At 42.7% G+C, this 130,379-nt stretch overlaps 3 protein-coding genes across 5 annotated transcripts; all 3 read right to left on the bottom strand.

The window, feature by feature from the left end:
* Positions 1 to 11,933: 11,933 nt before the first annotated feature.
* Positions 11,934 to 12,473, bottom strand: LOC147612574 (uncharacterized). The gene has a single exon (XM_086783517.1). The coding sequence runs from the start codon at positions 12,471 to 12,473 to the stop codon at positions 11,934 to 11,936; it is 540 nt and encodes a 179-aa protein (XP_086639643.1).
* Positions 12,474 to 13,095: 622 nt separating this feature from the next.
* Positions 13,096 to 13,593, bottom strand: LOC147612573 (uncharacterized). Its single transcript, XM_086783516.1, has one exon. It carries the CDS (start codon positions 13,591 to 13,593, stop codon positions 13,096 to 13,098), a length of 498 nt encoding a protein of 165 aa, XP_086639642.1.
* Positions 13,594 to 59,999: 46,406 nt separating this feature from the next.
* On the bottom strand, positions 60,000 to 126,732 carry LOC147612572 (uncharacterized). Of its 3 annotated transcripts, none has more exons than XM_086783190.1 (4): positions 126,480 to 126,732; positions 99,411 to 99,790; positions 92,288 to 92,374; positions 60,000 to 61,056 (listed from the first exon to the last, which is right to left on the bottom strand). In XM_086783190.1, exons 1-4 carry the CDS (start codon positions 126,703 to 126,705, stop codon positions 60,883 to 60,885), a joined length of 867 nt encoding a protein of 288 aa, XP_086639316.1. In that variant the 5' UTR covers positions 126,706 to 126,732; the 3' UTR covers positions 60,000 to 60,882. The 3 variants fall into 3 exon arrangements, with proteins under 3 accessions (XP_086639316.1, XP_086639317.1, XP_086639318.1); XM_086783191.1 differs by having other exon boundaries at positions 126,483 to 126,732; XM_086783192.1 differs by lacking the exon at positions 126,480 to 126,732 and adding an exon at positions 100,017 to 100,199 and having other exon boundaries at positions 99,411 to 99,797.
* Positions 126,733 to 130,379: the final 3,647 nt, after the last annotated feature.

Below are 130,379 nucleotides of genomic sequence, written 5' to 3'. Positions count from 1 at the left end.
CCCATTTTTGGAATGGTGCTAGTGGCAATATTGGGGTGTGAGACATTCATTAGGATGGCCCAGCCTCTGGCACATATCGCACTGTTTTATAAATTTTTCTGTAGCTTTTAATGCCGTTAGCTAATATAATCCTACTTGGAACACTTTCTGCCTTGTGACTTCTCCAGATAAGTGCCCTCCACTTATATCTTGATGTACTTTTGCCAGCACAGCCTGTTATTCATGCCCTGGGACACATATTCTTAGTATTTGAAAAATGACCATCTTATAGAGCTGGCTTACTACCACCATGAATGAATTGCTCAAGAGAGTCATCCTTTTCCTCTCATCTTTGGAAATATACTTTGGAAAAGACAAGTTAGAGAGGAACCGCAACATCTCATCATACCAGGTGGGTTTTTCTCCATATATGATGAAGAGTTGAGCATCTGGGAAGTCATCTTTTCCCCTTGTTGGATCTTCTCCTGACTATAGTTTGGAGAGGAAATCTTTTACTAGGTTCTTATTTCCTAGGGTGTGCTTGATAGTGAACTCAAACTTTTGTAACAATAGTATCCATCTAGCTAATTTTCCTACTAGGTCTGGTTTGTTCACTAGGTACAAGAGTGCTTTGTGGTCTAAATGAAATTCAAACATGTTTCCTAACACATGAAATTCAAAAAAAATTCCTAACAGATAGTGCCAGAATTTCTTGATCAAGTACATCATCCCCAATGACTACTTTTCTGTGGTAGAGTAGTTATCTTGGAAAGCCTTTTGCTTATGTAGTAAACTAATAAAAAAACTAGCCCTCTTGGCATTCCTGCATCAAAGCACTACCAATGGTGAAATCAAAATCATCAACAAATACAAGAAACACCAAATCAAAGTTCAATTATTGTTGCAGAATGGGTGTGAGGACAATATCCACTTTAGATTCTAGAATGCCTCCTGACAGAATCCAAACCAGACTTATTCTGCATCTTTCATCGTCAGGCTATACAAGAGTATTGTCACATTTGCCAGGAACATCATGAATCTGCTATGCCATTTGATCACTCCTAGGAATCTAGCAAGTTCTTTGGAATTCTTGGGCGGCTGCAGCTTTACAATGATCTCGACCTTGGCTGGATCTACTGCCAGTTTGTTTGTAGATACTATGTGCCCTATCAGGGATCCACGTGTGACAGCACACAGGCACACTTGGCTGGATTAATTTTATGGGTTGCCGCATCTCATAAGAGGGAGCTCCACACATCCATAGTTGGAAGAAGTAATAGACAATAACTATCATTGGGTACTTACCAATACTTCAGGATCACGTCCCTTGAGGCAGTGATCACGTCCCTTAAGAATATACTATAATGAAAACCATCATCAATATGAGAGCCCATGGCATGGATAGGCGAATCAGTCCCATCATGCTTCATAAAAGAATGGGATAAACCCTTCATCACATGGAAAAATCCATCAACATGGTGTTTTATGTTGAAAGAATGGTAGAGGGAGAGGAGACACACACACAGGAGCAAACCCTAATGTATATTGTAGACCCTAACCATAGAGGGAAGCCATCTCCCTTCTCACACAATGCATAAAGCCATCATCCACAATACACACAACACTCTATGAGTTGTGTCCACACTCTACTAACCCTAGCTAATGTCCACATCACATTTACATCTTATCGCATCATGTTTACATCTCCTCTTATCACATTCACATCTCATCTACTCACATTGCATCCATTAACATCCCGTCACATTCATTTGGCTCTACATCACATCTTGTCACATCCACTTTTAGTACTGTTTTCTACTTTCGATATATCGATGGGACTTCTCTAAGTTTCTGCCAATTGATTGGCCTAGTTAAAGGTACTTTTTCTCCATGGATAATTTCATATACTTTCTCAAATTTCTCAAGTGAAATATATTCAATATTCTTCTTTTGAGTAAAAGATTCATGGGATTTACAAAAATCAATTGTACCCATAATTTCCAATAAAATTGATAATACTCATAATTTCACTTTTGATAAATACTCATAATTTGAATTATGCCAAAAATTCCTCTTTTACTATTTAATTACTTGGATCTCAATTATCATGGAAATTTCTCTTTTTGCATAACAATAAATTTACCAAAATTTACTCTTTTCTCATAATCAATTAATTATGCATAATTAGAAAAAAAATTATTTCTCATGAATATGATGAAAATCATTCTTTTTGCATAGGATGTCCAATCCTAGAATATGGTAGGAAGTCCTCTTTTATCATTATGCATAAAAATAAGATATGGATTATTTCTTGAAACTTTTGTCATAGCTTCGCTGCTATTACTGATAATTCTCAATTTTTTTCTAAAGAATAAAAGCTTGTAATATGAAAATATGATAGTAGTTCCTCTTTTATGCATAAAATCAAACTATGAATTTAAATCATAATTTTAACCATAATCATAAATTAATTATGAATATTCCACTAGATTAAGCTAATTCCATTATTTTTCTTTTTCCAAATCGATAGGATAATCTATTTCTTATTTAGAATCAATCAAAGTAGTTTTTAACTACTTATAAATAATCTAAAAGAAATAACCATTATTGTTTTAACACAAAATCATAAAAATACCATTTTCTTAATCTCTAGCTTATCAAGCCTAGAGTTTAGCTTTGAATTAAGAGACTATCAATGAGAAGCATCCTTTTTCAAGGGATTTAGCCATAAAGATGGCTATTCTTTTAGAGAGAGAGATTTACTTAAGAAAGCATTATAATTTAAACATAAAGGTTAACTTAATGTTAATTAAGTTAACCTTTATGCTTAATTAAGCATAAAGGTTTTCTAATTAAACATTAAAAAACCTAGGAAAAGTTTGATTTGAATTAAAACATTTATTTAGAAATCTTCTCAAGCTTGAGAGGGGTTGAGAAGAAGAAATTCATTGAGATAACTTGGAAAAAACCATAAAATTTGATTTTACCTCCAAGTTTAGCTTGATTCTCCCATCACATTCATATCTTATCATATCACATTCACATCTTATCACATCACATTTACATCTTATTGCATCATGTTTACATCTCCTCTAATCACATTCACATCTCATCTACTCACATTTCATCCATTAACATCCCGTCACATTCATTTGGCTCTACATCACATCTTGTCACATCCACGTTTACTACTGTTTTCTACTTTTGATATATCGATGGGACTTCTCTATGTTTCTGCCAATTGATTGGCCTAGTTAAAGGTAATTTTTCTCCATGGATATTTTCATATTCTTTCTCAAATTTCTCAAGTGAAATATATTCAATATTCTTCTTTTGAGTAAAAGATTCATGGGATTTAGAAAAATCAATTGTACCCATATTTTCCAATAAAATTAATAATGCTCAAAATTTCACTTTTGATAAATATTCATAATTTGAAATATGCCAAAAATTTCTCTTTTACCATTTAATTACTTGGATCTCAATTATCTCATCAATTATCATGGGAATTCCTCTTTTTGCATAAAAATAAATTCACCAAAATTTACTCTTTTCTCATAATCAATTAATTATGCATAATTAGGAAAAAAGTTATTTCTCATGAATATGATGAAAATCATTCTTTTTGCATAGGATGTCCAATCCTAGAATATGGTAGGAAGTCCTCTTTTATCATTATGCATAAAAATAAGATATGGATTATTTTTTGAAACTTCTGCCATAGCTTCACTTGCTATTACTGATAATTCTCAATTTTTTTCTAAAGAATAAAAGCTTGTAATGAAAATATGATAGTAGTTCCTCTTTCATGCATAAATTCAAACTATGAATTTAAATCATAATTTTAACCATAATTATAAATTAATTATGATTATCCCAATACATTAAGCTAATTCCATTATTCCTCTTTTTCCAAATTGATAAGATAATCTATTTCTCATTTAGAATCAATCAAAGTAGTTTTTAACTAATAAATAATCTAAAAGAAATAACCATTATTTTGTTAACACAAAATCATAAAAATACCATTTTCTTAATCTCTAGCTTATCAAGCCTAGAGTTTAGCTTTGAATTAAGAGACTATCATTCAGAAGCATCCTTTTTCAAGGGATTTAGCCATAAAGAAGGCTATTCTTTTAGAGAGAGAGATTTACTTAAAGAAAGAATTATAATTTAAGCGTAAAGGTTAACTTAATGTTCATTAAGTTAACCTTTATGCTTAATTAAGCATAAAGGTTTTTTAATTAAACATTAAAAAACCTAGGAAAAGTTTGATTTGAATTAAAACATTTATTTAGAAATCTTCTCAAGCTTGAGAGGGGTTGAGAAGAAGAAATTCATTGAGATAAATTGGAAAAAACCATAAAACTTGATTTTACCTCCAAGTTTAGCTTGATTCTCCCATCACATTCATATCTTATCATATCACATTCACATCTTATCGCATCACATTTACATCTTATTGCATCATGTTAAAATCTCCTCTTATCACATTCACATCTCATCTACTCACATTTCATCCATTAGCATCTCGTCACATTCATTTGGCTCTACATCACATCTTGTCACATCCACTTTTACTAGTGTTTTCTACTTTTGATATATCGATGGGACTTCTGTAAGTTTTTGCCAATTGATTGGCCTAGTTAAAGGTACTTTTTCTCCATGGATATTTTCATATTCTTTCTCAAATTTCTCAAGTGAAATATATTCAATATTCTTCTTTTGAGTAAAAGATTCATGGGATTTAGAAAAATCAATTGTACCCATATTTTCCAATAAAATTAATAATGCTCAAAATTTCACTTTTGATAAATACTCATAATTTGAAATATGCCAAAAATTTCTCTTTTACCATTTAATTACTTGGATCTCAATTATCTCGTCAATTATGATGGGAATTTCTCTTTTTGCATAAAAATAAATTTACCAAAATTTACTCTTTTCTCATAATCAATTAATTATGCATAATTAGGAAAAAAATTATTTCTCATGAATATGATGAAAATCATTCTTTTTGCATAGGATGTTCAATTCTAGAATATGGTAGGAAGTCCTCTTTTATCATTATGCATAAAAATAAGATATGGATTATTTTTTGAAACTTTTGCCATAACTTCGCTGCTATTACTGATAATTCTCAAATTTTTTCTAAAGAATAAAAGCTTGTAATGAAATTATAATAGTAGTTCCTCTTTTATGCATAAAATAATCTTTTTCAACTACTTATAAATAATCTTAAAGAAATAACCATTATTTTGTTAACACAAAATCATAAAAATACCATTTTCTTAATCTCTAGCTTATCAAGCCTAGAGTTTAGCTTTGAATTAAGAGACTACCATTGAAGAGCATCCTTTTTCAAGGGATTTAGCCATAAAGATGGCTATTCTTTTAGAGAGAGAGATTTACTTAAAGAAAGCAATATAATTTAAGCATAAAGGTTAACTTAACATTAAGAAACCTAGGGAAAGTTTGATTTGATTTAAAACAATTATTTAGAAATCTTCTCAAGCTTGAGAGGGGTTGAGAAGAAGAAAGTCATTGAGATAAATTGGAAAAAACCATAAAATTTGATTTTACCTCAAAGTTTAGCTTGATTCTCACATCACATTCATATCTTATCATATCACATTCACATCTTATCACATCACATTTACATCTTATCGCATCATGTTTACATCTCCTCTTATCACATTCACATCTCATCTACTCACATTGCATCCATTAACATCCCGTCACATTCATTTGGCTCTACATCACATCTTGTCACATCCACTTTTACTACTATTTTCTACTTTCGATATATCGATGGGACTTCTCTAAGTTTCTACCACAATTGATTGGCCTAGTCAAAGGTACTTTTTCTCCATGGATATTTTCATATTCTTTCTTGAATTTCTCAAGTGAAATATATTCAATATTCTTCTTTTGAGTAAAAGATTCATGGGATTTAGAAAAATCAATTGTACCCATATTTCCCAATAAAATTAATAATGCTCAAAATTTCACTTTTGATAAATACTCATAATTTGAATTGTGCCAAAAATTCCTCTTTTACCATTTAATTACTTGGATCTCAATTATCATGGGAATTTCTCTTTTTGCATAAAAATAAATTTATCAAAATTTACTCTTTTCTCATAATCAATTAATTATGCATAATTAGAAAAAAAATTAGTTCTCGTGAATATGATGAAAATCATTCTTTTTGCATAGGATGTCCAATCCTAGAATATGGTAGGAAGTCTTGTTTCATCATTATGCATAAAAATAAGATATGTATTATTTTTTGAATTTTTTGCCATAGCTTCGCTTCTATTACTGATAATTCTCAATTTTTTTCTAAACAATAAAAGCTTGTAATGAAAATTTGATAGTAGTTCCTCTTTTATGCACAACATCAAACTATGAATTTAAATCATAATTTTAACTATAATCATGAATTAATTATGATTATCCCAATACATTAAGCTAATTCCATTATTTCTCTTTTTCCAAATTGATAGGATAATCTATTTCTCATTTAGAATCAATCAAAGTAGTTTTTAACTATTTATAAATAATCTAAAAGAAATAACAATTATTTTGTTAACACAAAATCATAAAAATACCATTGTTAATCTCTAGCTTATCAAGCCTAGAGTTTAGCTTTGAATTAAGAGACTATCATTGAGAAGCATCCTTTTTCAAGGGATTTAGCCATAAAGATGGCTATTCTTTTAGAGAGAGAGATTTACTTAAAGAAAGCATTATAATTTAAGCATAAAGGTTAACTTAATGTTAATTAAACATTAAGAAGCCTAGGAAAAGTTTGATTTGAATTAAAACAATTATTTAGAAATCTTCTCAAGCTTGAGAGGGGTTGAGAAGAAGAAAGTCATTGAGATAAATGGGAAAAAACCATAAAATTTGATTTTACCTCCAAGTTTAGCTTGATTCTCCCATCACATTCATATCTTATCATATCACATTCACATCTTATCACGTCACAATTAAATCTTATCGCATCATGTTTACATCTCCTCTTATCACATTCACATCTCATCTAGTCACATTGCATCCATTAACATCTTGTCACATTCATTTGGCTGTACATCACATCTTGTCACATCTACTTTTACTAGTGTTTTCTACTTTCGATATATCGATGGGACTTCTCTAAGTTTCTGCCAATTGATTGGCTTAGTTAAAGGTACTTTTTCTCCATGGATATTTTCATATTCTTTCTCAAATTTCTCAAGTGAAATATATTCAATATTCTTCTTCTGATGAGTAAAAGATTCATGGGATTTAGAAAAATCAATTGTACCCATATTTTCCAATAAAATTAATAATGCTCAAAATTTCACTTTTGATAAATACTCATAATTTGAAATATACCAAAAATTCCTCTTTTACTATTTAATTACTTGGATCTCAATTATCATGGAAACTTCTCTTTTTGCATAAACATAAATTTACCAAAATTTACTCCTTTCTAATAATCAATTAATTATGCATAATTAGAAAAAAAACTATTTCTCATGAATATGATGAAAATCATTCTTTTTGCATAGGATGTCCAATCCTAGAATATGGTAGGAAGTCCTCTTTTATCATTATGCATAAAAATAAGATATGTATTATTTTTTGAAACTTTTACCATAGCTTCGCTGAAAATTCTCAGTTTTTTTCTAAAGAATAAAAGCTTGTAATGAAAATATGATAGTAGTTCCTCTTTTATGCATAAAATCAAACTATGAATTTAAATCATAATCATAAATTAATTATGATTATCCTAATAGATTAAGCTAATTCCATTATTTCTCTTTTTTCAAATTGATAGGATACTCTATTTCTCAATTAGAATCAATCAAAGTAGTTTTTAACTACTTATAAATAATCTAAAAGAAATAACCATTATTTTGTTAACACAAAATCATAAAAATACCATTTTCTTAATCTCTAGCTTATCAAGCCTAGAGTTTAACTTTGAATTAAGAGACTATCATTGAGAAGCATCCTTTTTCAAGGGATTTAGCCATAAAGATGGCTATTCTTTTAGAGAGAGAGATTTACTTAAAGAAAGCATTATAATTTAAGCATAAAGGTTAACTTAATGTTAATTAAACATTAAGAAACCTAGGGAAAGTTTGATTTGAATTAAAACAATTATTTAGAAATCTTTTCAAGCTTGAGAGGGGTTGAGAAGAAGAAAGTCATTGAGATAAATTGAAAAAAACCATAAAATTTGATTTTACCTCCAAGTTTAGCTTGATTCTCACATCACATTCATTTCTTATCATATCACATTCACATCTTATCACATCACATTTTTATCTTATCGCATCATGTTTACATCTCCTCTTATCACATTCACATCTCATCTACTCACATTGCATTCATTAACATCCCGTCACATTCATTTGGCTCTACATCACATCTTGTCACATCCACTTTTACTACTATTTTCTACTTTCGATATATCGATGGGACTTCTCTAAGTTTCTGCCAATTGATTGGCCTAGTTAAAGGTACTTTTTCTCCATGGATATTTTCATATTCTTTCTCAAATTTCTCAAATGAAATATATTCAATATTCTTCTTTTGAGTAAAAGATTCATGGGATTTAGAAAAATCAATTGTACACATATTTTCCAATAAAATTAATAATGCTCAAAATTTTACTTTTGATAAATACTCATAATTTGAATTATGCCAAGAATTCCTCTTTTACCATTTAATTACTTGGATCTCAATTATCATGGGAATTTCTCTTTTTGCATAAAAATAAATTTACCAAAATTTACTCTTTTCTCATAATCAATTAATTATGCATAATTAGAAAAAAAAATATTTCTCATGAATATGATGAAAATCATTCTTTTTGCATAGGATGTCCAATCCTAGAATATGGTAGGAAGTTTTCTTTTATCATTATGCATAAAAATAAGATATGTATTATTTTTTGAAACTTTTGTCATATCTTCGTTGCTATTACTGATAATTCTCAATTTTTTTCTAAAGAATAAAAGCTTGTAATATGAAAATATGATAGTAGTTCCTCTTTTATGCATAAAATCAAACTATGAATTTAAATCATAATTTTAACCATAATCATAAATTAATTATGAATATTCCACTAGATTAAGCTAATTCCATTATTTTTCTTTTTCCAAATCGATAGGATAATCTATTTCTTATTTAGAATCAATCAAAGTAGTTTTTAACTACTTATAAATAATCTAAAAGAAATAACCATTATTTTTTTAACACAAAATCATAAAAATACCATTTTCTTAATCTCTAGCTTATCAAGCCTAGAGTTTAGCTTTGAATTAAGAGACTATCAATGAGAAGCATCCTTTTTCAAGGGATTTAGCCATAAAGATGGCTATTCTTTTAGAGAGAGAGATTTACTTAAGAAAGCATTATAATTTAAACATAAAGGTTAACTTAATGTTAATTAAACATTAAGAAACCTAGGGAAAGTTTGATTTGAATTAAAACAATTATTTAGAAATCTTCTAAAGCTTAAGAGGGGTTGAGAAGAGGAAAGTCATTGAGATAAATTGAAAAAAACCATAAAATTTGATTTTATCTCCAAGTTTAACTTGATTCTCTAATTGCAGTGAAGCCCCTGAATAATTATTTGGTCCACCAAGAGGAGAAGAGCAACTCCAAGAAGTGTTGTAGAGAGAGAAAGCTTCAAGCTCTCAAGAAAGGAAAATTTAAGAGATAACAAAAAAATATGATTATTTTAATATAATACTGGCATGGTATAGCTTCAATATTTTTTCCAAATGATTGAGGGTCTATTTATAGTTGAGGTAGGCCACTAACGAAGTCCAACTGGGTTCTAGAATTTTCCAAGTTCAGTTTGACTCAATTTGGACAAGATTTAGACCAGTTTGGCTCCCTTTTTTATTTGGTTTGATCCAAGAGAGAGGAGAGATAAAAATATCACAACTTTTTTGAATTAAAAACCCTTCCACACATGTGAAAGAGGTGCCTACCTCAAGAGTCCTCCTTTCCTTACCAAGGTGTCAAAAATGCATCATTATTTCAAAATATATCATTTTTTTATAATATCTCATAATTTTTAACTAATAAACCTTGTACTCAGTCAACTCTTCATCTTATGTGAGCATTTACTCATTTTTAGATATTTGCTTTTATTCTTTTGGATTTATCTCATTCCAACACTTGGATCAATCCAATTGGCCCATTAGAACCTTAATTCGACCATAATCCAAAAAACTCTTAAAATGTATAGCTTTAGGCTAAGGTCCCTTATACACATTTTCAATTACTTCCTAATTCACCTTGGAAAGTTAATTTTGAACTTCTGTTTCAAGGGAATCCATTTTATACACTAGGAGGATTTTTATATCCAAAGGTATCTCAATTTTGGATTATCTATCTCTAGACCAAAACAGGGTAAAACAAGATCTTTCTTCTATTTCAGAGAGGGGAATAATTTCAAGAATAAAAGGGGAGGTTCTTACACCTTTAAACCTCAAAAGCTAGAGGGAGGAATCTTACATCCTACCCCACTTAAAAAACACGAGATATCCTCATCTTGCAGTTGGGGGATAAACTCTTTCACCTTAAGATCCAATTGATTCTGGGGTTCCTTATAGTCTGGTCAACCCACACAGAATCCTAGGATAAAGATCCCTTCTACAAGAAGAACATACAAAACTCATTTTTAGAGAACAATTCATTCAGAACATATAGAACATTCATATCCTTAACACAATAATGGTCCATCCTTGTGGCTTCTAGTTCTCATCATCTTCCCAAAAATCTCTATTTTTCTAACCTGTTTGGAGGTGTCCTTTGTGCCTGTGCCCTCGCTTTGGCTACTTTGTGTCTCATCTATGCCTTCCCTTTCTTCTCAAGACCCTCCTCTGTCTGCATGGCATCCTCCAAATCATGCCCTTCATTCTCCTCCATGAGTCGTCCCATGGCCGTTATCATCCTCATAAAGGCTGACATCATCTCCTTCCACTCATTTCTCTAGAGGTCCCATTCCATGACCTGCAACATAGGTAGTCTTGGCATGATTGGCCTCTTCTTCATCTCCTTCTAAAATGACATTTCCAGGGTCTTCAAAAAGACCCCTCCAAGCTGGAGTTGAGGTTGTGGGTCTCTCCTCACTTATGGCTCCACGATTTTCGACATGCACAATAGATTTACGCTTTTTACGTCGTCCTGAAAGAAGCTGAGATTCTCCCTCCATTTCACACACACTTAAAGACTGGGAGAGCAGAGATGACGTAGTGGATATCTAGAGGATTTGTTGTCGATATTGCTTCTAGATGCAAGGCTCATTTTCGACAAACAACATACTTCCACAATGGTTTCATGTTCAAGATAATAACGTTGTGCATTCATTCATAAATGGATAAAATAAACACAATAGAATATTCCCTCACTGACACTCGAGGCCAGCAGTCACCGCCAACTACCAATTTTTTTAGGAAAAAGAACATCCCTTAATGCACAAATTTAATATCGGCCACCTCCCAAAATGAATGAAGTCGGATGGCCACCAAGTGTGGCACCTACCGAATTTAATCCTATATTGAACAACGGATCATCTACATATGTTCCATCATTTTTTCAAAACAACAAATCTCACAAAGTTCAATTGGATTTCAATGAGATACATTGTGTGCATCTAAATGGAAGCATTGAACTCAAAAATTTTCTTCTTTGTTGTGCATGCTAGAAGTTCATTTTTTAATTCCTATTTTCGGTGGGTTTTTGACCTATCCAAATCTCTTGATTTTTTGGTGGGTTTTTTCTGCTAGATTTTATGGCCAAGGAAAAGCTTATATTGCCAACCAATAGGCCAATCCAGATCACCTCATAGGCCGACTATCAAGAGGCTGGATAGAAATCCCAAAAATCCCACGCCTCACATACACCCCCCTTTTGAAGAGCTTGAAGTCCCTTTCAAGCCATTATTCTGGATGTACATCATCCTCAACGGGCACTATGTTGTAAAACTGCAGAACCAATGGACGTGCCATTTGAATCATTTTTCCTTGTGGCACCCATGTGCAATCTGTCATGGGGCGATGTTTCCATTTCACATAGAATTCTGGCGTTCCTCGCCAGAACCGTGATTTCAATATCAGTTCTGGTTCAAAAGGCGTAACGGTGGGTGTTGCACCATCTGCAAGCATTGATACATGGCGACCAAACCTGGTATCGAGGGCGACAAACCTCTTGAGTAAGCTTATATGAAATGCATTATGTATGTGTACTGTTGCGGGCACCTCTATTTTGAAGGTGACTCCATTATAAGATTTGAGCACTTTGTATGGGCCATAGAAGCGATGGTTGAATTTCGGTGTGAGGTTGGCAGGTAGTGCAATGTTTTGGGCACTAACCAGGACCAAGTCTCGGGCCTCATGAAATTCGTCATCACGTCTCTTCTTGTTGGCATGTTTGACATATATGACTTTGCTTTGTTCTAGATTCTGCTGTGCAACCCGCATTCTCTTCTGCCATTTCTGTAAAAATTCCTCTGTATCTGCATCTTCGGCATGCACATCTCTTGTGAGTGGCAATGGCAAGAGGTGTATTGACCTCTTTACCGGTGGCCAGCTCAAACGGAGTGTACCCGGGTAGCACTATGCACGGAGTTGTTAAAATGGAATTCTAAAATTTCTAGGTAGTTCGCCCAATCCTTCTGATCGGCATGAACGTAATTGCAAATGTAGTCTTCTATGCCTTGATTGATTTGCTCCGTTTAACCATTTGTATGTGGGTGATATGCTGAAGACATGCACAATTGTGTGTCTATTAACTTGAACAGTTCTCTCCACATGTTGCTCATGAATCTGTTGTCCCAGTCTGACAAAATAGCCATTGGCAGTCCATGGTATTTGAACACTTGACTAAAATATCCTCTACCACAAATATGGTGTTGTATCCATGGGACTCCTAGAGATCCACAATAAAGTCCATACTGACAATGTCCCACGGCCTTGACGGGATGGGCATGGTTTGCAATAAACTAGTCGATTTGACTCGCTGTGCCTTCACGAGTTGATAAGTTGGGCATGTACGAACATATTTGATGACATCCTCAGTTATGCGTGGCTAGAAGAAATGACGTCAAAGTTGCTCGAGCGAGCAATTCTGCCCACCATGCCCGACCAGCTTACAGTCGTGGGTTTCCCAAAGTAGCATGGCTTTGAGGTCCGGGTCATTGGACACATACACCTTTTGGTGGACGTAGAATATTCCATCTTTGAATTCAAATAAACCCACGGTTGAAGTACCACTGTGCAACTCTGTGGCCATGCGAATGACTGCTGCATCTAACTTCTGAGCATCTCTGATCTTATCAAACAGCGCCCCATTTGCAACACTCACTGCATTCAACTGCAGCTTACGGCTTAGAGCATCTGGCATCAAGTTATGTTTCCCCGTCTTGTGAATAATATCTATGTCAAATTTTGCGATGAAATCCTGCCATCTGCCTTGTTTTGGTGACAACTTGGGTTGCGTCTGAAAGTACTTGAGAGATATGTTATCTATAAGAACTTTCGTGTGCTTGTCTTGCACCACATAATGACGCCACTTCCTAAGGCAATGAACCACTGTTTGCATTTCCTTTTCCTGTGTGGTCTATCGGCATTTTACATCGCTGAACTTGCGAGACTCATATGTGACAGGGTGCTCGTCTTGTAATAAAACTCCTCCAAGGGCCCCGTCCGATGCGTCCGTGTGGATCTCAAACTCCTTGTTGAACTCTGGGAGCTTAAGCATCGGGGTACTGCACATTGCGACTTTCATCTTTTCGAAAGTGCTCTTTTCTATATCTGTCCACTTAAAAGGCTTGATGCCTTTAGTTATATCAATGAGTGGGGTGCCGATTTTGCTAAAATCTTTGATAAACTTTTGACAGAATTGTGTGAAACCTACAAACTCGCAAACTTCACGCACAGTTTTGGGTGCATTCCATTTCACCACTACCTCGATCTTCTTGGGGTCTACTTGTACCCTTTTTTGATTGACCACAAAGCCTAGAAACTCCACTTCAGTGACTTCAAATTCACATTTCTCTGGCTTGGCATACAATTTGTGATGCCGTAACATTTGGAAGACCTTTCTTAAGTGTTCTTTATGCTCACTCAAAGTCTTCGCTATATATGAGCAGATCATCTATATATATGATCAAAAACTTATCTAGATAATCTTTAAATATCATTCATCATCGTGCAAAAGATGGCCGGGGCGTTGGTTAGCCCAAATGGCAACACCAACCATTTGTAGCTTCCATACCTTGTGCGAAACGCCGTTTTCTCAATGTCGTCTTCGATGATTCGTATCTTATAATATCCGGATCGTAAGTCGATTCGACTGAAGTACTTCGCTCCCGCCTATTGTTCTAAGAGTTCCTTCATTACTGGTATGGGGTAGCGGTTCTTGATGGTGATTTTATTGAGGTCTCTGTAATCGGTGCATAACCTAGCTAACACGTCCTTCTTTGTGACAAACAACACATGTGCACCATACGGCGACTTGCTGGAGCGGACCATTCCATTTTCAGCCAGTTCGTTCAACTGTACCTTGAGCTCCTTGAGCTTTGTAGCATCCATCCTATATGGAGCTTTAGCTGGAGGACTATGCCCTAGCAAGAGTTCGATTTTGTGATCCACTTATCCTTTTGGCGGTAACCCAGTTGGCAATTTTTTGGGCAAGACATCTTGGAACTCATGTAACACTTCGTGTATTTCTGCTTCACCAATTTTGCACTTCGTCTGATGTGCATTCTTGACCTTAATTATGCATAAATGTATTTGGCAGCCCTCCTTAGTTGCCCTCTCTGCGTGCTTGGCACTGCACCATTCCGGCATCTTTCCACGGCAATCTGTTACTATTCGAGCCTTACTCGACCCTACTGCATACATTGGGGTGTCTTGGATTTTGCTTCCAATGTCCTTGTTGACTGTTTTATCCCTTGAGTGAGGACGGATGCATGGCACACTGACTCCTGTACCCTGCATATCCAGTATCATGTTATTTACACCTTTCCTATAAAGGCGATGAGATATTTGTCGACCCAAGTGAGCCTAACAATCACTTTGAAAGTATCCATGGGCACAACTATGAAATCCAATCGCGCTTTCCATGCGCGTGCCTGCACCTGCACATTGTATGCCATCTTTACATTGTCATCCTGTCCTTGTGCAAGCGACACTGAGAGTTTACTGGAGTCGCACACCTTCACTCCCAGCTTCTTAGCGCATTTTGGGGTGATGAAATTATGGGTGGCTCCCATATCCAACATGATGTTTTGCCTTAGGCCATTCACATGAGCCTCGAAATACACATTTTGCACTGTCGATCATTGTGCTGCCATGCATTTTCGTATTGCCTGCATGGCACCTACCCTTGGTGGGCTATTGCCTCGTCAAGACGAGGTCTTTGTATCCTCAATCTCGGTGATCCTCAGTCGATCCACCTGTTCATAATTATCTTCTTGCCCTTGGGCGGCCTGAACGGTGGTAACTCGGCTTTGTGCAGGTCGACGCGAGGGCATTCACTGTCATAATGTTTGCCCGCGCAACTTCTGCACAGGCATGTCGGGGAGGAAGAGGACGCCTTCTTGCAATATTGAAAAATCCCCTTTTATTGGTTGATTGGGGTATTGCTCCCATAGGTTCGGGGTATGCAAGATCCACTCAACCTTGCCCCCTTGTACTTGTCCCAGAATTTTCTTCTCGGGTTTCATTGGAGGAGTTATCATTCTTTTTTTGAGGTTTGGCACCATTCCATCCCCCTATTCCTGTTGCATTGTTTTTACTTTGCCACTTTCTGCTCTTAGTGTCGGATAGCCGTTCCGCCATTGTGAGTGCCGCCTCATAATTTTCAGGCTCCTGCTTCTCAATCTCTCTGCGCGGGTCCAGTCACACAATCCGAGCAGGAACCCGTGTAATCTATCTATAGAATGCATATCCATAATTTGCAGCATAAGTTGCCTATATTTGTTGATATAATCTCGCAGTTTTCCATTTGTGTGTTTGAGGTTACGCCATTCATCACATACCCTGAAGACTTCATTCCGTGGTACAAAATACTCGGCCATGTCCTTGGTAAAATCATCCCACCTTGTCCATGGCCTTTTTGCCTCACCTGCCAGAAACCATGTGTATGCATCCACTGATAGCAGTCGCGACGCCACACGGATCGAGTGTTCATGAGACACTTTGTTCATGGTGAGATAATCCTCTGTCTCACGGATCCACCTTGTCACCACCACAAACGAATCTCTTTGCCTAGTATACTTCTCTGGGGATAACGGTTTGTACTTCCCGTATCCCTCATGTGATGACTCTGAGTCTTGTCATTCCATCTTCTGTGTTGACGTTGGGAGGGCACCTCGACCTCATCTGTCTTGGCGACGAAGGTCGACTGCCATCCTTCTTGTGTAGTTGCTCGACTAAGGAGGCCAATATGCCTTCTAGCCGGTTCAGTCTGTCATCTTGGTGATCTTGCCAAGTCGCCCTGGATCCCTTGGGTCATCCATTTGGTGTTGTCGAGTATCTATTGCTCTTGACTCGAGACTTCTGTTGTGCCTTTCACGTCGAATCCAAGCTGTTACTTCGGCGCGTCAAGCTCTGCCTCTCTTTCTTGCCTTGCTTCCTCCTCAATTCTGGTGGCTTCCTCCGCGTCCAAGTAGCCACCTTCCGTGGTCTTGATCAAACTCACCGCGACGCGGCGTTTCGTACTCTGATACCAAGTGTCACGGAGCGGTGATCTCGGGTCACGTTCTGGACGCGAGTTCCCGCTTGGGACTAGAAAATTTAGTACAAAAGTGAAAACAGAGAGTACTTGCTAAATGGTGCACACCAAGACCTACAGTTCGTCTCAAAGAGGACGACGAGCCGGTCATTTTGAGTACTAGAACTTCGAAATCGAACTCTGTATGAAGGAGTTATGACCAAAAACGTACGAACGGCAATGGAAAACGGTGTCACCCAAATGAGGGCTTCCAACCCAAAACTTGTATTGATAAAATGCCAACATGCGAGGAGATTACAATGGGATCACAAGAATGATGAGAGAAAATGACTTGCGGGTATCCGAGGCACGGGATCCCTTGCCTACAAGCCGTCTTGTAATCTAAACGAAGGTAGGAGAGGTCGGGCTATAGGCCACATTACTCCACCTCAAGGTACTCCCATATAGATGCAAAGAATTCGGGGCGTCCAAGCATACCTCCAGAGCACCATGTGAGGCTGGATAGAAATCCCAAAAATTCCACGCCTCACAAAAACCCATGCTTAGAGTAATAGCTCCATTTTTTTGACAGAAGATCACATGTTTTGACGACATGAAATGTAAGGATGCTACATGAGATAAGGTAACTATACAATAGCAAATACCATATATAACCATTCGATTGGGTTAATCAATAAACCAGTCTAGATATCATTAGCTCGATTACTAAACCAATCTAGATATCATGATCTGGGTCTCCTGCTCAATTCCTTGGCAATTAGCTCCTCTAGCTTCTCCTGCAGATCCACGCATCCAACCTCGGAGATGTTTTCAACCTGCTTGACAATCGAAAGGCATGTGAACAGCTTTCACCGATGTGATAATCGTGGAAATTATTAGAATAACTTATGAATTAAGAAATTAACCTGCGGATTAAGCTAGTTTCATACATTAGCACATTCAAACGTGACATTAGTCCATGCAATTAAAGTTAAGAAGTCACGTATGGATAAGCTATTTGCATGCATCAACACAGTTAAGTGAGGCACTAATCCATGCATTTAAGCAACGAGTTAGACGTTGATTGCATTCATTAGCACATGATTCCAGTGAAAAACTAAAGCACACGTGAAGTAAACAATTAATCGACGGGTTGGGTTAGCAATCAATCCATGGATTAGCTACATGCATAGGATATCAGCACACTTGAGTGAGGTTATACGAAACCATGGATTAAGGTAACTGAGTACAATGGCATAATTAAGGGAGGGTTAATGACTAATTACCTTGCCACGGATGCAATGGAAATTGTTATCGCCACTGGTGGCGGCCAATGTGGCATTGACAACTTCAATGCTGTGTCGTTGGAGCAAAAGCAAGACCTTAGACCAAACACCTTTCTGCTTAGGAGCATAATTAAGACTGACAAAGACGTCAACTCCAGAAATGCGAACAGTAACCTCTGCATGGCAATCCAATAATTGGATTTTATCAATACTACTGTAGGGCTTTCTCTTCGCCCTTCGATCGGATAAACTCATGAAGCCCCTCTGCATGTGTTCAGCTTGCAGGCTCGTGTAATAATAATCCTCTTCCGACAAGCCCAATATCGTGAGCAAATCAACCTTCTTCTGTTCCAACTCTTTCAACGTTCCTTGCAGAGATTCAATGTAGGCGACTACCTCTGTCAAGATCGTGATCCGGTCTGTATGCTGCACATCCATAATCTCAATACGTAGTTCAGTTCACCCACTCATTAATCACCATATTATCAATTAATCTCACGTTGATCATCTCACCCACTCACTAATCACCATATTCTCAATTAATAAGCTTGTGTACTGCCTTCAGCAAACAACTATCACATTCACGTAAATAAATTAACTGCATACATTATCTCATTTTTGTGACACACTAATCCATGCATTGCAGCAAGGCATGCAATTAATACCTTTCATCAATAAGCACACACTTTGATTACATCATATATTTCTCATCCCATTGGCACTCTGAACAATCATTAATATTCACACCACAGTCCCTCATTCTCAACCTTAACACATCCATAAATCACCATGTTAGATGATTAGGCTCAAACATGAATACTGCCCCTCATCTTCATTAAGCTCAGAAAACAGCATGTCGTCGGTCATGATTAAGCTCAAACAGTTATACTTCCCCTCATCCTTAATCTCAGTCAGTATATGATCATTCATGATCTGCAAGCTCAATCTCTCGACATATGATTAATTATTTACGATTAAGCTCATTAAGCATTTTGAATTCCGTCCTGACACTTCCAGCCTCAACAATCATGATCATCATATGATGATTTATGATAATTACTCTTGATTAAGCTCAAACACGAATAACAGTCCCTCATTATTAACAAAATCCTATTGTAGATTAGGTATCAAATCATTACTAAGGATATGATTACATCAAACCGCGAATATGAACACACACCCAGGCGAGAGTATGACATTATAATATCAAAGTGTACGACCCATGTTCATTGCCAACGAGAAGGTTGACTGTACTATCGTCAGATTAATTAGAGTAGATTAACTTACCTTTTTTCATGTGATTAGGCTACAAGAAGCTTATTAAAGTAGATTAACACACGGCTAAAATAAATTTTAGAACACTTAGAGAGCTGATATAAATTAAGCTGGGTTAACTTACTGACATCTGCTGATTATTATAAGGCCAAGAGAAGCTGATTAAACCAGATTAACTTACTGCTATAATAAGTTCAAGTAGATTATAACTTAATTGGCTCGTTTAACTTACTTTAAGCTTGAGTCTAGGCACCAAAGACTGCAATATAGTGAAGTTATCTGACATACTCTTCCTTCTGAGCCTCTCAGATTGAATGTGGGCTTCTCGCTGGGACAGGCCTTCTCTGTTGGCAGGTTTTCTACCCACATCAAGAATATCAGCCCTCAAAGCAGTGTTAATGTCTAATCCGAACTTAGAGCTTTGAGAGATCTTGGGCCTTTTCGCAGGGCTACAGCTTTGCGTGCAGGGAAATGGAAAACATAGACGAAAGGAATTAGAAGCTGTAGGTAATTCAGGCTTAACATCTTCACTGATCTCATTATTATCCACCACCACCTGCAAAAGATTGCGTTTCTCACTGATAATCTGGCTATGGGCATGGGCATGGCCATTGCCGGTGGGCGGCTTCTTACTGAGGCTACCGGCCATGGGCACGTCCAGCTCACGACCGGCCGCAGCAGTCGAGTTTAAAGACTCCGAGCATAGAGAAGGCTTTGAGAACTTCCCAAGGGCGCAGGCTATGTCGGAAATCTTGAGCACAGATGTGAAGGGAGTGCCGATACTACTGGTCACAGATTTCTCTAGGGGCTCAAAATCCATAGCTGGCGGTTTAGTACCAATATTCCTTTCACAAACGTTGTGGGTAGAGAGAGAAGGATCACTAGATTGTGCGCCTGCACTGTACCAGTCATCAAACTCATCAAAATCAGTAGACAGGAGGTTCAAGAAGGAGTCAGGATCCATGGCGATGATGAAAGAATGCTCAGAATAAGAAGCAATTTGGACTAAATAGGCAAGCGTGTTTTTTTTTTGGTGGGTTTTTTTGCTTTTCTGCTTTTTTTTTTGGGGGGGAGGGGGGCCATAAATGCGCAGATGTTGTCTTTGCGAGAGCACGAGACTCTCATACACGTCCCCTCTTCCCATGCACACTCCACGCTCCCACTATCGTTCTCAAGTACGTAAACGTGTCACACCAGCTTTGAGTTCGATAAGTTTGGGAAAAGCAGTAAGACCACATAAATGTCATCACGTTCAATTTGGGAGATTTGTTTTCAAAGGTGGTGATCAAGTGCTCGAAAAAAATAGCTTTTTTAACCCTTCAAAAATTAAAGGCTACGCTTAGGCTTAATTGGGATTTAGAATTTAATTTAATCATTAAAAATCATGCAATTGATGGGGCATAGTCTTGCAAATGACTAGAAATTGTACAATTGAGGGGATTTATAACTAAAATGTATAAATTTCAACCCCTAAATGAAAGACAATATCAAATTCCAACCAGGATTTCTAAATTTCGATCGGAAAAACTACATTGAGGGGATTAAGAACTAAAATGTACAAATTTATACCCTTAAAATTAAAGACAATATCAAACTCCAACCAAGATTTCTAAATTTCGGCTAGAAAAATTACACTACAAACCGGGTTATGTGAGCACTGGTGGTGATCATCTACATGCTTCTGGCCTTTGATTCGGATTATTTTCTTTTTTTGGTAACCATACACATTTCCAAGGTGCGTTAGTGAGTTGGGATAAGTTGGTATAGCCTGGTGGCTCTCAAGCAAAGACTCAAGAGCTTGCTTGAATATAAATTCCTTCATGTTCAAAATCAAACCTTGAACACAAATTCCTTCATTACCCATCTTTGGCCAAAAAAAACCATACACATTTTTCTTAAGAGAAAAGAGGTTTTTTTTATTAATAGTAAGAAAGAATTTATATCACATTAGGCGTGGAGCTCGACTCATAAACTCTAGCTTAAGTTAGCGATTGCTACTAAGAAGCCCTTGCAATAGTGTTATTCTTGAGAAATATACACACTTCCTTTTGCTTCACTCTTGGTGAAACCAAAAAATTCAAGAGAATAGCCATACTTTTTGAAAATATTACACTACTATTGCATTATCTACAATCGGCTCAATTCCTTTAAAGAGAATCCCTGAACTGGCTATTGTGAATTTTCATCTAGCATTTTTCTCAAGATGAGGCACACCTATTTCCAAAAAATTGTATCTCACACACATGACATGAAAAGGTGCATGTTATAATTTTATAAAATTACTTTATTATTGCCATTCTCACTAATGGTTATATTCCTCTTTGAGTTAATATTAGTTGTTAACCACTCTAGTTATTAACATTATTTTTAAATTGTGGCCCATGCTTTCTTGTAACTTATTTTTTTGTAACTACGCAAAGCGCTGAATGATAAAAGAGATATGGGATGACTGAGCTTACGGCTTGTGTAATGCCAGTCATAGGAATGCGATGTACATAGAGCTAGGAAGCTAGTTTTGGGCCCCCAATTGTAAATGGCCGACCAGCCATTGTAAAATGAGAGCTCTTGTATATAAGACATTTTATGGAATATGAAAAGGGACAATCCCATTAGTCTCAATTAAGTTTTGCTCTCTCTCTCTCTCTCTCTCTCTCACTCTCTTGAGCTTGTGGATGCTTGCTTGTGTTGTAAATGTTTACATGCTTGATTGTTGTTGTGTGTGCATGTTAGGGATGGTAATGATCTAGCTTCTCTTCTCCTCTCCCCTCTATTGTCTCTCTACCAAGATCCCTTGGAGTGAAGGTTGAGCTTTCCATAGCTCCCTTCTTCTTTGCTCCTCACCTAGCTTGTGAATCTCCACTTGGGTGACACAAGTGGTGGTGGAGTGAGCCCCTAGCGGCCTCACAAAGGGGAGTTAACCCTCATTAGGGTTGGCTAAATGCACATCTCTGACTCGACCCTTGCATGGGTGTTTCTCTTCTTCTTCCCCTCTCTTGTGTGCAAGGTTGTATATTTAGATTAACATCTTTGGCACCACTACCGGAGATAGCACTTAGCTTAGGGTTCATCCACATATTTCATGTTCATTTTTTCCAATAGGAGTACAAATCCACTGATTGGTTTCATGTTATTTTAGTTTGTTGTTTGTTTGATTGATTGTGTTCAATTGAGCTATGGAGGTCAACGAGAGCATTGGAGCATTGACGTCTTCACCAACAAGTGTGAGAGACACAAGTAAGTGTTTAATTTTTGCTCTTGACATTCATACAATTTTTATTTTTTATTCATCTTTTGTTGAGTTTTCACAATAGCTTAATCATCAAATTATTCTTAATTTATTAGGTTTATTTATGCATTCTAGGTATCAATAGGTAGCTAGAGACTAGCTCTAGCTCCCCATAAAAACAAAAGTTCAAAAAATATTTTGGGAATGCCTAAATCAATAAAATTCAGAGTAGGAACGTAGGTAAAAATCCCATTCTGGATGAACTCTCAGAAGTGAACGCCCATTTCATTCTTCATAGCGACCACGGCAAACTTGCCACGCCCGTCCATTCCTCCTGGGAAAATCTTGTGAGATCTCTAGCCATTAATTTAGCACTGTGCGTTAAAAAAGGAATAATTGCATTGAGTAAGCATAAATTGCATTTAAACAAGGGGTACATCTGCACTGTCACAGAATATTTGTAGGTGGCAGTCAGACGTGCATAATTCAAATCTATGAAAATTTCTAAGTGAATGCTCGCACCATTTACAGCATACACCCATACCATTCAAAGCGCACAATTGTTCCTTTCCAAAGCATATACTTGTTCCCTTCAACTTGCCATGCGCGTGTCAGTTTCACCATGCCCGTGTCATTTTATTTTTCCATGGCTACAACAAGTGTACGTCCGTGTTATTTTTTCCACACCTGTACCATCTCTCCTTTCTAAAGCATACACCCGTGGCAACCTTGCCATGCCCATGTCATTTTTGCCATGCTCGTACCTTCATCATTCAAAAGAGTTTGTTCGCTCCTTCCTGAAGCGACGTCCATGTCTTCCAAGAAGCGTACGCTTGGTTCATCTTCTTTTTGAGAAGCATATGCCTATGTCTTCAACAAAGTGTATGCCCATACCATCTTAAAGCGTATGGCCATACTATTTCCCAAATACAAGGGATCCTACACAGTAATTCCACACATGTAGGACCCCCATGTTGAGCACAGGGGGGTCCTACACAATAATTCACACACATTTATACACCTATGTTAAGGAAAATTGGTGTGAAACAACCCTCTCTTTGATGATATAAATTATCTTGAAGCTCCCTCACTCATAAGGTCAGACCCATCGGTCAATACAGCTTGGAGCCAAATGGTGCTAGTCTTTGACAACACCAATGAGATGACCAAAGATCGTCCTTGCATGAGACAAGATACGCCTACCCTCGACACACCAGAACTTGAAGCTCAGTGTATAGAGAGACCACCTATCCAAGAGAAAGACCCTAGCTCCCCACACATTCACAAAGAAGCCTTACTTTGAGGCTCCACAACTTTATCATGGGAAACGCATAGTCAAAAGAGCCACATCCCAGGGCGAGAGGTATGAAACACTAATAGGAAAGAGAGCCCATGCCGCCTCTAGATCCTAGAGCAGATATAGGGCAAAGTGAGAGCCATCAAACCTCGTCCACGAGTGTGGAGAGCCATGCCCGTCTCGAGGGTCGCTGATTCATTTTGAGCCTACATACCCATACCAAACCTGGGTCCATATCTAGCTTCCCAAGGGCCTAAAAAGTCGTATCAGAGAGAAAGGGCCTACCCAGCCCTGTCACATCCACTAGGCCCACCTGTATATCAACAATATCCACCTCAGGGAGTATACCCACCAGGATACCACATGGGGCCACATGAGGCACAATCCACCCATAAGACAAGTACCTCCTATGGTCTATTATCTTCCTGGCCTAGCTCCTCCACCCATCGTTCCCTAACCAGCACCCACTCCCAGGCTAACACCAGAAATATTGAGAATAGCCATGGAAATAGGGAGGGGGTGGCTACTGGCATCACGCCCCCAGCGTCAGCTCAAATAATACCAAGACACAGACTAGATTAGAAAAAACCTGCAAACATCTCGAAGCTAATTACTAAGTTTGATGGGACTGGAGAACCCATTCCGCACTTAGAGACATTCACCCAGATCTGTGACGCTTTTAGCCATGTGGACGATCAAGTCAAGGTGAGTTCCTTTGGCCTCACCCTAGATGATAAAGTTAGTCAATCGTTTAGGCCCTTGAAAACATAAGATAAGGCCACCTTCAAAGCCTTGAAAGAGGACTTAAAGGTTGGATATTCTCGTCAAGGGAACCAGATGGAGTCCTATTGAGCAACTACACAATGTTAGACAAAAGGATGGTGAAACCATCTGAGATTACATTAACAGAGTCAGATATCTCCACGCTCGTGTGGTGCCAGAGACAAGTTCTTTGATGAAAGGTTAATAGGGATATTTTTGAAAGGTCTAGATGATGTAACCCTACACAATTCCTTGTATTCCTTGGACCATACCTCCTTCGAGCAATGTTGTAGGAGTGCTATGGACTTTGAGGGAAACACGTTCTCGATAACTCCATGAGGGTACATCAGAAGCCGCATTCAAGGCCACCAGCACAAGATCTGATGGAAAGAGCAAGGAGTCCACCTCTGGACAATAGGTCAAGCACTTGGCCACTGCATTAATGCAGCAAATGACCCAATAGTGGAGAACTGACGAAGGCCAGGATCACGTTGGCCAACCCCATCTCTATCCAAAGAGGGAGATAATATGGTGCCCAATTTGTCGAGCTAACCATACCATCACGGAGTGTCCACATCTGTGACCCCGTTCCACCCTCTATTGCACATATCTCCAAACATGGGGCAAACATGAAGTCACAAACTCCTATGGGCTGATCAAGCCCGTGTTCTACCTCAAGCCTTGCATGCAAACCAAAGGCAACCGTTGTTCTTTCCAGCACCTGCTATTCACAACGTACCTCAACCAGGCCAAGAAGTAGCCCAAAGAGGAATTCTGAGTCCTCTGAATGCCCTTACCACCCCTAGTTCTCCCACCTCAACCCCCATTGCCACGAATCACACCTGTTCATTAGATAACCACCATGACATAAATCTTTGAAGAAGGGGATGAGGGGGAACTTTGTGAAGGTCCCACCTACGACCCCTCGAGCGCCAACTAGTCCACCCTCCCAAATTCTACGCCACTACATGATTAAGGGAAACCAAATGTTCCCAGTATACTTAGCCACACCCCAATCCCACGAGGCCAGGACATGAATACAATGGCTAAACGACCACCCATGCAATGCTACAAGTGCGCAGGACCTCCCCGAGTGGTTGAGTGTCCAATCAAGGAAGGGATGGAAAGTACCTCTATAGGTGCTTCTCATTAAGCCCTTTATGCATTGGGTGTGAGATAGACCATATGTATAAGGATTGTCTGCTGAGACCATGAACAATAGAAAAAGCTCATGAAGCTAATCCTAGCACTAGCATTAATGTGTTGAGTGTAAGAGACGACTTCATCCATACAATCCCTCTCAACACTTTGACCAAATTGTAGAATAGACAAAGTGTCATAGCTCATGTTGCAGTAGAGGCATTGACCTCATGAGACGAGGGACATTGTCATGAACCATAGAGCTTGATTTCCACATGTACATGGGGCCCATGGGCAAAAGGAGAAAGTGACTATAAATAGGGCTTGGGGTACATTGGTAGGATCTTTTGACACTTTTACTAATTTTGGTCATCTTGTACCTTTCGGCTCCATCAATGGAGATTTGGCCTTCCATGGTCAAGTTCATGGCTAACATGAAAGCCATCCTCTTGGTGAGAGGTTAAACACACTTAGGCTATTTGTGCATCTTCTCTTGCTTGCTACATGCACTTATAGATTTTCTCTCTCTTGTATATTCATGTGATGAGCCATTTGATAACTAATCTCATGATTAATGGATACTAGATTCTTGATTTGATGTGTTTGATTCAATATTTTGCTCTAGATCCATTTCATTTGGTATCACAGCCTTGACTTTGATCCATTATCAAGGTTTTGGGCATGAGATTAGTCATTTTCTTGATAATTTTCTGAATTTTCTCTTGATTTCTTGGAGTTTTGGCTTAATCTTGCTTAATTTCTACTTAATCTTTAGAGATTAGTGGAGAGGAGGCATGATTCCATGTGATTTCATGGAGATTTAGCTCAATTGGACCTGATTTGGGCACCCTGGATCAATTATTTGGAGCGAGGTACAAAAATTGAGAAAATTTTAAATTAATCACCTGTTAATCTCTATGTTAATCATGTTTATCTTTTTGTGCTTCTTTTCCAAGCTTTCCATAGCCATTACTTCTCATCTTTCCCCCGTTTTGCTCCCATTTGCTAGGGCTTTTGTTGATCTTGAGGAGAGGAACACATAGAGTACCAATTTACATGCATTTTTCTGAAAATTTCTTTCCCTTTGCTCCAAACCCTAATCTCTCTCACATAGCTCACCATTTTCCATCTCCACTCATTCTAATGGCTGCAAGTGTTATCCTATTGCAAGTGTTATCCCATTCCACTCACTCATACTGCTTGTGGCTGTGTCGATCATGGACGCCAAAGGTGGGAGCAAGGGAGGTCGTGGTAAGCCCAAGAAGAAGGCTATGTCCAAAACTTTGAAAGCAAGGCTGCAATTTCCTGTGGGCCGCTTGGTTTGCTATCTTAAGAAGGGCTGCTATCTCAAGAAGGGCTGCTATGCTCAGAGAATCGGCTCCGGCGCTCCCATCTACCTTGCAGTGGTCCTTGAATACCTGGCGGCCCGAGGTGCTTGAGCTAGCTGGTAATGCTGCCCATGAAAACAAGAAGAAGATCCATTACACCACAGAGAGATTCGTGTGCTGCTGCTCATGAAAAAAAAAAGGTCATCTCCTCTCCAGCACTACCGGCTGCTACTTCTGATACTTGAACTGCTGCTGGTGCAAATTGTGGCCATTAAGCTTTGTTTTGTTAGCATATGAAGCTATTGCCTCAAAGCCATAGAAGGCTAGCACAAGACCTATTACATTTGGCACAAGATCTATTCCATTTGGCACAAGATCCATGTGGTTGTTAGCTATGATGTTTGGCATCTTTTTGGTGGATTTTGGGGAGTTCTTCATTGCTTTTGGAGAGGGAGAAGAGGAGGTTTGAGCAGCTCTCAAAAATTGCAAAAATCTTCAAGATTTGGATCCATTGAAGGCTCTATCAAGCAACAATCCAACCATTGAAGCTTTCGGAATACCATTGGTGAGTTGCTATGGCCATTTTCTCAAGCATTGGTGATTAATCCTCATGCTATGGACAAATTGGGGTTATTCATGAAAGGAAACCCTAATTTATAGAATTTTAACATTTTTCTTTAATCACACCCATTTGGATGTCATGTGGCCATTTGTGAGACAAATGCAGGATTCTTTGATGAATCCATGCATAAATGGATGAAGGAATGCATATGCTTAGATGCATTGATTGAGCCACATGCATGGAGTGGATGTTGGGTAATAATGAGAAGGTTTTTGCTATGGACATGATGCTTTCATGCATTGGATTGATGCTATTGAGCATTGGAAGATCTTGATGTGTGATTGGAATCAATTGGTAATGCTACATTCACATGCAAATTGATGCCCTTGAATGCCATTTGATGCCAATTACTCATAAGCAATGCTTATGGGAGTGATACCAATTGGATATTGATATCATTGGTATATGGTATTACCTCACTTGTGCTTATTGATTGATGTTGGATCTTTGGATGAATGGCGGACATTTGGAGCTATGTGGATAAGCATGAGTTCATGCATAATGGTTTATGAGTATATTGTAATGGGCATGAGTCATGCTACATCCTTGTAAGTGATCCGCCTCATTTTCATATTCAAGCTATATGCACCTCAAAATTGTTTGCACTCACTTCAATTTCCAGAAACTAGATATGTTGGCGAGGGTACCCCGGGTGTTGGCGGGGAGGCCCGGGGGGGGGGGGGGGCATGGCTTGAATCCACCGTGCCGTGAGTGCCGTGGTAAAGTGGTACGGTGGAGGATTAGGTGTGGAGGTGAAGACTTGGCCTCAACCCGTGCCTTGGTTTGAACTAGGTATGGGGGTGAGAAGAGCTTGGCCGGGAGATCGGCAAGCTTCAACGTGCTACACCGACGATCTTCTTCGCACAATCATCCTCTTGGTTTATGTACATGGCAATGGCACCTTAATATGGACATCTCATGGGAATTGATCTTGCATTATGCCATGGGAAACATATGGTGAATGCTTGGAATTGCAAGGAATTTGTATGCCTTTTGGTGATGCAAGTTGAGGCACATGCTATGTAATGATGGGAATTGATAAGAGGATTATGGATTTTTACATTGCTACTTGAGAAAAATTGAGATTTAGCTCCTAAAACAAAGGAGACTATGTCAAAATTTTCTCAAATTTCTGGTCATACATGGACAATTGAAGCTTGTGGAGCATAATTTGCAAATCTTGGGATGCCAATGAGGTGCAGAAGGTGTTGACATTGGTTTGGGAGCAAACAAAGATCAATTGGGCACAAAAAGGGTCACTTTGGCAAGAATCTGCAGATTCACAAAAACCCTGATTCAGTCCCAACCCTTTTGGAATGAATTAAAAGGGACAATATAAGCTCTTAGTGCTTCCTTAGAGCTACCCAACGAGCCCTTCACCTCCGCATTTCGATATCTCTTTAGGGTAGAATTTAGGGTTTTTATAAAAATCATAAACCCTAATTCAGTCTCACAAGGGTTTGAAGGTCTTCTAGATCTAATTACATAGGCTTGTAGTACTCATCTAGGCTTTCATTTGAGCTAAAAAGTTTTGCATTTGGATATCTCTAGCTCAAGTTGTACCAAAATACCGTTTCAGCCCTATAACCCTGTAAACCCTAAAACAGAGAATAGTAGCACACCTCATCTCTTATTACGGATATTTGCATAGTGGTCTAGTACACTTCATTAGCTCTCCAACAAGCTTTAGATCACTTCAATCAGACATCCCTACCTCAATTTAGAGCCAAATTTCTGAAACCGAAGGTTTCCATGGGGCCGAAGCCAAAAGGGCGACCAAAGCGCAACACTTTGGCTTCCGACGAGGTAGAGGGTGAAGAGGCAATGATGGAACAAGGAATTTTGGATGCTCCGGAGGATACTCTTGGGCATACTTCAAGAGAAGGGGATGCTTTTGGGCATACTTCATGAGAAGGGAATGAGGAGTTAAATGTCGGAAGTGCCCATAAGCACACCCCACAATTTTTGCATACCATCCCCATCGATTCGATCATGCAAATGCTGATGCTAAGATGGACACGATGGCTACAAGGGTGGAAGTCAATGGTAGGCTTGACACTATGGCTACAAGGATGGAAGTTTTGGAAGAGAGGGTCGCTTGGCCAATGAGCCAACCTTCCTATAATAATGGTCATGGTGCTTTACATGAAGGCAAGCAATTTGGGACAGCTTTTGAAGGCCATAGGGAAGGCAAGCTACCCATTGTACAAGAGGTTTCTCCCAAGGTAACACATGAGCATTCCACCAAGAATGTCACTTTCGGATTCATGGCGGATGCTAGGAGGCCTTCTATGTGGGAGATGAAGCCTACTACATTCCAAGCGGGTTCTTCTTAATTGGATGGAAAGCAACATGCACCTACATTCAGACATGAGGAGTCAAATTTTGGAGATCATCCAAGGAGAGTACCTTTGCATCCCAAAGCAAATCAGTTCTCCACGCTTGAAGAGGAGGTGTATGATATGGATGATGTGGTTGAGCTTGATTGGGAACATATGTCATTCATTGAGAGACAAAGAGAAGCTCATGATAGGTGGATGGAAATGCCAAATTTCCTCAAGAGGAAGTACAAGGATTTTGCACAATTTCTTGGATCTTTTGTGCAAATGCAAAAGCACAAGCCCTCGCACCATCATGCGAATGCATCGTCAATCGTGTCGTCAAAGGATGTAAAGGACAAGATTTCACTCTCTAAGTTCAAGGGTGATGGCTCAGCCCCACATGAGTTGGAAGAATGGATGAATAAGTTGGATACATACTTTCAGCTCTATCCAAAGAATGAAAGGGACAAAGTGCATTTTGCATCCTTGCATTTGGAAGACTATGCACATCAATGGTGGAGACATATGCTCAAGGAAGGAGTTATGCCACATACTTGGGAAGAACTCAAGCATGAAATAAATATGACATTTGTGTCGCCTTTGGTTCTTGACCGATACCATGAAGAATGGTATGAACTCACACAAAAGGGCATGTCGGTTAGGGAGTATATCAAGAGGCTCTCTATGTTTGTGGATGGACTCAATGAAGGCATGCGATTGAAGAAGTTTGTGCATGGTCTAGATTCATACATCAAAGCGGATGTCTCGGCACAAAGACCAAGCACTATCAAAAGAGGCTATGAGGTTGGTGGAGCTATATGAGCCAAAGTATAAGAGGGTTCAGCCAAATGTACCTTTTCATAAGCCATTTCACACTTCTTCAAACGTGGGGAAAAGTCTACCTTCTTCTACATCCACTTACACTTCCAAATTCCATACATCTTTTGGAAGTGGACAGTCCACAAGTGGAGTTCATAATGATGCTAAGAAGAGCAATGGGTTTGTCAAGAAGCCTCCTCATCAACCATTCAAGAAGACTCAACAAATGGATGATCCTAAGATTGAGGAATTGAGGAGCAAAGGCCTATGTTTTAAATGCAAAGAGAAGTGGTCACCCAGGCACATTTGCAAATCAAAGAAAGTGGTGGCTACTATGATCATTATGGATGAGGATGATGATTCCAAGTCATCTCATGATGTGGAAGAGTTTGAAGATTTTAGCGAGGAGACACGTGAAGAAGACTTGGAGGGTCATTCTTTTGTCAAAGAAGAGGATGAGTTTCCTTTCGACCCCGGTGGAAGGGATCATAGTAGTGGACGCATTGTCTAGAATGTGGGCTTGCACCTTGACATCAATTATGGAAGTGTATAGTGAATGGATGAAAGGGATACAAGAGGAGTATCTTGTCAATGAGAGTGTTGCCCATATTTACAGAAAATTACAGTAATAAGATGGTGAAGAATTTCCTCATTATAAGCTTTGGAATGGTCTACTATGGCACAAGGATAAGGTGTATTTGGTTCCAACCTCATCCTACATTCCCAAGGTGCTTCATGAGATGCATTCTTCCCCGCTTTCGGGTCATCTTGGTGTTCTCAAGACATTTGACAAAGTGAGCAAAAGCTTCTATTGGAAAGGCATGTGGAGGGATGTCAAGAAGTTTGTTTTGGAATGTGTGTCATGCCAAAGGAATAAGGATAGTCACCAATTGCCAAGTGGTTTACTTCATCCTTTGCCTATTCTGGATGGAAATGGACTCACATTTCCATGGACTTCATCATCACGGGCTTGCCAAAGATGAAGCATGGATGGGATCAAGTATTTGTGGTGGTGGATAGACTCACCAAATCAGCTCATTTTATTGCTTCCATGACTACTTATGGGGCCTCTCACATTGCCAAGCAATTTATGGAGCATGTATTCAAGATACATGGTTTGCCACTCAACATAGTTTGTGATAGAGATACCAAGTTCATGGGCACTTTTTGGAGGACATTGTATGAGAACTTGGGGACTCAAATCACTCCTTCTGCAGTCTATCACCCTCAAACGAATGGGCAAACGGCGTGCACAAACAAATGGCTCGAAGTGTACTTGAGGCACTATTGTTATGGCATGCAAGCATCATGGGATGAATGGCTTTACCTTGCTGAATTTTGTCATAATTCAAGCAAGCATTTGAGTATCAATTGGGATGTCACCTTTCGAGGCTCTTTATGGGTATCAAGTGCATGTGCCATCTATTGCCTTCCATGAGGATAAAATGGATAATCCTTTAGCCAAGGAAGAGTTGGAAAGGATGAGACAGCTTCTTCAATTATGCAAGGATAATATGAAGAAGGCACACACAAGAAGTCATGAAGGTAAATGCGGATGAGCATAGACGCAAAACGGAGTTCAAGGAAGGTGAATATGTGTTGATCAGGCTTCCTAAGAGCCGTCACAATATTCTCAAAGGGTCTTCCAATTCCAAGTTGGCACATAGATACTATGGATCAGTAGTCAAGAAAGTGGGTGACTTGGCTTATAAGCTTGACCTACCTCCTTCTACAAGGATTCATAATGTGTTTCATGTATCCAACCTTAAGATGTTTGTGGGCTCTCTTCCTCAAGAGATTGAAGAGTTACCACCGATGGATGAAGGAGGAGAGATTATCTATGAGACGAAGAGGATTGTGGACAAGAGGACAAGGGCTTTGAGGAACTGGAACATTGATGAATTCCTTGTGAAATGGAAGCGCTTGCCCATAGATGAGGCTACTTGGCAATCAATGGAGTATGTTCAACAACATGGTTTACTTGGTGGAAGTATTCCTTGATCAAGTGGCATGATTATTATGTGAATAATGGGCATATCATGAGGTTTTATATGTGAACAATGGGCATATCATGAGGTTTTATATGTGCTGTAATTTCTGGACAGCTTTGGTTGGATCTATTGTTGGGGTTACCAATCTACTCCAACACACTTGGAAGATCATTTGGTTCGATGATAAATATGTGGGACCCTTTTGAGTGTGGCTATGCATCATTTGCAGCTCATTTTTATGGAGGTTTCATGAAGAATTTCAAGGGAAGCTTCATCGACAACATGGCTGCCATAACAGTCCTACATGCTATTTTTGGAGAAAAAGTTTGCCGGCTTCACTACATTTGGTTTCCCTATTCCAAATGTATTCGAGGTGCATTTTTGAAGACCTCTCTACTTCCCATGGGTTTACATTGAGATTGCGATTTAATTGTAAATATCTTGTATGATTTTGAGGACAAAATCTTCAGGAAGGGATGGTTTGTCATGAACCATAGAGCTTGATTTCCACATGTACATAGGGGCCCATGGGCAAAAGGAGAAAGTGACTATAAATAGGGCTTGGGGTACATTGGTAGGATCTTTTGACACTTTTACTAATTTTGGTCATCTTGTACCTTTGGGCTCCATCAATCGAGATTTGGCCTTCCATGGTCAAGTTCATGGCTAACATGAAAGCCATCCTCTTGGTGAGAGGTTAAACACACTTAGGCTATTTGTGCATCTTCTCTTGTTACATGCACTTATAGATTTTCTCTCTCTTGTATATTCATGTGATGAGACATTTGATAACTAATCTCATGATTAATGGATACTAGATTCTTGCTTTGATGTGTTTGATTCAATATTTTGCTCTAGATCCATTTCAGACATGCAAGGGTCTTCGTTTCAAAGAATGTCCCTGAAAACAAGCATGAGCAACTAGACGCTCAAGAAAGAAAACCATGAAGATCGGCGAAGGGGTAGCCAGGTAGTTATTAAGTGTGGTTCAAAAGATGGCATGACCACACATGCACCAACCTATTCGTCAGAAGAACATCTCCTACATTCAGCTACCCAATCTAGGGAACCGATTGACACTAACTAGCTTCCTAAAAAGCTTGCCGAATACCCTAATGCCATCGAGGAGAGAAGGAAAGACTCTTGGTGGCCCAAGAATTGGTCAGGGATTACCAAACTCATATAGAAGATGAGCCTCCAAACAACTACTTACCTTGAGCCGCCATGCTCTTCGGTCTCCAACATGAGAACCACTGAAGAGGCTCCGGTATATAATAGAGAGCTCCCAAACCAACCACCCCTTAATAGGCCAACACAAGATTTTGTGTGGATTCTTCCTTCCCATTTACTTGCAAGAAGTAGACTGTTGACTTCTTATGTATGATCATATGTTGCTCTATCAGCTTCTTAATCACTTCATTGAGGAAGTGGCTCCCTTGGTCTCACTAACTATCTCTATTCTTGGCATCTGAGTCTTGTCATGATAGTTTCATTAAGAAACTTTGCTATTGACAATGATTTTTAGTATTTCAAAGCCTTCGCTTCTACCTATTTTGCGCAACAATCTGTGCCTACCAAAATGTATCTATTTCATGTTCTCTAAGCTACTGGCTTGAATGGGCCAACAAATTCCATACCCCATTTTTGGAATGGTGCTAGTGGCAATATTGGGGCATCATCGGTGGCTCAGAGGTGGTTTTACTTTGTTGGGGCAGGTTACATTGGGTTGTGGGCTCTCTCTCTCTCTCTCTCTCTCTCAGAAAAGATGATCCGACTCCACTTCTCTTGGAGCCTCCATGAAGTTTGTCGATGTCGTTCCTTTTTCACTGGGTTTGCTGTAGCAGTCTCTCGCCATGTGTCCTGGCTTTCCACATTTGTGGCAAGTGAAAGTCCTCCCTCCTACTCTGCCTCTTCCTCGTCCTCGTCCTCGAGAGAATCCTCCTCGGGTGAAGAATGCTTTTTCCTCTCCTGCTGTTGAGTCGAGCTCTTTCTTCTCTTTGCCTCTGCTCTCTTGCTCTAGTAGAGCTGCTTCTATCTCATGTATCTTCAGTTCATGTACATTCTTTAGTGTTGCTACAATATTTTCATAATCTCCTTTGTCCACACTCTTCAAAAGTACAGCTAATGCTTCATCATCTTCTACCTTTTTGCCAATAGCTGCCAGCTGTTGCTTAATACTTTTATATTTGTTCAAGTGTGTGATTAAGGGTTCACTTTCATTCATGTCCAATTTGTAAAATTGCATTAATAGATTTATCTTGGAATTTTTTGCTTGTGTACCAAATAATTTATTGAGTTCATCCCATGCATCTTTTGCCCACTGTATCCCTGTGATATGATAAATGATCTCATCATTTAAACTGAGTGCAATAAGCCCCAATGCTTTTTCATTCCTACTCTTCCACTCATTTTCCCCTTTCTCTGGGCATTCATCTCTCCCTTCAACTAATCCCCACAGATTTTTCCTCATCAGCAAATACATGGTTTTTGTTTGCCATGTATAAAACTGTTCTCCATTAAATTTGGCTATTTCCTGTGCTGAATTCATGGTGATGTGAAGGGGGTCTTACCTCTTGATCCAAATTCAAGATTCAAGGGCAGTGTCTACCCTTTTACAACTCAATCTGGTGTTTAATAGATGATTACAACAATTTTATCAACATAAAATCACCAGAAATTACATTAAATTGAGAGTAACCAATTTGTACGGGATGGTTGGAGTATCAAACCAACTCCGATTTGCAATCTGAAGCTTTAGGGATCTGTATCAAATACCTAATGGTTAATTTGAACCCTCAATTGCACCAAAGTACAGTGATTAGCACTGATTAATCACTGATTAGCAAATTAATGCTCTGGTTTGTGTGCAGAAAACAGAGTATGCGGGGAGCTCAGATCTGGTGCCTTCCACTTCAAATTAGCTCAAATTCTTTCAAAGGAATCAATAGCAATGAGTCTAGTAGAGGATTAAGCCAAGAAACACAAGATTTGACCAAATAATGAAAGCTTAATCTCTGTTTTACCAAAGTCACCTGCAGATTTGATGAAGAGCTTTGATCTCTCTGTAGACTTGATGAAATTGATTTCTGTCTTCACCAGCTTGTAGAGCATGCTTGAAAACCCCTTGGGCTAGGAGGAATTGAAGCAATTTGATTGGAGCAAGTAGCAATGGCAAAAATACCTCAGAAAAATGGCACCCTTCATTCTGCGAAAATCTGCGTTTCTGCGCTGAATTTGCCCACAAGAATTAGGTTGAGTATAGCCCTATGAGTCTACTATAAGTGCCTAAAAGGGCTTAGCCTAATATTGACTGTGCATGGAGAATAGAGTCCTCCATTGGCTGGGGGTGAAGGGGAAGAGTGAAAGCTTACGAAAAATTTGATTTTTTGCTAATTATTTTACTAATCCTAATTAATTTACTAATGGGCTCATAAATCTGGTTGATTCTAGGCATGGCTCTGATACCATGTTGAAATTTGAGCTAAATGATGAGCTATGGTGGATCAAACACTAGAATCAGCATAACTAACAAAGTGATTAGTAAGTGATTAAGATATAATTAGTGAATAATTAGCACATAGATTAATGTAGGCATGGATACTCAAAAACCAGTAAATTCTCATTAGGGATATGTCTCAATTTATAGTGTTTACATCAAGCATCAAATCCCTTTGATTTCTCCATGATTTACTCCCTGAATATCTCCACCTCTTGCCTGATTCTCTCCACCTCTTCTCTTTTCCCTGAATATCTCCCAGAATATCTCCACACTCCTAAATTCCCTCATGCTACCCATTATTCTCTCCCAGTAGATTCTCCTAACCTTTTCACAGGTTCTTTCACAATTACATCTCCTCTTTTACAGCCTCTATCCAAGAGCTTGTTCCCACACACACCCTATTCACTTGTATATTTCAACAATAATAGCCCATGTGATCTCATTTTGAGGCTAGGGGCACTCTGTTTTAGGCCTAGATAGCACTTAGAGGTGTGCTTAGTAGGCATAACCTAATCTATTAGGTTATGTGCATAACATTACATTGTAAAATTTTTTCTTTAAACAACTACTGCAATACAACAGACGTTTTTTGCTCTCTCTTGCATTTTGGCCCTCATTCTCTTGCATCCACCTCCTTCAGGGAATACATATGATTGGATGTGGAATAAGCAATGTGAATTGATGTAAAAGAATGTGGAATAACGAGAAATGATGTGGAACAATGTGGAAAGATGAGAGTTCGTTAGAAATAGTATTTATGAAACCTGTTTTTAATTGACTGTTTTATGTCAAGAATGCTGGGGAAGCATTTTGACCATCTTGTGAATGAGGTCGTGGTGGAGACCTAAGTGATAAAGTTGCAACAACTGATAGAGAGTCAACGGAGGATGTCTCGCGTAGCAAGGTCGGCCGAGATCTTGACCAGTCTGGGTTCAATTTAAATGGTGAGCTTTTGGTGTACGGTGGATGAGGGACCAAGGAAGTGGCCTATGAGTGAAGCGCTCGGTGACTTACGAAAGAGCCTAGAGAGTGCTGACCATACGGACCACGGTGCTCGACGGCGGGCTCTGGGTCGCCGAAGATACCCACGCCTGCGTCGAGGAAGAAAATGGAACAAGGAGTTCGAGTTGTTTTCTGAACTGGGGCATGGATTTTGTTGATTGGACTTGCTGGTCTTCAACGGATGAATCCATGGCTCTTTTATATGGATCTGCTGTTGGTTGATCTTGTTGATCTTCAACAATGGAGAGTCCATATGGATCTTTCTTATGTGATTATATTTCCAGGTACTATGAGCTAGGAACTATCAAAAAGGCCCCTAAGTGCACAGGTGGTGAGTGTTCTGGCTGCCAATGATGCCATAGGTACACTTGGGAAGAAATGAATGTAATTCTTGATTATATTTCCGGGTACTATGAGCTAGGAACTATCGAAAAGGCCCCTGAGTGAGTAGGTGATGGTGAGCGTTTTGGTGCTAATGATGCCATAGGTACACCGATGAAGAAATGATTGGAAATTAGAATTCAAGCTAGATATTTTGGAGGAATATGATCAGTGATACTATGGTTTCATTAAAAGATTATTTTAAAGACAACTGAATCTGTGAAAAAGGCAATTTTATATTGGGTGTGTAAGTGGTGTGACTATCTTGAACTTTGCTTGAAACGCCGGCGGCTAGGGGGCCTCAGAACTCTTTTCCTTGGTACCCAGGGCAAAACATAACAAATTCCTAAATGGATTCTAACCCATGGTGGGTTGTTGGATGGGGTTAGGCTGAACTAATAGATCCCTAAAGTGAGAGTCAATTCTATTAAATTACGATAGTTGAAGTAAATCCAGGATAACCCTTATTCTATGGAAAAGAATCAACGGCTGTGCCTCTTGATGAGGAAAAAAGCGTTGGACTCTATGCTCCAAGTGCAAGTCTCTTCCTTGATCTGACCATGAGACTTATAGGTTTGGTCAGATTAGTTTGGTTAGTGAAGACCTTGACTAGGTTAGATAAAATATCCTAAAGGAATCGCCTATGTCTATTGGGTGTGGGAAGTTTTTCTGGGTTAAAGGAATCGCCTATGTCTATTGTGCCTCTTGATGAGGAAAAAAGTGTTGGACTCTATGCTCCAAGTGCAAGTCTCTTCCTTGATCTGACCATGAGACTTACAGGTTCGGTCAGATTAGTTTGGTTAGTGAAGACCTTGACTAGGTTAGAATAAAATATCCTAAAGGAATTGCCTATGTCTACTGGTGGGTGTGGGAAGTTTTTCCGGGTTTGGTTTGGAAGAACCGAGGGATTAGTCTCTTGTCCGAATATCTGTGGGCGAGGCCCCGAGTGAGAGGCTCTGCCCGGTGTAAGAAGTGCTACTTCCACCTAGCACCCCAAAATTCGATGCGTGGAGGGGGTACGGATCTTTCAGCTGGTATCAGAGCGACTTGGCTAAAGTGGAACAATCGAAAAGCCAAAAATGTCAAAAATTTATGAAGTACAAGATTGTAATTGTGTGATGAAATTCATACAAATTGATATTTAGAATGAAGATCCATTAATTGGAAATTGGGTCTTCAGATGGAAGTACCGTAATTGTATGGAATCCCTGACTTGCTTGAGGCCTAGATATGGTGGTATTTACCTTATAACTCTAAGGACAGTGACTACCCGTATATATCGTGGGTATAACTGAAAAGATGCAGGGGGGGAAGAGAGCTTGAGCTCTTGCAAGCACACACACACTCACAAAACCCTAATAGAGAACACACAAGGTGAGAGACTGGAAATCTTCTTCTTCTTCACTCAACACTCAACACACCATATACAAAGATAAGAGTACACATAATATGAAAGGTACTCAACCAATACATACACGGGTTCTCTATAGTGTGAACCCAACTAAATGAGTTGGCGCCATAACTATGCCAGTCTCTAGAATGGCTGTCACACAGCATGTCATCCCACTGGCCGCATATCACCCATGATATTACCAACCATGCCAGTGGTGTAAGTGTGGGACCTATCCCCCAGGCGGGTCATCAGTGTCCACCGCCTCACTGGATGAGCTTGATATCTCAATAATAACTGCAACTCTTTACTGGCAATATATATGAGTAAATCTAAGACCGTGAAGTTATAAGCGAAAATGCTATCCAGACGATGAATTCGAATGCTGGTTGATATGATTTTTGAATTTTGGTTGAGAATTGATGAATTGATTTGGATTCTTATTTAAAGATGATGATTTCTGAATTCTGGTTGAAAGAAGATAAGTTGAACAAAGCCACAATGAGGATGAATGGGGAGAACCCCAGTGATGATGTTAGTAACTGGAAGACAATTATAACCTTCAGTAAATCACTATGACATTAGTGGATTGTGCTGACAAATTGTTGTTGTTTGACCGTTGACCTAGTGGATCTAATTAAGGAATGACAAGTTGAGAACTTACATAACTAAAATTTTCATGAGGAATATTCAGATAGAATTTTCGATATGATGGACCATTATTGTGTTAAGGATATGAATGTTCTATATGTTCAGAATGAATTGTTCTCTGATAATGAGTTTTGTATGTTCTTATTATAGAAGGAATCTTTATCCTAAGATTTGGTATGGGTTGACCAGACTATAAGAAGCTCCAGAATCAGTTGGATCTTAAGGTGAAAGAGTTTAACCTCCAGCTGGCCAGATGAGGACATCTCTCGTTTTTTAAGCGGGGTAGGATGTAAGATTCCTCCCTCTAGCTATTGAGGTGTAAAGGTGTAAGAACCTCCCCTTATGTTCTTGAAATTATTCCCCTCTCTGAAAGAGAAGAAAAATCTTGTTTTACCCTGTTTTGGCCTAGAGAGAGATAATCCAAAATTGAGATATCTTTGGATAAAAAAGTCCTCCTAGTGTCTAAAATGGATTCCCCTGAAACACAATTTCAAAATGAACTTTCCAAGGTGCATTAGGAAGTAATTGAAAATGTGTATAAGAGACCTTAGCCTAAGGTCTTAGGAATTTTTGGGATTATGGTCCAATTAGGGTTCCAATGTGCCAATTAGATTGATCCAAGTGTTGGAATGAGATAAATCCAAAAGAATAAAAGAAAATACCCAAAAATGAGTAAATGCTCACATAAGATGAAGAATTGTCTACAACAACTCTTGGAGTTGCGCTTCTCCTCTTGGTGGACCAATTGATTGGTCGGGGGCTTCACTGTAATTAGAGAATCAAGTCAAACTTGGAGGTAAAATCAATTTTTATGGTTTTTTCCAATTTATCTCAATGACTTTCTTCTTCTCAACCCCTCTCAAGCTTGAGAAGATTTCTAAATAATTGTTTTAATTCAAAACAAGCTTTCCCTAGGTTTCTTAATGTTTAATGTTAACTTAATTAACATTAAGTTAACCTTTATGCTTAAATTGTAATGCTTTCTTTAAGTAAATCTCTCTCTCTAAAAGAATAGCCATCTTTATGGATAAATCCCTTGAAAAAGGATGCTTCTCAATGATAGTCTCTTAATTCAGAGCTAAACTGTAGGCTTGATAAGCTAGCGATTAAGAAAATGGTATTTTTATGATTTTGTGTCAACAAAATAATGGTTATTTCTTTTAGCTTATTTATAAGTAGTTAAAAACTACTTTGATTGATTCTAAATGAGAAATAGATTATCCTATCAATTTGGAAAAAGAGAAATAATGGAATTAGCTTAATGTAGTGGGATAATCATAATTAATTTATGATCATGGTTAAAATTATGATTTAAATTCATAGTTTAATTTTATGCATAAAAGAGGAACTACTATCATATTTTCATTTACAAGCTTTTATTCTTTACAAAAAAAATTGAGAATTATCAATAATAGCAGCGAAGCTATGGCAAAAGTTTCAGAAAATAATACGTATCGTATTTTTATGCATAATGATAAAAGAGGACTTCCTACCATATTCTAGTATTGGACATCCTATGCAAAAAGAATGATTTTCATCATAATCATGAGAAATAATTTTTTTTATAATTATGCATAATTAATTGATTATGAGAAAAGAGTAAATTTTGGTAAATTTATTTTTATGCAAAAAAAGAAATTCCCATGATAATTGAGATCCAAGTAATCAAATGGTAAAAGAGGGATTTTTGGCATAATTCAAATTATGAGTATTTATCAAAAGTGGAATTTTGAGCATTATTAATTTTATTGGGAAATATGGGTACAATTGATTTTTGTAAATCCCATGAATCTTTTGCTCAAAAGAAAAATATTAAATATATTTCACTTGAGAAATTTGAGAAAGAATATGAAAATATCCATCGAGAAAAAGTACCTTTAACTAGGCCAAGCAATTGGCAGAAACTTAGAAATGTCCCATCGATATCGAAAGTAGAAAACAGTAGTAAAAGTGGATGTAATAAGATGTGATGTAGAGCTGAATGAATGTGACAGGATGTAAATGGATGCGATGTGAGTAGATGAGATGTGAATGTTATAAGAGGAGATGTAAACGTGATGTGATAAGATGTAAATGTGATATGATAAGATATGAATGTGATGTGATAAGATGTGAATGCGATGTGATAAGATGTGAGTGGATGTGATGAGATGTGGATGAGATGTGAGGTGATGTAAATGGTTGTGGATGTGGATGTGATAAGATGTCGATGAGATGTGATGTGATGTAAATGGATGTGGATGTGGATGTGATGAGATGTTATGTGATGTAAATGGATGTGGATGTGGATGTGATGTGATGTAAATGGATGTGGATGTGGATGTGATGAGATGTAAATGAGATGTGATGATATGTGAATGGGTGTGATGTCACGTAAATGGATGAGAATGAGTTGTGAAGTGATAGATGTGCATGTGAATGAATGGATGGATGTGCATAGATGTGAATGTGAATGAGTGGATGGATGTGGATAGATGTGGATGGATGGATGTGGATGAATGGATGGATGTGCATAGATGTGAATGTGAATGAGTGGATGGATGTGGATAGATGTGGATGGATGGATGTGGATGAATGTGATAAGATGTGAATGGATGTGATGAGATATGGATAGATGTGGATGTGATGTGATGTGATATGGATGGAATGAATGTGATGTGCTAAGGATAGATGTGGATGGAATGTATGTGATGTGATGTGGATGCAATGAATGTGATGAATGTGAATGGGTCTGATAGATGTGAATGGATGTGATGAGATGTGAATGGGTGTGATGAGATGTGAATGGGTGTGATGAGATATGAATGAATGTGATGAGATGTGAATGGATACGTTGAGATGTGAATGGATGTGAATGTGATGTGATGATATCTGAATGGATGTGAATATGATGTGATTATATCTGAATGGATGTGATGAGATGTGAATGGATGTGAATGGATGTGAATATGATGGGATTATATCTGAATGGATGCGATGAGATGTGAATGGATGTCAATATGATGTGATGATATCTGAATGGATATGATGAGATGTGAATGGATGTGAATGTGATATCATGATATCTTGTGATGTAATGTGAATGGATGGATGAGATGTAAGGTGGATGAATGTGGATCTAGGTAGATGTGAATGGATGAGATGTGATGTGGATAGATGTGATGTGATGTGATGTGGATCTAGGTAGATGCGAATGGATGAGATGTGATGTAATTGGATGTGATGTGATGTGATGTGGATATGGGTGGATGTGAATGGATGAGGTGTGATGAGGATGGATGTGACGTGATGTGATGAGGATAGATGTGATGAGATGTAATATGATGTGATCGGACGAGAATGGATGAAGACGACGGAAATACATATGACTGGATGTGGAATATGATGTGATTAGATGTGAATGGATGAGGTGTGATGAGGATGGATGTGACGTGATGTGATGAGGATAGATGTGATGTGATGTGATGAGGATGCAATGAATGTGATGAATGTGAATGGGTGTGATGAGATGTGAATGGGTGTGATGAGATATGAATGAATGTGATGAGATGTGAATGGATGCGTTGAGATGTGAATGGATGTGAATGTGATGTGATTATATCTGAATGGATGCGTTGAGATGTGAATGGATGTGAATGTGATGTGATTATATCTGAATGGATGCGATGAGATGTGAATGAATGCGATGAGATGTGAATGGGTGTGATGAGATATGAATGAATGTGATGAGATGTGAATGGATGCGTTGAGATGTGAATGGATGTGAATGTGATGTGATTTATCCGAATGGATGCGATGAGATGTGAATGGATGTGAATATGATGTGATGATATCTGAATGGATATGATGAGATGTGAATGGATGTGAATGTGATATCATGATATCTTGTGATGTAATGTGAATGGATGGATGAGATGTAAGGTGGATGAATGTGGATCTAGGTAGATGTGAATGGATGAGACGTGATGTGGATAGATGTGATGTGATGTGATGTGGATCTAGGTAGATGTGAATGGATGAGATATGTAATTGGATGTGATGTGATGTGATGTGGATATGGGTGGATGTGAATGGATGAAGTGTGATGAGGATGGATGTGACGTGATGTGATGAGGATAGATGTGATGAGATGTAATATAATGTGATCGGATGAGAATGGATGAAGACGATGGAAATACATATGACTGGATGTGATGAGATGTAATATAATGTGATCAGATGAGAATGGATGAAGACGATGGAAATACATATGACTGGATGTGGAATATGATGTGATTAGATGTGAATGGATGAGGTGTGATGAGGATGGAAATACATATGACTGGATGTGGAATATGATGTGATTAGATGTGAATGGATGAGGTGTGATGAGGATGGATATGACGTGATGTGATGAGGATAGATGAGATGAGATGTAATATGATGTGATTGGATGAGAATGGATGAAGATGATGGAAATACATATGACTGGATGTGGAATAAGCAATGTGAATTGATGTAGAAGAATATGGAATAGCAAGAAATGATGTGGAACAATGTGGAAAGATGAGAGTTTGTTAGAAACAATATTTATGAAACTTGTTTTTAAATGACTGTTTTATGTCAAGAATGCTGGGGAAGCATTTCGACCATCTTGTAAATGAGATCGTGGGGAGACCTAAGTGATAAAGTTACAACAGCTGATGGAGAGTAAATGGACATCTCACGTAGCAAGAGTGAAGCGCTAGGTGACTTGCAAGGGAGCCTAGAGGGTGCTGACCATATGGTGCTCAGGCTCTGGGTCACCGAAGATACCCACGCGTGCCTTGAGTAAGAAAATGGAACAAGGAATTCGAGTTGTTTTCTAAACTCGGGCATGGATCTGGTTGATTGGCCTTGCTGGTCTTCAACAGATGAGACCATGGCTCTTTTATATAGATCTGTTGGTTGATCTTGCTGATCTTTAACGGGGAGTCCATATGGATCTTTCTTATGTGAATATATTTCTAGGTACTATGAGCTAGGAACTATCGAAAAGGCCCCTAAGTGAAGACGTGGTGAACGTTATGGTTTCCAATGATGCCATAGGTACGCTAGGGAAGAAATGAATGTAATACTTGATTATATTTCCAGGTACTATGAGCTAGGAACGATCGAAAAAGGCCCCTGAGTGAACAAGTGGTGAGCGTTCTGGTGCCAATGATGCCATAGGTACACCGATGAAGGAATGATTGGAAATTAGAATTCAAGCTAGATATTTTGGAGGATTATGATCAGTGATACTCTGGTTTCATTAAAAGATTGTTTTAAAGACAACTGAATCTGTGAAAAAGACAATTTCATATTGGGTGTGTAAGTGGTGTGACTATCTTGAACTTTGCTTGAAGCACCGGCTACGGGGCCTGGGAACTCTTTTCCCTGGTACCCGGGGCAAAACATAACCAAATTCCTAAATGGATCCTATCACTGCAATGGTTGGGGCGGTTGGTTAACCCATGGGATTGGATGGGGTTAGGTTGGACTGATGGATCCCTAAAATGATACTCAATTCTGTTAAATTACGATAGTTGAAGTAAATCCCAGATAACCCTTATTCTATGGAAAAGAATTGACAGCTATGCCTCTTGATGAGGAAAAAAGCAATGGACTCTATGATCCAAGTGCAAGTCTCTTCCTTGATCTGACCATGAGACTTACGGGTTTGGTCAGATTAGTTTGGTTAGTGAAGAGCTTGACTACGTTAGAATAAAATATTCTAGAGGAATCGCCAATGTCTGCTTGGCAAGGAAAGTTTTTCCGGGTTCGGTTTTGGAAGAACCGAGGGATTAGTCTCTTGTCTGGATATCCGTGGGCGAGGCCCCGAGTGAGAGGCTCTGCCCAGCGCAAGAGGTGCTACTTCCGCTGCTAGCACCCCAGAATTCGATGTGCGGAGGGGGCAGGGATCTTTCAGGAGGGTTCCACCACAATCTGCCTATTGATAAGCAACCTACCTTGAAGTTTTCTACACGTCGTGTTGTGGTGTATCGATGGCTACAAAAGGAGCTTGTCTCTGGTGGTCTTGAGTCAATGCCTCCACTGGCAACGGTTTGGACATCAGCTGATACTCCAACTTACATGTACGAAGATCTGAAATTGGGCCAAGTAAGTTTTGACATTTCTTGTTTAAAGTTGGGACATTTAAGTGTTTGTGTGTGTGCACTTATTATTAGTTTCATGCTTTCAAGCACTGTCTGCCAAAAGAGAGGGAATATTGCCCATATGGTGGCTAGACTTTGATTATAATGAGGATCGTGAGGAAGAAATTGACTTGTATAGGAGACATATGAGTTTAGTGGTGATTCAGCAAGACCTTGAGACCACTGCTGAGATATGTTGTGAACCCATCACACAAGCAAGTGTTTGTTTCTAAAGGTGTTGGCGAGGATTTTAATGATGTGGCCTTTATTCTAGCAGAACCAGCCTTCCATCTCGCATGCGTAGACCAACCATTCAAGTAGTACATTTGTCACACCACCTATGAACTTGGGTTGAGATATAGTTCAAAAGGCATAAGAGGCAGCAAAGCAAGCCCATTCTACACACAAAGGGGGGTTAGTAGCTGCTCCACTTCTGGTTGTGGTGAAGACACAGTAGATAGAGCACTCAAGATCCACCTAGTCACCCTTCTGGTAAGATCCTAGAGACTGCATCAATGGTTGATTGACTTTGATTCCTAAATAGACTAAATTGTTGGTTGATTGTATGCTATTGTGTGTAGGCCCACTGCTGGCATACTATATCAATGTTATTGACCTCGCTCGTGACATAGAGAGCCTTGAGGTGCCATCGGATATGATGTTAAATTTTTTGGAAGGATTGAATATTATTTGTACTAGGGAGAAGGTAAGGGGAAAGATGGTAGACTACTGTGTGGACATGCTGTTTGCTGATTTTCCTTCATGGTGGAGGGCTGCTCTCAAACGAAGGTGCCCAAGTGGAATCAGGTTGATGTGGACTTGCAGCATCATTCAATTTAGCAAACTTTTGCATGTCTAATACTGGATTTTTTGTGTGCTTGTACACAATGGAAGAGGCACATAAGATTGAGTCTTGTGTTGGACAGAAGGGATTCGTGCTCTTCCATCAGCAAACAGGTGGTCCAGTGCACACCTGCCATTGGACGAAGAAAGGAAAAATGGCAACAAAGGTAATTAATGTATGTGATGTCTCCCCTTTTTTCACTGTGAACAAAGAGTAGACCTCACAAGTTTGGAATGTTGACTGGGGTAGGTGACATGTCTCTTCTTAACTGCATTTGTATGTTCTTCTGCTCCTAAGAGAGAACTTGAGCTTCATTCTGATCAAGTGAGACAAATGGAACTCGGGGATGAGTTTGACATTGAGCTTGATCTCATTCATGACAAGTGAGTATATTGGTAATCTCATAAAGAATATGAACATTAAACCTTCATCACTAGTAACATGTGTGTTGATTGTTGTGTGTGTAGTGTGCCATCTGAGGATTAGGTTAAAAGAACAAATCATCCATGGGGGGGTGGGGGGGCTGTCAAAGAGGTCAAAAGCTTTGCAAGTACATTGCGTCCCTCTTCACCTGTGCTAGTGAGACCATCATTGATATGTTTGCTAGGACCGGTACACAAGGGCTAGCTACTACTGCATACATGGATCGACATGTGATCTTGATAGAGAATGATGAAGTAATCTATGAGTTCCTTCTACGTCCATATGTGGTAGAGGTATATAATGTCCTTGATGTATGCTTGTTTTTAGCATTGTCTATGGAAAGAAAATTCACTTGTATGGATGTTGTCCTTGCAAATTTGATACCCTTATGTGTTGCACTGCACTAGGTTCCTTTTTTCTTCCTATGATCCATTATGTCTGCATTATATTTATATCCATTGTATTTACATTTGTTGTCCACATAGAGAGGCTTCTGTGTTAGTACTTCACAGCTTGGTTACTCTCTTTTTTGCCTACCTTCTTTAGGAGTTCAATTTCTTGGAAAGAAGATTGTACTTCCCATTTGCTTGGTCTATTTTGGACAGTCTTTAGGATGCCTTGGTGATTAATTTTGCTTTTGGACTTTTTGAGAAAAAGAGAAATTAGAACTCATTTGTTGTTAACCTGTAAAGAAGATTGTTTCTCGAAATCTTCATTCAAGTTCACATTTAAGTATATCATAATACTCTTCTCATGTATTCCTTTGTGTCATGATTGCATTCTTTTGTTACAAACACAAGTGGATTTGCTCTCTCTCTCTCTCTCTCTCTCTCTCTCTCTCTCGTTTTCTCAAAATGTACCATAAAAAAACTAGCACATGCTCCCTATTTGCAGCTCTCATGGAAAAGATAGATTATAGGACCCATCCCCCTCCTGCTCCCTTGTTTATGCTCACTCTGTAACCACTCCCTATATATAGAAGGTGGTGTTGTTTAAATGATAGAATCGGCAAAAGAGGAGAAGTGTAATAATCAAGTTGTGATGTTTTAAAAAATTGGAGCATATGAAGGTGTATAGACCTTAGGGGATCCTTATATGTGCGACCTCAAATGTAGGATAAAGGTTATTAAGTATGGAGGGGTAGTTGGTGTAAATAAGGACACTCACTATTACATGCGGGTGTAATTGGTGATGTTTTTGTTTTACGAAAATGAATATGTAAAAAATCCCCAAAAGCATCGATATAAGCATTGTTATGAAACTGCCAAAATACTCGAAATACGTGAATAAATAAGCGTCGAAATAAATGTTGTTAAACCAGTCAAAATAATACACTATTTTACAACATTTGTTTCGACGCTTTTATCAATGTGACTTTTGACCATAATATTGACACTTATTTCAACCCATATTTTGACACACACATCAACACTTATTTAAATGTGTACACCGACAACTATTTTAACAGATGCAAGTTTTTAAATTTTTTTGGCATAATGGTACATCCAGGTGCAGTCTTGCTAGCAACTCAATGTACCACTATTCTAGTATTAAAGAGTACTTACAACATATGTACTCAAAGGTCACAAAAAATTAATTTTTATTAAGTAGAAGAAGCTACATAGCTCATGGAGCCGACAAAAATATGTTTACAAAATATGCTCATGGAGCTGACAAAAAACGTATTTAAAGGCATTACTCCTGTACATAGTGCCTTGGACGTAAGGATGAACCTAATCATCGTTGCCCTCAGGGTTTGGCATTGGTCCCTTCAAATAATATTCATAACGCAAAACTTAAAAATGGCAAGTGAGGCAAAAACTATTTGATGGGTTCAAAATGTAGAGGCTTACCATATTGACCACATCTGTCCAGTTCACGTTGACGCCCTCTTGCTCAAGTTGCTCGAGGAAGGCCGTGCTACATCACTTGCTACATGACTGACCACTCTTTGCTGGAAGCATGAAGCATGAATATTTAACAAAAATGAAATGCCCACCATTATGCCAACAAAAGTGAGTGAGTGTATTATTAATACTTACTAAGTACATGTGGAAAGCATCCTAGCCACTGCTCCCAAGATGGGAGCTCCCAATATAAGCTCCCTACTCTCTCCATTCACTTGGTTGCGGTGTCCTCCTGCTACTTATACCTACGAGGATTTGCGTTGTGCTTCCTACACTCCTCATCCCAAATCTCTTGTGTATAATGCCAAGGTTTTCTCCCCCTATCTTTACCTTGCGTGTAACGTCACTATGCCAGTGCTTCATTATATTCACCATGTGATGTTTAATCCATCTAAGATGGACCTCTTCATTGCCTAGTGCTAGCATAAACTCACTCTTGATTTGATTGATGACTCGATCCTTCTTTGCACTATCAAGTTTATGCCATGTACTCATTAAGCTATGGGCAAAAACACATTTCTTTCATGTTTCTTGAATAATGAATGAGCCCTTTGGCCAAAAGTTTTATTAGCCAGCCAATCATGATATTTTCTCACTTTATGCTAACGAACTTGAAGCTATTGTTTTCCTCACTTGTTGCAAATATCCTCTAAATCTTGTAAACTCTTTTGTATCCAACGAATAAGTGGTGAGTTCTCTCGCAAAGAGTTTTATTAGGCCCATTGTGACTCTCCTATACTTAAGCTATAGAACTTGAAGGTATTGCTTGCTACATAGTTTTTTGGGTTTTTATTTGGAAAAATAGGTTACATTGTTGCAACATTTTGTTGATCTCTACGGAGTGGTTCTATGAAACTCTAGTAGTGGGGACATATAGCTCAACTAGGATTTGTGTACTTAATGCAATGCTTTGATTTTGTAAATGAAGAATATTTTTAAAAGCGCATCTTCAAGTATGGATATTGTGCACTAGTATGACACTATGCTCGAGCTTGTCATTTTGAGGGCCTAAACTCTTAGATTTCCTTCTTCAAAGTAAACTCGACCCATTCTCGAAATTGTGCCAAAAACTTGAAAATCTCCCAAAATTCCTAAATTTGAATTCTGCTTTGAAGTGCTTTAAACTACGTCAAAGAAATTGGCTACTTTCATGTGCTTTTAATTGCTTTGCAATGCTTCACACATTGCTTCACCACACTTGGCTTCCTTCAAGTGCTTTTCGTGTACTTTAAACTACTTTAAAGAGCAATTGGCTACTTTTATGTGGATTGAAGTGCTTTGCAATGCTTGTCATTTCTTCAAAGCAGTAGGCTGCTTTTAAGTGCTTTTCATGTGCTAAGTTCTTTAAACTTCTTTAAAGCAGTTGGCTACCTTCATGTGTGCATTTAAGGGCTTTGCAATGCTTGTCCTACTTCAAAGTAGTTGGCTACTTTTAAGTTCTTTTCATGTGATTTTAACTACTTTGAAGTGCTTGAAACTACTTTAAAGTGCTTGCATCTTTTATGTGCTTTTAACTGCTTTGCAGTGTTTTTTAGTTGGCTACTTTTAAGTGCTTTTGATTGCTTTGCAGTGTTTACTCGTTGGTTACTTTTAAGTGCTTTTAACTACTTTGAAGTCATTTAAACTACTTTAAAGTGGTTGTCTACTTTCATGTGATTTTAACTTCTTTGCAGTGCTAGTTGGTTGCTTTTCATGTGCTTTTAACTACTTTGTAGTGCTTTAAATTGCTGAAAGCAGTTGCCTGCTTTGTAGTGCTTTTAATTGCATTAAAGTAGTTGCCTGCTTTCATGTGCTTTTAACTGCATTACAGCAATTGGCTACTTTCAAGTGCTTTTTAATCGTTTTGCAATGCTTGTCACTGCTTTAAAGCAGTGACAAGCAGTTGACTGCTTTTAAGTGTTTTTTATTGAAGTGCTTTAGTTTCCTACTTTCGTGTGCTTTGAATAGCTTTGCATTGCTTACCACTACTTTAAAGCAGATGGCTACTTTCATGTGCTTTTTAGTGCTTTTTTGTGCTTTTACAAGGATTTAAAGCAGTTTGCTGCTTTCATGTGTTTTGGTACTTGAACTGTTTTCCAAGGCTTGTCACTGCTTTAAAGCAGTTGGCTGCTTTTATGTGCTTTTGGTACTTTAAACTACTTTGCAATGCTTTTGATTCCTTTAAATTGCTTTGCGGTGCTTGTCATTTGATAGCAGTCTTGTTAGCGGCTCATGTGAGTAGGAGAAGTTAGAGGAATTGGAGAGATTTTAAGACTTTCTTATACATAACAATTTGAGTATAAGATTTTAGATTTGATCGCCTTCTCTCAAGCAATAAATATGTAAGCTTTTTATGAAGAAATTATGCATGTAAGTAATTTAGAGTCTTCACATAGTATCTTTCCAACTTGTTTGACTCTATTGTTTCAAGTTTTTTAATGCTTCTAATTTGATTCGATATCTCTCACACCTCCACCCACAAAGAACTTTATCATGGTATTGGAAGTTATGTTAGTGCTTAGGCTTTAGAAAAGCTATATGTGTTATTTTCTTTCCTAGTGTAGCTCACAAAATGTTCAATATGAAAACTATAAAGTCTCTTGGTCTGGGATAGATATGTGTTATTTTCTTTCCTAGTGTAGCTCACAAAATGTTCAGTATGAAAACTGTAAATTCTCTTGATCTGGGGGATAGATATGTGTTATTTTCTTTCCTAGTGTAGCTCACAAAATGTTCAGTATGAAAACTGTAAATTCTCTTGATCTGGGATAGATATTTTAAAACTACTTTAAGTGGGTATTATTCATGCTATGGCTAATATTCTCACAAATGTTTAGCTCTAAATTTCTAATGATTAGTGAGAATCGAGCTTAATAGTGGCTACTATAACTTTCGAGTAGTAGCACAAAATAGGTGACCAAAGAAGGGCTTGTTGCTCTAAAAACAATGACAAGTTTCACTCGTTTTTTTTAGAAAGTTGTAGAGGATATTGAGATCTATTTATAAAGTTTGAGCTTGGAAGTGGAGAAATCAACTTTGCAATAAGGTGCACTTTTGTAAAAATTGAGATTTCATAGAAGAAATTGGGGAGATGCAAATTAATTATTTTAATGAGATTTACATGATTGATGGAGCTTAATTACATACATTCTTACATTCATTTTATCATGGATCAATCAATTCTTGCTTTTATAAGGCTTCATCAAAAACTTCATTGAAAAGGTGGCTTCATCACTAACTTCTTTGGAAATTTTCTTCTATATTGTTGGCCATCATTGGTCAATAATGGTGATCTTCTTGAGCTTCTAATTTGGGACCTGTTTAAATGGGACACACTATGAGGCATACATATATGCTTTGTCGAGACAATGTTGTCTAAAAGGAAGTGCTCTCCACTTTATAGAGATAAAAAAATTTGTTGGGTATCCATGTGTATTGACACATGTTATTGTGTTTGAGTTGTCTATCCTGGCTAAAAGATGCCTTAAAATTTTTAGAGGTTGAGGTGGGTTACCTCTGATGATGTTGCAGATAGTGTTTTAGAGAACTTGTATATGAAGAGAAAGATGGTGTATTTGAGCCAGTAATGGCTACATAGAGACATAAGTTGAGGTGGCTTGCCTTTGATGATGTTGCAGATAGTATTGTAAAGAACTTGTATGTGAAGAGAAAGATGGTGTTTTCTAACCAATGAAGGTCATGGAGTTCCACACATTGATGCTTAGACTAGGATCATATGGCAAGAACTTCACATGGTATGTTCTCAAGCACTTGAATTTATACTAGGGTCGATCATGTGGCAAGAGAGTCAACCACTTGGCATGGTATGCCCTCAAGCATGTGAGGTGAAAGCAAGTGGAATAATTAGTTTAGTTGGTGTGAGTAGAAGAAGTAAGTGGAGAAGTTAGAGGAATTGGAGAGATTTTAGAACTTAATTGTAGGTAGCAATTTGAGGATAAGATTTTGGATTTTGGATTTGAGTGCCTTCTTTAAAGCTATAAATACATAACCCTTTTATGAAGAAACCAAGCAAGCAAGTAATTTCGAGTCTTCACGCATTATCTTTCCAAGCTGTTTCACTCTATTGTTTCAAGTGTTTCAATGGCTTCTAAGATAGAATGCATATTTGTCTGAACTCTTTTCCTCCTCACATGGAGGCTGATTCTAGTTCCGACTTTAGTTAAGTAAGACCAAGCCTCCTCTCTCTCTCTCTCTCTCTCTCTCTCTCTCTCTCTCTCTCTCTCTCTCTCTCTCTCTCTCTCTCTCTCTCTCTCAACATGTCTTGTATTCGAATCTCACTCCCATTGGATAGATCATATTTGGTCTCGAGCCTCTCTCTTCCAAGGAGCTTAGGCTCTACTCTCTTCTGTCTCTCTCCCTTATATTGCTACATCTAGCCCCATCCCCCTTTTATACGTGAGCTAATCGTTTGTGCATGTTGAAACCTACATACATTTCTTAACCAAACTAATCGCTTGTCAAGTTGAAATGTTTGGTGAGGAGGATACCGCGAAGAGAAGGCAATGCAGGAATGAGAAAAGGACTAATGCTCTCTCCCATTTCATGTATCTTTGATGCTCAGCATAAAGGATCGAGACTAGGAGGAGATGAGACTGAAGGGGGAGGAGGGGTGCAATGCATGAGAGGGACATGGTAGAGGAGGAGAAGGATGAGGAGGTGTGGAGGGATGGAGGAGGGGGAAATAGATGTTGACATTTAAATGTAAGAGATTTGGATTCCCTGAAATAAAGTGTTTTGATTTAGTGGTTGAGATCGTCCTTCCCAAACGACCCATGACCATGACGGTAAGGAAGGAAGGGGAGGAGAAAGGGGTGCATGGCTACCGATTTGTGGACTTGTGGAGTAAAGAAGGTCAAAAGCTTGGGTTAATTAGACACAAATTTGAGTGAATAGAATAGAGCACTAAATTCTTGTTTTCCATTATTTCAATTGGTTTTCATATATAATATACCGCTATATGCCTCCATGATTAATGGCTTTGTAAAGGTTTTATGAATGTAGAGAGGAATCTACAAGAATGTTGCTATTTTGGCATGTTTGACCTCTCTCTTTTCCTCTATCTACATTTTTCCATGATATCCCCCCTCTCTCTCTCTCACTCTTTTCCTCTGTCTACTTCATTTTTCCATCACCCAGCTCTGCATTTCTTGCAGCACATGAAATGTGCTGTTTTGGAACAATTTTGAAGGATGCTTGCTGCATTATGTGCACACCTTCGTAGCTTCTCGATGGTGAATCCTCAATCCTCAAAAGGCCCTATTCACTTAGTATTTTTTGCAAAGTGTTTTAATAAATTAGCTAAAGCCATGCCAATTATGCGATCTACTGTAAAGTGCACAAGGCAGTTATGCAATAAAGTCTAAGCTTTGAAGAAGATTGAGCTTCTCAAACAGTCCAAGATACTCAAGCAAGTAATTTCAAGTCTCCACGCATTATCTTTCCAAGTTGTTTCACTCTATTGTTTCAAGTGTTTCAATGGCTTCTAAGATAGAATGCATATTTGTCTGAACTCTTTTCCTTCTCATATGGAGGCTGATTCTAGTTCCGACTTTCGTTAAGTAGGACCAAGCCTCCACTCTCTCTCTCTCTCTCTCTCTCTCTCTCTCTCTCTCTCTCTCTCTCTCTCTCTCGACCAATTGTAGCTAAGCAAGATTGAGCCTCTCTCTTCCAAGGAGATTAGGCTCTACTCTCTTCTGTCTCTCTCCCTTATATTGCTACATCTATCCCCATCCCCCTTTTATACGTGAGCTAACCGTTTGTGCATGTTGAAACCTACATACATTTCTTAACCAACTGCTCACTTGTCAAGTTGAAATGTTTGGTGAGGAGGATACCGACGAAGAGAAGGCAATGCAGGAATGAGAAAAGGACTAATGCTCTTTCCCATTTCATGTATCTTTGATGCTCAGCATAAAGGATCGAGACTAGGAGGAGATGAGACTGAAGGGGGAGGAGGGGTGCAATGCATGAGAGGGACATGGTAGAGGAGGAGAAGGATGAGGAGGTGTGGAGGGATGGAGGAGGGGGAAATAGATGTTGACATTTAAATGTAAGAGATTTGGATTCCCTGAAATAAAGTGTTTTGATTTAGTGGTTGAGATCGTCCTTCCCAAACAACCCATGACCATGATGGTAAGGAAGGAAGGGGAGGAGAAAGGGGTGCATGGCTACCGATTTGTGGACTTGTGGAGTAAAGAAGGTCAAAAGCTTGGGTTAATTAGTCACAAATTTGAGTGAATAGAATAGAGCACTAAATTCTTGTTTTCCATTATTTCAATTGGTTTTCATATATAATATACCGCTATATGCCTCCATGATTAATGGCTTTGTAAAGGTTTTATGAATGTAGAGAGGAATCTACAAGAATGTTGCTATTTTGGCATGTTTGACCTCTCTCTTTTCCTCTATCTACATTTTTCCATGATATCCCCCCTCTCTCTCTCTCACTCTTTTCCTCTATCTACTTCATTTTTCCATCACCCAGCTCTTCTCGATGGCGAATCCTCAATCCTCAAAAGGCCCTATTCACTTAGTATTTTTTGCAAAGTGTTCTAATAATTTAGCTAAAGCCATGCCAATTATGCGATCTACTGTAAAGTGCACAAGGCAGTTATGCAATAAAGTCTAAGCTTTGAAGAAGATTGAGCTTCTCAAACAGTCCAAGATACTCAAGCAAGTAATTTCGAGTCTTCACGCATTATCTTTCCAAGTTGTTTCACTCTATTGTTTCAAGTGTTTCAATGGCTTCTAAGATAGAATGCATATTTGTCTGAACTCTTTTCCTTCTCACATGGAGGCTGATTCTAGTTCCGACTTTGGTTAAGTAGGACCAAGCATCCACTCTCTCTCTCTCTCTCTCTCTCTCTCTCTCTCTCTCTCTCTCTCTCTCTCTCTCTCTCTCTCTCTCTCTCTCTCTCTCTCTCAACAAGTCTTGTATTCGAATCTCACTCCCATTGGATAGATCATATTTGGTCTCTTCGGATTGTTCCTACGACGTTAAAAGGGCTTCTACTTCTTCTTCTTCTTCTTCTTCTTCTTCTTCTTCTTCTTCTACTTCACTGATTGATCGGGCTATAGAGCTGGGGCGGTCCAGGCGCCCCAAGATGAGAGGCCCATCTCGACACCGGCGGAGACTACAACAGAGGATCAGGACCATACTAGCACGGCATGGGAGACGTCCAGTCAGAGTACTCACCATGGAGGACATTGAGGATATCCGCCATCGACCGATGAGAGACATCTTCGGATAGTGATGTGTATGATGCTTACCTTTGTTGCTGGAGTTTTCCTCCCAGATGTTATCCATTAGGACCTCCTAGTATCGTACTTTTCCTCATAGTTGTTTCCGTTTCAGTTAGTTGTTTAGTTGTTTTTAGCTCTCCTTACACAGACATTGTATCAGATCCACCAATTGTTGTAACCTTTTTGGTCTCATAGGTCATTTTGGCCTTCTGAAGACGTTAATATATCATTTCATTTCATTTCTCTCTCTCTCTCTCTCTCTCTCTCTCTCTCTCTCTCTCTCTCTCTCTCTCTCTCTCTCTCGGCCAATTGTAGCTAAGCAAGATTGAGCCTCTCTCTTCCAAGGAGATTAGGCTCTACTCTCTTCTGTCTCTCTCCCTTATATTGCTACATCTAGCCCCATCCCCCTTTTATATGTGAGCTAACCGTTTGTGCATGTTGAAACCTACATACATTTCTTAACCAACTGCTCGCTTGTCAAGTTGAAATGTTTGGTGAGGAGGATACCGACGAAGAGAAGGCAATGCAAGAATGAGAAAAGGACTAATGCTCTCTCCCATTTCATGTATCTTTGATGCTCAGCATAAAGGATCGAGACTAGGAGGAGATGAGACTGAAGGGGGAGGAGGGGTGCAATGCATGAGAGGGACATGGTAGAGGAGGAGAAGGATGAGGAGGTGTGGAGGGATGGAGGAGGGGGAAATAGATGTTGACATTTAAATGTAAGAGATTTGGATTCCCTAAAATAAAGTGTTTTGATTTAGTGGTTGAGATCGTCCTTCCCAAACGACCCATGACCATGACGGTAAGGAAGGAAGGGGAGGAGAAAGGGGTGCATGGCTACCGATTTGTGGACTTGTGGAGTAAAGAAGGTCAAAAGCTTGGGTTAATTAGACACAAATTTGAGTGAATAGAATAGAGCACTAAATTCTTGTTTTCCATTATTTCAATTGGTTTTCATATATAATATACCGCTATATGCCTCCATGATTAATGGCTTTGTAAAGGTTTTATGAATGTAGAGAGAAATCTACAAGAATGTTGCTATTTTGGCATGTTTGACCTCTTCAGGCTCTCTCTTTTCCTCCCATGATATCCCCTCTCTCTCTCACACTCTTTTCCTCTGTCTACATTTTTCCATCACCCAGCTCTGCATTTCTTGCAGCACACTTCATGTGCTGTTTTGGAACAATTTTGAAGAATGCTTGCTGCATTATGTGCACACCTTCGTAACTTCTCAATAGATTTTTGGCAAATCCTCAAAAGGCCCTATTCACTTAGTATTTTTTGCGAAGTGTTATAATAAATTAGCTAAAGCCATGCCAGTTATGCGATCTACTGTAAAGTGCACGAGGCAATTATGCAATAAATTCTAAGCTTTGAAGAAGATTGAGCTTCTCAAACAGTCCAAGATACTCAAAGGTATCAATATATGGATTGCAGAAGAACTAGCCCCAATGCAAAACTCAAACGGAAGCATATAGAATTAGACAAAGTTTGAGTAGCCCGTAAAGAAGAAAAGTTGACAGTCTATCGCCCTCATTAAAGAATTTCAAAACCCAACGCAAATCCACAGCCACATTAAAACCCATTCATTCTAACGATAACGATTCCTTGTTGCCACTGGCATGGCAGTAAGTGCCATCTCGACCACAACATATTGTTCTTGTTACGACTTACACATTCTAGAGATGAGATGACAGTATCTCGTGCTTGTCATTGTTTTTCATGCTTGGCATTGTAGATCTACTAGATGATTAGAGATATCTGTAGAACTTTTCTTTCGTGGGAAGTTTTTCTATTGCTGGATTGGATTGTTAGCTTTAGACCTATTGTTAGCTTTAGACCTTTATGGCCTTTGTATTGTGTAAATTGTCTCATGGGTCATTTTGTTTTGGCCTTCCAGAGGGGTGAATCTAATTTTGTTTCTTTCTTTCTTTCTATCTTTGTATTGTGTAAATTGTCTCATGGGTCATTTTGGCCTTCCATATATAGACATGAATCTAATTTTCTTTCTTTCTTTCTCTTGTAGGGACTCTGTTCGGATGACCCCTCTCTCACACACACAGAGACCATCCTAGCATTTTCGCCCTCGCCTAGAAAAAGGGACAACTAGAGGTGACAATATGAAACACGTGAGAGGATGAAAAACTGGCACCAAAGAGCTTTCAAGAAGAGACGGATCAAGGGCAGACAAGGATATTGAGCCCTTCATAAAGCCCCTTAATCACCCCCACGAAGCACCCTAATTCAAGCTTAAATTGTGCCACAAGGTCCTAATTTAACCCTAACTCAAGCCATAATCAACAATTTAATTCACTTGAATTGAGAACTTAATCTTTCTATATAGCTCCAGCTCCCTAAACAAGCCAATGAATCGCTTAGTCACTCTTCGATCCAGCAAATAATAATCGCCCATTGAATTCACAGCCCTAATCTAGCTCTTGGTTCAATTTGAATCCAATGTTGAATTGACCCCATATCTCATAAACACCCTTTAATCAGTGCTTGAATTAGCGTAATCACACCTTAACATAAGTGCCTCATCCCCTCCTGCACCAAGACAAGTGTTGCTTCCAGCTCTTCTCTTAAATACGCTCGCATTCAACAAGGCAGGGCCCCATTCAACAATGGCCTCACCCTTGGTACACTTACACTCCAAACTAGTAACTCCAATGACAATCAAACCCACGACCACAAAGATGGTGTTATAATTGTGCACACTCTATAATCCAGTGTTTTGATTATACACACTTACAGAAAGTGACTTGCAATCATTTAGCCATCAATTCAAAAGAAGACGAAAATAATAAAATTACATTTATTAAATCCATGATATTAGGCATTTTGTAAAACAATCTTAGCCATTGAAATTGCAAAAAGGATGTGTATGTGTGTGGAGGATGTACTGATCTTTCTTTGACTAACCAAAAGCTTGAAGACATCCTAAATCTTGCATCAATTCATAGATGGTACTATACTTCTTGAGAGACTAAGCATGTTACACATGAATTCATATCTATAAGCCCAATCACAGATAGTCTAAAGAAGCATCAAGTACCTAGCGAGAGTAGATGAAGATCATAGATGGACATGTGAAGCATTTAACATCTAGGTCCTAGATTCTTTGCACACACACATATATACACGTATAATAGAAAAAAGACAAATTTATTTGATTGAATTTCCCCTTTGTTGGAGAGAGAGGAGGGGGGAGAAGAAGACAATAATTACTTTGTAAGATGTTCCCCTTTGTTGGGGGGGGAGAGAGAGAGAGAGAGAGAGAGAGAGAGAGAGAAGGCAAGGGGGTAGTATTTTTCTAGGCTGAAATGCAAACAATTGCTTTGTACTACCTGCAACAAAAGCAAGCCTATGGTACATTTTACATTTGTTATGGAGATACTATGCTGGCCTCCACCAACAAGAATTTGGATGCACCATGCTATGATGGAAGATCTAATAAGAGTCTCAACAGTCAAGAACAATCTATGGCAAAAGATCCAATCACATTTTTGTATTAGAGAACGGTTATAAAAATAATAAGACTCACAAAACTTATATTGCAAGCTTTGTAGACCTTGGATGTTGTCGTACTACTCCTGCTGCACCTTTAATGCTGGATGAAGAAGCACCATAAGGAACATCCAAATTCTTTTGATGGCACTACTAGCAATGGCAAAGCTGTTACCAAGCCACTATTCACAATTTTGACTTCTCAAAAACCTTAATAGTAATCTCCATAGCATACTTCGGAATACAACATAAAAGAGTCCAAAGCGAATGCTAGTTATGCTTCAGGTAAATAAAACAATAAAAGCACATGGTAGTACATTCCATGAGGTAGGAATTCATTGAGCACTAAAATGCTTATCCACGGAGGAGGTGCTGCTTATGCATTTCAGAGTCTCATGATGCTTCGCTTCGGCTGTGAGTTTTGAAGTGCTGCAAACCTAGTCGAAGCTATACAACTATAGTTGAGAGCCTCCAGCTTAGGGGAATCGTCCTAGTTGAAGCAGCACAACTATATGGTACGGGCCTGGTCCAGTAACCACAAGCCACCTAGTTTGCATGGGTGTAATCTTCGCAACCAATTTTCAGCCACATTTTATGCAAGTCCACTAATGTATCAAGCGTGGATTGGTCGAGATTCTCACTTCAACCAATCTCCTTGCATCCTTCAATTGACTCCATATTGGCATTGTAAGACTACTTGCAGATTTACCACTCCAAGCCACTTTACTATTGCACAAATGAGCTTTGATATTTTGTGAGTTTGTATGTCTATTACTTTGCATCGATGGTGCTTTTGTCATTCTTCTTGTAGGCTTAAATTGAATCCTTTATCCAATGGAAGAAATGTAATTGTTGAGAGCTGCAAGCTCCTAGGTGGATTGTAGATTTGTCTTTGCTTGATGTTAGAGTTGGAAGCTACGTGGATAATAGAAATTCTTCATGATGGCATGCATGCGCAATTCTATGGGCATCTTCAGTCGCATATCAATATCTTGTCCAGCTTTTAAAAAAGGGTAATAAAATTGTAGAATCTTTAAAATTATTACTCAATCCAGGGTTTTTCATTCATGGCTGTGAAGTATATTACATGCAACAACCTCATCCTACTGGTGATTCTAACACCAAAAACCTTAAACTTGACCACAAATGACACGAAACATGCAATGAACTACCACCAACTTTGTCACTGACCGAGGGCGGAAACCAGATTCCATGCCCTTCATTCTCATAAAATGGGCGGACCGTTCCATTCCGATTAAAAATGCCGACACCCTGCCATTAAAAAATCGTCATAAACTGCCTTTTGGCATGATGCCTCCCCTCTCTCTCTCTCTCTCTCTCTCTCTCTCTCTCTCTCTCACACACACACACACATGCACATGCCGACTCCACCAGGCTAGGGTGGTGGTTCATTGACCCTACTCTATGGAGGACGCAAACAAGCCCTCGATGCATCTGTGGCTTCGGGGGAGCCGCACCTTGTCCCAACTTCAGTGGACCACGGTTGGTGGCATTGGAGGTGTTGGGTTCTGAGAATCCCTAATGTTCAGCAGAAATACACAGAAAACAGCAAGAACACAGCGTAGGGAGCAATAGAGCGCTGGGATGAGTGGATATACTAGAATGAAGTGATAAGATGTGTACAACCACAAGTACCCTAGGTACAAACCCGAAATGTAAAAGTATAGGTGTCCAAACACAAAATGTCCAAGGGGAAAAAACCTCTATAATGTGTAGAGGGAAAAAGTACCCCTAGTAAGCCCCCTTTCACACGGTCACTACCACGCGTGTAATCCTACATATCTCCCCTATGGTGATAGTGTGAACGTGTACAGGGTAGTAGATCACTCTCCAAATTGGAGTAAGCCTAAAGCTTTGCGGAAAGCTTTAAACTTCTCTCGAGGCAACGCCTTCATAAACAGATCTGCAATGTTGTCATGTGTAGGACAATAGATCAAGCTGATCTCCCCTGCTTGCACCCTCTTTGACATAGTGATAATGAATCTCATATTCTTCGTGCAAGCATGGAAAGTTGGATTCCTTGCCACAGCCACAGCACTTTGACTGTCAATGAGAATGGGAGTGGGTGTTTGCTAACACCCATGAAGATCTCCCATCAATCTCCCCAACCATACACACTCAACTATAGTAGTGAAAGCTGCCCTGTACTTAGCTTCACAAGATGATGTGGCCACAGTTGGTTGCTTTTTGTTCAACCAAGATACACATGAGCTACCAAGAAAAAAGCAATTCCCACTTGTGGACACTCTGGTGTCTTAAGTCACCAGCCCAAGACTGAATCACTATAAGCAAGTAAATATCTCCCCCCCCCCCCCCCCCCCCCTGCGGCAGGCCCCGCGCGGGGATAAAACAATCCAAGATCCTTGGTGCCTTGTGTAAGTACCGAAACACTCGCTTCATAGCTTGCCAATGCTTTGACCCTGCACTGTGCATAAACTTACTCAAATGAGACACCCCATACAGTATGTTTGGTCTTGCCCACAACTTGGCTGTAATATGTGCTATCAAAAGGCTCTCTTGCAGGCATCATACATGCTCAACCTAAGTTCAGGTTTTACTAGAGTAGAAAGAGGCTTGCAATCCTTAAATTCAAACCTTTCCAACAACCCCTTTATGTACTTGAACTGAAGTAGCACAATGCCCTATGTGTCTACATAAACTGAATGCCCAAAAAAATTGCAATAGGTCAAGATCTGACATCTCAAATGAGACCTCCAAATCATCCTTGAATATTGTCATTTGTCCCAGTGAGAATCACGTCATCTGTGAGGCAGCTCAAGAACACAAGAAGGCCACTATAGCTCGCCGACTCACCACCTTCAGAACACTCACAAGGATAAGGGGCACCACCAGCTTCTCTAGCTGGAAAGAAAAAATCTCTCTCTCTCTCTCTCTCTCTCTCTCTCTCTACCACCCAGAGATACCCAAAGAAAGACAGTTTCAACAGCTCACATATTCCATTATGAAAACCTTTTCTCTGTCAGTAAGGCTAAGCCACTCACATCTCATCAATCCAAACCCTATTATCCATTTACAAGGGGTTACATCACACATATTTTTTATCAAATGACAAGCTTCAACCACTCATCCTCGCACTCTCCTTTTATCACACACTCACAGCAAACAACTCACACACACACTGTCCACATCTTCTCTTGGTCTCACACCAGAGGCCTCGAACAAACAGCCCTCTCCCAGTAGAAAGCCAGCGAGCTGCACCAATACTAGTCACCTCTGAGGCGGCACCCCATGCAGCTTCCCACACGACTGTCAACCCTTGGGCAGCTTCTCTGCCTTTGCTATTATCCAGCCTGCTCCTCACTTCACCTGCTCTCTTCGTCTCTGCAGCAAGCGTCCTCTCCTTTTTTTTGTCTCTGCAGCTCTTTTTTTTGGACTCGCCAGCTCCCCAGGAAGTCGGTCCCCTCTGTACCAGGCGGCTTGTGTCTCTTCCTTTCGTCTATAGTAGCTGTAGTGCCTCTAATATCTACAACGCCTCAGTAAGGCGATTCACACACGGCTCCCTTCTCACAAGCTTTCGGAATGGACCATTTCTTCCAGCGCTACGCTTTCCCTGGCGTCTCTTTCTTTTTTTCAGCGCCTCACACACCAGGCGATTCTCTCCTTTTCCACGAGACGACCCCGACTCTTTCTTTTTTTCAGGCCACTCTTCTCTTGCTACCGAGTCCAGAATCACCCTCCGTCTCCTCTCCGCACTTACCACCCTCCAGGCGACACACGCTCCTTGCGACCAGCTCTCCTCTGCACTCTAGAGCCCCTCTGGTCGACCCCTGGCTTTTGTATACTCACCGCCAGCTTCTCTTGACTGCAAGGCGGCCTTCACTACGACGGCTTCACCAGCCCGTTTGCAGCCACTGTACACGCTCTCCTTTCGTCTCACGATCGCCCGGCGCCTTCTCTACAGCAAGCGCCTTCCTCTACCCGGTTAGCCTGCACACCCAGAAAACCCTCCACTCATCAGAGCCTCCCATCAACCCTTCTTAGGTCACCTACACGCTTGCCCCAAGCGCCTGCAGCTAGCCCAACAGCCACCGCCGGCTCTCCACCTCTCTCTTGCCAGCCTCACAACACACAAGTCGGCTACCTTTTATGTCCGCAGCGCCTGAGGGAGAGCGTCCGTGCAATCACCCGCCAGGCCTCAACACACTTCACGTACCCGTCTGCTCTGCCTCCTGTCTCTTGCCTGACCCCCCGCTCCTCTCCTCGAAGCCGCCCCTTCTCTCACGCCTTCTAGAGGTTGAGGTGGCGGCCCATAAAGATTTCCAGGTGGCCATTTTTTAATTGGCCACGTATATTATGTTTTGTTTTTTTTGTTTTTTTTTTTTAAAGCTTCAAAGCTTCAAGAATGGCCATATCTTCTTCTTTATTACCTTACTTTCCTCAACTTCACGTGCGGAGCCCATACGTTCCAATACAATGCTACCCACGGCCCCCATCATCAACATCTCAACTTACTAAACATAATCAATTCAATCGGTGCCCTGCTTTAAGTAATAACCCGCACACCATATTGTTGCCATAAAACTCCCAGACTCCAGCATCTGCTCTCAAAAAAACACGTGCATAAACCAGCTCACAACAAAACCACTCAGCCTGTACATTTCCCAGGGCATTCAAGGCAAAGTTTTATTGCACACCACGCATCCCATATGTACACAGACTCAAAACATCTTTACAGAAAAAAGCCTGACATACTTTGCCCAACCCCCAGCCTGCTGAATCATTCATGATCAGCAGTAAAAAGCATTTCAAGACCTAAATCTATATCTAAAAACTGCCTTTCATCTGGAATCACATCTTCAAACACTGCATCCTGTACAATCACCATTAAACGTGCATAATACTTCTTCAGCCTGTATCCATTTACCCTGGAAGCATGTAAAGTCCCATCTAAGTCTGCCAATTGATAGGTGCCATTTGCAAATCCTTGCATCACCAAGAAGAGTCCTTCCCATTTAATTTGAAACTTCTTATGAAAGGCATTATCCAGCCTGCTATTATAACGTAATACCAGATCATCCTTCATAATTCCTTTGCTTTTAATCTTCTTGTTGAACTTCTCCAGCGTCCTTGCCTGCATATCTTCATAATGCTTCAAAGCATTATCCATGTTCAGCTGTGCTTCTTGTAAATATAAAAGTCGCTCTTTAAGGGCATCTTTAGGCTCTTCCAAAAGCTTTTCCAACATTTTAACAGCTGGTATCTCCACCTCAATAGGCAATAAGGCTTCTTTCCCATAAACAAGATGAAATGGAGTGAAACCCGTACCAGTCTTAATTGCTGTTCTGTATGCCCACAAGGCAGCAGGCAGCTCCAGATCCCAATTCTTGCCTTGTTGCTCTATCATCTTAGATAAAATCTTGATCAATTCACCATTAAAACGCTCATTCAAGCCATTACACTGTGGATAGTAAGGTGTGGTAAAACTGCGGCTGATCTTCATTTTTGTACACAAATAGTCCATAAGCTCTGCTCTGAAACCTGGACCCTGATCAGAAAGCAATTCCAATGGCACACCAAACTTACAGCAGATATCCTGATATACAAACTTTGCCACCTCCTTAGCAGTAATTTGTATCACTGTCTTTGCTTCCGCCCATCTAGAAAGGTGATCAACTGCAGTCAAGATGTAGCACTTCCCTCGGCTGGTAATAGGCAATGGTCCCACAGCATCAATTCTCCATTTTTCAAAAACATCATAAGCAAGAATTGTCTTCCTCATCTCAGGCTTTAATATCCGTCTACTGTGAGCTTGGCATTGTTTGCATGACCTACACCAATGATTAACATCCTTATGTACACTTGGCCATACATAACCTTCCTGCAATACCTTATGCAAGGTAATCTTTGAGGTAAAATGTCCACCACATACTCCTTCATGGTTTTCCTTAAGAATTTTGTAGATTTCTTCCTTCCAAGGTACCCTTCGCATTATCAAATCAATTCCCTTCAAATACAAAGCATCACCAATCATCACATACCTTGCAGCTTTCCTGATGAAACCATATTTTTTTAATTTGTCAATACCATTAGGAATCATCCCTGTTAACAAAAACTCTTCAGCATCCTGTAAATTCTCCCTGCCACAATAAAATGATGCATGAGCTTTAAGAACAAAAACTTCACCAATCATTCCCTGGGCTGCTTCATGAGCCTCCTCATTATGGCCTCAATCCACATGCTTTAGACTCCAAGCTTCAAATTCCTTCAGCAGACCCTTAATCTTGAAACACATTTCCTTGAGTAACATATTCTTTGACTTCCTAACTCCCAATACCTGTTTTACCACAAGCAATGCATCTCCTCGAATGCGAATCCTGTGTACACCATGCTTCAAACATATTTGCAATCCAACTTCCAGAGTCAGATACTCCGCTTCATTGTTGCTATGTGCATCCACTTTAACACCCTTTTTAAAAACAAGGCAACCCTGTGGATCATAAAGCACCAAACCTCCTGAGGCTGTATCATGGCTTTTCCTGTAAGAACCATCAAAATATAATAAGTGTGCATTCACCAATTCAGCCGCATCTTCAACTGGCTTCTTGATGGTCTCCTCCTTTATAAGAAGAGGACTCTCCTTATATGTCAGTAGATCAGCTAAGGTAGCCCTGGTACTCTCTTCCACCAAGAATGAGAAAGTAAATTCCTGCAACTCAATCACCCACTTCATCATAGCTTTAGATAAATTTGTGCCATTTATCAACTGAGGCAAAAAAGTGTAGCTTGTCAAAAACACAAAGGGACGAGGCAGCAAATAATGGCGGAACCGCCTACATGCATATAGTACACTAACCATAACAAGTTCCACCTCTGATAACAACCTTTCTCTGGCAAGTTTTACTCTGCTAGCACAGTAGACTGGTTGCATATAATGTGATTCTTTCCCCTTCTGTAACAACATGGCTCCAATTGCATCTTCACCTACTGAAGGATTGACATAAAATACCTGTTCCCAATTAGGTGCCTGCATTGTAGGAATAGCTCCCAGTACTTCTTTCACTTTCTGGAAAACTATCTCACACTCCTCCGTCCAATGCAAAGGATCATGCTTTGCTGCTTGCTGCAAAGGATATAACAACTGTGAAGATAGAGAGATGAATCGAGCCATATACTTCACCTTTTGCACAAAAGTAGCCAGTTGCCTTGTATTCTTTGGTGTAGGAAGAAGAAGAAGAGACTTGACTTTATCAGGATCTGGATCAATACCATTCTCTGATATAACATGGCCCAAGAGCTTCACCCTCGGTTGAGCTAAAAAACACTTTTTTGGATTTAATTGACCACCACACTCATCATAACGCTGAAAAACTGTAGCCAGCTTATCACAATGCTCTTGGCTGGAGCTGTATATACAAAAATCATCAATAAAATCCTTCACAAACTTATTCAAAAAAGGAGATAATACCCAATTTGCCCTTCTCTGATAGTAGGCTAGTCCATTCATCAATCCAAAAGGAAGAACTTTGTAGCAGAAACACCCCCACAGTGTAATGAAAGTCATCTTGCGCTGATCTTCTTCTGCAATCTTTAACTGGAAATAACCTGAATACCCATCACAAACACTATACCTTTCATATCCAGCTACAGTATCCAAGATCTCATCCAAAAAAGGTAGGGGGTAAGAATCCTTCTTTGTAGCAGCATTCAAAGGCTTAAAATCCACACATATACGCCACCTGCCATCTTTCTTTGGACTCACCACCGTAGGACTTACCCACTCAGCTGTATCCACTGGTGTAATGAAACCTGCACTCAACAGCTTATCAACTTCCTCTCTCAGGGCCTGCATTTGTTCTTGTCCCATCCTGCGAAGCTTCTGTCTAACTGTTTTTACATCTTCCTTCAATTCAATCCTCAAGTCTGGCCCTTTAAATCCTCGAATCTCTCTATAAGAAGTGATGAACAATTCTGGAAAATGAGACAACATATTAACATATCTAACCTTTTCTCCACTCGAGAGATCCGGACTCAGCATTCCTTCAATCAACTCCTGCTTCTTCTTCACTTCTATCTTTGGCTGCAGTAATTCCTCGATCACTTCATATGACCCCATAGTATCTTCTCCCTCAGCACCCACTTCATGCACTTCTTTATCTTCATTACCTTCTTGCTCTGATATAAGAAAAGCCACATCTGCCCCTTCTCCACTAGAAGCAGTGGTCGATGAATCCATCTCTGATTCAGAAGTAGTGGTGGTAGTTTCCTCTTCACTTGAATCTTGTGGCCTCTCCCACACATCATTTAAAGATCTCCTACTATGCATCTCAAAAGATTTTTTATTACCCTGCTTATTATGCAAAGAAATGGTCCCATACCTCCAGTCTTGTACTGCACCCACCACTCGCAACCAAGGTCGTCCAAGAATAACTGGAAAAGCACCAAGACCCGCAGGCATCACATGAAAATCTACAGTAGCTTTGACATTAAAAGCATCAATTTCCAACTCCTTTATCATACCAAGACATTTTACCTTTTGATGATTAGCCATCCTGATTCGAAAACCAGAAACCCCAGACATCCTCAAGCCTGATTGCTCCACACATGATTGGGTAATCACACAGATTTGAGCTCCTCCATCTATATAGGCCTGACCAAGGCTCCTACCTTTACTCCACACCTCCACAATAGGACAAATATCTGGAAGCTCTTCTAAAGATAGTACTTTGACTGACCTCTTCTCTGACTCCTTTTCCATTGGATTCACCAGTCTCTTTCATTGTCTTCTTAATTTTGGCACCATCTCCACCAACTGCCCAAAGGTGATGTTTGCCTTCCTGTTCACCAAATCAGATTTCAAGTCATAGCTGGTTTGCCCATCCCCCAGTGGGAAGTCTGACACCTGGAACCTTCTACGAGGCTTCCGTTTCCTTTTGGCTTTCACATCTTCTCCTTCCTGCTGCTTCCCCTTCTTACGGCGGCTGGGTCCAGCCACCCCTTTTCCTTCTCTTTCATCCGTTGTGCGCTTGCCAACAGGCATCACATCCCCTTCTTCTCTCACCTGAACATTCTCCAGAGTAACAACATTCATGACCTTTGCCTTCCCCTTCTCCTCAGCAGTGATTCCACTGGGGCCTGCTTGATCCCTGATATCAATACCATAATCATTTGACCTATCAGGTAACTGTGAAGGTAGTGGGTACATATCACCACCCATACGCTGAGGCTTATCACAATCTGTACTCAGATGACCAAGCTCACCACAGTTCCAGCATGTAGGGATGAAACGACGGCCCCTACCGCGACCACGTCCATACCCTGCTTGTCCATCTCCCCCCTCATGATTGTTGCCACGGCCTCTACCACGTCCACCACCTGTACTTCCCATTAAATTTAAGCTCAAATTCTTCATAAGATCAACCATCTGTTTCATATCCTGCCGCAATCCCTCATCAAAACCTGCAAGAACCATAGGTACTCCTTGACTAGCTTGAGGCACCATCCGCATAGCTTGGGCTTCAGTGGGCTTCATCCTCTCAATCACTGCATTCATGGGTGTAGCCTCCACTCTACGAATCTCCGGCTGTGCTACAAGTGGAATCATCCCCAGCTGATTCATTCGTTGCAGCTTCCAATCTTTTGACTTAGCAATTTCTACCGCATCCTCAAAAGACCTGGGCTTCTTCAATTCCACTTTCCAGCGAATACTCCTCTTAAGCCCGGCTACAAACTTGTTTTTCTTCATCATATCAGGCGGCACCTGGTCTTCCCCTAAAGCCCTGCATAGAGTCTCCCATAGCAAAGAAAATTTCTTCATATAATCATCTAATGATTCAAACTCACCTTGTGTCAGAGCTTGCACCTCATGCCAAACCTTGTCGGGGTCTTCTACCTTCTTGAACCTGTTGCTAAGTGCTGTCTTTAATCCATTCTCCGTCATATCAAGATGTGGAACAGCAACCCTCAATGACTCCTCATAAGTCCTGTACCAGGTCCTTGCATCCCCTTTCAAACAGATGCTCAGAAGCCACAACACCTGTACCGACTCATTAATATGGTTGCTTATGCATGCAACCTCCATCCTTTCCAAGAAGTCTGCCACATCCTCGTTAGAGCTACCATAAAACTCTGGATAAGACATCATTTTCACCCCCAAACTTCACCTCAGATCCCAAGAAAGCACCTTCCCTGAACTCTCAACTTCTAGGGCACACACCCTGATAACTGAAGAAAATAACAGAGCAATCCTCAATGGGGGCACTAGAAAGATGTGAGGCAGCTCAAGAACACAAGAAGGCCACTATAGCTCGCCGACTCACCACCTTCAGAACACTCACAAGGATAAGGGGCACCACCAGCTTCTCTAGCTGGAAAGAAAAAATCTCTCTCTCTCTCTCTCTCTCTCTACCACCCAGAGATACCCAAAGAAAGACAGTTTCAACAGCTCACATATTCCATTATGAAAACCTTTTCTCTGTCAATAAGGCTAAGCCATCACATCTCATCAACCCAAACCCTATTATCCATTTACAAGGGGTTACATCACACATATTTTTTATCAAATGACAAGCTTCAACCACACATCCTCGCACTCTCCTTTTATCACACACTCACAGCAAACAACTCACACACACACTGTCCACATCTTCTCTTGGTCTCACACCAGAGGCCTCGAACAAACAGCCCTCTCCCAATAGAAAGCCAGCGAGCTGCACCAATACTAGTCACCTCTGAGGCGGCACCCCATGCAGCTTCCCACACGACTGTCAACCCTTGGGCAGCTTCTCTGCCTTTGCTATTATCCAGCCTGCTCCTCACTTCACCTGCTCTCTTCGTCTCTGCAGCAAGCGTCCTCTCCTTTTTTTTGTCTCTGCAGCTCTTTTTTTTGGACTCGCCAGCTCCCCAGGAAGTCGGTCCCCTCTGTACCAGGCGGCTTGTGTCTCTTCCTTTCGTCTATAGTAGCTGTAGTGCCTCTAATATCTACAACGCCTCAGTAAGGCGATTCACACACGGCTCCCTTCTCACAAGCTTTCGGAATGGACCATTTCTTCCAGCGCTACGCTTTCCCTGGCGTCTCTTTCTTTTTTTCAGCGCCTCACACACCAGGCGATTCTCTCCTTTTCCACGAGACGACCCCGACTCTTTCTTTTTTTCAGGCCACTCTTCTCTTGCTGCCGAGTCCAGAATCACCCTCCGTCTCCTCTCCGCACTTACCACCCTCCAGGCGACACACGCTCCTTGCGACCAGCTCTCCTCTGCACTCTAGAGCCCCTCTGGTCGACCCCTGGCTTTTGTATACTCACCGCCAGCTTCTCTTGACTGCAAGGCGGCCTTCACTACGACGGCTTCACCAGCCCGTTTGCAGCCACTGTACACGCTCTCCTTTCGTCTCACGATCGCCCGAGGCCTTCTCTACAGCAAGCGCCTTCCTCTACCCGGTTAGCCTGCACACCCAGAAAACCCTCCACTCATCAGAGCCTCCCATCAGCCCTTCTTAGGTCACCTACACGCTTGCTCCAAGCGCCTGCAGCTAGCCCAACAGCCACCACCGGCTCTCCACCTCTCTCTTGCCAGCCTCACAACACACAAGTCGGCTACCTTTTATGTCCGCAGCGCCTGAGGGAGAGCGTCCGTGCAATCACCCGCCAGGCCTCAACACACTTCACGTACCCGTCTGCTCTGCCTCCTGTCTCTTGCCTGACCCCCCGCTCCTCTCCTCGAAGCGGCCCCTTCTCTCACGCCTTCTAGAGGTTGAGGTGGCGGCCCATAAAGATTTCCAGGTGGCCATTTTTTAATTGGTCACGTATATTCTGTTTTGTTTTTTTTGTTTTTTTTTTTTAAAGCTTCAAAGCTTCAAGAATGGCCATATCTTCTTCTTTATTACCTTACTTTCCTCAACTTCACGTGCGGCGCCCATACGTTCCAATACAATGCTACCCACGGCCACCATCATCAACATCTCAACTTACTAAACATAATCAATTCAGTCGGTGCCCTACTTTAAGTAATAACCCGCACACCATATTGTTGCCATAAAACTCCCAGACTCCAGCATCTGCTCTCAAAAAACACGTGCATAAACCAACTCACAACAAAACCACTCAGCCTGTACATTTCCCAAGGCATTCAAGGCAAAGTTTTATTGCACACCACGCATCCCATATGTACACGGACTCAAAACATCTTTACAGAAAAAAGCCTAACATCATCCACGTAGAGGATGACTACAATCAAATCCTCTTCGTCCACCTTGACATAGAGGGTACTTTCACTCTGACTGTTTTGATAGCCTTGGCTGGTCAAATTAGCATGTACCTTCTCATACCAAGCCTGGGGAGCTTGTTTTAAGGCCATACAATGCCTTGTTCAATCTACATTCCGTTCCTCACCCTTTGATCCAAATCCAATGGGCTGAGATACATACACTTTTGCCTACAAATCCCCATTAAGAAAGGCCGCCTGAATATCCAATTGATGTACTTTCCAACCATGATGAGCAGCCAATGCAATCACGCATCTAATGGTGGCCATTCTAGAAGTAGATGCAAAAATTTCATCATAGTGTACGCCCTTTTGTTGTGCATATCCTTTGTTCACAAGCCTTGCCTTGTGCCTGTCAACAATACCATCAGCTTTCCTCTTCATTTTGTACACCCACTTAGTGTCAATTGCCTTCTTTCCAGGAGGCAAACGAGTTGAGTTACATACACTTCTTCCTGCCATGGTTGTCACGGTACGAAAATTCGATACCGTACGATACGATACCTTACGGGAATTTTTGGTACGATATGAAATTTTCCGATACCGTACGATAAAATACGGTTTTTATTTTTTACACTTACAACCTATGTAGCTTCAAGCTTGAATGTGAGGGAAGGTTGGGAGGGGAGGAGTCTACAGTGCTTGAGGAACCAGAACATGGATATGTGTCTCTCCCGGTTGGATCTCCCGATTGTCTCTCCAAAAAAGAACCTGGATGGGTAATGCAATACCAAAGGTCTCCCAGTGTAGCGTTTATGACTAAGGAACCGTCCTTGCACAAATACGAGGAGTGCATCTAGGGTGATAAGTTTAGGGACTCCTCTCTAGATCAAAATGGCCATGTCCAAATCTTCTCCCTCGTACATACCTTGAGAATCTAATTGTCTAGCCTACCTATACCAGGGATCCCCAAGTGATGTGGCAAGATTCTCTCATCCTACCAATCAAGTGTATACTACCAGTCTACCTCGTCAGATTTTTTAGGTCTCTCAACAACCCCATATGGAATACTGAGTGGACACGAAAGTTGCGAAGTATTGCGAGCATTTGGGATCTTCGTAAAGCAGGGTTTCTATATTTTTTTTTAGCATTTGGAATTTTTTTTCAAGGAAAAAAAAAATTGAAAAAAAAAAGGTGCCGTACGAACCCATTCGTGCCGGTACAAGAAACAACTATGCTTCCTGCAAATCCCCATTAAGAAAGGCCGTCTTAATATCCAACTCATGTACTTTCCAACCATGATAGGCAGCCAATGTAATCACGCATCTAATGGTGGTCCTTCTCCAAGTAGGTGCAAAAGTTTCATCATAGTCTATGCCCTTTTGCTATGCATATCCTTTGGTCACAAGCCTTGCCTTGTACCTATCAACCGTAACATCAGCTTTCCTCTTCATTTTGTACACCCACTTAGTGCCAATTGCCTTCTTGCCAGGTGGATTCATCTCTTCAAAGTGCCATTTTTATGTATGGATTCATCTCTTCCTACATAGCTTCCATCCAATGCTCAAGTTTTTGAGCTTCTTCAAATGAGCTTGGCTCATCAACATCACACAAGCTAATCAACCAAGCAACATCAGCATGATGCGGGTCATTCCTAGAACTAGCCCGTCTTGCTACTACTAAGAGGAGCTAAGAGTTTGCTCTCTTGCAAAGTTCGGACCAGCCATCTAGGGACTGATCTGGCCTCTTGTAGAGCTGTCTGCTCTTCTCTCACCACCTCTTCTACATCATCATGCGTAACATGCTATTGATTTTGCTGAATTTCAGCATCCACATGATGTCTATTTGGCTGCAACACATCCTGGCCGACAGCCTGTCCATGCCCTAGGGCTGGCCAACTAGGCCTTATGCTCTGTAAGGGCTGGCCACTATATGCTATGGGACTTGTGGGCCACAACCATGGCCCATGGGCTGCCGCCCCACATGGCCCGAAGTGTAAGGTACCACCCTACACGCTATGCAAACCTACATGCAACTACATACTTTCCTCAGGTGCCTTGCATCTGGCTACAAGCCTAGTGCCCGGAACACTTGTCATCATTCCAGAGGGTGACTTAGAGAACACACTGGCCCTACGTCATGTGCAGGACTTGCACACCTGACCAAGACTATGTATGGCACTTGTACACATGACCTTGGACACTCAGAGTGGAACCCTAGCTGACTCGTTTGGGCTCACAAGGGACCAATTTCCACTCCATGTCTTGCACCTGCTGTATAGATATGTCCATGTGGCATCCAAGTGCAGGATGCACGTGAGAAAAAGGCATTACGCACCAGTGTACCATGCCATACACACCACAATAGAACTGTGTTGCATAAAGGAAGAATGTGTCCTTGATGGAGATGGCAAGATGTATGGTCAACGGCAAGGGTTTGCTTCATAAATTCTGGATGGAGACAATCATGTGTGTTACGTATGTTTTGAGCAGATGCCCTACAAAAGCATTGAAAACCATCACTCCATATGAGGCTTGGTATGATAAAAAGCCTAAAGTTGATTACTTCAGGGTTTCTGGTTGTCTTGCATATGCCCGTGTGCCTCAACAAATGAGAAGCAAGCTTGATGACAAGGCAACAAATAAATTTTTGTGGGGTACAACAGTGGTAGCAAAGGATACATCCCTTTTATTCCTACCAAGTCGTGGGTAAAGAGTCACAAGTTGGCTCAACTCTTCGTGGAACAATTCTATAAGCTCTATGAACTACACGAGTAGATTGTCAGTGACAAGCCTCCCAAATTCATTGCACAATTTTAGCAATCAATGTTCTCCAAATTGGAAACACGTTTGAGCATGTCATCTTCAGATCATCCTGTGTTGGATAGTCAAACAGAGAAGACTAGACTATGGAAGCATAGTTGTCACGGTACGATACCGTATGGTACGATACAATACGGGAATTTTCCGTACGATATGAAATTTTGGGATACCGTACGATAAAATACGGTTTTTTTTAATTAAAGAATACCTACAAACATAGACATTTTCAATTTGGAAGGGTAGAGTCTAGAGAAGTTGTTTCAAACCAAAATATCATTAAAAACAAGTTTGAAGTGACAAACAAAAGTACATAAAGCATAGAGGTGCGATGCGATCATGCGCGCTAGGCGCGAGTACAAAAAGAGAGGCTAGAGCCAAGGCCCAAGGAGAGACTAGACAAAGGCATCACTATCAGAGCTCTCGCTGAAATCATCCTCATGAGAAGAGGACACATCAATGGCCTCACCGAAGGCGCCATCGCTAAGAAGGTTGCCCTCATCATCAAACTCGGGCTCTCTAAGCTCATGTGAGAAGCCAAAGGGAGCATCCTCATCTGCAAGAGCGAGTGTGGAGCTACCCGAACCACGCTGCACATAGGTATGCACTTTGTCCCTGGAAGCACCACGAACCGTGCATCCACGGCTTCCTACTTGCACTCCTCTGCCACTACCTCCACGCCCACGACGAGTGCGAGTAGGTCGTCGATCAAACGACTCGAGCTCTCGATAGATCTCTGCATAGATCCTCTCCTCCTCATCTTGCACTTTGTTTACACTCTCAAGAGTGCCCCCTGTGAGCTTGAATGCATCCACATTCACCTACATTGTACAATGATCAACTGGCAAGCAATGTATTAGAATTTAGTTTCAAATTTCAATAAACATTGAAGTTTGAAATTTGAATGCTTGTAACTTATACCTGTCTTGCCGATTCCATCTTTTGCATTGCGCGCACCATGCGCAAGTTAGCGCGGCAATACACTAGCCGCTCTAACTGTTGCGTGCTCAAGCGATTGCGTAACTTTGTGTGTAGGAACTCCACTTCCTCTCACATGCACCCGAAGAGCAATCCTGAGCTAGGATTCTCAAAGCCACCTTTTGGAGGCTTGAGAGCGCATACCCAAATGTCTCCCACCAAAAGAGGGGCTTCACAAGGAAATCCCTCTTCCAACAGGTAGTAGATGCAAACGCGGCTCCTTCCCTTTGGTCATTGTAACTTATAAGCTCCTCAAGGAACTTCCCATGGCGATCCTCCGGCAATGCTTTGGGCAAGTAAGCATCTCGGGCTTCAAGTAGCTCCACGTTGGTGAAGAGGGCGGGTGATTTGTAAACCGGATGCAATAAAGCGGCAAGACCATGGATAGGTCTTCGCATCCACTTCCATCTCTTCTCCACAATGGCCAACATACCATCGCGCTTCTCCTCGTCGATGGAAGGAGAAGCGCGCAACTCTGCTATGGCCTCTCTCATGAAGTGAACGAGAAGGCCTATGGTGGCTCCCTTCATGTCGGTCATCCGCAATACCCTATAGAAGGGCGTGACCGCAATGACAATAGTGTGGACCGACTGCAAAACTCCTCCTTTAGGCAAAGCCGTTGCATGGCTTTGGCCTCCGCCAATTCTCGCTCATCCCACACATTCCACATTGTGGAGACAACTGTTTGGCGAAGGGAGGATCTCACATCGTGGAGGCGCTCCAAGAGGAGCCACATCTATAAACGGCTAATCGTACCATACGATATCGTATGGTATCGTACCGTACGACTCATACCGTACCAACCAGTTCATACCGGTACGAGAAACAACTATGTATGGAAGACAAGGTCATATGTCTCCAAGAGACGTTCTGAGTGGGAAAGGTATCTTCCACAGATTGAGCTTGCTTACAATAGTAGCATAGTTGTTTCTCGTACAGGTACGAACTGGTTCGTACGGTACGAGTCGTACGGTGCATATCGTACGGTGCGATTAGCCGTTTATAGCCGTTACGCTGCCCGTTTCTTGCGCCGTTTTGTAGCCGTTTTATGACCCTTTTAAGGGTCGTTTTCTGGCCATTTTTGGCTTGCTTTGTGGCCCATGTGACATGTCACATGTCACATGTGTTTAGGCCTTTGCTTGGCCCATTGCCATGGGCCATGGCCCATGGCCCATTGAACATTCCTATAAAATGCCCACCCCCTAAGCTTCTCTCAAGGCTCTCATTACTCAAGAGTCAAGACTCAAGTGACCATCAAGTCCCCCCCCTCTCTTGAGTCTTGCTCAAGTGACCATCAAGCCCCCTCTCTCTCTCTCTCTCTCTCTCTCTCTCTCTTTGAACTCTCAACTTTCAAGCCACTCTCTCCCCCATAGGCCATCTCTCAAGCCTCTCTCTCTCTCAAGCCTTTAGGCTCTCTCTCTCTCAAGAGTCAAGACTCAAGCCTCACTCTCTCATTTTCTTCCCAGATGTTATCCATTAGGAGCTCCTAGTACCGTACTTTTCCTCATAGTTGTTTCAGTTTCAGTTAATTGTTTAGTTGTTTTTAGCTTTCCTTACACAGACATTGTATCAGATCCACCAATTGCTGTAACCTTTTTGGTCTCATAGGTCATTTTGGCCTTTTGAAGACGTTAATATATCATTTCATTTCATTTCTCTCTCTCTCTCTCTCTCTCTCTCTCTCTCTCTCTCTCTCTCTCTCTCAAGCCTATCCATCTCTTGAATCTTCTAGCTTCTCTCTCTATTACAATGACGAGGGAGAAGAATGAAGCCTTCAATGTGCATGCTATCCATGTAGAGAAAGCCGATGGAAAGTCCAAGTCATATAGGTGTACTTTAAGTATTGTGGCAAACAATACACAAGTGGAGTTACTAGGCTTCTCCAACATCTTGGAAAGGTGGGGGGGGCAAGTTGCACCATGCAAGGAAGTCCCCCTTGCTATATCCGATGAGATCTTCAACAAGATCAAGGGTGGATTGGGTGCTCACCGTGACAGTGGTAGAAGCTCAAGGGCAGATGATGAGGTCATTTTCCCGCCTTGTGATACATCCTCCCCTCTCGCCTCCATCGGTGCCGCCTCCACCTCCTCTACACGCTTCGCCTTCTTGGAGCACCTCCACGATGTGAAATCCTCCCTTCGCCAAACAATGGTCTCCACAATGTGGAATGAGTGGCATGAGCGAGAATCGACGGAGGCCAAAGCCATGCAACGGCTTTACCTAAAGGAGGAGTTTTGGCAGTCGGTCCACACTATTGTCATTGCGGTCATGCCCTTCTATAGGGTATTGCGGATGACGGACATGGAGGGAGCCACCATGGGCCTTCTCGTTCACTTCATGAGAGAGGCCATAGCAGAGTTGCGCGCTTCTCCTTCCATCGACGAGGAGAAGCGCGATGGTATGTTGGCCATTGTGGAGAAGAGATGGAAGTGGATGCGAAGACCTATCCATGGTCTTGCTGCTTTATTGCATCCGGCTTACAAATCACCCGCCCTCTTCACCAACGTGGAGCTACTTGAAGCCCGAGATGCTTACTTGCCCAAAGCATTGCCGGAGGATCGCCATGGGAAGTTCCTTGAGGAGCTCATAAGCTACAATGACCAAAGGGGAGAAGCCGCGTTTGCATCTACTACCTGTTGGAAGAGGGAATCCCTTGTGAAGCCCCTCTTTTGGTGGGAGACATCTGGGTATGCGCTCTCAAGCCTCCAAAAGGTGGCTTTGAGAATCCTAGCTCAGGATTGCTCTTCAGGTGCATGTGGGAGGAACTGGAGTTCCTACTCACTTGTACTCACGAAGTTACGCAATCGCTTGAGCACGCAACAGTTAGAGCGGCTAGTGTCTTGCCACGCTAACCTGCGCATGGTGAGCGCAATGCAAAAGATGGAATCGGCAAGACAAGTATAAGTTACAACTCATAAGTTATAAGTTATAAGCATTCAAATTTCAAACTTCAACGTTTATTGAAATTTGAAACTAAATTCTAATACATTGCTAGTCACTTGATCATTGTATAATGTAGGTGAATGTGGATGCATTCAAGCTCACAGGGGGCACTCTTGAGAGTGTAAACAAAGTGCAAGATGAGGAGGAGAGGATCTATGCAGAGATCTATCGAGAGCTCGAGTCGTTTGATCGACGACCTACTCGCACTCGTCGTGGGCGTGGAGGTAGTGGCAGAGGAGTGCAAGTAGGAAGCTGTGGATGCACGGTTCGTGGTGCTTCCAGGGACAAAGTGCATACCTATGTGCGGCATGGTTCAGGTAGCTCCACACTCGCTCTTGCAGATGAGGATGCTCCCTTTGGCTTCTCACATGAGCTTAGAGAGCCCGAGTTCGATAATGAGGGCAACCTTCTTAGCAATGGCGACTTCGGCGAGGCCACTGATGTGTCCTCTTCTCATGAGGATGATTTCAGCGAGAGCTCTGATAGTGATGCCTTTGTCTAGTCTCTCCTTGGGCCTTGGCTCTAGCCTCTCTTTTTGTACTCACGCCTAGCGCGCATGATCGCATCGCACCTCTATGCTTTATGTACTTTTGTTTGTCACTTCAAACTTGTTTTTAATGATATTTTGGTTTGAAACAACTTCTCTAGACTCTACCCTTCCAAATTGAAAATGTCTGTGTTTGTGGGTGTTCTTTTAATAAAAAAACCATATTTTATCGTACGGTATCCCAAAATTTCATATCGTACCGAAAATTCTCGTACGGTATCGTACCGTATGGTATCGTATTTTCATACCGTGACAACTATGAATAGTAGTAAGCATGGGGCTACTGGTTTTCGCCCATTTATGCTTACGTACGGTTGTCAGCCAAAGTCAAGTCGTAGATTACTTGCAAGATATGCAAGATATGCTGAAAAATGCAAAGGAAAGCGTAAAGAGTGCTCAAGATTGCGCTCAGTATTCCACTAACCAACAACAGACCCCAAGAGCTTTACGAGAGGGCATGTGTTTGTATCTTAAAGTCCCAAAAGGACTCTAAGACGATGAGGGCTATCAAGCATTACAAGTTATCTTTGATGTTGTGGTCCTTATGGGGGTTAGTAGCTTTTATGAGATGCTATATTTGGCTCCTGGTTTATAGGAGGCTTATATACGTGACTTTATGAGTCGGTTTGGGGGAGAGCTCCTTAGACCTAGACTCGAGGCATTGAGACTACTCCCTGATTACATCCGATGGGCGGGAGTCAACCCATAGTCCGAAGAGTCACTTCCCCGGATTCATTGCTGAGGACATCAATGGTTTTTAAGGGGGGAAGTATAATACATCCCAAGGCTAATCAAGGTTAAGGGGGGAAGTATAATACATCCCAAGGCTAATCAAGGTTAAGACTTTCAGATTACGCTAACGATAGCCTAGGGGTTAGGCATCTTAAGTGGGAGTTAGTAGCTTTTATGAGACATGTTAAATTTGGCTCCTAGTTTATAGAAGGCTTATATACGTGACTTTATGAGTCGGTTTGGGGGAGAGCTCCTCAAACCTAGACTCGAGGCCCTGAGACTACTCCCTACTTACATCCGAGGGTGTGTACTAGTGGTATGGGACGCCAAGGACTACACGTGGAGCCATGTCTCAGATACTACTATCCCCTGTGCTTGGGGGGTGAGCCTGAACGGCTCTATGGTTGGGTGGTGCGCTAGATGCCAGTGTCTATGTGTGTTTCCTTTTTATGTTTATGCTTAATTGCAAGCTATGTTAGCCTGGGGGCTTTAGAAAAAGGATGTAGTTTACCTCCAAGAGCAGCCAGACCATAGAGGAAGCACCCTCATCTTTTTTGAGCATTTTTCCTCTATGGAGGGTTGTACCTCTATAGAGGATTGTAGTCCCCCATGGGTGGACATTTTCTCTTAAAAATAGAAGGATCTTTTTCTAAAGGAAATTTTTTTTAAAAAAAAACATAAATGGGCCTAGGAAACATACTTACTATCTCTGCAAAACCCACCTTTTAATCCTCAAACAAGGTCAAACACACCCGCCCAAGGGATTCCTAGGCTTCCCTAGCCTCATAGATATTCACAACCAGTAACTCCAAGTGATGTCCACAACAAAAAACTGGGTCACCCGTGCATTGTCATGTATCAAATGTCATGTCAAACAAACATTCGTAATACATAATGCACCATTGAATTGGCCTAAACTCCCATCTTCCAAGCTTGTAGTGCACAAAGTTGGGATAGACACACGAGCAAGTGTCCCAACTGTCTCACCAAAACCCAACCTATTTCACATACAAGCACAAGTTCCAATCATGTCTAGGCAAAAATCCATCGTAAAATATGAGTTAAATCAAAACCCATAATCTCAAGGATAAGTTAGTCCAAAACTAGTGAAACTTTCGTGCCCCCAAACAGGTTGCTGGTAATCGATTTCCACAAGCGTAGATGGCACATCAACCCCTCCCCTCTCAAGGTCACAAATGACCCCTCGTTGTATTTGTGGCTTTGGGAGAGCCAACCCCTAGCCCAACTTCACTGGAACCAGGTGAGTGGCATTGAAGGGACTCCACAACCCCAATGGAACACCTAGGTTTTGCCTTCTTCTTCAAGTACTCTGCCCAAAGGGGGCCTAGTAAGAGCACCATCAACTCCATCATGCATACTCTGTTCTCATACCTAGTTGCCAACAAGTGTCTAGTAAGGGGCGCCTAACTTGCCATTGCAAGCCACCCCATCCCCTATGTCATTTCGAACCTGAAGACCTTATGGGTGGTGGTCACTTGGGGGACATTGTGAGGGCCACGAAGGTAGGACCGGTGCTCCTCTATGAGGAGAATGGCAAGGATCTTGCACATAAGCTTTCTCATTTCATGATCTCCACTACTACCACTACTTCGGCTCTAGCAACACCTTTGTCCCCTCAGGCACACAGTGATCAATGTGGGAGCTCATTACCAACATCTGTGGCGTATCTAGCGGGCATGATGCAATGAGGCCATCAAGGGAAAAGGCACCCACCAGTGGAGAATATTCACTCTATCTAGATGGACCTCATCCACACCCTTCAAGGGAACTAAGAGCACCTCGTGGGTGACTCACAGATCATGCGTCGCACCACCTTCCTACATAATTGGAATCTAGGATCTTTCCTCACTCGAATAGACACACGAATCATTTGGCATTATAGCCCCCTAGTCTTGGCTCCCCCCATCTCATTTTTTACACTGTACACTCTGTTCAATTACATGGTGTGTGTACAAAGAACCTAAGCTAAGGTGGATGGAAGATATCCATGGGTAGAAATGAAATGAAATGTTATATTAACGTCTTCAAAAGGCCAAAGTGACCTATGAGACCAAAGTTACAACCATGTGACATCTGATGCACTGTCCGGAAAAGAAAAGAAAGAACTGAATGTAAGTATCTAGCCCTACAATACATCAGTAGGGAGCATCCGGAAGCAGCAACTAGGGAGAGCGGGAAGCTAATGCTACTAGTCAAAATGGGGTTCATGAGTACATGGATACATGAATACATGAATATGGGGGAGTACAAAAGTGACAGTGAGTACAACAGTATACAGCTGGAGTGGTAATCATCCTAGGAGGTCTAGCATGGGTCTTTGCCGGATGGCCTGGATATTTGCCATAGTCAGATGCCTGGTCGGACGAGCCCGATGCCTCGCAATGATGCTCTGAATCCTTAGGTGTAGGCACCGTCTCCGATGTGAGGATCCGCGAGCCCTCGGGCATCTGGATCTGCCCAACTGGATAGCTCTCTCGAGTCTCAACTAGAGTCCCACGGGGTGCCCACTGCTAGTTGTGAGGCAGCTCAGGAACACAAGAAGGCCACTATAGCTCGCCGACCCACCACCTTCAGAACACTCACAAGCACAAGGGGCACCACCAGCTTCTCTAGCTGGAAAGAAAATCACTCTCTCACTCTTAGCCTGTGTAGCTTTCTCTTTGTTGCTCCAATCACCAGCCCTGTTCCTCCACAAAAAACTGGCCACTGTCTTGGTTGCTCACCACTGGCGGCCCCCAAAAAAACAAGGCAGCTTTGCACCTTTTGTCCACGGCCCAGCTCTTTACAATGCGGCCATCTTCTTTTCCAGCATGCAGCAGCTTCAGCACCTCTGATATCTGCAACGCCTCAGCAAAGCGCTTCACACGCACAAGGCGGCCAGCTCTCTTTTCCAGCTCTGCACAGCCACGAGCCCAGCTCCAAACGGCAACCTCTTTCACACATTTCCCAGTCTGCAGAATCCCCAGCCCGCTCTGCACACCAACTACACAGGCGGCCACTTCCTTCTCATCAATTTCCTCTGCAGCGCCTGGTTTCACACCCTCTCTCTCCTCTAGTCACTTCAGTCCGACCACCTTTGACCTTGACCCCAGCTGCGCTTCACTTCGCTGCTATGACCAGAGCGCTTCACCTGTCCATGAAGCGGCTGCTCCCCAGTCACTGCTGATGCTCAGAGCTGCCTCAGCAGCCCTTCTTGACCAAAACGCCTGTCTGCACACACGCCCAAGCCTTCTACTACCAGTCGGCCACCCAACTGTCGCCTGCTGCTACGCCTGAGAATTTGCAGCTCTGTCACAAGGTGGTGCCCTCTCACAAGGCCTGCCCTCGCCTCTGGTCTTGCGCACACTCACCCGTCAGCCTTCTACTACAAGGCGGCCACACCAACCGTCGCCTCCGCAGCACCACAGCAAGGCCGTCTTCCTTCCCTCTACTCGGCGACCCGGCTCTTCTACTCCTTCGAAGCGGCTACAGTCGTGAGCTCCTCTTCGCCTGCACACTCTCTTCTCGTGAACACCCGGGCCTCACCTTGCTTCAACTGTCTCTTGAGCACCTCCACGTCTCACAGGCGGCAAACTTGCCTTGCCTCTCAACTCTTCTCCACAGCGTTCCAGCCAGGGTCCCCTTTCTCTACCCGGCAGCCCCCAAAAAAACAAGGCGGCTATGCCTCGCTTCTTCTTCGCCACCACCTTCTCGAACATTTGCTGGCAGTTACACAAAACCCCCACGTGGTCATTAAAATCATCGGCCACTTTATATATATTTTTTATTTGTTTCTTTAAAGCTAAATAATGGTCACCACATTGCTAAAAGACCCCTCCTTCTCCTTTCTTCGGATCATCACGCCGCGCCCATAACTCCCAAAATAAATGCGAGAGCTGCCCACAGCCTCGTCATCAGCATTAACTTACCAAATCTGACAATTGCCAGTCGGTGCTGCCCTGCTTTTAGTAATAACCCGCACACCATATTGTTGCCATAAAACTCCCAGACTCCAGCATCTGCTCTCCAAAAAAACACGTGCATAAACCAGCTCACAACAAAACCACTCAGCCTGTACATTTGCCAGGGCATTCAAAGCAAAGCTTTATTCACATACCACACATAGCATATGTACACAGACCCAAAACACGTTTCAGATTTTATCCTGACACTAGTCTGTCAGCTGTGTGTCCTCCCGGGTAGTCCCTCTAAAGAAGTCAGTAATCTATATCTGTGTGGACTCCCTGCCAGTCGGGCGTCTGCTCCTGATAATGGACTCTCTGAGCCTGCGGATCTCCAGGAGATAAAAACCCAAGCATCGCTGATCACATTAGTCCATGACTCTAGCCAGTGGTCCAAATCCCTCTCTCAAAAGGCAATGGTAGCGCCCTCGAATCTCATAATATGCTGTGCAGCGACAGATGTAGTGCTCCTCCGTCTCTAGCTCTATCCAACAAATCTAACAAATCTTGTCCCCTAGAGGTATGCCTCTAAATCTGCATGTCTCTATCTCTAACGGATGTGAAGAGGTGCGGATCTGCCCAATGGTGCACCTCAATCCATGAGACAGATGGGTATCCATGTAGCTCGGTCTAAGTATAAAGCCATCCTCAGTGGTGCGGAGAAGATGGTCTCTATACAAAGCCATCTTCGTCCCCAACTCCTGTGAGGGCTCTAGCCATGTCCTCCTAGTGTCCAACTGAATGAGGTCCTGTTTGATGAGAGAGAGAGAGAGAGAGAGAGAGAGAGAGAGAGAGAGATAAAATGTTATATTAACGTCTTCAAAAGGCCAAAGTGACCTATGAGACCAAAGTAACAACCATGTGACATCTGATATACTGTCTGGAAAAGAAAAGAAGAGAGAGAGAAAGAAAGAAAGAAAGAAAGAAAGATTTTATTAACGTCTTCCAAAAGACCGAACTCGGCCTATGAGACAAATCGGAGTACCTGTATGGGGTATCCTCTGTCATCCCAACAAAATGAAAAAGTACTGAACTAAAAAGCTAAATCTGGGTGTGCAATAAGTACAATGAGTGGTGAAGGGGATGGAGCTCACTACTAGGAGAATGCAAAGCTATATGCATGGAGTATACAATCATGATATGCAACCTAGCTAGCTCCATCCTGTACCATACTGGGGGTATAAAATGGTATACATCAATGAAGGGGGTGTCCACAGCTCCCTGAAGAACATGCCTAGGTGTGCTCTGAAGCGAGCCAGTCGCTCCGCACCCTCTCTGTGAAACTGAGCTCTGATCTCTGTCATCTCTCTCTGGTATAGGCGTGGTGTCCGAAAGCCAAGTGTCCTCTGTCTCCTGCGGGCTCTAAGTGTCTCTGCTCTCTGGAGAGTAATTCCCTGCCGTGTAGGGGCTGGGAGGGGGATGGATCTCTGAAAAAATGTAGTAATCTGTGTCTGTCGTCCCCCCTCTGAAGCTGTCTGAGCCTATAATGATATCTCTCTATGGCGTTGTATGTCTAGAATGAATCTCCCCAGTATGCGCTGGTCTGCTACCTGAAAGATCTGGCGTAGGGAAGGTGGCTCTCTGAATAAAATGGGATATCTCTCTCTGATGGCTGTATATGCTCTGCATCTGCATACATAATGCTCCTCACTCTCCACCTCCTCTCTGCACAATCTGCATACCCTCTCCTCTCGGGGGATCCGTGCTGCTCTGCCAGTCTCAATCTCCAATCGGTGTGATGAAACTCTAAGCTAACCAATAACCACTCGGGAGCCGTGTGGTAAAAAGCCCTCCATGTATCTAGGCCTCTCTATAAATCCATCATCAGTGATACTCATGAAGTGATCTCTGTAGTATAGCATCTTCGGTGGAAGAGGTTGTGTAGGCGATATCCATGTCTCTCGTGTATAGAGCTGCCATATATCATGTCTCAATACTCTGTTCCTCTCACTATGAGAGAGACGGATATGTGGTGCATCCCTGTCATACTGGAATGGTGGTAGATGATCCATGTCTAGGCCATGCTGTGAGAACCAACGTGTGACCTGTGCATACCATGATCCTCTGTCTCCTGCCTCAGCCAGCTGTCTAGATGCCTCAAAAGCTCTGTATGACAATCTGTCCTATGGCATCTCTCTGAATCTGTCTAGCAAGCATATAATCTGAAATATGGCCTCTACCATCAAAGGAGGCGCAGCAAACTCTGCTCGGGATAATGTCATGAGGTACTGACGGTTTGCTGCGTATCATGCGTGCCATCATGAGGGCCTGTGCTCTCTCTATCTGTGTCCACCACTGGGTAGCAAGGCCTGGCGCCCATACCGCTGCTCCATACATCAATGCCGGTGTGACTAATGTGTCAAATAGCCACCCCTTCGTCCGGGGCTCCTGAAAATGCACTTGTTGGCACTGTCTCTCTAGCATAGCCAATGCTACATATCCCCGTGTCAATCTAGCTCTGGGTGCTGAACCCATGGTGAAGCGTGTGGTTGCTGCAGAGAAGGTAACCCCTAGGTACACGCATGATGTCACCACCTCCACTTGGCGTCCTGCGAGAGTGAATGTCAGCTGACTCCTGCCCTGTCTCGATGTATGAAAGACCATAACCTTGGTTTTCCCAAGGTTCACAGTAAGACCCCTCTATGTGCAGAAATCATCGAGTGCATGTAGATGCTGCTATAGACCACCTGGAGACTCACACACTAATACAATATCATCAGCATAGAGCATAATATGTACTGAGGTACCTGCTAAATCAACTCCATCTCCGCCTCCCCCGTGTAATGAAGTCATCCACCTCATCAATGATAAACCCAAATAGCGTGGGGGAAAGTGGGCATCCTTGCTTCACACCAATGGTGCTAGCAATAGTCTCGGATATACCTCCTGGACATCTGACTCACCCAAAAACCTGCTCATATAATGCATAGATGCCCCATGTCATATCTCCTGGTATGCCAAGAGACTGCAGGCGCTGAAAGAGCCTCTCTCGTGGTACTATGCCAAATGCCTTGCGGAAATCCACAAAGCAGCAATAGAGCTTTCTCTTCCTCACTCTGGCCTGATCAATCATACATCTCAAAGTGAATACATGGTCAGTGGTAGAGAAAGCTCTCCCGAAGCCTGCCTGCCCTGATGAGCGTAAACCTGCTCGCTCAGCATATAAGCTAAGCTCTTGCTCCAGCACTACACCATAGAGTTTGGCCAGCGCATGCCAACCATAACCGTCCTGTAGTTGCTCGGATCGAGCATATCCCCTGTTTTGTGAATCGGCACAATGGTGTGCATCGTCCACTCCTATGCAAACCCTCTGCTAGTGCCCTGTTAAACAGGTGTGCAAGAAAAGGAGCCAAAGAATCTACTGCATATATGAGATGCTCACCTTGCAGGCCCATATGGTCGGCGGCCCGTCCATGCTGTAGGCGGCGGATAGCTTCCTGTACCATCGGAGTGGGTAAAGAAGCTAGCTGTGGTAGGTCGAGGCTCCTGTGGCTGAGGTATAGGTGGCTGCTGTGGGGCGTGGTATAGGCCCTCTGCATACGTGTGCCATGTCTGTGGGTCTGGAATAGGTGTCGGTGTCCGGGGCTCTCCGAAGTGCCACTATGAGACAGGGCTATCTCTACTCATGAAGAAATGAATGATCTCTAGCTCCTGTATCTCTGCGAAGGCCCGCCTTTTGCGGCAAGTTCATCTCTCTCCTTGACTCCTGCTCTGTGATGGCTCCCAAGGCTCTCTGTATGCGGAGCCGTGAGTATAGGACTCTGCACTCGTCATCATACCATCTGTTCTGGGGCATAGTTCCAGATCTCGCAAGCTCTCCTTAGTGTACACGATGTGGGAAGCTCTGTAATGCAGCCATGTGTAGGAGTGATGCCAGCTGGGCTGTAATGGTATCCATAGGTGCCAGAGGATCCATGAGTAGGAGCCCATCCTCTACTCTGCCAGTGTATATGTCTGCCATGTCATGTGTGAAGTAGATGGTAGTGTGTGGCGTCGGTATGTGGGGGGTTGGTGATACTGGTGATCTGGCTAGTGAAAATGCCAAGTATGTATGATCTCCCCAATAGGACGAGGTGGAATGGAGAATGAGGTGACAAGCTGTGATGCCTCCAAAGACCCCATAATGTAGTCTACCACCGTGCCTCCGGTCCGTGTATGACCCCCATGTGGGAAGCATGTCAGCCCTCCTGATCCCGGCCACTGTAGCATCCCGTTATAAATAACGAGACGATGCCTGGCTCCCAACTCTAGTAAGTGGTCCCCATAATGTCCTCTGTCTGGTCCAGTGTCCTCTGATGCCCGACTAGCCCCTATCTCCTCTGGATCCACAGGGTGGAGGATCTCCATGTCATCATAGTCATACACCTCACACTGTCTGCTCTGTGTGTGGGCATTGAAGTCGCCCGTAAGAAATACTTCCCCTAGTGTAGAATAATGCATAATCTCCTCTGACAGACAAGTGTATGGCGAGGCTCCTGTCTCCTCTTGTGGCATGTCCTCTGTAATGACATAGGAGGATCCTGATGGAGAAAAGTAACATAGAGCTATGTATATAACCCTGTCCTGTGAGAGCTGTAAGCTGATCCACATGTATCTGGCCTCTGGATCCTGTGCTACCACTCTCAGTCTCCCCTGTAGCTCCCGTCTGAATAGAACTGCTACTCCTCCCGACCCTCTCGAGGTACCCTGGCGTGTGGTCCTCCTGTATGCTGACTCCCACTGGAATCCCTCTACTCGAGGTAGCCCTCTCTCTGGGCTCTGATGTGTCTGTGTCAGAAGTATGATGTCTCTCCCCACCATAACATGCTCCAGTCGTCCAAGCTGCACCCATAGTGAACCATTACAGTTCCATACTGCCATGTGTATCTCTGTCAGTGGGGCCTGGTCTGTGTCCCATAGGCCCCAAACCGCTAATCCATGGGCCGGCTCAATGGAGAGAGAGAGTATTGCACAACTCAATGATAGATTGATTGATATGATAGAAGTGATGTTCACTCAGCAAGTACAATGCTTCTGTAGGGGCTTGCAGCCTTATCTTTTGACCCATACAAATATCACACTCTATTTGAGTGTATGCCACATGGCACACTTACCTTATCACTTATAAGGGTGTGTTCACACACTACTAGAACAATAAGGGGTTGTTCACACACACACACACACACACATACAGACACAGACACAAAAAGAGGTTCACACACACCAGGGGACTGACACACATGAGACTCCGGATCCCAACAAAACCCCCTTCGGAGTGCCTGATATGAGAGCTTGACCACACATGGCTACATACATTAGCTTACCAAGACACCCCTCGTTGCTCTAAGTAGGGTATGACACGGAAACGAGACCTTTCATAACAGTAAGGCATTAGGAAATGGAAAACACACATAGAGGTTACTGACCTCCTAACCCACTGTGCTGTGGTGTTAAACACCATCACCTTGGTTTTACCAAGGTTAACAAACAATCCACTGTCCTGTGCAAACGTGTGCAATGCATCCAAATGACGCTGCATCCCCTCTGGAGAATCTGAGATCAACACAATATCATCAGCATACAATAACAGCGGAATCCATGTCCCTGCTAGCTGTGCTTCTCTATCACCCTCTCGCTCTACATAGTCCGAAACCTCATCCACATACATCCCAAATAAGGTGGGAGAAAGGGGGCAGCCCTGTTTCACCCCAATAGTGGAGTGAACCATCTTAGATATACCCTGAGTAGTACGTACCTACCCCACAACTGTCCTGTATAAAGCCATGATTCCCCAAATCAGCTCTGTGGGCACTCCCATCACTGTAGTCTGCGCATCAGTCTGGCTCTCGGTACTGTGTCAAAAGCTTTGCGGAAATCCACAAAGCAACAATAAATCCTCCTACCATATAATCTGCCCTCCTCAATAATAGCTCTAAGTGTCAAGATATGGTCAAGAGTGGAGAAACCTCTCCTGAACCCTGCCTGCCCTGATGCACGTATGCCCTCTCTCTCTGCCCATCTACTCAACTCCTGCTCAAGAATAGATGCATATAATCTAGCCAATGTGTGACCAATCATGATGGTACGATAATTCCCAGGAAGCATGGGATCCCCTGACTTGAAGATAGGCACAATCGTGGACATATTCCAAGTCTCAGGAAAACCCTCACACATGGCTCGATTAAACGTCATAGCAATAAGCTCTGCAAGCATATCTCTGGCATGAATAAAGTGCTCTGCTACCAAACCATCATGATCATATGCTCTCCAAGTCCTCATCCTGTCAATAGCTTTCCTTACCATCTCAGCAGTAAAGAAAGCACATGTCTCTCGGCATGGCTCCGATGGGTCTGGCAGGGGCAGCTGTCCTGGAGCTGTGTACAGGGATGCTGCATACTCACCCCAAATCTCTGTGGAGGTAATGGCTGGTGATGGTGAATGCTCATGGAATAGTCTCCATGCCTCGCCTGAGTCCTGACTCATAAATAACTGATACAAATCCCTCTCTAACTCAGCAAGATAAGCCCTCTTCTTCCGTCGCACTAGGTGCCGGAAGGTAATCCGTGACTGTCTGTGAGTGGTAACACCCATGAGCACCTCTCTCTGTAATCTGATCCTCATCTCTCTGCACTCCTCATCATACCAACTATTCTGGGGCATGTTCCCAGATCGTCTCCATGTAGGCTGACTGGGGATATGCCTCTGATGCTGCAGCATGAAGCGTCTCTATCAATATCTGAGTGAGCTCATCTAATGGCCGTCCTGGCTCCTCGGCACATAAGCATCTGTATATCTCATCCGTGTACACGGTGTCAGTCTCCCTCGTAAAGGTATAACGAGTGTGTGTGGAGACCTGTCCCAATGAAGCGGTGATGAACTGAAATGTGAGAGTGAAGGACAAGATAGCATGATCCACTACTATTCCAACCGGCTTAGTGCCTACCATAAAATCCTGAAAAGAGGGAATGAGACTGGGCTGAGAGCCATAACATAGTCCACTGTACTAGCACCATGCCGATGTGGAAAGCTAGTGAAACCGCCCGATGTCGGGAATCTCTGTAGGCCATTCAGGATGGCCAATCCATGTGCAGTCCCCATATGTCTATCAAATACCGCCCATACACTGTATGTTCCTCATCCTGTGAGAGTCTAGATAGGCCCATATCCCTAACATCAAGCTCCCTCAACATCTCCTCTGAGGTATCATAAAATACTGTCTGGTTATGGGCGGTCCTGGCATTGAAGTCCCCCAGGAGAATGATGTCACCATCCCTGGAGAACTCCCAAATGTCATCATCCAAAATAGAAAAGGGAGACTGCCCGCTAGGCGATGCATACACTGATGTACTAGGAGCAAAATAGCATATAGCAATGTAGAGATATCTGCCCGTATCTGCCCTCAGTCTAACCCACATGTACCTAGCCTGCTCATCTCTGCGGACTATATGTATGAGAGAGAGAGAGAATGCCGAACTGTAGAGAGAGAGTATTGCATGACTCGATGATAGATTAATTGATATGATAGAAGTGATGTTCACTCAGTAAGTATAATGCTTTTGTAGGCTTGCAGCCTTATCTTTTCACCCATACAAATATCACAATCTAATAAGCGTATGCCACATGGCACACTTACCCTATCACTTATAAGAGTGTGTTCACACACTACTAGAACAATAACCCTTTTAGGGGCTGTTCACACACACATACAGACACACAAACACGGGTTCACACATGAGGGGACTCACACACATGAGACTCCGAATCCCAACACACTACCCTTTTGGAAAGATGTAATTCCGTCCACGAGCGGATGTTCTCCTTTCACTAATAGAAGAATCTTTGCTTGTGTGTGTGTGTGTGTGTGTGAGAGAGAGAGAGAGAGTGTGTGGGTGGGAGGCGGGAGGTGGGGGTGGGGGTGGTGATATAAACAGCTGAAAACGCACCACCCCTTGAATCTTGACTATTACACCTGCTTACAACTGAGTGTGAAAAACCAGTGTTCATGTTTCTAACATGCCATATGCTCACACTTTCCATTCCGCAAGATAGATTTCCAATTTTTGCACACAGCATTCACTCTCTTAATCTCCGACCTTTCAGATAGCTAATGAAATGTCCACTGCTACCATAACCACAATGACACAACAGCAGAAGACATGAAAATTATTGTTTGAACAGAAGCAGTTGGATCCACACGTACTAATAAAACCAAGCTAAGCCTCAGTTCTTTACATCAAAATCTTTCTTGAAACCCATAGTAGCTTCGAGTCAAGGGTAGGAAAAAGACTGCATGATATCCTGACCACAGAACTTGCTTATGTAGCTTTGCAAAAGAAAGGTAAAAACCTATGTTCTACCCATACCTCCAAAATGTAGATGATCATTCCATGTGACGCATTAACTGGAAGTTTCACTTCTGAACCAGGGCGCATCAAAATGTCCAGAAAAACCTACACTTACAAAACAAAATTTGAAGTTTTGTTTCTTTCCAAGACTATGTTTAAAAAAACTGTTGAAACAAATAGAAAATTGAATTATATACTTAAACCACAAAATAAATAAATAAACAACTGAAAAAAAAAAATCTCAATGGTCCTACTGAGGCATATGCCCTCTCTACTGCCTTGTGAGAAGATCAAGGCTACATCAGGTCTAGATCTATTTGCCCAACCAGGACATAGAAGAGGTGTGTGAACACTCCCTATGAGTGTGAAGTGTGTGTGAACACTCCCTAACATAGTTTTTTCATACGGCAACCATACGGCATACAAATACGGGTATGAAAGTATGTTTGAAGTATGCATTGGACCCCTGGCCTGAAACATATGTGAACCTCCATTCCATGTATGTGGGCAGTACTTGCACTGAGATGTAAATTGCCCTCTCCCAATTTTCCTCGAAGTTACCACATACTCCCACTCTGGTCCCTTCGGACGCACCATCTGCAAAACAAATTTGGGCAAAATCACTTCTTCGGAAGCGGCAGAGCCAGACATTGCTGATTGGACGCTGGATGGTTGGAGAAGAACATGTATAGTGCACACACAATGCACAGTGCAGTGGGGCACGCACAGAATCGTTTCCCCAATACTTTCCCCCAAATTTTTTGGACAGTTCAAATAGTGCACAAGACCATCTTCATTGATGTCGCAGAAGGGAGGGCCGGTGTTTCCACCGTAGTTTGGCGATCATTGGAGGACAAATGTGGGAAGGCGTGGGGTGCCGTCAGAAAATGAGCTCAACTTGGGAACAGCGAGAGTGGTGAAGGGATCGACGGGATATGCTTGAATGATTGCCTGGATCGCCTTGATGTCGGCCCCACAACTGTGAGCTTGGTGTCCAGATCGTAGAACTGATAGGTGTGCTTGATGGAGGACATTAGTGAACGTTAATCCGGTCTTCTCAGGACAGTCATGTTTCTTGGGCTGAATCTCGACAGTGGAGCAACCTTAGTTGAGACCATAGTTCATAACATTCACGTTTGCTTCGTTTGCAAACGTTTGCAACATACGCGTTTGAAACTCGTCTTTCATACTTGTTTTTTTTTTTAATGCTTTTCTAAGGTTTTACGTTTTTTGAAAGTTGCTACACTTTTTTAATCGAAAATCAGTCCACACCATGAGCAATTATGTAACTTGTAAGTTGTAACTTTGTAAGTTTTTATAATGGAACTTGGAGAGCTTGAGTTGACAATGTATATTTGTATCTACTTGTCTAAATCTCGTCCTTTCTATGAGGTATTATATTTGTCATGTATGTTACTCGGCCCGGGACTGAAACATACTCGAAACATTCTTGCATACCCGAATGCGTATGCATTTGCTAAACGTATGTTATGAACTATGGTTGAGACAGGGGACCCTTGTGCTACGCGCCAGCTAGTCTGGACTCTGGCCAGAAGCCTTGTAATGTTTGAGGTGCTCTCCTTTGCATTCTAATTGCTGTCTAGCCTCATCGCACAAGGGCTCAAGCTGCAGCTCAACCTCATAGGCACCAAGACGACTGTCCTGGATGCGTTTGTGCCGATCAATGAGAATACCATGTGCTTTGGGATGTTGGCCATCGCTGTGAGCACCCTTGATGTGGGCACCGTCTTCCTCGTGATCTTGATATTTTCCCCCAAATTTTTAGGACAAGTATCATTCGGCGTTTCATACGCAAGCAAATGTATGCTTGGCCAATCATACGCGTATGAAAAAAACTATGCTCCCTATTAGTGTCATTGCCCAATGAATAGAGTGTTGAGAAAGATAAGGCATTCAGTCTATAAAAGCATGTACTTGGTGTAAGCTTCAATATATCAAATCAACAAGAAGATCAAGTCGTGCAACATATTCTCTCTAGTGCTATTACCTAGCTAGCTCCATCACCTCCCCCACTCATTGTACTTAGTGCACACCCAGATTCAGCTTTTTAGTTCAGTACTTTTTCATTTTGTTGGGATGACAGAGGATACCCCACATAGGTACACTGATTTGTCTCATAGGCCGAGTTCGGTCTTTTGGAAGACGTTAATAAAATCTCTCTCTCTCTCTCTCTCTCTCTCTCTCTCTCTCTCTCTCTAGTGATTGGCCACACATTGGCCAAACTCGATGGATCAGTGCTAGAGGCGGAGCTCAGTTCATTTGCAGAGAGCCAGGGATGCAAAGCCTCACGACAAGCTGGCTTTCGGAGGAGCTACTCTACCCTTGACCACATCTTCACCCTCCGTGCCATCATCGAGGAGGGTAGAGCACGACATCAGAGGATTTACTGCTGCTTTGTGGATTTCCGCAAAGCTTTTGATACTGTACCCCAAGCCCGCCTCCTACACCGTCTACAGGAGATCGGAGTCCCATCTGACATGGTTTGGAGTATCATCACCCTCTATGCGTCCGTCACCGGACGAGTGAGAGCCCTAGGAGGTACATCACAGGAGATTTCCAGCACTATTGGGGTGAAACAGGGCTGCCCTCTATCACCCACTCTTTTCGGCCTCTACATTGAAGAGATCTCGAGCTTCATTGATGGATTAGGCGGGGCTGGTCCCACACTGGCAGGTATATTGATCCCCATACTACTTTATGCAAATGGCATCGTCGTCCTCTCAGACTCAGCCCAAGGGCTTCAGAGACAGTTGGATGCCTTACATGACTTTTGCACTCAACGGGACCTCTCTGTTAACCTTGGTAAAACCAAGGTAATGGTCTTCAATACCTCTAGCCCCTTCACATCCAGATTGAGCTTCACATATAGAGGGGATCCTGTGGAGATTGTCTCATCCTATGTCTACCTTGGTGTCACTTTCAGTGGCCCACGCTTTACCATGCTTCCCGCAGCACATGCCAGAGTGACGCGGGGATATGCAGCCTTGAGCTTACTTGAACAGCAGTGCTTCCAGGCACATTTCCAGGAGCCCAGGACGAAGGGCTGGCTTTTTGACACCCTCGTCACACCAACCTTGATGTATGGAGCAGCTTTCTGGGGGCCAGATTTATCCGATGAGGATTGGCAGTGAGTTGAGAGGCCCCAGGTCATGATGTTCTCCCGTATGATCCGCAGCAAACCATCAGTCCCACACCAGATTATCCAGGCAGAGTTTGTTGCAGCCCCGATGGTAGTGAAGGCACTCTTCCTCCAAACAATCACATACCTCCATCGCATCAGTCACATGGATCCCCACAGGTACTCGAGGCTTGCCCTGGAGTCCTCCAGACAACTAGCACTTGAGGGGCACTCTGGAGTATGGTATGCACTAGTTTCCACTTGGTTCTCAGTATATGGGCTCTACATGGACCGCCTACCCCCCCTTCACTACAGTTCGGACTCCCCTTTTCTCCGGCTGTCTCACGAGGATACCAACCAGGTTATCCGATCAGATCTTCTCACCCTCTACACACATTGCACATGGATCACACCTCCGGAGCTCCCCACGAAGATGCACTTCTACAGAGATCACTTCCTCGCACTCACTGAGGATGGATTCATCCAGCAGCCGGGCTACTTGAGTGTTCACATGTCCCATGCCATGCGGATTGCAATTGGCCAAATATGGGTTTCATCCCACAGCCTCAGAGTGGAGACAGGTAGAGCTGAGCGCATCTTCAGAGCCGGGAAGCTCATACGGGGAGAGGATCTGCCGACTATGCCACACAGAGGTTGAGATGGAGGACCATTACATATGCCGCTACTCAGTATACTATGAGATCTGCGGGAGGTTTCACTATCTATTTCGTGAGGGATTCGGTCCACTCTCTGGGATCATTGACTTCCAGGACCAGCGTTGCCTGGGCCTCTTCCTGCTTGAGCTCTGCAGACACAGGGACACCTTCTTGATAGAGCCTCGGCCCCAGCCACCCCGCCCCCTCCCTTGCCACCCAACCATCACCAGTTTCTTCCGGACCCAGGAGGTGGAGGACACCGACATAGTGGATCTTGTGGACCCTCCACGAGCTGCTCTGGACCTACCTCGCCTGAGAGGAGTTACCTCGGACTGAGCCTCTGCACTCCAGCGTGCCCTGTCATGTGCACAGTGTGTATCTATCGTGTGCTACACGCACACAAGACTAGCTTCAAGGTTTGGGGAAGCTTGGAGCTAGGCAGGCTGATTGGCGAGCTAAGTTAGGGATAGACTAACGAGCCGGCGCCCGATGACCGGCCAAGAGCCTATAAAAGGGTGGCCAAGGTTAGTTATTGGATATAGAGAGTCTCGCGAGTTTGTGAGAGCTCTATGGTCTTGGAGCCTGGATCTAGTGCAGACGTGCACCTGCTTTATGCAATCGAGGTCGGCAGCAATCTCGAGGCCCGCGAGGGCAGCTTCGTGGCAGTATGGGACGTCGCGAGGAGGAGATTGATCGGTACGTCAACCTAGTTAGCTCAGCTCGTGGCTCAATGGGGACAGCCAAGACTGTGGGCTTGCCCAAAGCTGTCATGGTTGGGAGGTGAGTCAGGCCTGCACCCCCTTGTTTGTTTGTTCGTTTGTTTGCAGGATTCGAGTCTCGTTCCAAGAACGATCACGAGGAGATCCGTGGGGATATGACAGTGGTAACAGAGCATACCTCGTGAACGAGCAAGTCGGTAGGTAGAGAAGATGAGGTCGAAGAAAGGTATGTGTTAAAAAAGCTTGCTGTTTTTTCTGTGCATACTGTTGTTTTCAGAAATAGTATGTTTTTCTTCATCAAAGAAACCCATGTTGATGGGGATGGTAGATGGTAGGATCGTTTGCGTTGCAAAGAAGAGAAGAGACTCGTTTGCGCAGTTGCATGAACTGCAGGAAGAGAAAACAGAAAAAGCACGATGCTTTTTTGGTTGAACGCGAACGCGTAAGAGAGAGAGAGCGAGAGAAGTGCTGGATCGCATATTCATGCTGGCGGGCTTGCATACTAGTCGAAAGAGACCCTGCTGGCAGGCGCCCAAGGCCATGTAGGCAGGTGCGTAGCCAGGCGGCCTAAGGCTTGCATGACCAGGCGACCAGGCCTGCCAAGCGAGGCGGCCAGGCCTGCGTAGCCAGCCCAGGCAGCGTCTAGGCCAGGCGGGCAGGTGCCAGTCCAGGCCAGGCCGGCGTTCAGGCCAGGCAAGGCAGACGCCCAGGCCCACACAGGCTGGCGCAGGTTGGCGCAAGAAAGCACCGGCTGACGCAGGTGACAGCAGCAGAAGCAGGTCGGTGGGCTAATCCTGGAGGAAAGAAAAAAAAACAAGGAAAGCACTCCGGCTTTCGTTTTTTTTAGTTTAAATTTTTTTTTAAGTTTTAAAGTCCCTTCCTCCAAGGTTTCAAAGGTGTTTTATTTTTTTTAAGAACCTAGAATATATATATCCATATATATATATATATATATATATATATATATATATATATATATAAAATAAAAAAACACACAAAAGCAAAAGCCAAACTTACCTATTGAGGGCTTTTAGTTTTTGTAGAAACCTTTATAAACCCCCTTAAGTGGGCTTCTTGCCACACATCTCTCAAGTTTTCAAGCTCTCAAGCTCTCAAGTTCACACGCACTTTTATTGTGCAAAGATCAAATTTTCTCTCCACGTACCCTCTTCACGATGTCGACCCAAGAATCAGAGTTGGAGCCCCTTGTGGAACGCGAAGGCTTGCCGGCTACGGAAGGTACCGATGCCAATCTTTTTGACGATTTTGTGTCAAAATCAGATTTCCAAGAGTTCAAAGTAGCTCTCAAAGCTTCTTCGTCGGAACGTCACGCACAAATCGCAGCCCAGATGCAAGCTTTGCAGAACTCCATCGCTCTATTGACCACTACCCTCTCTACTTTCTCGGGTATGGATACCTTTTTAGGCCCCAACATTACTCCGAAACCGTTCGGGGGCGAGCGCAAAAGCAGCGCACCAAGGAGATCGTGGACACGTGGCTACATATGTGGCAAGTTCACTTTCAGTTTCATCCATATGATGAAGGAAAGAAGATCAAATTAGCAGCAGGTTTCCTCTCCGGCAAAGCTTTGCTTTGGTGGAAGGAACTCAACCCTAAGCTAACGACTTGGGCACAATTCGAAGACGTCTTCAAGAAAGAATCCCTCAAGAAAGAGGATGATTATGATGTTGTTGCCCGGTTTTCAGCTTTGACCATGACCTCGCAGCACCTCACTTATGAGGTCTACCTCCAGAAGTTTCGTGCCTTGCAGATGAAAGCTACAAAGATGGATCCCACTACTCTTTTGGAGTTCTTCGTAGCTCGTTTACCAAACTTGTACCGTTTACAGGTTAAAAATAACAAATGTAAAACATTGGACGAGGCCATTCATTCAGCTCGTATCTATGATGATACAATGGTCTCTTCCAAGTCGAAACCCGTTACCGAGCATGGGAACAAGCATAAACGAAAGTTCTCCGCACCTATGACTAACACGACAGAAAGAAAGTCTTCGGACCAACCTTCGAAGAATTCAAGTTCAACACCAGCAAAGAAGAAACGACTCCTTAGGACTTTAAAGCTCAAGAAGGAAGGACGTTGTTTTATCTGCGAAGAAAAAGGACACATGCATAACGAGTGCCCAAAGCAAAAGGGTGCCAAGACAAACGCAAGCTCTTACATTCAGTTCTTTGTCTTGGACGATTCTACAGTTCATGTGCATGCACAAGTCGTATTCTCTTACAATCCAGAGCAATCAGTCCCATAGTTGGGTTAGTAAGTTCCATAAATGCTTTCCTTGTGTTCTCTTTGTATGTGTGAATGTGTTTGGTACTCTAAATGCATATTGGTCCCAGCCTACATGAGGATTTTACAATCTCTATCCCCTCACAAACATCTTCATTGATGCCTTCAGGCATTTCCAAATGATCAACGTCAAGTTCCTTCCTCCACTCGAGTTGATGGAGGACATTGAATAGCAAGTGATCGGCGGCATCCATGCAAGCAAGCATATACAGCTCAGCTCTATCAGTTAGAATGTATATTTAGTCACTGCAGGCAGGCAGTTATTAAAACAGCGGCTGAGTAATCAAAAAACAATAAAACTCTTAATACGGGAAAAACCTTACAAAGCCTTGAAATGGAAGTGAACTGGACACGTTTTCATATTGCCCAGCAACAACTCGCACTTTTGCACCTCCCTTGCTATCACCACTTTCAAGAAACAGTGTTTCAGCAGATAATGCTTCCCTTACATATGAATCCATAGATAAAGCTTCCGTGGAGCGATTATTTGCATAGCCAGCAACACCCTCATTGTTGCATGTCTGAAAGAAGACTTGAATACCATGTCTCGTAGTATCAGTTTCTCTTTCATTTGTACTACTACCCTCCAGCTTTTCCTCCAAAAAATATGTCAAAGCTTCTGCTTTGTAAGGCCCAGCAGATTTTTCTCGTTCGTGAAGCGGGTGCACAAAAAACTCATCCACAGCAAAAACATTCCCAAGTCCTGCAAGCTGCAATGGGGTTCTTCAGACTGAGACTTAACAAAAGCTGGCAAAAAAAACTGCTTCCACAGTCATCTTTGTTACTTCGCTGTATAAGCTCCTTTTCAAAACTACATAAGAATACCACGACAATTTTTTTTAAAGATATACTGATATGCACACATAATATCTTAGAGATAGTCCAATCACCTCTATTTTCCTAAAATAACACAAAAAACTGACACACACCCTGATGTGTTGATAATTTTCCATCGCTTCTGGCATGTTTTTTGTCATTTGGGACTCAAAGATTGGTTACTTGAGCCTAGCCTGTGTGTGCTTGACTAGCACGGCTTCAAACCCAAGCAAGATGGCCACCATAACTACTTGAAAGTAAGAAACATGGGAGCTACGGAGGATCATAAAACAAGATTAAATCCATTCATGAAGAGCACAAATTTAATTATCTTGGAGCAAGCGTTTGGATACAAATAATCAAACTAGTATTGCATTCGATCTCACAAATGTGAGCGTAAGTATATCATTTTATAGCTCAAAGAGAAGAGCAGCCAGATGCACAATTTCCTCCTCGCTTCTCTGAATCATCCCTTAGAATCCCTCAATGAACCCATGTAGCTCATGACATCACCTTGCTTTCATCATTTGCTTCCATCAGAAATCTCTCACCTTTTTCACCGTCACACATTTACCTTTTACAATCATCCTTAGATAATGCAACCTCACAAAATGAATTAACAAAATAGAGGAGACTCTTACCTCCCTTCGCATATAAAATGTAGATGCAGACCAATAAGTCTAAACATTGAACAATTGGAAAAACCCTCTGTACAAGATACTAACCACAAAGTAATGGTGTGCAATCACTTCCTGAAAGAGACCGTATCATCTTCTATGTAAAAGTGAAGGAACTTTAGCTGATCAAAGCAGCACATAAAGAAGCTAAATTTGAGAAAAAAGCACAACATGTAGAAACCGGGAAACCGTGTAGGCCACGAACAAAACACAGGTATAGATGCTCCAAAATCAGCAAAACGCTGACTGAAATCTGAAATTCAGAATCCTCCTCAAGTACCAAACTGCCTCCAAAGCCACAATCCAATCAAGAAACCCCCTCTGCAAGTGATCTGTGTCCACCACTCTGCTCTCGCCCGTTTGCCACTCTACTCCACTCACCTTTGACCCGCACCACCACCACAAATGCTCTGCAGCTGAGCCTCTCCCAACAAATCCTCTTCACAAGGTCATCCACCCTTGCAACTCGGTGTTGCCCCCTGCCTGGAGCCTTTCCACTTCACATAGTGCATGCAACTAAGCCTCTCCTAGAGCCTTCGTATCTTGAAGGACTACTCATTTCTTGCCGTGCACCTCCAGAAAAGTGCAAATCCTCTCCAAGAGCTGCATACCAGCAAGACCACATCAAGCAAGTGCCATTTCTGTTATGCAATCTAAATACATACAGAGATTGTTTATGAGATTTGGTCTTGAACATCGTAAGGCTGTTGCTACACCTATCGAGATAGGTGCTAAGTTTACCCTTCAAGATGCAAGTGATCCATTTGATGCCACATTAAATGCACAGGTTGTTGGACATCTTATCTACTTGTGCAATACCAAGCTAGATATTCAGTTTGTGGTCTCTTTAAGGAGCAAATTCATGCACAACCCCAACACAAAACATTGGCAGCATGTGAAAAGAGTGTTCAGATACTTGTAAGACACTCCATTCCTTGGATTATACTATGCCAGGAGGGGGTGATTATAGAGCTCCATGCTTTTAGCAATAGTGACTCAGCTAGTTGTTTTGACACCCGCATGCCACTAACTGATTTTGTTTCTTTCTTAGTGGTTCATGCATATCATGGCTCAGCAAGAAACAGCCGATATTGGCCACATCTAGCTGTGAAGCTGAGTACAGAGCTGCATTTACAGCTACCATTGAGTGTGTATGGCTCATACGCCTTTTGGCAAATCTAAGTGTTGGACAGCAGTCCTCCGCTCCTATCTACACTGACTCTCAGAGCGAATTGCCAATTTGCAAGGAACCCAATGTTTCATGCTTGCACGAAGAACATTGATGATGGGGAGAAAACCAGAATTAGGGTTAGAGTTCATTCATGGGAGACATACACAGAGAAGCAAGGGAGAGAGAGAGAGAGAGTTGTGGGGATAAGTCAACTCATGAGAAGCATGAGTGTGTGACTCCCCTATCACACATGTATATTGCACTAGTACACATAGTGCACTTAGTACATTAAAAGTACTAAGTGTACTATGTACTATAACTTATGGGCTTGTACACACTATAAGGGTGGGCATAACGCCTTTACCCCAACAACCTCCCACTTAAAGGCAAAGTGCCCTTAAGTGAAGGAAAAGAAAAATCAGCATGTACATGATAATATACAAGACCATATCAAGGCTGAAAATGGCCTCATCCAATGCCCATCAAGTGTCTGCAATGAGCAAACCGCTCCGTAGGCAAACTCTTCGTCAACAGATCAGCCGGGTTGTCATCCGTATGAATCTTAACAAGCTGAATTTGCTTGTTCTCTATCACCTCTCTGATGAAGTGATACTTCACATCCACATGCTTCGTCTTTGCATGAAAGACAGGGTTCTTTGCCAACTGAATGGCACTCTGACTGTCACAATGTAACAATGGTATATCCCCTGTATAGCCCAAATCAACCACTAACCGAGATAGCCATAATGCCTCCTTGCAAGCCGCTGTGGCTGCAATATACTCGGCCTCTGTAGTAGATAAGGCTGTGCACTTCTGCATCCTGGATATCCATGACACAGCACCTCCTGTGAATGTAAATACATAACCGGTAGTAGACTTCCGGTTATCTGGATGACCGGCATAATCCGAATCCGTGTAACCATGCACTAATGCATCCTGTTTGCCAAAGCAAATGCACAAATCCTGTGTGCCCTTCAGGTATCTCATGACACCTTTCACTGCTTCCCAATGCTTCTTGCCAGGGTTGGCCATGTATCTAGAAACCACTCCCACTGCAAATGCAATGTCCGGCCTAGTAGCAACCATGGCATACATGAGACTGCCACAAGCTGAAGCATACGGAATCTTGGCCATATCAGCCCTGTCTCTATCTGACTGTGGGCTGTCCATAGCACTGAGTTTCACATATGGAGGCAAAGGAGTACTAGCCTTCTTCCCCCCGTCCATATTGAACCTCTGCAAAACTTTGCCAATGTATTCCTTCTGAGACAAATACAACACATGCTGATTTCTGTCCCGAAGTATCCGCATACCCAAGATGTGATTTGCATCACCCAAATCCTTCATATCAAAGGTTTTATGCAGCCTCTGCTTCAAGGTATCCATCTCCTTATGAGATTTTCCGGCAATCAACATATCATCAACATACAAAATGAGAATCAATAGACTGCCATCCAAAGCTTTCTTGGTGTACAAGCAGTGATCTATGTCACTTCTCCTGAATTTCTGTGATTTCATGAATGTATCAAATTTATGATACCATTCCCTTGGTGCCTGTTTGAGCCCATAAAGACTCTTTTTCAGCTTGCATACAAGCTTCTCCTTTCCACTCACTGCATAACCCTCTGGCTGCTGCATATATATCTCCTCATGGAGATCACCGTGAAGAAAAGCAGTCTTCACATCCATCTGAATCAAGTCCAGATCATCATGTGCAACCAAAGCCAACACAGCTCTAAGTGTGGTCATTTTGACCACTGGAGAGAAGATCTCATCAAAGTCCACACCATATTCCTGCTTAAAGCCCTTAGCCACTAACCTGGCTTTGTATCTTGGCTTTGCATCTGGTGCAACTTTGAGCCTGTATACCCACTTGCATGGCAAAACCTTCTTGCCTGCAGGCAAAGGCACCAACTTCCAAGTTCCATTTTTATGCAGAGAATCCATCTCTGACTTCATGGCACGCTCCCAAAGAGCCTTGTCTGCCCTCTGTAAAGCCTCTTTATAACATGAGGGCTCCCCACAGTCAGTGAGCATCAAGTAGTCAACCCCTAGAACAAACCTGTCAGGGGCTCTGGAGGGTCTAGTGGACCTCCGTACCCAATGACCATCATTTGCAGGTTGGTGTCCAGCCTGCATATCACCCATTGGTGGCTCCTGTTCCATGCCATAAGGCTGAAAAATCATGCCCGGTATCTCCTCTAACTGTGGTATATCCATAGGGATATCTTCTGCCATATCTGGCTGTCCATTTGGACCATTTTCAGCACCATTTAAGGGCTGGTTTTCCTGCTGTAATGGCTGATTTACAGCCCTTTGTTGTTGTCCATGATGTCCATCATCATCAAAGATGACTCTGCCAGGCTCATGTTGCCTTGCAAGCTCCTTATACATGCATGTTTCATCAAAAATGACATCATTGCTGCGTATGATCTTTCTATTCATGGGATCCCAAAGTCTATACCCCATTTCACCTCTGTCACCATATCCTAGGAATATGCATTTATGAGACTTAGGATCAAGTTTGGTGCGCATTTCCCTGCGTATGTGCACGTACGCAACGCAACCAAACACTCTCAAGTGCTTGTATGACGGAGGCTTCCCTGTCCATACTTCTTCTGGCACTTTCCCACCAAGCCTCGTGTTAGGTGACCTGTTTATAAGGTGAACGGCTGTCATAACAGCTTCAGCCCAAAAACCATGAGGTAATGCAGCATGTGACAACATAGAACGGACCTTCTCCTGTATGGTCCTGTTCATCCTCTCTGCTGTCCCGTTTTGTGGAGGATCATAAGGAGTAGAGAGCTCCCTCTTGATGCCTTTAGCATCACAAAAGTCCTGAAACTGTTTGGACGTATACTCTCCACCATTGTCGGAACGCAAAGCCTTCAGTGTTTTGCCAGTTTGATTCTCAACAAGAGCAACAAACTTCTGAAACACTGAGAATGTATCACTCTTCAAACGAAGAGGATAAACCCACACCTTGCGTGTGGCATCATCTATAAAAGACACAAAATATTTTGCCCCTCCCAAAGAAAGCTGAGGCATCTCACATACATCTGTATGCACAAGCTCTAACTGAGCATCTTTCTGTCCAAGAGCTTTCTTGTGGGAGCACTGTAGTTGCCTACCATATATACAATGCTCACAAAATTGAAAACTTGAAAACTTTAGAGAAGGCAAGTAACCCAAACGAGACAATTGCTCCATTCCTTTGACACTCATGTGTCTCAACCGGCTATGCCACATAGAGATTTCCGGCAGCTCGGTTGCATTTACATTAGCATGGTGACAAACACCTGCATGCATAAAGTAAAGAGTGTCCACCTTAGAGCCTCTGGCAACAACTAGTGAGCCCTTACTAATCTTCCACTTTCCACTACCAAATGTGGTAACATAATCAGCATCATCAAGCTGTCCAGTAGAAAGCAGATTCTTTTTGATCTCAGGCACATGCCTGACATCATGGAGCATAAGCTGTGAGCCATCTGAAAACACAAGTCTCACATCACCTCTGCCAAGTATCTTGCATGCATGGTTATCACCCAAATAAACCACTCCTTCATTGCCAGCAGTGTACCTGACAAACAAGTCTCTGCAACCTGTGACATGAAAGGAGGCACCTGAATCAATGATCCATGAGTGCATACCATGACCACCTGTAAGAAGTGAATGGGCATCAAGTGAAGAAGTAAATAGGACCTCATCCTCACTGCCACCTGCATGTGACACATTGATTTCTTCAATCTTGACTCCACTTTTGCCCTTTGGCTTTACATCTTTGGTTTCATCCTTGTCTTTGTCTTTGCCTTTTCCCTTTTCTTTTTGATCATTTTTCCATTTGTAGCATTGCTTTTTGATGTGTCCCTTCTTGCCACAATAATGGCATTCCAAATCCTTTTTGGAGCGAGACTTGCTCCTTCCCCTTTCTTGGCTTTTCCCCCTTTGCTGGGATCTCCCACGTGCATTCATTGCATTGGACTTTCCAACAGAGTTGTTCTTCCTGTTCATCTCTTCTTGAAGAAGAGCACCCTCAACATCTGCATATGACAGCATAGCATTCGAATTGCTAGTGGCTGTCCTAAATGTGTCCCAACTCTCTGGCAAAGTGCATAACAAAAAAGTGGCTTTGAACTCATCGTCCATTGCCAACTTTTGATTAATGACTTGGCTGACAATACCATTAAACTCATTGAGATGGACTGTCATAGAAGCCCCTTCCTTCATCTGAAGACCTATGAGTTTCTTCAACCAATACACTTTGCTTGAGGCACTTTGTTGGGCATACAAGTCCTGCAATCTCTGCCACATTCCCCAAGCTGTCTTCTCTTCACGAATGCTGAAAAGTAATGAGTCTGACACAGACAACAAGATAGTAGATCTTGCCAGCTCATCCATATCTTCCCACTCTTCAGCTGTAAGAGAAGCGGGCATCACACCCCTTTCTTTGATAGGCTTGTGCTGCTTTTTCTGGAGCAACACATTGTAGCACTGGGTTTGCCAAATATCATAATTATGCGAGCCTTCAAGCTTCTTGATGTGAAGCAATGAAGAGCTCTCACCTGTGGTTGCCATAGCAATATGCAACCTTTAATGCCTGACTCCCTGCAAATGTGCAAACACTGCACCAAAAGATGTGCAAACACTGCACCCAAAACACACAAAGTGCTCACAAATGTTCTCCCAAGCTTTATCTCCCACTGCGGAAGCACAAATGCAACTTTTCTCCCACTTTTTGTGATGAAAACACCAAAATCTGGTTGCTGCAGATTTTGGACAGCACCTTAAATGTGCTCTTTTGCCCTTCCAAAGTACTGTACAGTAGTACCAAGTGCTCACCAATGATGTACCAAACCTGTACCGGCAATTTCAGCAGCTGAAATTGAATCTTTTGGTCACTCAAAACAGTGTACAGCCATGCCAAAACATGCACAAAGCTGTGCCAAATCTGTACCAGCAGGTACAATAGCAATAAATGCTCTCCTGGCTGTCCAAATGAGTGAAAATCAGATTTTTACAGTCACGAACACTGCATAAAACAGTCCCGAACAGAAATTGGGCAAAAGCCCCTTGACTGCAAGCTGATTTTTGAGGATTCAAGGCATAAATGTCTTGCCTGCTGCTTTGCCAAGCTCAACAAGCATGAAAACTTGAAAAGCTCCTTGATTTAAGATCAATTTCTGATCATACATGGTACATTGACGCACATGAAGGCATCCAGAGTGTTCACGATGCTTCCCCCTGGCCACATATACATCAAATACATGAAAGCCCCTTGATTTACAGGCACATTGAGTGCTTGTAAGGCATCAACACATTATCCACAGCATCAAATGCGATTGCCTGCATGCAAATCAACTCAATCGGCACAAAAGCCCCTTGATTTGCACTGCAATTTGCTGCAATTTTGCCCAAATGTGCGATTTTTCACATCATACAGCATGTATGAGTGCTTAATTGCACAATTACATCAAAAGCCCTAAATTTCGACATCCAATTTCCTGCAAATTGATCCTGATTTGACCAATTTCCTGCAAATTTAGCCTGATTGTGACCAATGTCACCCAATTTTGCCAATTTTGCTCAAAAATTGAGCAATTGGGCACCTGTACCTGCTCAATTGCTTGAATTGATAAGAAATTCGCAAAATTGAAGCAAAAATACCTCTGAAATTTCTGATTTTTTTTTTTGATTTGATTTGCAGGCGAATTTGGTGCTGATGCTTGATGCTGATGCTGATGCTCCTGCAGCTGTGCAGGTAGGGACGGCTGGGTGACAAACTCCTGGTTTCCCCTTTTCTGCAGAGCCTCAAGAGATTCCAAAAAAAAAAGAGGTCTTCCTTCTCTGCTTCGTAGCTTCAGCGCACCATGTCAAAGAAGGCGAGCAGCTTCATGGACAGAAGCAATGGAGTCTTCCTCCTTCACACGGACACACGGCGCTTATTTTTTTTTTTTTTTTTTTTTAACTGACGTGTTTTGCTTGTTGACGCCGGGTTCGGGTTCGCTACGATGCGCCTTCGCCTGCGTTTCGAATAGCGCCAGCCGACGCCAGCCGACGCCTTCACAGTCGACTTCGCAGCCTATTCGCCTAGCGCCTATTGTTGACGCAGCCTCCGCTCACGCTTCGCTCGTTGCCTTCGCTCAACTTACGCCTAGACTTACACTCCTTCCACGCTTACGACCAGTTGATGCTGCGGCTACTCCTCATGGCTGATGGTCGACGGCAGCGGTTGGCTGCACACTTGCGCTGCCATCACATAGTCGCTGCCCAAATTACATACAGACTGCGCCCAGCACGTTGACTCCTTGCACTTCAAAGACCTGCTGTCTCAACGACCACACACAGTGCTCTTCTTGCTTGACTGGAGACTCTGAAGACAACAAGGGACCAGGGGAAGAATCTGCTTGCACCGAATGGCTCTGATACCAGTTGATGGGGAGAAAACCAGAATTAGGGTTAGAGTTCATTCATGGGAGACATACACAGAGAAGCAAGGGAGAGAGAGAGAGAGAGTTGTGGGGATAAGTCAACTCATGAGAAGCATGAGTGTGTGACTCCCCTATCACACATGTATATTGCACTAGTACACAGTGCACTTAGTACATTAAAAGTACTAAGTGTACTATGTACTATAACTTATGGGCTTGTACACACTATAAGGGTGGGCATAACGCCTTTACCCCAACAATTGAGGTGCATTACCATCATGTCATGGAGAGGTGCATTACCATTCTGTCATGGAGAGGCTCCATGCAGGAGAGATCAGCTTGGTGCATGTCTCTACACATGACAATGTGGCAAATTTGTGTGAAAAGTTCGAAGCCTTTTGCAAAGCTTTGGGCTTATTTCCTTTCGGGAATTGATCTGACATATCCCTATACATGTTCACATCATCACTCCAAGGAGGTTTGTAGACATTTATGTCATGGGTGGTGGTGTGTGAACACTCTAGTACCATCCAGGACACTTTTCCCCTCACTAGGAGGTTTTTCCCCCATGCATATGAATACACTCAGATACTTTTGGAAGTGTGCGTGAAGTGACTTTTGTCACTCTCACTTATCATTTTGTACAAGCATTGTGGTACACTTAATCTACATAGAGTATTGCACCTCCGCTCTCTTGCTCACAACTGCTTCACTATGTGTGTGCGTTGAAAATTGATGCAAACCCTAACCCTAATCCCAACAGTTGTCACCATTTGTCTATCATCTATGACCTCATCAATCCCACGCAGTTGTCCTCTTAAATCTTTGACTTTAGTGAGATGATTTGTCATAGACTCATCTTCATCCATAGACAGAATGTCCAGTTGCCTTGTTGAAGCAAGACCGGTCACATACAATGTATATGCGGTCCCACAAGCAAGAGTAGGAACAGAAAGTACCAACAGAACTCATCATGTAGGTCCACCAGTAGAAACAAAGCAAGTTGCTTATCTCGAAGAGAAGATGGGCTGTGCATGGGCTGCGTATGGGCTGACTATGGGCCCTTACAAGCCAAATATAGCTGCAAAGAGGAACCCTAACAGCCCATACTGATGTGGAAACCCTAAAACGAGCTGTCCAAACCCTAGAACAGGTTCAGACATTATCGCCCATGCGTAAATACCCTAAAAAGACCTGCTGCAGAAACCCTAAACACTCCTCTCAACCTTAGCCTGCTCTAATCCCCAATGTTGGAATGGAGAAGCTTGCAAGGGCAAGATGTGCAAGTACACAGAGGTAAAGAAGCACACGTGTAGGAGGAACACAACTCCATTAGTAACTTCTATTGCAAGTAGTTTTTTTTTTTTTTTTACATCAAACTTAGGGCCTATAATGATGAAACCCTAACTAGCCCAAGGTTAAATCACATGATGACACGTGGCATCTAATCTACATGATAAAAAACTAAAACCATAGTCCATAAGTGACATGTTTTGCTAGGACATTGAACCTAATACACATTTCTAGTAACAAATCTGTCACACATGGACGATACTGTTGCCCACACATGGGTTGAATTCAAAACACAGTTTTATGCCCAGTTTCTACCTCCTAACTTCGCAAAAGATGTACGTAAAGAATGGGATTGGATGTCCTGGAATGAGGGTGAGTTGGTTTCCTCATACATTTCAAAGTATTGGGTTTATGCAGATCTTAGAGGGTGAGAAGAAGAGAAAGTTTGAGTCAAGGCTGCATACTATTATTCAACAGGATCTAGAAGTTTATCCTAATCACACCTTGCAGAAGTTGACCCATGGTAGCCAAGAACCTACAGATGAAATGGCCCACAAACAAGCCATTTTCAAGTCATAGTAAGGGCAAACAAAGGGCCAATTATGACCAGAAAAAGGATGTACAGCCACCTAAAAATGTGCCCGAGGTGCAGAGAATGACTCTGCTACTAAGCCCTAGGGAAATCACCCTCCTAACTTTGGGCTGTCCAAACAACGGTTAGAGGCTTAGAAATGAAAGGGAAACTGTTTTAAATGTGGTAGCAAAGAGCATTTTGCATAAAGCCCGGGGGAAATCACCCTAACTTTGGGCTGTTCAAACAGCGGTTAGAGGCTTAGAAATGAAAGGGAAAATGTTTTAAATGTGGTGGCAAAGAGAATATATATGCAAAATGCCCAGAGAATTCCAGGAATGCGAAGGCTAATGTGGCAAAGCCTAACATAAATATGGCACCTGATACATGACACTTACCCAATAGCATGATGATATGTAAGGCATGGGGGCAATTGCAAGATCAGCCCACCTTATTCCTTTTTTATGATGCATGAACAGATACTTTTATCTCCATACGTATGGCTACCACCATTGGTCTCAATGTAGAAGACATGGGAATGCAAATGCATGCAACCTTTTAGGGCATATGGGTGAACGTGATACTTTTAATTGGAAAACTATGTATTTATATACAGGAGTATGTAGACCTCCATAGCTTTTTGGTAGCTCCGCTCACTCAATGTGATGTTTTGTTGGGTATGCCTTGGCACGCCCGCTGAACCCAAGAAGGACTATAGGAACAAGAAATGTTACCTTGTATGGCTGTGAAGAGCTTGCTGCAGGGAAACAGTCGAGCGAAGCTGGAGCTCTCTCCCCTGCGCGCCTAACTCCCCCTCGCATTCCCCTCCCCTGCAGCTCTATTCGACCCCCCCCCCCCCCCCCTCTATGCCGTTTGCCTACAGCCCTAGCCTCCCTCACTTCCGCCTCCCCCTCCCCTCTGCTATTTTGCCTGCAGCCCTAGCCTCCCTCTCTTCCACCTACAGCCCTAGCCCCATCCTTCCCCCTGCCCTAGCCTCTCAATCGCCCCCTCCCCTTCGCTTCCTTCTTCGCGGGGCTTTCTTCCCCCGCCCACCCTCCCCTCAGCCCCCGTTGCCTCCTTCACCTCCTCAGCCCCAAGTCCATCTCCCCCACCTTGCCCTATTCTCCGCCTCCCCTCCGTGCTTCCTTTTTTCCAATCTAGGTGTATTTCACTCTCAGGGTCTTTTATCTGTGGCAAGTTTTGGCCTCTTCTAGTCTTGAACCCGCCACGTGGACTGCATGGCAGCCGCTCCCCCGATCAAGGCCACCGTCCCTTGCCCCTCTTTTTCAGAAGCGGACCTCCTGCTCCTTGCTTCGACAGTCGCATCATTAGAGGCCTCCACCTTGGTATGTAAGATTGTGGGTAGCCGCCCAACGCACAGGCAGCTCAGGGATCTATTACAGGCTAGCCTCCTGGGCGCTTGGAAAGATCACTGATATTCATCCTTTGAGGCATGGCTACTACCAGGTTGAGTTTGACTCGCCATCAACTTCAGACAAAGTCATGCAGTTAAGCCCCATCGCGTTGCGTACGGTCTAGGCCTTCTTTGCTAGGTAGCAGCCATGACAGTCTTCTTCCCAAGTCTTAGGAAGGAGTACCTTCCTCTCCTCCCGATGATAGGTCGTGCTATCGGGAGAGTGATGGACCCCTCCACCGCCACTTCAGTTCTTGCTCGGGTAATAGCATCAGCATGGAACAACACAAGAGTGGAAGATACTCATCCAAAGGGATTAGACTGATAAGGTCTCTGTTAGAAACTCTTGTAAATAATTCTCTTTTGCGGATAGGGCACTGACTTTTGAATCAGAAGTCTCTTGTGTGACCACCAGGATGAACTCATCGTGCTCTTGTGAAGATGAAAGAACAAGGGGATCATAGACAGCAAGAAAAGCCATCTTAGCATGAGACTTCGTACTCTCCTGTATCGTTGGTGAAGTATCTGAGCCATCTGTCGTGGGTGAAGTGTCTGAGCCATCGGAGGAGGACTCTTGCTTGAATGACCAAGTCGGCCACAAAACTCACAAGAATCCTTCATCTTGGAACCCTTGACGATGTTAGAATTGTCAGAATCGTCATCATCGAAAGATGACCTTGTGGTGACTTTTTGCTTCTTCTTGTTGCCACCACGTCCACCTTTGGTCTTGCCCTTGTCCTGGGTAACAAATGCAGATTCCGGCTTCCCTTTGTCTGTCATCAGCACTTATCATGTAAGTAGCTCAAGACCTTCTCAAAAGAGGGGAGAGGTTCACGAAAATATATGGTATCTTTGAAAGCATCAAAGGAAGAAGGAAGTTTTACCTAGTAACTTGTGGACGGGGTTATTGATAGCGCTCCCAAATTCTTCAAGTTGTCATTTAAGCTGAGAGAACTCCCCAATCTTCTCAGTGACATTGTCGGAATCAGTGATCGTCAACTTCTCAAGCTCTGCTTCCAACTTGGCAATCTTTACGGAGGAAACACGACCATACCTCCTCTGAATCTCAAGCCATATCTGTTGTGCATTACTCCCAGAAGAGATGAACTGAGCATTAATGTTGGGAGTCATGCAATGTGTAATGATGAGGTGAGCACGAGCATCCAACTGTCCTCGGAACGCTGGATCCACTAAAGAAGGTGTAGAGACAAAAGTCCACACACAAGCACTCTCCAGAAGAAGTTTGGTATAATAGGACCATGTGTGATAATTGGTGGATGTCAGCTTCATAGAATCACTGACTTGGGGAGGAGCATAGGATGGTAGAGAAGAAGGTAGATACAGTGGAAGAGGAGAACGAAGAGAAGTGGTGGGCTGGGTAAATTGTAGTGGATACAAGAGAGAAGAAGTAGTGGGTAAGGGCGCAGGAATTTGGGTAGAGGGAATAGGTATCTGTGTAGAGGACACCTGTGAACTGTGAGTAGGGGAAGAGAAGAGAATCCCCGAGAGGGGAGAATGGTGATCTCCAGAAGCCATCACTTCCAAGAGAAAAAACAGAGCTCTGTAGGAAGAAAAACACAGCACTTGAGGGAGTCCTGCAGCTCCACAGTAAAACGCAGGTTACTGATAAAGGAACGCAGCAAGTGAACAGCTCGTATATGCTGTAAACAGTCAACAGCAGCATGGGAAAAGAAACGCAGGTCCCTATAGATGTTTCTCGCTCTGATACCATGAAAGAATGGGTACTATACTGTGATACCCACAAAGAAATGCTGCAAGAACTTTACAACACTGTATGGACAGCAAGCATAAAGGAGAAAAGAAGATCACTGCTGAATATCACCAGAAAAGGTAGTACATCACGTGGAGCAGCATGAGGGAGGTCCCGTAGATGCTGCCTATCACTGCAGAAGCTGAAAAGATAGATGAAAATGAGGCCAAGCCTAGGCACCTTTATATAGGTGGGAGAGGAGCTGGTCGGCCAGTAGCAAATCAGAGGACTGGCTGACAATGCATAAAAATCTGAAATGCTGCCTAAAAATAGGCAAAAAAATAGCAAAAAATATGTAGTGCCTAGATGCATATGCAGGGCTTCAAATGGAGCCAGATACAAGCATGAATGTGCATGGGAAAGTCGATCTGGGGATGAAATAATTTCCAACACTTCTATTAATATGATGTTTGGATGCTGGTTGGCCAGCTTCAACTGTTCTCAGCCAGCTGATTTGTCCTCTATCATGACGTGTGACATAAAATGCCAAACTCTTTACCATAATTACCGATAAATGCTGCCGACTCTCACACAATGCTGTCGATTGATATTCTAATGTTGCCGACTTGATATATGTGTGTTGAACTGCTGCCGACTTCATACATGATGATGAAGATGCCCTAAATGCATCTAATATTGCTGCCTAATGAGGGATATGATTAGGGATTGTGGTGCAAGTATGACATTTGGTGAGGTAGGGATTCCAGAATAGTCCCATTGAGAGTACTCTTTATGTGCAGATAGACGGTTCAGTCATTGTCTTAGCCATCCTATATGTGGATGATGTGATCTTGACAGGGAACAATGAGCTGAAAATTTCAGCTTTCAAAGCTGAATTGAAGAAGGTATTTGAGATGTCAGATCTTGGTCGGTTACATTTCTATTTGGGCATCCATTTTATAGATGGTTGCATTGTTATGTCTCAATCAAAGTACGTTCGGAGGCTTTTGAAAAGGTTATGCATGGAAGATTGCAAGCCTATTGCCATACCGGTTGAGACAAGTATAAAGCAGGTGAGCCTCTTGATGCCACCATGTATAGCTAGGCTGTGGGATACCTTATATATTTGTGTTCGATATGGCTAGATATAGCTCATGGTGTTTCCTTGTTGAGAAATTTTTTGCATAGCCCAAGGGCTAAGCATTGGCAGGCTGTCAACAAGTGCATTTTCAGATACCTCTAGGGTACTTATGGATTGTTCTATGCTAGGGGGGGTGATTTTCAGCTTTGCGCGTACAAGAATTTAGATTGGGATGGTGACTTTGATACACGACAGTTGGCCAGTGGTTTTGGCTTTTTGTTTGGGAATTCTTCCATCTTATGTCTTAGCAAAAAGCAACCCATAGTGGTGACATCTTCATGTGAAGCTAAGTATAGAGCAGTCTTCACCGCCACAGTTGAGTGCATATGGTTGAGGAGGTTACTTGATGACCTGTATGCATTATTGGAAATTATTTCATCCCCAGATGGACTTTCCCATGCACATTCATGCTTGTATCTGTTCCATATGAAGCCCTGCATATGCATCTAGGCACTACATATTTTTTTGCCTATTTTATTTTTATGCATTGTTGGCCAGTCCTCTGATTTTATATTGGCCGACCAGCTCCTCTCCCACCTATATAAAGGTGGCTAGGCTTAGCCTCATTCTTAGATCTTGTTTCAGCTTCTCCAGTGATAGGCAACACCTACGGGACCTCCCTCATGCTACTCCACGTCATGTACAACCTTTTCTGGTGATATTCAGCAGTGATCTTCTTTTCTCTTTTTATGCTTGCTGTCCATACATAGTGTTTCAGTTTTTGCAGCAGTTCTTTGTGGGTATCATTGCATAGTACCCATTCTTTGATGGTATCAGAGCAAGAAACATCTACAGGGACCTGCACTCTTTTTCCCATGCCGCTGTTGACTGTTTACAACTTATAGGAACTGTTCACTTGCTGCGTTTTTCATCACTAACTTGCGTTTTTTCCTGTGGAGTTGCGTTTTCACTCAGGACTGCCTCAAGTGCTGCATTTTTCTTCCTATAGAGCTGCTTTACAGCCTTTACGATTGGAGAGTCATTCTATTCTCTTCTCTTTCTGGTTCCCTCCCCCTCACCCTCTCTTTTTGTCTTTCTAAAGGAGGTTTGGGCTCTTGGAGGTGATGGCTTTTGGAGATCACCATTCTCCCCTCTCGGGGATCCTCTTCTCTTGCCCTACTCACAGTACATAGGTGTCCTCTTCACAGATACCTATTCCCTCTACCAAAATTCCTGTGCCTTTACCCACTACGTCTTCTTCTTTCTTGTATCCACTGCTATGTACCCACCCCACCACTTCTCTTGGTTCTCCTCTTCCACAGTATCTACCTTCTTCTCTACCATCCTATGCTCCTCCCCAAGTCAGTGATTCTATGAAGCTGACATCCACCAATCATCATACCTGGTCCTATTATACCAAACTTCTTTTGGAGAGTGCTGGTGTATGGATTTCTATCTCTACACCTTCTTTGGTGGATCCAATGTTTTGGGGATAGTTGGATGCTCGTGCTCGCCTCATCATCACACATTGCATGACTCCTAGCATTAATGCTCAGTTCATCTCTTCTGGGAGTAATGCACGATCGATATGTCTAAAGATTCAAAGGAGGTATGGTCGTGTTCCTCCGTGAAGATTGCCAAGTTGGAAGCGGACCTTGAGAAGTTGATGATCAGTGATTTCGACAATATCATTGAGAAGATTGGGGAGTTCTCTCGGCTTAAACGACAACTTGAAAAATTTGGGAGCGCTATCGATAACCCTGTCCACAAGTTACTAGGTAAACTTCCTTCTTCCTTTGATGCTTTCAAAGATACCATATATTTTCGTGACCCTCTCCCCTCTTTCGAGGAGGTCTTGAGCTACTTACATGATAAGTGCTTGATGAGAAAGGGGAGCCAGAATCTGCATTTGTCACCCAAGACAAGGGCAAGACCAAAGGTGGACGTGGTGGCAACAACAACAAACAGAAAGTCACCACAAAGTCATCTTCTGATGACGACGATTCTGACAATTCTAACAGCGTCAAGGGTTCCATGATGAAGGACTCTCGTGAGTTTTTGTGATTGACTTGGTCATTCAGAGGCCAAATGTTTTGCTCGACAGGCTGATTTCCACAAAGCTAAAGCAAAGTAGGAGTCCTCCACCGATGGCTCAGATACCTCACCAACGATAGATGGCTCAGATACTTCACCAATGACAGAGGAGAGTACGAAGTCTCATGCCAAGATTTCTTTTCTTGCCGTCTATGATCCTCCTGTTCTTTCATCTTCACAGGAGCAGGATGAGTCCATCCTGGTGGTCACACAGGAGACTTCTGATTCAGAAGTCAGTGCCCTATCCGCAAAAGAGGATTATTTACAGGAGTTTCTGATAGTGACCTTATTAGTTTCTCTCATTCCTTTGGATGAGTATCTTCCTTCCCTTGTGTTGTTACATGTTGATGCTATTATTGCATATTTTCTCTCCTCTCTTTCAGAGGAGGATAGTGGTTCGTCTACAGAGCAGGTGGATGAGATATCCTCACATATTCAGGAGGCATCTTCCACTAGCTTGGAGCCTGTTCCTACTTCAACCTTGGCAAATTCAGCTATCACTGATGATCCTTTTGTTCCGGTGGTTGTTTCATTTCCTTCTTCTTTAAAGGAGGATTCTACTTCGGTCCCGATACTTGTTGCAGATGAAGAGGAGGTACCACATTTTTTGGAGCCATCTATGGTTCCATCTCTTGAGGGCGTCTCTCTCCAGATTGATCCTGGTGTTTCGTCTTTGATATCTTCTCGATCTTCTTGTGGCTTCTTCTAGAGACCTTCTCGGTATTCAGATGTACCATATCTTTGCGAGATTTGTGCCTTTTATGAGGAGGGTGTTCCTTTAGACTCTTTGGAGGTTTTTTTGCAGTGTGTCGGAGTCAGTCCACACATTTGGCGCTGAAGAGGAGGTGTTGGAAATTATTTCATCCCCAGATGGACTTTCCCATGCACATTCATGCTTGTATTTGGCTCCATTTGAAGCCCCGCATATGCATCTAGACACTACATATTTTTTTTCCTATTTTTAGGCATCATTTCAGCATTTTTATGCATTGTTGGCCAGTACTTTGATTTTCTACTGGCCGACCAGCTCCTCTCCCACCTATATAAAGGTGGCTAGGCTTAGCCTCATTCTTAGATCTTGTTTCAGCTTTTATAGTGATAGGCAGCACCTACGGGACCTCCCTCGTGCCGCTCCACGTCATGTACAACCTTTTCTGGTGATATTCAGCAGTGATCTTCTTTTCTCTTTTTATGCTTGCTGTCCATACACAGTGTTTCAGTTTTTGCAACAGTTCTTTGTGGGTATCATTACATAATACCCATTCTTTCATGCATGCCATCAATAGGGTGCTACTCCCCTACTTACAAACAATTAGAGTGTTATGGCTATTGCGCAGAATCTAATTTTCCATGCACGGACTAAGCACATAGAGGTACATTATCATTATGTGTAGGGGAGGCTACATGTAGGTGATATTAGCCTCATCTATTGTCCATCACAAGACAACCTGCTGGATCTCTTCACCAAGATGCTTCGTGATGAGAAGTTTGAAGCTTTTCGCAGTGCTTTGGGCTTGATTTCTTTTGGGAATTGATCTAGTTTGTACATATAGATTTCCATTACAGGGGGGTTTGTAGGAGAATGCACATTTGTAGTGGTATTGTATGTAGGAGTTAGGAGGTATTAGTATTGGGCACACTAGGCCTTATAGCATCTTAGTTTGAGTGGTTTTTAAACCTTACGAGTCACTTACACCTTTATAGGACACATGGCATCTTATGGTTGGACCCCTTTGGGCCTTTGATTTAGGGCGTTTACTTTAGTTAATAAGATTTTCTCTCACACTTATTGATGTGTAAGTTTCCATCGCCAACTCTAAGCTCTCTCTATGCTTGTCAAGTTCTCTACTCTATTTGTGGGTGTGTTGTGTCCGCTTGCAGCAAGCTCTTCCCGGAAACAAGATCCTTCTATTACTTAACAAAAGATAGTTTTAAAAGGCGAAGTACAAAATCGCCTCCAAGTATGGAATGAGGATCAAAGAACGAAAAAGGGGAAGGATGTACTTCAAGAACGAAAAAGGGGAAGGATGCACTTCTTCTCCGACTGGCCTCTCTATGAGGAGAAGGCTATCTCATACAATGGGTGGGGGGGATAACCACATAGGTGGTGTCTGTAGTGCCAAGTGGGTTCACCACCACTATGTGATAAAAGGACCAGGTTGCCAGAGCCTCAGGAAGGCTTCTTGATGCTTCCGCATACGGTCAAAATCACCCTGAAGTTTCCCCCACTGGCCGCGGAGGTAAGAATGATGTCGAGCCAGATGCTCCTGATGGACTCCGCTGATAGTGTGGGGGTACCTTCGATGGCTTCACTGCAACGAGCTCCCTAGCTGTGCCATGCGGCAATGTTGCTACAAATCTCCCATCTTTGGCTTGAACTAGGAGTCTAGTGACTAGTTGATGGGACTGGAACTGGCATTGCCGAGATGCGAAGGTGAGAGACCTGAAGGGCTAGTCCCCCACCTTCCTCCTCTTAAGCTAGGACTATCTCGGCCTCAGTGGCTCAAGCAACTGTGTCCCATGTAATAGTATGAGAAGAGGTCTTGTCCATAGTAAAGATGCGAAGAATCCATTGCCAAACTTGCTGAGCCTCTGGGCAATCCCATAGACAATGTTGTTGAAACTTCTGGGGATGTCCACATCTCGGACATGATGCTAGTCTACCTCCAATGGCCAACCATGTGCCTATCGCCGAACTCCTATGTGCCAGCAACCACAAAAAGAGAGTGATCTTCTGAGGTCAAAAACTGTCCCATATCCTCTTCCAGAAATCTGAGAGTGTGCGCGGTGGAAGGCCTTGGGATTGCTAGTGTCCTACTGCTGCCGGAGTGCCCTCGACCTCGGGCATCTGAATCCGATGACCAAGCCGTGCAGTGTATGCAAAAAATGGGGTACTTGGAGTCTCCGCCTTGTCTATCACGCCATGTCCACTCTCCTGGGTCCCATTGGAGGCACATGATGGGCCAACTCTCCCGATTCCATAAACGCCAGTCTCTCTCTGTGGCCACCTTGGTTGGTGGTGGTCAATGTGCCACTCGTGCATGAAATCCGATCACCCTCACCCTCTGTAACGTGCATCCCCTAAAGTCCTTCAAGGAGAGCTCTGCTCTCATTAATCTGCCATGAGGTCCAATCGAAAAGGCGAGCAAGACGGAGCTCTCATCTGCATCATGAACTGCCAGAAGAATATCATGCCTGGTGAATGCTCCCAGCCATTGTGGGGGGATAGGGTCGAGGGTCGGGGTCATCTACTCTGGAGGAATGGCAGAGTTGATGTTGAGGCTGAGTTTGTCCTTGCCCCGAATCCTTGTCAGGCCCCTCCCCTGGGCCGTTGGGGGCAATTGTTTGAATGTGAGCGCATCTCCAAGGGACCTAGTAAGCCCCCCAAGATATGTGGGGGCGAGTCCCTAACATTTGACCACTAGGTAGATATATGAGGGGTTCCAGATCAGGGGTTGTCGGAGACGCTCCTCGGAGGCTTCTAAAGGGCTGGCCTGAGATGATCCCAAGCACATAATAAACTGGCTGCAAATCTGTCCTTAAAAGCTGGGCTAAAGCCACGATTCCGCATCTTCTTGAAAATCCATCTAGTGCTTTGCGGCCAAGGGTGTACGGGCTGAAATCCTGGCTAGGAGGAAGTCCTGCCTAGGCTGGCTGCCTGGAAGAAGGCCTCTACAAGAACAAATAGAATAAGGAATTACTCGACACAATACTGAGTCTAATCTGCTCCCACACAATAGTGAGCCCATGCTTCCTCTTGGTGTACTTAATATATTTCTTGAGAGAACTTCTGGGGCTCAAAATAGTGTGCTTTACAAATATGTTGACTTCTTCAAGAATAGGTTTGCTTCAAAAGTAGCTTGCTTTAAAAATAGCTTTCTCGAGCGTGCAAGCTAAACTATTTCAAAAATAGATGCAAGTCTAAAACCATATAAAAGTGTACATATCTTGAAAAATCAAATATGCACAAGGGAGCTTTCACATGTCCCTAGATAATATATACATTGCTAATAAATATGAATGGCATCCAAAATAAATTAATGGCGCTTGTTGTCACAAAATCGAATATTATTTGTCAACATTTAAAATCGGTCATCTCAAAATATTTTTGACCATCACCATTCTTCCCTTTATTCCCTCATCATTGGGGATACATAGCTGATTATTATAATACATGCATCCTTCATCCAGTTTGTACCCAAGAACTCGACTCATTTCCTGAGGAGTCTTGCTTTCCTACTTCAAAAGGTTAGCAATAGGGGCAAAGAATTTGTCTTGCATGATTTCCTCCTTTTCTTCATTGATCAATGGATTTGACACCACTTCTGCTGAGCGCATCTGCAACCACATTTTCTTTCCCTCTCGGCCAATACTTATCTCAAAATCAAATTCCTGCAGGGTCTGCATCCATCTCCTTTGACGCATGTTGAGATCCCTTTGGGTGAAGATCCACTTCAAACTTTGATGATCTGTCATCAAGGTGAACCTTTGTCCCAAAAGATAATGTCTCCATAACTTCAGAGCATACACTATTGAGAGTAACTCCAAGTCATGGACGGCATAATTCCTCTCATGTAAATTAATCAATTAAAAATATAAACAACCATACGAAACTCATATCATCAAGACGATGCAACCAATACTCCCACGCATGTATGGATTCATCTGCATACGCGTAAATTTAGCTATGGTTGCCTGTATTTCAAAAGGCATCCCAATCTAAACCCGTCTAGGATAATTCATAAAAGTAGGAAACGTGGAAATATATATTCCATGGATTAACTCCAAACCATAAATAATAGAAAACATGGGAATATATATTCCATGAATTGACTCCTCATAACATTGGGACTGGGAGGGGGGGACTAGCGGAGGCTGTCTCTTGGACTGATGATGGGGACAAGCTCTAGAGAGATGTCCAATGTGCGTGCATATGAAGCATTGGCTTGGGAATAGGGGCTTCTCGGAGGCAAGGAAGAGATATGGTGTGAGGCATTGTATCCGGAGAGGCTATGTAGATACGAAGGGATGGAATCTCGGGCATTGTAGATTTTCTCTCCTCTCTTTCAGAGAAGGATAGTGATTCTTCTACAGAGCAGGTGGATGATTTTGTTGAGATATCCTCACATATTCTGGAGCTTCCTACTTTGGCGGCTTCTCTCCTGGCAGTTGCTTCTCCTTCTTATGTTTCAGAGGAGGCATCTTCCACTATCTTGGAACATGTTCCTACTTCGAACCTGGCAAATTCAGCTATCACTGATGATCCGTTTGTTCTAGTGGTTGTTTCATTTCCTTCTTCTTCAGAGGAGGATTCTACTTCAGTCCCGATACCTCTTGCGAATGCAGAGGAGGTGCCACATTTTTCGGAGCCATCTATGGTTCCATCTCCTGAGGGCTTCTCTCTCCAGATTGATCTTCGTGTTTCGTCTTCGATATCTTCTCGATCTTCTCGTGGCTCCTTCTGCAGACCTTCTCGGTATTCAAACGTACCATATCTTCGAGAGCTTTGTGCCTTTTATGAGGAGGTTGTTTCTTCAGACTCTTTGGAGGATTTTTTGCAACGTGCCGAAGTTGGTCCACCCATCTGGTGCTGAAGAGGAGGTGTTGGAAATTATTTCATCCCCAGATGGACTTTCCCATGCACATTCATGCTTGTATCTGGCTCCATTTGAAGCCCCGCATATGCATCTAGGCACTACATATTTTTTGTTGTTTTTTTGCCTATTTTTAGGCATCGTTTCAGATTTTTTATGCATTGTCAGCCAGTCCTCTGATTTGCTACTAGCCGGCCAGCTCTCTCTCCCACCTATATAAAGGTGGCTAGGCTTAGCCTCATTTTCATCTATCTTTTCAACTTCTACAGTGATAGGTAGCATCTACGGGACCTCCCTCATGCTGCTCCACGTGATGTACTACCTTTTCTGGTGATATTCAACAGTGATCTTCTTTTCTCCTTTATGCTTATAATGTTGTACAATTCTTGCAGCATTTCTTTGTGGGTATCTACTATCACAGCATAGTACCCATTCTTTCAAGAAGTAGCATCATTTCATCTCTCTCCATCTTGGAGTTGGCTCATGTATAGACAATAGAAGTAGTCAATAGCCCTTTTGGGAAGGCCTATGGCCTTTGTAACCTTTTTCTATGTACATAATACATATACTAAAAAACAGTCTCTCTCTCTCTCTCACTTACACTCGCACCCAGAGATCATGCTCCAAGGTATTTTTGCCTCGCCATCGCCTATGTATCACATATTACACCCCCATTATGGTACTGGTTGGAGCTAGACAGATCTGCATTGCATTCTTGTATACCCTGCGTATATAGGTTGGAGCTAGACAGATCTGCATTGCATTCTTGTATACCCTGCGCATATAGGTTGCATACTGAGCCTCTAGCAGTAGTGCTCCATCCATCACACCCCCCCACTAGCTCAGTACTTTCATAGTTTATTTCATGTTCATTTTGTCCTTTTTTTTTGGACATCATTGACAATTGTACATTGATTTGTCTCATAGGTCGAGTTCGGCCTCTAGTAGACATTAATACAACTTTCTTTCTTTCTTTCTCTCTCCTCTCATGCGTTTTGCATTAAGGTTCCTACAAGGTGCTTAAGAGTTGTGATTAACCGCATGAAGGCTTCCGCTATGTCACAATTATTAGGTCAAAAAGGCAAAAACAACCTGCACACGACTTTCCATCATATCCCTATGTAAAGGAGATCAAAGGTCATGGAAAGGTAGCAATTAGATAGATCTCTTAGGCATCTCACAGGTGCTGGCAACATAGTTGCCAGGCGTTTCATGAAACACATTTCATAAACATTTGTTTCAATTCCCGGACGTTTCAAAAACATTTCATACAAAGGGGGGGATACAGGCCCCAAAATTCATATATAAGTTTATAATACGTAAAAAATATGTTGCCTTCCGTGTTAAACATGCATCATTTACAGATTAAAACATGTTTACAATTTAAAACTAAAGAATCTGGGTAACCCAGTTACAGTGGGCACCCAACCGACCAATTGGCATAAATAAACTAGCAACATCAAGAATCAAGATCCGGATTCCATCATCAATAATGGCAACTCCTCAAAACTCAAGAAATAATATATAAAGCAGGCTAGCAGCTTGCAGGCAAGAGTGACATAGTCCACAGAGGGGGGGGGGGGAGGGGGCAACCACACAGGTAGTCTGTAATGCCAGATGGGGTCACCACCTCTATTAGTAAGAAAAGGGCCAGGCCGCCAAAGCCCCAAGAAAGCTTCTCGCTAAGACTCCTGAGAGTGGCCGCACCTCGGGCAAGCTGCTAGCCGACCTCCAACCGCCAGCCAAGTGCCAACCGCCAAGAGGGTGATCTTTCTAGGCCAAAAATTGTCCCAAAGCCTCTTCCAAAAATCGAAGAGGAAACGTTGTGAGAGGCCCTATGACTACCAATGTGCTGCAGCTGCAGAGGTGCCATCAATCTCTTACATCTGGATCATGCAACCTAGCTGCACTGAGTATGCAAAAAAGGAGGCATCCAGAGTCTCCTGATCAACGGGATCATGCCAAGTCCACTCTTCCAGGTCCCATTGGAGGCACGTGAGGGGTCGGCACTCCCAAATCCACAGCCGCCAGGATCTCTCCCTGGCCACCTTGGCCGGTGGTGGGTCTATGTGCCAATCCCGTGCATGAAATCCAATCACCCTCACCCTCTGTAAGATGCAGCCACTGAAATCCTTCAAGGGGGGCTCGGATCTCTCTAACCTACCATGGGATCCAATAGAAAAAGTGAGCAAACCACTGCCCTCATCCACTCCGTGAACTGCCACAACGATATCATGCCTGGTAAACACGCCAAGCCACACGGAGGAGGCAGGTCTGGGATAGGAGTCAACCACTCCTAAGGAATAGCTGAGTCAATGTCGATGCTGAGCCTGTCTCTACCCCGGATCCCTGCCAGACCTCTCTCCTAAACCTTTGGGGGTAACTTCTTGTGTGCTTGCCAATCTCCAAGGGACGTGGCAGGTGCTACGCTCAATGTGCCTCATGATACATGAGGTCGATCCCCCAACATGTGGCCACTCGATAAAGGGATCAAGGGGTTCTAGATCAATGGCTATTGAGGACGCTCCTTTGCGGCAACCAGAGCTAGCTGCCTGAGGTGGTCCCAAGCTCGAAGTAAACTCGCTGCAAATCTGTCCTCAAATGTTGGGCTAAATCCGCGGGCCCACACCTCAATGAAGATCCATCTGGTACTCTGCGGCCAAGGGCCCCCTAGACTCGGGGTGCGGGTTGAAATCCAGGCCAAGAGCAAGTTTTTCCAAGGCTCACCACCGGGAAGTCATCCTCTAACAATCAGCTTGCCCAACAGGGCGCGGCTCTGAATAGCGGGGTCAATGATGCCTAGGCCTCCTCTACAATGCGGCTGAATGATCACTCTCCATGCCACCTTGGCCCTGGCAAGCCTCCCATCACACTCCAGCCCATAAGAAATTCCACATCAACCGATGTACCTGACCAATACATGCTCGGGAGAAGGCCCAACAAGAAGTAATGTACCACATGGTGGCAAGGACCTAGTTTGCCACCACCATTCTACCAGCTAGGGAGTGTCTCGCGGAACTCCAATACAAAAGCTTCTTCCAAATGCTCAAAGAAGGGGGGCAAGCTAAACATAACACTACAATAGGCTTCTCAAGCAAAGAAAAGAAGTAGCTCTCGTGTGCTCTAAGCCCCCCCCCCCCCCCCCCCCCCCCCCCCCCCCCGGCGGCACGTTTCTCTGTATGCCCCCCCTGCACCCACCTTCCTCTACCTGCCCCCTCCCCCCCTTCACCGTTTCGCCCCCCTCCCTTGCCGAGCCCGACTGCGCCCCTGCCTTATCCCCCCCCCCCCCCTCACTGCTGTGTTGCCACCGTCCTCGCCCACCTCCTCTATTGCGCCTGCCCCACCCTCCTTCCCTAGCTTGATTGCTGCCCCGCGGACCTTCAAATCCTCGCGACAACTATTGCCGTATTAGAGGCTTCCACCTTGTTTTCAAAATTGTTGGTAGCCGCCCACTCCTCAGATATCACTTATAGGGGAGCCTCATAGGTGAGCCTGCAAAGATCACAAACATTCACCATCTGGGGCGTTGCTACTTCCAGGTGTGGAGTTCGACTTGCCAGCGACGTCAAACCAAATCAAACCGAACCCACCCATCACACATCCAAAAGGTAATTACGGTTGTACTTAATGTCCAATTATGCCCACGTGGCACCATTGTACGGCAAGTGCACAAGACATAAACTACATATCAACAAGATTTCATTGATAGGGCTTAATTATATGCCATCACATTTGTGTGAAGGCATGGCCAATCCGCCACTGATGATGGCACATGGATACTTCTCTTGCTTGTATAGACAGCACAAGGAGGCCTCAGCTCTCAAAAAGGTTTACATCACTTTCACAGGAAGAAAGAAAATCATGAGCGTAGGCTTAGAGAGAGAAAAAGAGATCCTAGTATCCCCTTGCATAAGGACCAAGCTTCACCTTGCATAAGGTCTCACATGCTATCCCAACAGCATTATCTTTTGTGTTATTATCCTAGAAGGACAAATTTATGTGGACTACTTTGAAGTCACAAACTACCATCAACCTCCCAGTGCCCAAGGTATGTATTGATGTCACAAACGTCATGGTCATATGTCATTTGAAGACAAATCCAAGCCTTACAATCAGGTTTCTTTAATAATCTTTGTCAGATCTTGGCACATCTGCGGCTTGTCAGCATTTCCTTGACCTTGGCATCGCTTCCTGAAGACACATGACGGCGGCCTATCGTCCACCTCCCACCATAAAATGGGGAACCACAACACGTCTTGCAATGGCCACCTATCATCTATCCATTTCCCACGGGAAAATAGGTCGCCGCTGGTCCTCATATCCCAGCAGCCATTCCAGACTCTTTTGCTTAAACATACATGTACATGAGCTATTTGAGGTAGCTGACAATCTTTTGCAAGGGTGTCAAAGACACCCATCATACATTGAAAACTCAAGACTCGTTTTTTTTGCAAGCATGCGGCACCCAATTGCTTAGAATGGAGAAAATAAAGCCTAAACAGGTTCATGAAATGTAGTTTGCAATGAAAATGCCTATCATACCGCCTGTATTGAAATTGCTGCCGGGACCCATGATGCGAAGGACACTGGCGTTGAGTCGCGTGGCTGTGAAGACGGCTGCCTGCGATGGGGAGCTGCTGGTGCTGCAGCAGCGAGCGCCGGCCCTCCTGTATGTGCTTTTGCTCACATGGTCGAACTCGCCGTGATGATAGTTGCATGTCTGAGGCCTAGCCAAGTGAATCATGCTTCTCGGGAGGAAACAATCCATTGCTCAAACGGAGGTCGCTCGATTTTGCTTATTTAAAAATCTCAATTTTAAAAAATATCCAGCATTTTAAGCATCTTTGTAAATTCTTAAGAAAACCCTTTAAATTTTGAGGTTGATTTGCTTTACGAAATGTACTCATGAACATTGTGCAAATGGACACCATTTTGTCCACCTACCACAACAAGGATGCAAGGGCACCAAGGGAATTGTAGCCGCCAAAAGAAGGGAATTGTAGCCGCCAAACGGTTAGGTACACTTAGCTTGTGTCCGTTCCAGTGTGGTGTACTACCTCAGTGTTTTAACAACCACAACTAGGGCAAAGGCAATGCTTCATGGAGGATTCAACATAGATGGCCAAGGGACTTTGTGATGTGGTTAAATGGGTGGTTATCATTATCTATAGGAAGGACAACGCTAGCTATACACAAAACATGAGAGTGCACAGGTTTTCTTGGGAATTTATGATGTGGGCTAAGGGTCATGTACTTTTGGTATGAAGTTATAGAGCAGTGGAAGTGTTGATGTGGGAAGCAAATGTATGAGTGTTATGGATGTGAGTTTTGTTATGATGTGTGTGTGTCTAGTGGGACATGAAGAGTGTTTACTTTTAAGGAATGTTGTGATCTATATACCATTCCCTCTCCTTCCTAATACGACAACATCCAGATAAGACAACCAACTAGGCTCAATTCCCCTTTTATAAATGGATATGAAGCCCTTCATATGGTATACCTTTTTCTCCCACGCAATCATTTTTGGTAGAGATGTGAGTTACTCATTGACTTTGCAACTGCTTTGAGTATTATTCTGGTGCCAATCATGGGCTCACTGGAAGATGAAGGGTTGCATATGCTGGCACTACACTTGGATGTAGTGGGCAAAAACATCTAATCGGTTCATAAATTTAGGAATCTCATCCCAGTTAGATGGTTGCACGACTCTTGCCTGCTTGGCAGCCTGAATCAAGCTCCTCATGTGAGCAAGGGCTGTCTCTTTCTAGACAGTTGTGTTCTCATGTGCCCTCTCTTCCTAGAGCCTTTGTTGTATGGCTTCTTTCTCCCTTTTATCCCTTTTTGCCAAGCCCTGAAATTCTTCAATCGTCTTATCTTTGTTCTTCACCTCTACAGCATGTGTTGTCACGTGCATCCCGCACTTGGATTCCACGTAGACATATCTGTACACACAGAAGGTGCAGGACCTACTCTAGTCGTCCAAGGTCAGCAGGCGTGCATTGTCATGCACATGCGTCAAAGGTCAAGTGTACATTGTCCTGCACATGAAATAGTGCCAGTCCACGCTGTGAGTCTCCCTCTGGAATGCTGTCAGTGGTTCTCTGTATCTGGTATGATACTGGATGCTAGACCACTGTGTAGATAGTTAGGGTTTGCATATAGGAACGGGGCCATCCCATTGGGCTACCCCAAGGACAGATGTGTGGGCATGGGGGAGGTGTAGAACCACCCCATAGGGGCTAGGAGGCCTTGGCTGTCGCCACCAGCCATGGGATGGGCTGGAAGGGCTGTAGGCCAATCCTAAGGCCCTTGGACAGGCCCAATAGGGTATCCAACCCTGAGAGGGCTGTCAGCCAGGTGTGGGGCAGACCAAACAGGCTGCCTAGTATAGCCAAAAGCACAAGCGCATGATGGGCAACACCCTATTATGTGATGCGCAGCTTTTTTAGCATTAAATGCTGAATATTCTAGTTGTGGGACTATTTGCAGTCAGCCACCTGGGTTTTAGACAGCCAATAAGTACCCTGGAGGGGTATAAATACCCATGGCATAGATTCAGTCCATTCATCTCATATTTCACCAAGTGCTGAAGCTAATCAAAGGGCCAAGACAACCAAGGATAAGCTAACACAGAAGGAGTGAAGGATTGAAGGTCAAGGGCAGAGGATTCTCCTCAGCCAAGAAGGTTCAGGTTCAGTCTTTTATTTCAATTTTGCATCATTCTAATAAAAGCAAATACACCATTTGTGGTGGGGGCCCTACAAAGGGTATTCGGGACCCAATATTGTGTCCCTCTTCTCCCTCTCTCTCTCTTTCTATTTTTTTGCACATCTACATTCAGTTTTGTGCGTTAATTTCGTCGCGACAAGTGTGTTGATTTCTGAGCATTGAAGTTACCGATCTCCCCTGAAGCTTCCGCATGTTACAGTGGTATCAAAGCCTACTTCAAGTGTAAAGATTCAGCAAGAAACCAGAATTTTTTTTTTCTCGCTCATGTGGTTGGTTTTCAGACTCCGTGGACCACCCCTTTCGGAGTGACTCCTATCCCTCAAAGGACAATTGGTTTTTAGCCTCCAGAAGCCTCCGGAAGTCTCCCGCACACACATAGTGGATGGTCAGATTGCGCTCCAGAAAGGAGGTGCGTTTTCCTACTATGGCGACTTGACGAGACGAGAGAGACCAAGAACCTTGGGACCAAAGTGCACCAGGCAACCCAACTAGGGCATCAAGCATGAGTGTTAAAGAGATGTTCCAACAGATGATGCGAGCAGACCAAAGTACCAAGTTGGAAGAGCAGAAGGCAAAATATCCTCTACATAGGGACCCTCTCGAAGGGTCACAACCGTAGCTGAGTTCGATGCTTGAGTTGCAGATGCGTGCATTGGAGATCTGACAACGTGAAGATGAAGCCATGCGACACGTGGAACATGAGCGTTACCTTGTGGCTTTGGACGCAAGATTGACACCAGCGGCTTCCTCGAATCATTTTCCCGAGAAAATGAATTTCAGTAATAGTATAATGGTAAACTCGACCCCACAACTCTTTATTCATGGTTGCATCAGTTTGAAGCTTACTTTGCCGCAATGAGAAAGAATGATACTGACAAAGTGATCTTAGCCAGTTTGGTACTTGGAAGGTGAGGCCATTCCTTGGTGGACCCAATGGGCTCATGCCCACACCACATTAGGTATGGCAGCTTATGTTTGGGACGAGTTTGTCCTCGACCTTAAGCAGCGGTTTCTACCGCCGCATTACCTTGAGCGACTCGAAGATGAGTTCAGGGGAGAGTGTCAGAATGCGCAACCAGTCCTTCAATTTGCCAATATAATTTCAACCTTATGTTTGCAATTAGGCTTATCTAATACTATAGACAAGAAAGGGTAATTTTTGTATGGCCTTGACACACAAATCGAGTAGGAGGTGCGTATGTTTAGGCTAGCCACCTTCGAAGATGCACTCTCGCTTGCACAAAGTGTTGAAATGAAGCACAATGGTGGCAAGCCCAAGACTTCCTAGCCGGCTACTCCCAAGGATACCGCCTCCTCAGGGGGAAAAGGCTAGAACCAGACGGGGTCTTCCCCAGGACAGAGTACGAGAGCCTTTGGCTCCAAGAACTCGAATAATGCGTCCAAGCTTACTCCAGACCAAAAAGCGGAGGCAGTCAAGACATGTGGCAAGTTGAGTGTTGAGGAGATTACTCAGTACAAGAAGGAGGGTAGGTGTTTCTTTTGTCATACACAAGGACACACTTCTCAGGAGTGTCCTAAGAAGACTACCGCTCCAAAGACTGCCACCTCAACCTCCACAGCTTTCGTGTGGTGAGCCCAGCTACAACATAGACCCCAGTGGCTGTCCCTAGTTCTTCAAATCCCAATTCTTCAGTTGGAGCAATCATTAGCCGGGAGCTCGAAGATAAGAAGAAGGGCACCCATGACTAGGAG

Source organism: Cibotium barometz, chromosome 45 (genome assembly GCF_041138505.1).
Source record: "Cibotium barometz isolate CiBa-2024 chromosome 45, ASM4113850v1, whole genome shotgun sequence".
NCBI classification, from domain to species: Eukaryota; Viridiplantae; Streptophyta; class Polypodiopsida; order Cyatheales; family Cibotiaceae; genus Cibotium; species Cibotium barometz.
Note: the sequence above shows the minus strand (reverse complement) of the source record. Positions and strands in the feature narration are given on the sequence as shown.

Bases quoted from the DNA above. Each gene is read 5' to 3' on its own strand.
- LOC147612574 (XM_086783517.1), bottom strand. From the start codon at position 12,473: ATGCGGGTTGCACAGCAGAATCTAGAACAAAGCAAAGTCATATATGTC.
- LOC147612572 (XM_086783190.1), bottom strand. From the start codon at position 126,705: ATGGATTGTTTCCTCCCGAGAAGCATGATTCACTTGGCTAGGCCTCAG. The intron at 92,375-99,410 runs GTAAGGTTTTTC...TTGTAAGTGTAG, and splicing joins CACTTCCATTTCAAGGCTTT to GTTTTTCTGGACATTTTGAT. The intron at 61,057-92,287 runs GTATGGGTAGAA...TTTTAATGGCAG, and splicing joins TGATCATCTACATTTTGGAG to GGTGTCGGCATTTTTAATCG.
- LOC147612573 (XM_086783516.1), bottom strand. From the start codon at position 13,593: ATGCAAACAGTGGTTCATTGCCTTAGGAAGTGGCGTCATTATGTGGTG.